The sequence below is a fragment of the Thunnus albacares genome, chromosome 3, assembly GCF_914725855.1.
Source record: "Thunnus albacares chromosome 3, fThuAlb1.1, whole genome shotgun sequence".
Classification (NCBI taxonomy): Eukaryota; Metazoa; Chordata; class Actinopteri; order Scombriformes; family Scombridae; genus Thunnus; species Thunnus albacares.
The window spans coordinates 1,005,981-1,147,105 of NC_058108.1; the positions used below are offsets into that span (position 1 = coordinate 1,005,981).

General features: G+C 39.7%; 12 protein-coding genes across 22 annotated transcripts in view; 6 read left to right on the forward strand and 6 right to left on the reverse strand.

Moving 5' to 3' along the window:
• Nucleotides 1–5,857: 5,857 nt before the first annotated feature.
• Nucleotides 5,858–10,579, reverse strand: LOC122978644 (serine hydrolase-like protein). 3 transcript variants are annotated; one of them, XR_006402729.1, is made up of 13 exons: nt 10,361–10,579; nt 10,047–10,190; nt 9,786–9,899; nt 9,550–9,591; nt 8,999–9,018; nt 8,831–8,905; nt 8,564–8,670; nt 8,301–8,380; nt 8,172–8,209; nt 7,978–8,054; nt 7,760–7,847; nt 7,414–7,541; nt 6,306–6,389 (listed from the first exon to the last, which is right to left on the reverse strand). XR_006402729.1 is itself a non-coding variant. In XM_044345636.1 (12 exons), exons 1-12 carry the CDS (start codon nt 10,383–10,385, stop codon nt 6,249–6,251), a joined length of 951 nt encoding a protein of 316 aa, XP_044201571.1. In that variant the 5' UTR covers nt 10,386–10,574; the 3' UTR covers nt 5,858–6,248. The 3 variants fall into 3 exon arrangements, 2 of the variants coding, with proteins under 2 accessions (XP_044201571.1, XP_044201572.1); XM_044345636.1 differs by lacking the exon at nt 7,414–7,541 and having other exon boundaries at nt 5,858–6,389; nt 10,361–10,574; XM_044345637.1 differs by lacking the exon at nt 7,414–7,541 and having other exon boundaries at nt 5,858–6,389; nt 8,172–8,206; nt 10,361–10,572.
• Nucleotides 10,580–12,663: 2,084 nt separating this feature from the next.
• LOC122978608 (serine hydrolase-like protein) lies at nt 12,664–26,501 on the reverse strand. 3 transcript variants are annotated; one of them, XM_044345634.1, is made up of 13 exons: nt 26,490–26,501; nt 17,431–17,481; nt 16,834–16,977; nt 15,322–15,435; nt 15,130–15,171; nt 14,981–15,000; nt 14,810–14,884; nt 14,286–14,392; nt 14,096–14,175; nt 13,967–14,004; nt 13,750–13,826; nt 13,165–13,252; nt 12,664–13,047 (listed from the first exon to the last, which is right to left on the reverse strand). In XM_044345634.1, the coding sequence occupies exons 2-13, from the start codon at nt 17,441–17,443 to the stop codon at nt 12,904–12,906; spliced, it is 942 nt and encodes a 313-aa protein (XP_044201569.1). In that variant the 5' UTR covers nt 17,444–17,481; nt 26,490–26,501; the 3' UTR covers nt 12,664–12,903. The 3 variants fall into 3 exon arrangements, with proteins under 3 accessions (XP_044201569.1, XP_044201567.1, XP_044201568.1); XM_044345632.1 differs by lacking the exon at nt 26,490–26,501 and having other exon boundaries at nt 16,834–16,989; nt 17,431–17,723; XM_044345633.1 differs by lacking the exon at nt 26,490–26,501 and having other exon boundaries at nt 17,431–17,719.
• On the reverse strand, nt 20,046–26,918 carry LOC122978581 (serine hydrolase-like protein). 2 transcript variants are annotated; one of them, XM_044345631.1, is made up of 12 exons: nt 26,695–26,918; nt 25,584–25,727; nt 24,464–24,577; nt 22,998–23,039; nt 22,883–22,902; nt 22,444–22,518; nt 22,177–22,286; nt 22,010–22,089; nt 21,843–21,877; nt 21,666–21,742; nt 21,482–21,569; nt 20,046–21,094 (listed from the first exon to the last, which is right to left on the reverse strand). In XM_044345631.1, the coding sequence occupies exons 1-12, from the start codon at nt 26,750–26,752 to the stop codon at nt 20,951–20,953; spliced, it is 987 nt and encodes a 328-aa protein (XP_044201566.1). In that variant the 5' UTR covers nt 26,753–26,918; the 3' UTR covers nt 20,046–20,950. The 2 variants fall into 2 exon arrangements, with proteins under 2 accessions (XP_044201566.1, XP_044201565.1); XM_044345630.1 differs by having other exon boundaries at nt 25,584–25,748.
• A 2,600-nt stretch (nt 26,919–29,518) lies between these two features.
• mb (myoglobin) lies at nt 29,519–31,519 on the forward strand. 2 transcript variants are annotated; one of them, XM_044345968.1, is made up of 4 exons: nt 29,519–29,622; nt 30,382–30,491; nt 30,747–30,966; nt 31,145–31,519. In XM_044345968.1, the coding sequence occupies exons 2-4, from the start codon at nt 30,409–30,411 to the stop codon at nt 31,283–31,285; spliced, it is 444 nt and encodes a 147-aa protein (XP_044201903.1). In that variant the 5' UTR covers nt 29,519–29,622; nt 30,382–30,408; the 3' UTR covers nt 31,286–31,519. The 2 variants fall into 2 exon arrangements, with proteins under 2 accessions (XP_044201903.1, XP_044201904.1); XM_044345969.1 differs by having other exon boundaries at nt 29,533–29,622; nt 30,406–30,491.
• Nucleotides 31,520–36,820: 5,301 nt separating this feature from the next.
• Nucleotides 36,821–41,085, reverse strand: pane1 (proliferation associated nuclear element). The gene is made up of 6 exons (XM_044345626.1): nt 40,902–41,085; nt 39,390–39,466; nt 39,079–39,177; nt 38,562–38,641; nt 38,278–38,369; nt 36,821–38,038 (listed from the first exon to the last, which is right to left on the reverse strand). Exons 1-6 carry the CDS (start codon nt 40,956–40,958, stop codon nt 37,889–37,891), a joined length of 555 nt encoding a protein of 184 aa, XP_044201561.1. The 5' UTR covers nt 40,959–41,085; the 3' UTR covers nt 36,821–37,888.
• A 744-nt stretch (nt 41,086–41,829) lies between these two features.
• zgc:158803 (LUC7 domain-containing protein) lies at nt 41,830–51,136 on the reverse strand. Its single transcript, XM_044345625.1, has 10 exons — nt 50,520–51,136; nt 49,970–50,064; nt 48,364–48,462; nt 46,187–46,297; nt 45,865–46,008; nt 45,306–45,482; nt 45,020–45,198; nt 44,899–44,928; nt 44,347–44,502; nt 41,830–43,058 (listed from the first exon to the last, which is right to left on the reverse strand). The coding sequence occupies exons 1-10, from the start codon at nt 50,578–50,580 to the stop codon at nt 42,815–42,817; spliced, it is 1,296 nt and encodes a 431-aa protein (XP_044201560.1). The 5' UTR covers nt 50,581–51,136; the 3' UTR covers nt 41,830–42,814.
• Nucleotides 51,137–52,246: 1,110 nt separating this feature from the next.
• On the forward strand, nt 52,247–55,841 carry LOC122978533 (essential MCU regulator, mitochondrial-like). Its single transcript, XM_044345627.1, has 3 exons — nt 52,247–52,459; nt 55,245–55,403; nt 55,579–55,841. Exons 1-2 carry the CDS (start codon nt 52,301–52,303, stop codon nt 55,380–55,382), a joined length of 297 nt encoding a protein of 98 aa, XP_044201562.1. The 5' UTR covers nt 52,247–52,300; the 3' UTR covers nt 55,383–55,403; nt 55,579–55,841.
• Nucleotides 55,830–72,263, reverse strand: LOC122978475 (TRIO and F-actin-binding protein-like). 2 transcript variants are annotated; one of them, XM_044345622.1, is made up of 18 exons: nt 72,102–72,263; nt 69,396–69,553; nt 66,561–66,718; nt 65,281–66,416; nt 64,076–64,215; nt 63,152–63,305; nt 62,996–63,073; nt 62,035–62,067; nt 61,730–61,798; nt 61,518–61,607; nt 61,216–61,310; nt 59,535–60,171; nt 59,148–59,382; nt 57,902–58,013; nt 57,587–57,746; nt 57,284–57,397; nt 56,348–56,434; nt 55,830–56,190 (listed from the first exon to the last, which is right to left on the reverse strand). In XM_044345622.1, exons 1-18 carry the CDS (start codon nt 72,228–72,230, stop codon nt 56,044–56,046), a joined length of 3,732 nt encoding a protein of 1,243 aa, XP_044201557.1. In that variant the 5' UTR covers nt 72,231–72,263; the 3' UTR covers nt 55,830–56,043. The 2 variants fall into 2 exon arrangements, with proteins under 2 accessions (XP_044201557.1, XP_044201559.1); XM_044345624.1 differs by lacking the exons at nt 66,561–66,718; nt 69,396–69,553; nt 72,102–72,263 and having other exon boundaries at nt 65,281–66,253; nt 66,357–66,395.
• Nucleotides 72,264–84,768: 12,505 nt separating this feature from the next.
• Nucleotides 84,769–94,133, forward strand: LOC122979525 (ATP-sensitive inward rectifier potassium channel 12-like). The gene is made up of 3 exons (XM_044347039.1): nt 84,769–85,062; nt 90,767–90,875; nt 91,920–94,133. Exons 2-3 carry the CDS (start codon nt 90,784–90,786, stop codon nt 93,559–93,561), a joined length of 1,734 nt encoding a protein of 577 aa, XP_044202974.1. The 5' UTR covers nt 84,769–85,062; nt 90,767–90,783; the 3' UTR covers nt 93,562–94,133.
• Nucleotides 94,134–112,442: 18,309 nt separating this feature from the next.
• Nucleotides 112,443–115,561, forward strand: LOC122979476 (transcription factor Sox-10-like). Of its 2 annotated transcripts, none has more exons than XM_044346959.1 (4): nt 112,443–112,566; nt 112,976–113,645; nt 114,048–114,319; nt 114,482–115,561. In XM_044346959.1, the coding sequence occupies exons 2-4, from the start codon at nt 113,209–113,211 to the stop codon at nt 115,267–115,269; spliced, it is 1,497 nt and encodes a 498-aa protein (XP_044202894.1). In that variant the 5' UTR covers nt 112,443–112,566; nt 112,976–113,208; the 3' UTR covers nt 115,270–115,561. The 2 variants fall into 2 exon arrangements, with proteins under 2 accessions (XP_044202894.1, XP_044202895.1); XM_044346960.1 differs by lacking the exon at nt 112,443–112,566 and adding an exon at nt 112,668–112,869.
• Nucleotides 115,562–119,103: 3,542 nt separating this feature from the next.
• On the forward strand, nt 119,104–124,245 carry rnaseh2a (ribonuclease H2, subunit A). Of its 2 annotated transcripts, none has more exons than XM_044347030.1 (9): nt 119,104–119,213; nt 119,489–119,624; nt 120,970–121,041; nt 121,340–121,466; nt 121,552–121,639; nt 121,822–121,959; nt 123,056–123,143; nt 123,341–123,464; nt 123,893–124,245. In XM_044347030.1, the coding sequence occupies exons 2-9, from the start codon at nt 119,498–119,500 to the stop codon at nt 124,056–124,058; spliced, it is 930 nt and encodes a 309-aa protein (XP_044202965.1). In that variant the 5' UTR covers nt 119,104–119,213; nt 119,489–119,497; the 3' UTR covers nt 124,059–124,245. The 2 variants fall into 2 exon arrangements, with proteins under 2 accessions (XP_044202965.1, XP_044202966.1); XM_044347031.1 differs by having other exon boundaries at nt 119,113–119,209.
• Nucleotides 124,246–139,044: 14,799 nt separating this feature from the next.
• The window catches only part of LOC122978675 (microtubule-associated serine/threonine-protein kinase 1-like), a 77,312-nt gene continuing 75,231 nt past the window's right edge, over nt 139,045–141,125 (forward strand). For both annotated transcript variants that reach the window (XM_044345638.1, XM_044345639.1), the window contains exon 1: nt 139,045–140,832. In XM_044345638.1, the coding sequence (XP_044201573.1) occupies nt 140,794–140,832 (39 nt within the window). In that variant the 5' untranslated portion in view covers nt 139,045–140,793. The remainder of the gene's footprint in view (nt 140,833–141,125) is intronic.

Consider the following 141,125-nt stretch of genomic DNA (forward strand, 5'->3'; position numbering starts at 1 on the left):
CCCCTTTGAACTGGTGCCAAAACTGTTTGTGTTGAGCGGGCAGAGCGCCACAGACCAGCTTACACCGCATTTTTCTGAGGGATATTCTAGTAGCTTTGTGGGTGCCCAGTGACAGTCAGGTGCTGATAAAATATCTGTTTGATTCAGTCCTGTGTCACTGAGATTTGCCTCTTTGTGGTTTTCATTTCGCCCGGGGGATTGTTTGCGATCTAACTGGTGTTGTAAAGCAGTTCCAGTTTGTGATATGGTGCGCTCAAGAGAAGCAGGATGGGAGGCCTCCTGTGTCTGAGGTGCCACCAGACATGTCTTAAGTCGATTTAATCTGTGTGCACACTGAGGTTCTTCGATTTCCTGATCAATGTCTCCTGACTGGCAGCTGTAATCCTTCAAAACACAGTCGGACTGACTTACTCTACTCTGTACATCCATCTGGGTAGTTTGACTCTGGGCCTTTGACCAGAATCTATCTTTCTGGGGGGATTTGATCATTTGAGATGGCACAGTTTGTTGAGAGAGTTTAGACGAATTTCCTGCAATTGCCCTTGTAGTGTCTTCTTTCTGATTCCTCCTGAGATTAGCGAACGCTGAGCCCACCCTTGTTTCACTGCTCAAGTCGAATCGCCTTCTCCTGCCCTCCACGTTGGGCGAGACAGCTGTGGAATAAGACATTTTGGGAATCATTGAAGTTGCTCTTCTCTCAGAATGCATTTGTTCATATGACGGGTGATTGGAGGCCACACTTGCAGTTTGGGTGTAATTCCCATACTGAGACTCTCTCTGAACAACATTAGCAGACTTAATTGCTTCAGACTCTGCAAGAGATGTTTGTGTTCCTGTTGTTCCCTGTTGCTGTTTGATGTTTGATCTTGGTTTAGGGATTGCACTAATGTCTATGTTCCTAGGAGGAGGCTTTGGTTTATCTTTTGCAATTGTTCCTGTTTTACTTAATCCAAGTAAGCAGGGATTCAGAGAGGTGGCTGCTGGTCTCTGGGAGTCAGCGTAAGGACGAGTGTGATGTCGGAATTCTGTGCTTGAAATCGAATACGCTCTTCTCAACTCGGGATAAGTAAAGTCCAGTAAAGCTTCTTGGTCAAGAATGTCATGCTTTGCTTCATTTGAGAAACTATGTTCAGACTCATATTTAGTATTAGAGATGGCAATCGATCTAGCACGTCTTTCTTTAGCAACAGGAGAAGGCTGCTTGGCTCCTTGGCCGTCCAAATTCTTCCCGTGGCACAGAGACGTTGGAGACGGACTCAGTCTGGGTGTTGGGACAGTCAGAATCGGAGATACTCTTGGCTTGGGTGGTAATGGATAAGGATCACTCAGCTGTGAGGCGGAGAGATGAAAGGAGTCTCTTGGCTTTGGTCTCAGAGTGGGAGAGGAATTTGGCTTTGGAGCAGGAAAAATGGAGATGCTGGGCTTTGCAGAGAGAGTTGGTGAGCTGTATGTTTTGGGTTTGGTCCTTGGGAGAGTTGAAGCTCGTTCTGCACAGTTTCTCTGTGAATACTGATAAGATTTACTCCAAGAGGGCTGACCAGATGTCTTGACTGAAGCAGATATGGATGAAGAAATTGGAACAAAGGATCTGGAGCTAAAAGACGGATGAAAAAGTGCAATATTAAGTACAATATTTACTACATAACACATCAAACTGAGCTAGAATACAAGCTGCAGCTGAATTTACCTGTCAGTGGCCGGCTGCTTTGTGCCGCATGTGACTCCCCTGTCATCAAATGATGGAATTTGAATTGCTTTCTTTTTGATGACAGGCGAGGAGAGGGAGAGAGGAGACAAACAGACTGACGGAGGATCCTTTGCTTCTCCAGAGGATGCAGATACTTGAGGGATCAAAGGTTCCAGACGGTCAGAAACACTCATTCTGTTTTGCATTAATTGGGAGGAAGGAGATGAGAAAGAATGTGTGGTGATGAATGCAATGCAGAAATTATGTAAGTTTCACAATCTGACAGTGGTGGAAGAACTTTTCAGATCCTTCACTTTTGTAAACGTGGTAACAAAAATTACAAATAAAAGATTTGCATTCAAAATACATTTAATACATTTGGCCCTTAAAGTACAGAAGTATCTGAAAAATGCACTTAAAGTATCAAAAGTAAAAGCAATCATTGTGACAATAAAACGGCCCCTGTGAGTGTTATATTATTAAATATAAAACAATTGGTTTGTTAATACATTAATGTGTAAGCATCATTTTACTGTAGTGGTCAAGATGAGCTCATTTAATCTAATTTATATACTGATGGCTAATTTAATCTGTAACAATGTATCATATTTTATAAGCTCATCATTTGTTTTCTACTAAATTGAATTCAATACAACTTTATTTATTCAATTGTACGCAGCAGCTCTCCACTCAGATAAACACACAGTTCATAGGAAAGAAAGAACAAATAATGTAATATATATATATATATATAATTTTATACATATCAATATAATATTTCAATCTGCAAAGTAGTGATGTGAGATAGATGTAGTGGAGTAAAAAGTACTTTTTCTGTAGGAGAGTATAAATATAAAGTATATAAAGTAAATTACAAGCATGTCAAGATTGTACTGAAGTACGGTAAAGTTACCTTCCACCACTGGCAATCTAAAACAATGATCTTTGTTGAAAATGACCTTTTTTTAAAGTATAAAATGATGAGAAACAGCACTGACCTGTTATCTGAGGCTCCGTCTTTGTTGTTGACACACTGAATGAGTAAATGAGACAAAGAGTGCGAGACAGAGAACAGAGAAGTAGGAAGTAACGGGGCACACAAGTGCCATTCTCTCCATTCCTCCATACTGAGGCTGCACTGTTTCGCTCCCACTCTCATTCTGTCTGCTTCGTGGGAAACTGTCTATGAAATCTGAATCTGTGCAGCCTGATCACAGCACAGACACCTTAAACTTCATCTTAAATATTGCTTTTGTCATGTATAACTTCATAATAACATGCAGAGAATTTGAGGATTAAACAATTTTATTTTTGTATGAACAAAAGGAAGCTCATGATCATCAAAAGAGGGCTGTTACACACCCACAGTTTCCCTCGTCATGCTGTCAAGTAAAAACAATGAAAACAAAGAAGAAGAAAAAAAAACACTTTGATAAATACTATTTTCTGAAATCTTGGTCCATCTACAGCAGGATAATCTTGGCACCTTGAACAAACCAGTCGTGTTTATTCATTACATGTATATGTATATATATATATATTTTATTAAAGTCACTACTACACCATTTTGGCACAGTGGCACTAACAATCCACATGCTTCTCAGCAGCTGCCAGAGAGCCAGAGAGGACTGATCCTCCCCACTGGCAACTCATTCATTGCACTTACTGTTTGTCGTTCACTTTCACTGATTAAACGCACAATACAAGTCAACTTCATGATACATGTAAAGTGATTGTCAAATACAAAACGTATGTAAAAGTCGGTATAAGATGGCGTGAAATTTACAAAGACGTTTCTAAAGGGCAACATGTCCTCGTCACACCTCACCATCTCTGTCTGTGTGTCTCCTCCTTGTGCATTTGGCTTCATTAAAAAAAAAAAGAAAAAAGAAAATGCTCTAAAGCCCCTTCTTCTTCTTCACTTCTCTCTGATCTCTACAGTATGCAAGAGATCAGAGAGAAGTTGGAATGATAGGACCGGGCTTGCATTATCAGACAATCTTCCCTTTATCTTCCTCATCCTCCTCTTCCATTCTCTCTCTCTCTCTCTCTCTCTCTCTCTCTCTCTCTCTCTCTCCATTGTTAAGGTGTTGGCTCCCCCCATCCCACCGGTGTCCTGGCGGCACCCCTGTCCAGATGGCCCGCCGCCCACTCCGCCTCGCCCTCTTGATCATATCAGGGCATTGCTATCGTCATCTCTGCAGTTCACACTGGCCACCAGCGGGTGATGCCGGATTGTTTTGTTGCTCCACTTGTGGGCATCCTGCAGCCCGGGCTCGAGGAAGTACAGACACGCTCCGAAACCCGCCAGCACCAAAACCGACACCAGCAGGTAGAGCGGGACGAACCAGTCCAAGAAGAGCCACGACATAACTGCTGTCAGAGTGAAGGGATGGGAAGAGAGGAAGGGGCGGAGGATAGAGAATGGATGGAGGAGAAAGGGAGGAAAGAGAAGGATGAGGGGAGATGGATGGATGGATGGATGGATGGCAGGAGAGAGGAGGGATTTTAGGGAAGGGTGGATGAGGAGAGTTACTCTGTGGTACTTATTTCATTTAACTTATAAACACTGCTTCTCTACTGGGTGAGATGTAACGCATTAACAACTGCAGCATCTCTGTGTCCCTTTATTTGCAGTCATTCCTTAGAAAGCCTCCCTGCTCCCTTGTTAAAAATGTAGGATATGAGGCACAGCAATAAAGACATTACACAACCTGCTCCCAGCAGGCAGAGTACACTGTCTGACAAGCACTTTTATTAGACTGCAAGATTTTTAATTTGCACACACACACACACACACACACACACACACACACACACACACACACACACACACACACACACACACACACACAGGGGTGTTGCATGCGCCTTCTAAAAATAGTGCACAGTAGTAAATAAAGGCATCGTGCTTACCTGTAGACGCTGCCGGATCAGTGGGTCTCGAGCTGTGTGACGGTATGCGACGTACAGCAGCTGTGAGTCAGATCAATCATTAGATTATTTCCAGATCCAGCGCGGCAGCTGCTGCAGCTCCTACTGTTGCATGTGAGATGGCAAAAATCACAGGTGCTCTCTGAGAGGCACAAGAGACAGAAGCTGCATGCGGCTTCATCCTCCAGCTCCCGGCTCTGACGTTCAAAGGAGGGGTGGGGGTTGCTATGACAACACCCCTGCTGATTGCTGAGAGGATGGAGGGAGTGGGAGGGAAACTTATATAACTATAATCATTTTTTTTTTTTTGGGAGGGGGGGTGGTGGTAAGAGGTAGGGAGAGTGGGATGGGGGGGGGGGGGGGGGGGGGGCAAGCCCTTCAGATGTCTCTGGATGCTTGTCGCCTTGCTGCTTGCTGCGTAAAATCAATTCCACTCCATTTAACACCGAGGCCATCACACAGTTTATGTGACATTGAGAGGGAGGGAGGGGGGTAGGGGGGGGGGGCATTTTTGGGTGAGCAGCGCCTCTCATATCTGCTCTGACTGACGGCAGCTGCAGTGTTTTATGGAGTCACTCCCCCCGAGTAAAAGCTGAAAAAATGTTTTTTTGTGTCTTGCTGAATAAAGAGATGGCCTACATAATGAAAAGTTGTCAGAGGATGTCATCTGTTTTAATGCCATTTCCAGCCCACACATTTGGATTCAATCCTTGAAAAACTGCCGAATTACAGAGATCAGCTTCAGATGAAGAGCCATGATATCTGGAGACAGAAATGACTGAATAATTACACAAAGGAGTGACAGTATTGTTCCAACAGTTCTGGTTTAATCAGAAAATACAACGTATCAGAGAGAACAATGAGGTCTTGAATGATTTCCGCTGCTGTCTCGTGTGTTTTCAGTCCAACAAACCTTTTCAAGATATGAATTAAACCTTCAGATTTGAATCATGAGAACAATCAATATTTTTTCCAGGAAGCAGACGAGGTAGAAAGTATCATTGCCACTGGCAAAGTCAATGTTGTATATATTTATACAGAAATACAGTTGCAACAAAAAATGGAAACATCTTCAGACGTCATCATTAACTGGACTGTTTGAGGTTCTTTTTTATACTATCATGTATTTTTATTAACTCTTCATTTTGTGTGTGTGTGTGTGTGTGTGTGTGTGTGTGCGTGTTTCTGTGTGTGTGTGTGTATATGTGTGTGTGTGTGTGTGTGTGTGTGTGTGTGTATGTGTGTGTGTGTGTGTGTGTGTGTGTGTGTGTTTTGCTACATTTTTGTTAATTTGCTTGTTTTTCTTGTATTTGGCTGATTATGTGATGAACTGTGGACCTTAATTGTTCTTGTTCTGTTTGTATTTTTACTTACAAAACTAATAAAAAAGAGTTTACAAAAAAAAGACTTAACTGGTTCATTTTATGAATATTGGATTCATTTGACATTTCCACATTTAGAACTGATTATTCCAGGTTTCTAAAGAAGGTTTATAATAGTGTTCAAATAGTAACCTATACTAATGGAGAATATAATATTATGGAAATGAGCTGAGATGAGAAAAGTGTAGTGAGACCTGATGTGTAATAATTCACAATGACGATGTGAGAACATGTTTGTGTGTTGGTTATAAAGTTGGTGTGTGTCCACTAGGCTGCGGCTGCTGTGAGAACACGTTGGTCTGCAGGAAGTCAGAAACAAACGGAGCGACGACTTCAGGATCATTCAGATGGACGTGATGATCACCTGCTACTGTCACCACCGTGTGCTGAAAGACAAAGAGAAATGAAATGAAAAGTTGAGTAAAAGTTTAACTTAAAGGGAAAAAAACAACATGTTTTGCCTCCAATTCCTTTATTGAATTTTACATCTTCTTCCTCCTGATCTAATCTTCTCTGTCACTTTTACTTTCTTCTTCTCCTTCAGTTCAGAGGGTCTGTCTCCCACTTTGCTGGCCCTACAGCGCTCCACCACCACCAGTATCTAGACCCTGGAGGATCCTTTCGTTTCATTTAATGAGGATGCTTCATATCAATGGAATGTAATTAGATGTAAGTCTTTCTCTGGTGCTACTGTCAATAAATATTGTCCTTATTATCTCCACCAGGCATGAGCCTAGAGGGGATCATGTGTTTGGTCGTGTGTGTTTCTGTCCGCAGCTCATCTCACATACTGGTGGATCCATCAGCCATTTTTTGTGTATACTGTTATGACTGTACGCTCAAGGACTTCTCGTGGTTGCAGTGACTCACAATTTTTGAAAAACCTACTTTATAACACCTGTGACTGCTGATGCTTCACTCCTCTTTTAGCCGCAAGTGATCAACAACTGCTTCAGTTTGGAATCTTGTTTCCACTACAGATAAACCAATCATGCCTTGTTGCCATGTTTGATCAATCGGTGCCAAATTTCGGTACCGTGAGAGCAGGTTGTGTTGTGAATTCAAATAAACATTGTTAAGATTCCTTGTGAGCATATCGTAAAGCTTAGATTTTCCTCTTTTCAGCAGCCCTCGCCATTTTATGGTATGTATTATGAGATTTCTGGCAATCAGCTAAAAACAAGGCTCACCTGGTCTGTTGCAGGCCACAGTTTGGTCTTTGTCATATGTTCTGATCCACTAAAGTTCGGCACGATACGAGATAAATAAATCCCTGTTTTTGTTTTCTTCACCACCATCTTGACTGCACACACCTGGCAGAGATCTGCACTCTACTCTTCTAGTTAAACTATAAATAGAAAAGAGGCTATAATTAGAAGTGTTTAGTTGATGCACGTCCTCTGTTCTCACCTTCAGTTGTACTTGAACAACGTCTAGCATGTTCAGTAGGTCAATGTTGAGGTTCACATCTGTAAAAATGTCCTCTGAGACACTGAGTTTATACTGTGGTGCTACTTTTGCATCAGTGCATCTGTCTGCTACAACACACAGACACAGTGTTTAAAACACTAACACTGCTTGTTATTCATCCGTGCAGGGTGAGTCAAATCTGTCACACGTCAGCACAATTAATGCATTTTGGTAAATATTGCATTTCAGATGAGTAATGTGTCTGTCTGATTAACCTCCTCCCTCCAGGCGCTCTGCAATGGTTCAGTCATCACAGTAAATGTCTTCTAACATCTGCAAGACTCACATTTCTGTCACGATAGCCTTGAAGAAGCTTGTCGGTCACTTTCTGTTTGTCTGATTCTGGAGATGTTTTACCAAAGCCTTCGTCTGCTCTAGAAAAACAGAGATTTCAAACATCTTTAGTATGATTTGCTTTGGGGCTCAACATCACATTTTAAAACAGGAATAGGTCATAACGTTATAATGCAAACATCCATTTCAGTGTAACGATCAAAGTCTTACAGAATAAGTAGAACAGAGGCTCGTATCCTCGACTGCATCTCCAGACTCTGCTCCAAAGTTACGCGCACTATGTTTTTCTGAAAGCAAAAAAATGAAACACACATGTACTGTATGAGCAGAACGCTGCAAACATATTTAACAGAGATGATGAGGTGAATGTTGGTGGAAGGTTCGGGAGGTTAAAAGTGACTTACAAAATTAACTCGCAGGTCTCTGGAGAACACAAATCCTGCTAAAGAGAAACACATTCAGCTGCCAGCAGATGAAGGAAAGCAGAGAGAGATTATTCCTCCCTGTGAGGAGGAGAGGAGATAAAAACGTACCTCCTTCCACTCGAACTAGACCTCGCTCTAAAAGGATGTTCACAGAGTCTTCAGACAGAGTCGGGTTTGCAGCCAACAACCTGAAAAAAGAAATAAAAAACTTCAGCTAAGAGCTACAAACAGGTACATGAACAGCTGCTAGAAATGTAATAGTTGTATTTTATCTTTCTCTAGGATGATTATGTTAAACAGTCATATATATATATATATATATATATATATACATATATATACATAAGTGGTAAACTGGAGTGGTGTGACACCTCTCAACCGCCTTCTCATAAGTGTAAACTCTTTTCTTCTCTTCTGTCTTTTTTTCAAACTGCAGCATCTCATCCATCCCCTGCTTCATCACTTTGGATATTTCTGTCTGCAAGAAAAGGAAATGATGAGGTGAGAGAGTCAAACCTGCTGACCCAAGTGGAACATGGAGATAATTGATGAATCATTTTCTTCTTCATCTACACAGACCATCTTTCCTTTAACAGCTTGCTATATGCAGTATAGTGATAATAAAAATGTTGAAGTACTGGATATAAAGGTATAAATCCAAAAGCGTCCAGGAGAATGACGGCATCCACCATCTCAGGAAACAGAGCACTGAACTGTGGGAAACACGATACGGGAACCATGATACTGAAACAGGATGTGTGTTGTGTGAAAACAGTGATAAGTTGCATGTGATGAATCTTAGTTACCATGGCAGCAATGTTACCACCTGTAGAGAAAAAACCATCATCAGTCATTTTGTTGTCATAAAGTTAAATTCAAATGGTTTCAAGCTTTGATTGGAAGATGATTATTTTCATTAACTGTCAATTAATCAATTAGTTCATAAAATGTCAGAAAATAGAGAAAAATGTTCTTCACACATTGTCAAAGTCAAAGGTGACGCCATCAAACTGCTTGTTTGTCTAAAACCCAAAGATGCAGAAAAGCAGTAACAAGTTGGGACCATTTTACACTTTTGCTTAATTAATGACTTAAACGATTAATCAATTACCAAGTTGGTGATACATTTTCTGTTGATTTATTGATTAAATCACAAATTGTTTCAGCATTATTTCCTTTCTTGATCATGCTACTCACAACACAGTGTAATGAAACTCTGCTGGCAAATTTAATCAGTCAAACCTGATTTTAAAAAGCATCTTTTTCCAGTAAAAGAAACATCAGACCTTAACGAGGTTTTATTGCAGCAGATGTGCATCATTTATATTTTGCTGTGTCAGCATGGTGTGTGACTCACCCATACTGTGGCCTATGATGGAGAATTTTGTCCACTGGAGACCTGCGGGAGTTATTTTAAAGGAGACACCACATCTGATTACATCTAGTTGTTCTTACTGCTACATTTATCACTTTATAGCTGGTTTAACTGCCACAGAGACGCAGAGTCCTGAGGAGATCCGACCTCCTGCTACAATCACATTTACAGAGAGACTAATGGCTAGAAAGGTGCTGAAACTTCTTGAACTCACACACCGTCAACAACTCTGCGTACGTCCGCCACGTATGCAGGAAAAGAGTAGAAGACTCCAGGAGGACGATGAGATGACAGACCGTGACCTGGCAGGTCCACCGCCACGCATCTGCACTCTGAGAGGACGGAGACAGAGACAAATGTAACGAATCACACTTCAGTCTCACTTACTGTCATATTATTTCTTTTACAAAATGTAGGCGGAGGAGAGGTGACAGCTAATATATCACAGTGTTGTTTACTGAAAGTTTAATTTGTATCACCTTTGGGTAGAAGGGGAATGAGGGTGTTGAATGTACCACAGTTATCAGCCCAGCCATGCAGGCACAGCACAGGACGGCCGTCATCAGGACCCCAGACTTTACCTCTGATCTCCCCCCAGGGGACTGGTAGAGAGAGCTCTGAAACTGGACACACATCACAGTCATCAATCTGCAGCTCAACATGAGGATCTGACATATCTACTGTTGATACAAACCAACAAATACAGAATTTCACAGCATTGAAATTCATGATGCCTGAAGTGGGAAAAGGTTAAAAATCCACTGGGCCTGTTTTGGTTATTGAGAAATACTACCTGCTTGTCTGATTGTAGATGACATTCCAGATGATCCTCAGTTTAGCTGAATAGACAGCAAAGAAAACATGCAGGCAACCTTTGACCTTTAGAACCTAAAAGCCACATACAGCTACCAATGAATATGATTGGATGTTCAGGATGATGAGCTGCAATCACAGCCAATCATCATACACTGCAGGGGCAGGTGTTACCTTCCAACAAGTCAAACAACCCTGTATGTTTGTTCCCTCAGTGAGGTCTGTCAGACGGCCTCCAACCAGGAGAACAAGTCTGAGAAAGTGACATCGAGTTCCTGCTGAGAACAGCAGCACTGACATTCACTCCTTTCTCTGCAGTTACGTAATCTCTTGAACACACTGTGCTGTTTTTGGTGGGTGAATTTTACTGCCCAGCTGTGTATCTTGGATATGTGCTGCTCAAACAAGCTCCACCAGATTGAAGACAATTAAAAGACTAGAATGAACGTCGGTACTGAAGATCACAATCTGGCTGATTACTGCAACACAAATAAAAGACACTGATCAGCTTTCAGCTCCCAGCGAGCAGTTTCTACATCCATATGTGATGGGTGCTCAGTGTCTGACTGCAAGACTGAGATTACATCTGTATCGTCGTCCATGTCTTATGTAGAACATTTTGCAAGAACCCAACACAAGCTTTTCTTTCCATGACTGTACAAAACAGATCTTCATGTCACTGAAGCTTTGTATTAACATCTCTTCAATGTTGTTTTAGATGTTGCAACTTTAAAGATCGTTTAAATTTTACAACATAAAAAGACTGTTTTGAATTACAGTTTGTGTCTAATATGGTTTTTTCTGCAAATAAGTTAAATTCTCCAAAATACATCCACTCCTTCTCCCTCAATGTAAATATAATCTATAAATATGCAAATATGCAATTTCAAAAGTTTGAAATGTCGTCTACTTCACCGTAAAGTTCATTCTCAGTGGTTGTGCACTGGAGGCCTTAAACTTCCATATCAGACTTGTGTAAGTTGAATACTGGACCGTGATTGGCTAAAAATGAGTTGTGATGTCACAAATCCTGCTCATATAGGTAAACTCAGATTTAAGATGAGCACAAAGAAACTTTCCGTCTTCAGCAGATGAAAATATCAAAGTCTGCACATACGTCATTCTGCACAGTGAAACTCAAACATCACAGGAAGGTTGAAGTTTAACTGCTTGTGATTTTCACTGTTTGCTCGTCTGCCTGCAGGTCTTCATACATTCAAGTATCAAGTTCAAGTTCAACATCACGTTATCTGTGCAAAGAAATGCTGAAGATGAGGCTCAGCACTGTGGGCAAAGGTAATTATTACTGACGATATCAATAAGATAAACGATAAAGATATAAAGTAAAGCAAAAGACAAAGAAGCCTTCTACAGATAAGGACTTGACAGAAGATAAAGGACCCGTGTATAATCAAATGAGATGAAACAGGATAAAGTTTAGTGAAATAAATGAGAAAATGGAAGTGAGCAGCTTCCTAAATGTTACACAAGTTCACTTCTTCTTTTCTGCTGGTGTATTTTATTCTGTGTGACTTTATTTATCTGGTTTTCTACCTTTTAAAGGAGATGATGCTTTTCCTGTCAGCGCTCCTGGAAAGACCTCACTGTGAAGATCAAGCCACCACAGTTTCCTCTTTAAAAACCACAAACTTTTATTCATTTGCTTTTAAGTGATTCTATTATTCTACTGGATGTGTTTCAATGAACTTCCAGGTTTACTCCCTTTGTGTTGTGATTTTTTAAACATTTTTAGTTGATTTTTTCTTCTTCTTGACTGTTAGCTTGTTCTGAAAAGTGCTATATAAATTAATAATATAAATTATTCACCCACTGTCACAGGATAAACACATAATTCACCTCATCAGTCATATGACCACATGTTTCAGCAGAACTTTGTCGCTGTGTACGATAATAATAGATTTTGTCTTGCACATTTTTTATACAGGAAACTTATTTAAATGTAAAGAGAGAAGGAGAGAGGTAGAAAATCAATCATCTCAAACTGACCAGAAGCGTACATGATTAACTAGCAGAGGATAGTAACACAACGAAGGCTGAATACTGAGGCTTGATGTTCAGCAGATATGAGAATAAAAGCAACAAACACAGACGTGATGCTCTTTGAATGGAGCGGGCCTCGTGGTGAACATCCGCTGAATCTCTGAACAGGAAAAGCAGCTTTGTCCATATAACACTTAAACTAGGCTGCTGCAGAAGGCATGAATTTATCAGAAAGCTTTAAATTATTAACCTATCTGCAACAAAAGACATGAAAGACATGGCTGAGAGTCAGGATGGCTGTTTTTACTGCATCTGCTGCCCAGAAGTTGTAAACACTACAGTCTAAATACAGCAGAACAATTCACAATGTCCATTATTAATCTAGTGTTCCTCTCACACCAACCTTCAGTACCAGTTAAAAGTTCAGTTAAACATCTTTTTTAATGGTGCTGTAAATAAAATTAACTATTGGTAATGTAAACACTTGTGTTAGTGAAACGCTTGTGTGTGTGTGTGTTTAGTTTATAAGTTAGACGTCTTCTTGTGTTTTCTGTCTTCTGGCTGTGACAACACTTTGGTCAACAGGAAGTCAGACACAAACGGAGCGACGACTTCAGGATTATTCAGATGGACGTGATGATCGCCTGCTACCGTCACCACCGTGTGCTGAAACCGAGACAGAAACAAGAGGAGAGAGATGTTCACTGAGACAGAAAATAATCCCCACAAACCACTTCAAACAGTTGTAGCTGTATTCAGGTTCTGTCCCAGTTGGAAACTCACATTTCTGTCTCGGAAACACTGGAGGAGCGTCGAGCCAAATTTCTTTTGGGCTGGTTCAGAAAATATTCTCTCAAAGCCGCTTTCTGATCTGGAAGGAAGAGATTTTGAACATATTTAGCTCAGTGTGAGAGAAGATATTCTACTGTCTACTATGTCATACTGTAGCTATGAGAAATATAAAGTACAGAGAGAACAATGTGAACACAACTAGAAACTATGAGACTTTCTGTTAGCTTGTCATGACATTAGCTTCCGTATGTCGGCTGTTATAACTAGAGCTGCAACAATTAGTGGATAAATTGATTAGTCACCAACTATTTTCATATTCGATTAACTGTTTTGACTCATTTTTTAGGGAAAAAAATGTCCAAACTCTGATTCCAGCTTCTTAAATGTGAATATTTTCTGGTTTCTTGAGTCTTTTGTGACAGTAAACTGAAGATCTTTGGGTTTATGGACTGTTGACATTTGAGGACGTCACCTTGGTTTTTGGCAAACAGTGATTGATATTTTTTAACATTTTATGGACCAAACAACTAATCAGTGACTGGAAACATAACATCATGATAGTGTAGGACGTCTTACAGAACAACTAGAATTGAAGCTCGTATCCTCGACTGCATCTCCAGACTCTGCTCCAGGCTGATGCGCACTGGGTTTTTCTGAAAGCATAAAAGGAAACACACATAGACTGTACAAGCTAAATGTTAAACCTCCTGTGGAAAAAAAATACAAAGGTAACAAAGAAGTGGTGGTGAATGGTGTGTGGGGGGGAGGGTGGGGGGGGGTTAAAATGACTTACAAAATTAACTCGCAGGTCTCTGGAGAACACAAATCCTGCTAAAGAGAAACACATTCAGCTGCCAGCAGATGAAGGAAAGCAGAGAGAGATTATTCCTCCCTGTGAGGAGGAGAGGAGATAAAAACATACCTCCTTCCTCTCGAACTAGACCTCGCTCTAAAAGGATGTTCACAGAGTCTTCAGACAGAGTCGGGTTTGCAGCCAACAACCTGAAAAAAGAAATAAAAAAAAAAACACACATCAGCCGACTGTACAGACAAAGCTACTAGAAGTCTAACAGTCCGTTTCAAATGACCCAGCAACTGAAAAACGATCTCACCTCTCGACTGCCTTCTCATAAGTGTAAACTCTTCTTTTCTCTTCTGTCTTTTTCTCAAACCGGAGCATCTCTTCGATCCCCTGCCTCATCACTTTGGATATTTCTGTCTGCAAGAAGAGAGACAGAAAAGATGAGGTGAGAGAGTCAAACATCAGCAGAGCTGATATCTCATACATCATTTAAATGATTGTGTGATATATTACAACAGGCACAGTATGTGAAATATACTGTATGTACTAATAATGACACTCAGGTCGTCTCCTCAGTAAGATTTTTATGTTCAACATGTTTGACTTTTTACAGCCAATAAAGTGAACAACACATAAAAGATTCACTCATTTCCTTCCCTGAAACAACATTCAGAGCTTCATTTTGGGAAATAAATAAACAGTTGAACGAACAAAATCTAAATAAAACATTTTACAGATTTTTCTTCTGGGTCATGACTTCAGTATTTCTAAAATCCTGACTATAGTCTTGCATTTAAAACCATTAAAGCTCTGCAGTGACTTTCTCTCGAATACCGAATCTGTCGGCAAGAATCCAAAAGCGTCGAGAAGTACGAGAGCCTCGACCATCTCAGGATACAGAGCACTGAACTGTGAGGAAAAAACAACATGAAGCACATGATGACACAAGAAAATACAGCAACATCATCTCCGTATACTGCATGAGAAGAGATTTTACACACTTACCATGGCTCCGATGTCAGCACCTGTAATTAAGAAAGAAGCAGTGTGTGATTTACACTTTCATTATTTTATAGGATAGAAAACCATATAAAAGATGTAATTAAGTTTACACAAACAGATGAAGATAAATTCTGCTCCGATGCTCCACTCACCCATACTGTGGCCTATGAGGGTGAATTTCTTCAACTGGAGAGCTGTTGGGAGTTAATTTCACACATCATCAACCAGGCAGGTTCAGTATTTCATCACAAAACACGGACATCTAACTAAAACGAGGGTAAATAGTCCTGAAGAGGCCTCGCTTAATGCTTAAACCTACACGTACTGAGTCTGAACTCACACACCGTCAGCGACTCTGCGTACGTCCGCCACGTATGCAGGAGAGGAGTAGAAAGCTCCGGGAGGACGATGTGAGGACAGACCGTGACCCACCAGGTCCACCGCTACGTATCTGCACTCTGACAGGAAGAAGAGAAACTCAAAAACAGGAAGTGGATCAACCCACACATGTTTGGTTATCACTATATTTTATGGCTCCATTCTTAATTATTTGTACTTTGGTATTAATTATAGATAAAATAGAAACAAGGTTCTGTTGAGTTGAATTTATAAAAGCTGAGTTTCATTATGAACTAATCTGCTGGTTATTTTGTTGAACTTTTATCATTTCAGGGGAATTTCACTGATTCACACCTGGAAGCTGCCCAGTACAACCACAGTCTGACCTGCTGGTCACTGAGCCGCTCCACTGGAGCAGTTGAGGTTAAAGGTCAAGGTAATGGGGGGGGGGGGGCAAGTGCTGCTTCCTCACTTTCCTCACATAGATTTATCCTGCTGGTCCCCATTAATTTCTAAATTAATCAATTAATCTTTTGTTCAATAAAACAGTATTCTGGAGCTCAGGGTGATGTCATCAAATATGTTGTTTTTGTATCAAAGAATCCATTATCTGAGCTTCACAGCGGATCAATAAGGAGGAAAACCTCCATCGTTACTCAGGACACATCAACCACACACAGATATATTCACTACTGAAGTGTCTTCTAACAGTAGTGATGTTAGCGTTCATGTTCAACTGTTTCACTCTTTCTATTTCTTTATTATTTGTGTTTTTGCTTGATAAATGATGTAAGCAGTTATTAAAACAGCTGCTGATTAATTGCTTTATTTAAACTCATATTAACATTAATTCATCATTCAGTTTTTGAATTGGACACTTGAACCTGCGTTGCTGTTGAATTGTATTCTTGTTGTCTATATGATCACATTTCTGCATGTTTAGCTGATCAGACTTCAGACTAAATGACTCTCTCAGCACTTAATTAGAATTCATTCATTCATTCATTAATTGGAAGAATACCAGCTGTGATTATCATTAAAAAAACAAAATGTTTTCCAAGAAACTTCCTACAAAGTTATTAGATAATGATTTACTGATTATAGACCTGCGATGATTAAAGACAATTAATCACCAACTATTTTGATAATTGATTTATCACTTTCATGCAGTTTTTATTTGATGCTTTTAGGTCCTAAAATGTGAGAATTTACTGTTTTCTTGATCTTAAATTGTAGAAACTGAACATGTTTGGGTTTTTAAAGACATCAACCAAATGATTAGTCCATTGATTGCAGAAATAATCAGCAGATTAATTGATAATAGAAATACTCATGAGTTACAGCTATAGAAAATGATGGACCTGTCAATAAAGTATGATGTCATTGGTTTCCTGTGATGGGATTAACTTTGGACAGAAAGAAGAATTTTGAGAGAAAAGAAGCTTGTGGCAAAGTGTGTGAATCGTTAAAGTCGTGAGATTGAGATCAGTTTTAAGTAGTCCGACGACGTGACTCACCTTTGGGTAGAAGAGGAATGAGGGTGTTGAATGAACCACAGTTATCAGCCCAGCCGTGCAGGCAGAGTACAGGACGGCCGTGATCAGGACCCCAGACTTTACCTCTGATCTCCCCCCAGGGGACCGGTAGAGAGAGCTCTGACACTGAAACACAGACTTCAGAGAATTAACAGCTGAAACTGTTGAAATTAACAATACAGATATTATCACTACTGTGCATAAATGTTTGATAAAATCTCATAATTTAACATCCAGGAATAAAAACAGTGTGTTAAAAGTTCAGCACCAGTTTGTGAAAAGGCATCATTTATAAATGCTGTCATCTTAATAAATCATTAACTAATCCTTTCTACGTCATTTATGAGCCATTTAAAAACAACTTCTAGGTTGTCAGATTGAGAAGAATCCTCCTGCAGTGTTTCAGTCTCAGATAAACATCCTGCAGTCTGCAGCTCTGACAGGCAGCTCAAATAAACAGTGTGGAAAAGATAAAAAATAGCAATTTTCTCATCACTCAGAAGCTACTGAGTGATATTTATGAGCGTGATTTTCAGTCCAAACAGACTTGTTGAAGCCTCCTCACAGCTTCACTGTTACCTGCTTGTGTCATTGGAGCGGATGTTACACAAAGTCTGACGCTTTAAAATACTTCCACAAATATTTCATAAACGCGTCACCGACTCCTGAAACTTATTAACAGGAAGTTCTGTGGTTTCCTGAAGCTGCAACCAAACATTTGATTGGGTAAGTAATAAAGGGGCGGGTCTTATCATGACACCTTGATACTTTTCCCTCGGTACGGTCTGTCAGGCGACATCTGATTGGTGATAGTTGATTGGTGTTGCTAAATGATGACACAGATTCTATAAAAATATAAGTCTTTAAAAGCCTCAATCCGTATTTTAACCTCCTGCCCTGATGTGCAGATAACTGAAAAACAACCAGATAAAATGTTCTTCATTCAGCAGCAAAACAAACTGTTACTGAAACTGTGTCCTTTCATAGATGGACAGATAGATACTCAGAACATATGAAACATACTTTCACTACAATATTAACACACAAACTGACACCTGGTCTGGTGAAGTGAATTTAAAGGAAAATAGAACAGCCTACAAATTATACAGCCACGCATTTAAAAGTTTCACAGCTGTTTTATCCTCACAGATAACATCATTTCTTTGCTTTTGCTGTGGATCCAAACTGAACAGCTGCTGGGGCCAAAGATTATAACAAGAAGTCCCATGAGGGTTTGTTGGCATCCTTTCCTATAAAGACTCACACCAGTTGTGATTCCTGCTTTATGTTTGTTACGACAGTTTACCTGGAGGTGCAGCAGTGGATACAGAATAAGGGCAGAACTCCTCAGCATCATGTTTCAGCTTCTTATAAAGACTGATGAAAGACACTCTCAGAGGACAGGAAGCATTTGGGACACAGGTGAGCTCACAAGTGGGACAAGACTTTGTTTTTGTGTATTACAGCCTTCAAAGATTCAGTTTGGTAAAAATCTTTCCTTTGGTAACTTGTTGAGTAACTAGACACAAGAGCAGAATGAATATGATGAGTAAAACCAAGAACATTGAGAACATTACAGATAGTTAACTGCATGTTAATACGTCTCCATTAGTTATAATCTTATTTTCTCTGTAACAGTAATTATTTGATAAAAACAAGTTTATTTCAATTCCACAGTTGAATTAAGAGGACAATGTGTCTTCATGTGATAAAGATGTGGCACAAAAACAGCACAGACCCAAACTACTGGTATTAATCTCTCACTGAATGACAGTCCAGCATCTGTCAGAAAAGCATAAATTATATAAAATAGAGAAAGAAGAAGAAGACAAAAAACAGCGAGCAGACACGAGAAACAAGCAACAGATCACAACGGCATCATTTATCATTCAGGCCACTTATATTAAGTAAAATATTTAAGGCTTTAATCTCCATTGATCTTTACACCTCTATTGACCAGTTATCCAAAAAATAAAATAAATACACTTATATATCATATAGGCAGCACAGTGGCGCCGTCGCCTCACAGCCTTTATGTGTCTGCATGTTGTCTCTGGATGCTTCACCTTCCTCTCACAGACCACTAAACTAACTGACCTGCAAACTGACCTACCTGCCTGTAGGTGTGACTGACTGCTGATTGGCTCCTGTGACCCTCTACAGGATCAGCAGTAGAGAAAGCGGATGGATATATCGTATAAGTTTACACGAGGTGTTGCTTCCCTTTTCCCTTCCTGCTTTATTTTACATTAATAAAGTCAACTGCAACATACACTTTTATTGGATTAAAGTCATATAAGGCAAATTACTACAGTAAATATATTTATATGATTTCAAGAAGAAAAAAATAAAGATTTTACAACAGTCATGAAAGTGTTAATATTTACACCATAAAGCTACTTAATGATGAATATTAATGATTTATTGCATCGCTCAAAGTAAAATGATCAAAATATAAATTACTGCTAAAATTCAAGATTAATTTTTTTATGGATGTTCGACAAATATTCCTCATATATATATACATACATACACACACACATATATATATATATATATATATATATAAATAAAATGGCCAGTTCAGTTCAAATGTTTCATCAGTGACAACATGCAGTAAACTAGATATTGTGTTACAGTAGTGATCCAGGTTCACACCCGTCCTCCTCCTCCTGCTGCTGCTCTTTACCTTCTGACATGATGCACTAAAGAGAAACTGTGCAACTGCTGCAACATCAACAACTAAACTGTCCTCACGATGACAAGTCCTGATTCAAAGTTAGACAGTTAACAGTGTGAAGTCCTCTAATAAAAACAAGGCCTAACTTTTCTTGGATATTTAATAATTAACACAGTTTAGAATCTTTTTGGCTAAATGTCTTTTAGGTGAAGCATTTAATCATCATCTTCAGAGTAACTGACCCCCTGAAAATCTTTTATTGGCTGACATCCAGTAGTTTAACGTCTCTCTTTGCTGCAGTGACGTACAGGTGTGATCCAGGAGCCTGTGACATCACAGCTGGGTGTGACTGCACCTTTCTGACAACACCTGCCAGAGGTGCAACAGACCAGAGAGGGCAGAGGAAGACTGATCTCCAGGAAGTGGTGATTACTTCTGTGTTTGTGGTCTCGAGCTGACGAAGATTATTAAAGATAAACCATCATCTGTCTCTTTCCTGCTTTTTCCCAGAAGATTCACATCATATTATAATGTAGAAGAGGGTGACATGATGATACATATCCTCATACAAGGGTAGATATTCTTTAATATCTTATTAGGTCATTGTGAGCGGTGTTGCATCAGTTAGCAGGACTGTTTTATGATTTTTCCATAAATGTGATGAAGTGTTTGATATTTCTGATATTTACTTTGCTGGATTCGCCAAAAACAGACATTCCTGTTTATATATTTAATCCATGAATGATTCCTAGTATGTTATTACATACTTGGAAGGACTCTACTCAACAGCAGGTTGCACGGTTCACTTCATAATATCTAGTTAAAGCTAAACGATATGCAAGTGATGGAAATCAAGCTAACGCGATGACAACGAGCCGCTCTGCTCCTTCCTCCCTCTCTCTGCTCTGTCGCTCCCCGAGTGGCGACAACCACGGCCGCTGCGGGAAAAGATGTTTTCTTGAGTTACTTTTTATTTTCAATTTTCAGTGGAACGACTCTTTTCACTGTTTAAATACAGTACAGCAGTGTCGACCTCCGTCAGTGAACTGACTGATCCTGGTTGTAAATGATACTTTTGATTCATTGGCTCAAAAAACAAAAGATACAGAATTTACTCAAAACACAATAAGGCAGCTTCTCTGTGTCTCATCATCTCACCCAACAGTTCCTCATCTGAAGTTAAAGAAGAGCAGCTCGGTGTGAAACAGTGCTCATGATGCCACTGTTGCTCAGGGCAACAACAATACAAATCAATACATTAAAACGTATATGTTAACGAAAGTATTAAAATACTTTAAATCATTCAAAAGCCCACCATAAGTCACATATGGCAACTAGTTGATGTTAAAACAGTTCAAGCACCAAGGTGAGTAACGGGCAACTGAAGTCAGCTGTGTAATATGAATGTGTGTTTTTTTCCTACAACTTGGAGGTCTGTTCGTCTGTCAGTCTGGCCGACTGTGACAACACTTGAGTCTGCAGGAAGTCAGACACAAGCGGAGCAACGACGACGGGGTTGTTCAGATGGACGTGATGGTCGCCTGGTACCGTCAACACCGTGTGCTGAAACACCAGAGAAAACAAGAGACAGACAGAAATGAGGGTCAGAGATTAAATTAAAGTGAATTATCAAGCTTCTCTTTTTGTTTTCCAGCCAATCCATTAATACCAAACTGAGAAAGAGAGAATCATTAACAATGTTCAGTTGATCCTCTGTTTCCTCTCATCAGCAGCTTCTTCTCGGCCAAACTTCGCAGTATGTAGGTCAGCGATGAGGTTCACAGCTACAACTATTTCTGCTGCCTGTAAGACGTTAAGCTCATACTACGCTGCTACTTTTGCGTCTGTGCAGCTGTCTGTCTGTCTAACAGGCACAACTACGCACAGGCTTAGTGGCTAAAAATAAACCCCAAGATGCAAGTGCACCTACTTTATACAAAACAGACTCACATTTCTGTCTCTATAGGCCTGGAGAAGAGCTGATGTAAACTTCTTTTGATCTGGTTCAGCAAATATTTTCTCAAAGCCTTCTTCTGCTCTGGAAGAAGACAAAGAACAAGATTATATGTATATTTAGTATTTTACTGAGTTCATTACGTGTAAAAAGGAAAAGGGAAGTGGAGGGAAGTCTTACAGAACAACTAGAACAGAAGCTTGTATCCTCGACTGCATCTCCAGACTCTGCTCCAAACTGATGCGCACTATGTTTTTCTGAAAGCATCAAATAAAAATATACTTTACATGCATTTTATGGGCTGAAGACACGTTTGGGGGAAATAAGGCGGCAAAGTAACGAGCAGCGGGAACCTACCAGATTAATACGAAAGTCTCGGGAGAACACAACTCCTACAAGACCACGTTAAATCCCCAGCAGAAGAAGAGAAGAAGAAGAGAAGTGAGATTATTCAGTGAGTGAACCCCCCCCCCCAAGTGCCCAAAAACAAACATGAAAGCACAGAAGAAGACGGAAAGACGTACCTCCTTCAACTTGAACTAGACCTCGCTCTAAAAGGATCTTCACAGACTCCAGAGACAGAGTCGGGTTTGCAGCAAACAGCCTGAATGAAACAAAAGGCTTTTTTTAAATTTTTTTTTTTAAAGACAACAGCAGTTAATCAGTGGTAGTAAATAGAAACGTGTGATACCTCTCAACTGCCTTCTCATAAGTGTAAACTCGCTCCTTCTTATCTTTAGACTTCTTCTCAAACTGAAGCATGTCTTCGATCCCCTGACGCATCAGTTTGGGTAATTCTTTCTGTGAGAACATGAGACATAAATGATGAGCAAAGCAATTCAAAACAGACATAGCAAGATTTTTATTATGGAGAGATATAATACTGTAATATAATGTGAATGTTTAGGCTGACCCATACTGATACATCACTGGTAAACGTTAAAACAGTTGAAAGTACCGGATCTGTGGGTAAGAATCCATATGAGTCCAGCAGTACGACAGCATCCACCATCTCTGGATACAGTGCACTGAACTGTGACACCATGAAAACACAAGAAAATATAAAATCATAGTCTCTGTATGTTATGAGAGAACAGAACATTTATATTTAGTCATTATTCAGACAAGCAAGACAAAACAATCGAGTGTTAGAGGACAGTGTCTCAGAAAGAGTCTTGGTACAAACTAGAAAGTAGATAATTAGGTAAAAGTGCAACGTGAAAAAAAAACATTAAAGTCATAAACAACTGGAAGTGCATAAGAAATACTATAAACAACAAGAAAGTAGTGCTACAATCAACAAAGTGCTAAAAAGTTAAAGGGGCTCAAGTGTTCACGGAGGAGCTGAGTTTTCAAGATAAAAGAGATGAAACACACTACAGGCGGTTAGAACTCACCATTCCAGCGACATTACCACCTGAAAAACAGGAAAAACAGATAAAATTAGATACATAAACATAACACAGCGCCAACATTTTAATTGCTGTAGCTCTGCTGTAAAGCTGCACTCACCCATACTGTGGCCGATGATGGAGAATTTGCTCCACTGGAGAGCTGTGGGAGTCAATTTCACAGATCGTCAGGCAGGTTCAGCATCTCATCACACAACACAGCTCAGATTGTTTGCAGTTGAAAGACAAGATCGCTGCTTTGATTTTACTGCCACAGTGACGCAACAGAGCAGAGCAACATGGTTGAAATCAATAACAGGCTGTTTTCACAGAAATAGATCATGTGAAATTTGTAAAATCACATAAAGTAAACAAAAATTGAGTTTTTTTTTAGTTGTAAAGAAGACGAAGAAGAAGCTCAGTCACCATCATCATCTTTGTCATCTGCTGAAAACACTATGAGATGTGGTTGAAAGCTCCAGACAGAGTTTGACTGTCACACACCATCAAATGTGTTAAACAAAACTTCAATTAAGATTTTTTTCTGCTCAGTGATTGGTTGACTGGAGACCAATCTGTGTCAGTCAATGTGAAATTAAATGATAAACATACAGGACTGTGAAGAAAGAGAGTTTATATATTTTACACTGATTTCATGCATGAAACAAAGTCAAATATTGACTTGAGGAGCAGATTTTATTTGACATGAAACACCGTCACTGATGAAGTTATTCTATATTTCACCAGCAATGACCATGAAATCAGCTTTATTTATTGCAGCTGGTGATTATTAATGTACAATTAAAGGAATATCAAACACATTTTTGACAGATGGCTGAGAAGTTGATCAACCGCAATTAAAAAAATAATGAAGCCTTGAACCAGGTATGAACGGGCCTGTAGCACAGGAGCCGCTCCCTGGACCTGAGCCTGCTCTCACTATGTACAAGTACAGATGAACTACATGACCACGTTTGAATGGGCACAAGTCAGGTACAGCCTGCACTCGTCTCACATTCATCACCATTCACTCTCACAGGTCAAATATAAACTATATCTCTGGTAACATATTAACATCAACACTAAAAATATACCTCTAAATCCCATTCTAGCATGGCCACATAGTGCGGAGGGGTTGTACAGGTGGATATACACAAATATACACTTACAGATTATGATTTTGATTGTACTTCATGTGCATAAACCCCTCTTTTTCTTGTACTTAAGTTTTTTTCTTGTACTTAAGAGTCCTGGTAGCAGAAAGTTGCCGTCTCAGCTGTTATTAGATTGTCTCAATTTATTGGTAACTGTCTAAATACGCTTTTAAAATGTAGTTATTGACGGACACAGTGAGCCTCATTACCTGCAGCGGCTGACTGACTGTGAGTCTTAATGACCTCTGGATGACCTCTAACGTCAGACTTAACAGGAGCTGCTTTCAGCACTAAAATGTTTAGTGAATGACTCTCAGGAGTTTCTCCTAACTCAGCCGGTCCTGAGCTACTTTTAGCCTTAGGATGTTTTGTGAATATTTGGCCCCGAACACTGATAACACTGCAAAACAACAACTTCTCAAACTCTACACACCATCAATGACTGTGCGTACATCCGACACATACGAAGGAAAGGAGTAGAAGACTCCGGGAGCACGATGTGAGGACAGACCGTGACCTGCCAGGTCCACCGCCACGTATCTGCACTCTGCCAGGAAGAAGAGCGAAAGAGGGATTTAGTCTCATTAGCTGTCACTTTATTTATTTAAGGAAACAATTACCTGTATTAAAATAGAAAAAGAAAAACATCTATCATGAAAAAGTGTGTTTGCTTCAGCTGAGAGACATTGTTTGAATGCACATCACAGTCTAAAACTCTCTCATCAGCAGCTCAAACTGTAACGTCGGTGTTTTGGTGAAGGGCAGCAGCAGTGGTGGTATCTTCATCATCAAACATGAATGTGTCCCGTCTTTTTGGATGAGATGCAGCTGTTCTAACAGCTGAGCTGCTGCAGCATCTGCGCTGCACAGACACACACTTTCCTGAGGAGAAGTCTAATTAGACAAACACCTGTGTGAGCTGAAGAGTCTCATGAAAGCAGAAAGTTGTTGAGGGAAACGTGACAAACGACAGCTCTTGTTCATACAATATTTGATCAAAAGGTACGTATATTTTTATACACTGTGAGTGGCAGAAAGAGGAGCTGAACATGAGGAAAGACTCAGGTTTTAGTTTTGATGTCAGCTCGGATCATGTACACATTTTGAAGAGTTTAGAGCTGCAACAATTAGTCGATTAACAGCCAAATATTTTGATAATCAATTCATTGTTTTGAGTCACTTTTCCAAGAAAGAAAATGCTAAAATTCTCTGGTTACAGCTTCATAAATGTGGATATTTTCTGGTTTCTTTAGTCTTCAGTGATAGTAAACTTGATATCTTTGTATTGTGGACAAAACAAGACATCTTAGGTGGCATCTTGGACTTATAATCTACATTCTTCATCATTTTCTGATATTTTTAGACCAAGCAGCTAATCCATTAATCAATAACATAATCAAAAGATTAATCAATAATGAAAATAATTGTTAGCTGCAGCTATAATTAGATTTTTACATTTTTAGAGAAAGGAAGCTTGTGGCAAAGTTTGAGTGTGAGATGTAAGTGTGAATAGTTAAAGTCAGTTTTAAATGAACCTCGACAACATGACTCACCTTTGGGTAGAAGAGGAATGAGGGTGTTGAATGAACCACAGTTATCAGCCCAGCCGTGCAGGCACAGTACAGGACGGCCGTGATCAGGACCCCAGACTTTACCTCTGATCTCCCCCCAGGGGACCGGTAGAGAGAGCTCTGACACTGGAACACACACACCCTCTGCTTTGGTATAAAGTGGTGGCAGAAGTATTCAGATCCTTTACTCAAGTAAAAGTACTAATACAGCTTTTACAAGTAAAAGTCCTGCATGAAAAATCCTACTGCAGTAAAAGTACATAAGTATTAGTAGCATCATTAGATTATTAATAGTGAAGCATCAGTGTTAGAGCAGCATGTTACTGTTGTAGCTGCTGGAGGTGGAGCTAGTTTACACTACTTTATATACAGTTAGCTAGTTTAGTCCAGTGGTTCCCAACCTAGGGTTCGGGCCCCTCCAAAGGGTCAGCAGATCAATCTGAGGGGTCATGAGATGATTAATGGGATTAATGATGATTAATCACTAATCTTTGATTTTTGCTGAAATATTGGATCATTTGAACATTTATTGAAATGAAAGCATGTGAGAAGTTTAGAGGGAAAAATCACTATTTGGTGGAGCTGTTAACAACTCATAGACATGTGAAATGTGACCCCGACTACACACTGCTTTTTGTAAGATGTCAAAAGCCAAAAAGGTTGGAAACCACTGGTTTCATCTGTAACAATGTGTTGTATTTTAAAAGCTTGTTATATTATCCATTGTGTCAAATCTTCATCTGAAAAGTAACTAAAGCTGTCAAATAAATGTAGTGGAGTAGAAAGTACAATATTTCCCTCTGAAATGTAGTGGAGGGGAAGTATAAAGTAGCATCAAATGGAAATACTCAAGTAAAGTACAAGTACCTCAAAATTGCACTTAAGTACTGTAAATTACTTGAGTAAATGTACTTATTTACTCTCCACCACTGATTCTCAAGCACTAATAATACAACGATCAATTCAGTTAACACATAAACACGATTCCTTTCATTTCTCTCTCTGTGAAACGACTGTCATGGTTTTAAATGAAATAAGTAGTTATGTTTCTCACAAAAACACTCAAACAGAGGGTGTAGTTTAGTTTAATTACCTGCTTGTTTCATTGTACTGGACGTCAGGTGTCTGACGCTTTTCAAGGCCTGCATCATTAGAGGACACGTCTGCTGAAGTGTAATTAAAGTCTATAAAAGTAAGAAACTATTTTGACGGCAAAAAAAGAAGAAACTTGAGTCAAACTATGAATAAAAGTTAGTTTTCCAGCTGCAAAGACATTCGCTGCTGTTTTCCGGTTGTTGTAAAACCACGTGGCGCGAACTGACGATGCTATTGGATAAACAGAGATGTGAAGTTAGAGTCTGGGCCAATCACCGTTCAGAGGAGGCGGGGCTTACCTTTCACCCAGTGTAATGACAACAGCTGACCAGCAGAGGGCCTGATGGCCGTTTGACCACGAGAGAGGTCACAGTTTAACTGACTTTCCTTTGTTAATGCAACCATAAACACAAACATTATAACATATTAGAATATATAACAACAAGAACAAGAGAAGGAAATACGTTAATAGCTTAAATCATAACATAAAAGACAAGTTAGCTGTTTAGATTTAGCAGAAATACAATAATGAGTAGAAAAAGATGATAAGAGAGGAGATGAAGATGAAGATTTCATTTCAGATCTTGCAAATCTTGAACATAATTCAGATGTTCACAGCCTTTTTTTCATTATGTAGCCGAATCTCATTCAGAAAGTGAGTAAAGTTGGGTTTTTTTTTTCTGACCATTTAATTTTTTTGTACATGAAATTCACAAAAAAATATTGAAATTGTTGAGCTTGACTTGACTAAAATATCACTACCATTAAGTGTAACCATTTTACCAGTTTTCCTAGACAGTTTTGTAACCTTCAAAAATATTTTAAAAGTCCAGTAACATAGTCACTTACAAAGCAGATATATCAGCAGGTCATATTAATATGATTGGTCAGTTGATTTGTATTTACAGCATATTGTGTTCAAATTTATCCATTTAAAAGTTCATCCTGTCTCCTGTTACAGTAGCTCTGTTGCACCTGTTTGAGTGTGCAGACTCTTACAGATTACAGAATACAGAAGGAATCACACATCCTGTGTGATTCTGTATGATGAGGGTCGTTTTACATATGGAGGCTGATTTATTTTTCATGCATAGTTGATTATCTGAGAAAATTTGGATTTTTATACAAAACAAAATAGAAAAAAAGGTTTATACAAAACAAAGTTGATGTTGTTTTGCACAACCCTGACTTCCTGTGTGTGTGTGTTTTATATATGTGTGTACATGCATTACTCTGGGATTTTCACAAAAGACATTTTCCTCCTTGTTACGGGTATAAAAACCACAGTTATCGTGTACATTGTCGTCCCCTTATTGAAAACATCTTTTAAAATATCTAAACATTTTATATGCATCTTGTTATTTGTACTGTACACTGTATGTTTTATGACGATGTATCTCTGCCCTTTGTCATGTTAACCTCATCAGGCAAATTGTGCAATTTATCATTGTTTGATATGTTTTAATTGTCTTATTGTTTACATTATATGTACTCCAGATTCTCTGTGAAGCAGTATTGGTACTGAGTGGATCCTGGTGAAAAAAAGTAAATTAAACTTAATCGGGTTGAAATGTTGCCTGTTTAGTTCAAATAAGTTTGTCCATCCATCCATCTACTGCTTTTGTCTCTGTACAAATTGTGTTATCGTGAACGGGGCCTAAACATAGGACTGGATAAACACACAACCAGGGCACAAAATTAGCACCAGCCACCAGCCAAATGCTGGTAAAATATGGAAGCGGTTGGCTGATGTGCTTCATTCACCAGCCAGAAAAAACCAAACAATGGTAATCTAATGATTGGCTGGTTAAATGTGAACATTCACCAGCTATTTGGCTGGTGGACAAAAAAGTTAATTTTGCACCCTGCACACATCTACTGGTGGCATTAATAATAACCTGAAGGCAATAAACACATTTCATCCTACTGGCAGCTTTTCTTCTTTAAGAAAACAGTACGTGTTAATCAAAATGTATTTAATTAATGCTTCACTTCACCCAGATACCTCCCTGTATTTATTTTACAAAATACTATTCAACAGTACCACAAACTACAGCCTCCAAAATGTCCAGAAAGTTGACACATTGCTCTTTAAAACAGTTTCAACAAAAACTGAACCCTATAACCTCAATGAAAGCAGGATTTGCTGCCGGGCTGTTGTGTGAGACTGTTAGTTTTAGCTACTGTAGGTGCACCTGATGATCTCAATGTAGATTACTGTTGCTCTGAAATACCCGCGAGTCAAGTATCATACTTCTTCAAATCATTTCTTCTCTCAGGTAAAAATGAAACAATGCACCTTATAAAAGTAATGCAACCCTGCACACTGCAGGAATGACTGCGACATCACACACACATGTACCCACACACACGCACCTGTACACACACACACACACACACACACACGTACACGCACACATGCCCACACACACACACCTGCACACACACACACACACGTATACGCACACATGCCCACACACACACACCTGCACACACACACACACACACACACACACACACACACACACACACACGCATACGCACATGCACAGGCACACACACACTCCCAGGACCATTGCAGTTTGTGTGTTTTCATATCTTTCTGGCAAATATGATCTTTATTCAAATGAGATTATGTGAGGCATATGAAGGCTCAGCGAGATGGAACAGAGAGTAAAAAGATGCCCTGAGTGACACTTTATCACATCAGCGATGATGTTTGTGTGGAATCAGAAAGTTGCAACATTAAGCTTCGAGGTGTTGCAAGCATTTTAAGAGACGTGCAGCAAGAGAGGTTGACGGATGGGAGGGCCAGAATAATTTGGTGACTGGACAGAGGGAGGGAGTATAAAAGGTCAGCTTTGGGGGGGAGTCAGGCCAAGAAGAATTTTGCTGTAATCAGACGGGATATATTACTACTTTGCAGGTAGGTATTGCATTTTTAATCCTTTCATACTGTAATTTTGGAATGATTCTCTTTTACTTGTATTAATTTGGAGTATATTGCCTGAAAACTAAAAAAAGGGACTGAAATATGAAATAGAACACAAAAATGTATTGATTAAAGCAACTTTTGGTAATATTTTTGTATTTAGAAATTCAGAATAACACTTCACATGTTTCATATGTTTTTCTACATCAATTTAAAGAAAGCACTTTTAAAGGAATTAAGACTTGCTGCTAGAAAAATAGTATTAGGAGAACAAAAAGCAAATAACTTTCATGGAGGAGAAAAAAATATCTATTTATACAGAAAATGATCTGTTGTTTACATGCTCTTTATTAGCATGTGACAGCTTTAAAATCATCAAAACCAAGAGTGCGTCTGATTTCACTTCACATATATTATTCAGAGTCCCATCGAGGTTACATTACAGACTTGGCGAGGGCAGCTGAGGTCATGTAGACGCTTCTTTCTTGTAACGAGTTGCTCTTGAAGGATCTGTTGGCTGCAGGCCATCAAATCAAACATGAGACATGCAATGCTGGAGTAAAAGGATAACACTGTTCAAATAATCAGGGAGGTTTGTTTTTCTCTGATTACTTCTCTTCCTTTCCCTCTGATTGTCTTTAAAGTGACAGAATCTGTTTTTTACTCCTCAAATCAGTGTTCTCTCAAGTTTTAAAAAAAAAATTTAATTAAATTTTTTTTTTTTTTTTAATTTAATTAAATTTTTTTTATCAGATCTAGATTTCTCCATCTCCTCAGGTCATGGCTGACTTTGATGCAGTTCTGAAGTGTTGGGGTCCAGTGGAGGCGGACTACACCACCATGGGAGGCCTGGTTCTGACCCGGTCAGTGGCTCTAGCAAGATAAGATCGCTCTTTCCTGTAGGTCAGGTGGTATGCAGAGCTATAGCCAGGATTTTAGAAATACTGAGGTCCCATAAATGCGTTTCCTCTAAGATCATGTTTCAAAGTCTTCTTCACATTGCCATAAATAAAATTTTGGTGGGAAAACACTGTTTCCTTTGTTAAAAACATCTCCTCAACGTAGGTATGATCCTGGTGGTGTCTTATCTCTGGTGAATTCTCTCCTTTTCTCCACAGTTTATTCAAAGAGCACCCTGAGACCCAGAAGCTGTTCCCCAAATTCGCTGGCATCGCCCAGGCTGACATAGCCGGTAACGCAGCTATTTCTGCTCATGGTGCCACTGTGCTGAAGAAACTTGGAGAGCTGCTGAAGGCCAAAGGCAGTCACGCTGCCATCCTAAAACCACTGGCAAACAGCCATGCCACTAAGCACAAGATTCCCATTAATAACTTCAAGGTGAGATTGGTGTATATCAGAGAATATTTTAGTATATCTCTAATCCTTCATCCCTCCTTTAAAGTTTCTCTTTTACCTTGAAGTTGCTTCTTCTTCATGTGTTATTGATATTGCGGCATCCTAGATATTTTCTTATTTTTAACCTGTTTGTATAATTTGCTCTGCATTTTCTTTCCAGCTGATTTCTGAGGTCCTTGTGAAGGTCATGCATGAGAAGGCAGGACTCGATGCCGGTGGGCAGACAGCCCTGAGGAACGTGATGGGTATCATCATCGCCGACCTTGAGGCCAACTACAAAGAGCTGGGCTTCTCTGGCTGAGGTCACACATGTCATACCGCCGGGTCGGACAGCAGACAGGAATGTTTTCCACCAGCAAGTGCACATTTTAAAAGTTAGTTTGTATAGGGTTTTTTTTTTCTGTTATTGTGTCCACTCCTGTAACTGCTCAGTAATAAACGTAATTCATGTTTCATTGTAATGGCTAACAGGATGTAAACTTCAACAAACTGTACCCTGTTGTCACCTATTACCAATAAAACTCTTGTTGCTTTACTCTGTTCATTTTATATATACATATATATATATGTATATATATATATATATATTTACCTGAATTATCAAAAACCACAGAAAAACACTTGATGACTCTTTTTTTATTACTTACCTTCTGTGTCCTCTGTGCTGAGGGACACGTGGTTATAAATGTGTTAAATTAATTGCTAGTCATGCTCTATAAATAAATAATAAAGCATGAGAGAACGAATGTCTTTGGTGAGATATGTAGTCTGAGAGCCAAAGCAGCACATTGTTAAAGTCAGACAGACAGTCCAGAAGGATAAGGTCAAGACCAAAACTCTCCACTTCGAGTGTGTTCACATATGCATGCACAGATAAACACGTAAACATATCAAATAACCCCTCTTGAACACTTCGTCACTTCAGTCATATCATCATAGACACTCAAGCGCAGTATTATCTTTTGGACTCTCTTTCAACTCTCAGTCACCTGATCCATGTGGACGTGACCGTGCCGAGTCTCTGCCAGAGTGGACAGTCCCTTTCATAGCAGCCATATTAGGGACTTTATCACAACTTCCTGTGAACTATCAACCTTTATCAACTTTTTAAGAATTAATCCTCCCCCTCGTCCCTACATTGTTCCAGTGTCAACTCTGTGTTAAATCTCATCTCTCCTTCTCACCCCTGCTGCTGCTGCTGCTGATGGGACAGGCAGGTATTGCCTCATCTCTGCTTCTACCCATGACGACAAAACAACCTCTCATCACAGGTTGCATGAATTGAGACCAGGACAAAACATTTTTGTTTTTTTTCTCCTTTCATTTGAATGATTTTTTAGACCCAGAGAGGTGAAAAGTATCCAGAATTTCACAAGAACAAAAAATTAAGTACATATTAGGACAAGTGATATGTAATTAAGGCTGCTGATTATTGTCATTATTGAGTCATCTGATGATTGTTTTCTTATTTAATCGATTGACTGTTTGGTCTAAAACTTTTCCTAAAGGTCACGGTGACATCTTAAAACACCCAAAGAAATTCAATGTATGGTGATACTAAAAGGACAAAAAAAACAGAGAATGTTGGTCATTTTTGTTTGAAAAAATGAATAATACAATCTGATAATAATAGAATAATACAATCTGTGACTAATGGCTATTTATTTATTTTTGTTGATTGACTACTTGATTCATTGACAAATTGTTTCCCCTCTAGACACGGCAGGTGTGATACTTGACTCATTGATGATAAAATGAGAGTTGATACTTGACTACAGAAGCAATTAAGAGAGGTGAGGATGAAGCTAATATTGCTGCCGTACTATGACATCTGACACTGATCGCTTCCTAGAGGCTGGCCCCTTAAACTGTCACAAAGGCTGCAAAAATCACAACACAAAATGTGTCAGCAGCACAATAATGTTGGTTTTTGGTCCTTGGACCTGAATCTGATCAACTTTACCATGATCTGCTGCAGCTACTGATTACTGCACCTGCTTCAGTCAGTGAGTCAGAACCAATATCTAGGTTGGAATTATCTATTGGCCTTATTACTGAAATTCCACAGTTCCACCGAGTCATTGATGTCCCTCCAGTTTCTGACTTGATGCCATAACAATGTTACTGTTACATAACTTGTATGATGGATAATTGCCATGATAACCCAACTATTAATAGTGTGTGTCTGTGTGTGTGTGTGTGTGTGTGTGTGTGTGTGTGTATGTCTGTGTGTGTGCGCATATGTGTGTGTGTGTGTGTGTGTGCGCGCATGTGTGCGGACGTGACACAAGGCACAGAAAGCACAGTGCCTCTGGTCACTCTCTTTGGGAAACACCTCGGCTTGTCTGACCAACTGTTGACTGAACTGAGGTCAAACTCTTGCTGGTATCCAACAGGACGACAGCTTTTATTTATCCTTTTATTCGATGGGGATGAAGTTAGCAAGAATGCTTATTTACATCTGCAGTCCCCTGGTAGTTAACAAAAACAGAGGAAGTATGAGTAACAATATGCAAATACAAATATACAAATACACAAGTAGAAAAAGACAAAACACATTGTATTATTTGAGTCTTAAAGGAGGGATATGTGAGGTACTCCCTTATTGCAAGTGGTCGGCCATTTCAATATATACTCCCCTTTACTGACAGTACGGTTTGTCCAAATGAGGTATGTCTATATGGCACCACACAGTCCCCTCTAGTGGTGGCCCTGGTGCTATTGCCACTGTCAGCCCACTGTTAAATGATTTAAAGGAGGTGGGGCAAGCACATGTAAAACCTTATACAGACGGGTGACAAGGGAAAAACCAGCGCAGGCCTGAATGCTTGACCCCCTACAGTAAGGTGATCTGGTGGCTCTGTCATGCTGTGGGGGGCATTTTGCTGGCATGGTTTGGGTCCACTTGTCCTCTTCGAGGGAAGGGTCACTGTAAATCAATACAAAGTAGTTGTGAGTGATCACCTTTATCCTATGATGAAACATCTCTATCCGGATGGGGGTGGCCTCTTCCAGGATGACAATGCCCCAATTTCACAGGGCATGCCAGGTCACTGAATGGTTTGATGACTATGAAAATGATGTGAATCACATGCTACGGCCTTCACAGACCATTGCATATGATTTGCCGACGTGTTAGACAGCACTTTCCATCACCATCATCAAAACACCAAATGAGGGAGTATCTTTTGGAAGAATGTTGTTCATCCCTCCAGTAGAGTTCAGAGACTGTAGACTCAATGCCAAGGTGCACTGAAGCTGTTCAGGCAGCACCTGGTGACCCAACACTTTACTAAGACACTTTATGTTGGTTTTTCCTTCAATTTGTCACCCATCTGTACATAAAACAAGCATATTTAAATTTTTCAGTTCTCAAAGCTCAATAAATGATATTTTTCCAGGATATTACAATGATGGAATGAGAGTGTTTTTTAATCCAAAACTTTTATGGCTTTCTTCAAAAGTAACTCTATTGGTTTAAGTGCTGCTACACCTGTAAGTGACCAGTTAGTAAACCAGTACTCTGTGTGCATTGAGTGTAAAAACATCCTGGCAGCATTCACTGTCAGAAATGGCCTGATTTACTTGAAATCTTAAATTAAATTTTACTGTGTTTGACACCTTTTTCATATGACTTTTAAAGGTTAATGTGCAGTCCGATGTGACCCCGAGATACTTGAACTCACTTACAATTTTAAGCTCCTGCCCTCTCAGGAATACATTGGAATGTGTCACTTTTTTTTTTTTGGTATTCAAATGGAGACATGTTTTAGTAAGCCAGTCTTGAACATGAGTCACTGCAGATGTAAGAATTAAGGAGGCTTCTTGGATGCATTCTTTTGCATGTGTAAAAATGACTGCATCATCGGCATACATTTGAATATTGATGTTCTGACATGCATCGGGTAGGTCATTAATATATTGGCCCAAGAATAGAGCCTTGTGGGACCCCTACAGGACAACCAAGGTAAGGTGATGATTTGGTGCTGTCAACACAAACACGTTACTTTCTATTGGATAAATATGATTTCATCCACAGGATAGCTTCTTCAGAAAAATTAAAATGTGTTAATTTGGATAAAAGAACCTGATGGTTAACGGTATCAAATGCCCTCTTTAAATCAAGAAAGACAGCACTGAACTCTAATCCAATAAGCGTTTAACTTTTTCTAAAAGGACACAATTTGCTGATTCTGTGCATGGGGTGCAGAGGGGTGTAGCCTTTATTTAGATGTTCAGTCAATAGCTTTGCTATCCACTTCTCATAGACCTTAGATATAACAGGGAGGATGCTGATTGGCCGATAGTTAGCCAAGATTGCAGTAACCATGGCCACCTTCCAAACTGAACAACTGTTTGCCTGAATGACAGATTAATTAGATGTGTAATCGGGCGTACCAGAGATTCTTTGTGTAACTTGAGGACGTTGGTGTCAAGCCTGTAGGCATCCTTAGTTTTAGAGCTTTTCAGTGCACCGATAACGTCGGCCACTTCTGGTTCTGTTGTTTCCTCCATTTTAAAAATGCTGGGTTATCTCATGGACAGAGTTTCAGACAAGAGTACTGAGATTAGTAGCTAGGATGATCCTGTTTTTAACTAATACAGTATTAATTTTGAGTTCTGATTCTTTATTGTTCTATTTGTTTTGTTTCCCAATTCATTTGTTAATATTTTGCCAATTTTTTTCCATTCATTCCTTTTTGCACCTTCAATAGTGTCAATAAAAGATTTGGTTTGGCCTTTTGTATAGTATTATATATATATATATATATATATATATATGTGTGTGTGTGTGTGTGTGTATATATATATATATATGTATATATATATATGTGTATATATATATACACACACACACATGTATATATATATACATATATATATACATGTATATATATATATACATATATATATACATGTATGTGTATATATATATATATATACACACACACATGTATATATATATATATACACATATATATATGTATATATATATATATATATATAATATATTACTTTGTTTCTCATTGAGGTAAATTTTTGTCGGTTTGTGTTCAGAACAGACTTCCAAGATTTTTTAAGCAGAACATCAGTTTCCTACATTCAATATTCAGCCAGGGCAGGGCAGCCAAGGCTCCCCTTTCTAGTGAAGGACACCATCACTTCATCAATTGTTGCGAGAAATTAATCACAGCCACTCTCTATGTCCCCCAATCAAGCTCTTTCAGAGCTGCCTCAAGGTTTTGCTGTTGACTCTTTGGGACTGTGTCATAACAGGATGTAGTTTTAAATGAATTTGATTATTTGTTCAATCTGTGTAAAACAGGCTATTATTTTTTATTTCATTTTTTTAAGGGACTGCTGGTTTTGTATTTGAAATTCTGTGTAGTTTGGTTCTCTGTCAGTACTCAAGTTCACAGCAGGGATTTAATATCTAAACACATGACAAAATAGCAAATAAATGCAAAATCGATCATGAAATAATCAAACTTATCAAAGATCATGAAGTGTGGCACTGTTCGGCATTACATGAGACTGAACTCTTTATATTTTGTAACAAACAAAAACTCTTAATTCTCTTCTTGATTCCAGCGTGTTTAGAAGCAGCTTGTGGAGCAAAGATGTATCACAACTTTGCAGAAATCTCATTGATAAGTTTGAATTATGGCCCTGGCTTAGAATGTACAAAAATGCAAAAATATACAAAGCACCTATTAACTATTGTTATATCATACTGATAGTATATCAGTGATATACTGAAAAATACCTGGCAGGGTCCACTGGTAACATTTTCCTTCATTATTTTGATGTCAGACATCCAAACAGTACATAAAAATAATTACATAATATGAATTTTATTTTTTAATACAAAAAACGTAGTCAATCAATATAATTTTCTTCAATTGCGAGATTCAGTATAACCCCAAAGAGGTCAGTTGTGTTTTTATTGATCATAGCTGATCTATTTTCTTGTATTGATATTAAAAACCTAAAAAAAAAAAAAATCTACAGTTCAAATATCTATGAACCATAAAAACAAACAAACTCCACACGGTATATACAGAGAAAGCCGTCTGTGCTGCATTATAATTATATACACAATGCAAAACAAATTATGTTGTGTAGTAGTTTATATTGGTACATCATTGTCCCTGACAGGTGTTTTCAGTTATTGTGGCAGAGCACAGAGGCCACAGCGGACAGGATAAAGCGAGCATTTCTGGTGTCATTGAGCCAGGGAATGTTGAATGTTGAGTTTACAAGCAGCAACCGACAAATCCTACACAATATGTTTTTCAAATTGCATTTTTGTGTGCTGTGTTGACTCAAAAGTTTCAATTTTAAGGTCACTGATCAGGTTAAAAATATTCTACTTCATGTCAAACATCATTTATAACTCCCAGTAACTGATAGCAGATAGGTCTTTTAAACTGTCATACTGTAGCTGAAGATCATTGGTGTTATTAATAACATTAACCTCTCTGCTGTTTCTAAGTGTCCCAGTTACACATAACAGTGTGACAGTCTGGCAGCACGCACAATACCAGAAAAGCTCATTTAATCTTATTATCTACACCTGTTTTCCTGCTGTGACATGCCAAAATGTCTTCTGAAAAACATGCCTGTTGGGTTCTTTATATATTCTGACACACACACACACATTGAACAACTGCTGAGTAACCAGTTCTGCTGACAGGCACTTTATAGCAATACTACAACCCTAAAATAATACTTAGAAAAGGAGAAAACTGCAGCAAAAAGCCAAAAGCACAAACATGTAAAATAAACAGATGAAATCCTAACAAAGTATTAACAGTACACCTGTTGTGTTGATCAATTACAAATAAATATAATAATAGAAAAGTCAGAGAAGAAATCCATTCAGAGAAATGGGTCACAGGAACTAATCAAAGCTCGGCTGGTCGATGTCTGGGGGCACGGTGCATCGAGTCAGGTTGGACAGGTAGAGAGCTGTAGCCATGGGAACAAGGCCAGCTGCCACCCTGAGGATGGTCAGCAGCCTCTCTGTAGCGTTGGTCACACCATCTGGTGTCTAGAGGGGAGAGACATTACACAAGGCTGATTTTAAAGAAACAGAAAAACACACTAAAAAAGACATTTGGTGTTATATTCTTAACAATAGCACAGTGACTGTGAACTCCAGGATCATCAAGTTACAAGTAGTTTCCCAATGTTGCCAGCTAGGTGACAGTGCTACACATAAATTTGTCACTGAATCACCATATTGGCTTCAAACCATCCTCAATGTTTGTGACTAAAGTTGACACAAACCTGATCCTCTGCAAAGAGCAGGGGGCATTGGAGCGATGCAGCCAGCTTCCTAACAGCGTCCAGGCGCTCTATAGGGACCGAAGCGCTACGAGCTACGAGACACAGAAGCATTGAAAAGGCAGCGAGTCAGACGGAGACACAGCAAAGGCTGAGCTAAGGTTTGGTCACATTGAGAAAAATGGTTCATCTCAGACAATTTCTGCTCGATTTCATCATTTTTGCTCCTTTCTTGTCCTCCTTCATGTGACAGAACTTACTTAAAAAGATTTAACTCATTGCCTCACCATTAATAACCATGAAGCAGACTTTTCCAAGGAAATATCCAGGGTCCAAATGTTTCAGGGAAGCTTCTGCTGACTGAAAACTATGACAAAATAAAACAGTAAATGTCACTATCACTTCAGAATTAACTCTATTATATCAAACTGAGTATGTTTTAATGATTCCTCCAACCATATTTTCACTTTATGAGACCAGGTTACCTCAGAGAAATCAGTAGCTCTTTTCTACATGATGATTGATGTTAACACTAATGTAACAACCAAACAATTACTCATTATAACCTTTATTATATCAATTATATTGGTCTTTGTGGCAGCAAGATACAAATACAAGAAAACTTTTTTTTTTTTTAAGTAGAGCTGCAACAATAAATCAATCAACAGAAAATTAACCACCAAATATTTTGATAATTGGTTAATTGTTTTGAGTAAATTTAAGAACATACATATATACATGCTATGTTCTGGTGGTTAGAAAAGCACACAGGTGAGGAGATTAAAATATGAACAGGTAAGTTACCTGAGTTCTGATGTCAGGTTGATGATGAACACCACCAGGTCTATCCTCGGACGACCCTCGTCATTCTCCTTTGGCAGAGGCAGACTCTTGGCTAATCTCCTGTTCATTGATACAAAGAAATCATGAGGTATGAGACAGAGTGGACACCGATGGCAAGATAAACACTCTCTTTTTGCATCCTCTTAGTAAATTAATTGATTAAACACATATCCTGGCTTTCTGATAATCTTGTTCCAACAGGAAGCAGATGTTGTTTCACGCCCTGCACCATTTCCGGACTTTGGCAGTTTGCAGGATGAAGCGCTACTCACACATTCAAAGTGACAGAGGTCTCCTTCACCAGAGCGTCTGCTAAACTCTGCTGAAACTGCTCCTCACTCTCCACCAGCTGGAGGAAAAACACACCATGTCAGCACAAAACCTGGTGATAAGACTTTTCACTGTAACACACTGCCACTAAACATTTAACAAGTTAAAATAAAACTCCAAAGTATCCAAAAACATGGCCCAATATGTATTTGAACAGTAGTTGGAAAGTAACCACGTGGCTTATATTTATCTAACTACTGTGCTTATGTACAATGCTGCTTTACATTAGTATTTCCATTGTGTTCAACTTACTGCTACTGGATCTGACTGCACCACAGCTGTAGTTACTTTGCAAATTTAAAATGTACGTACAGTTATGTATGATACCCTCATAAAATATAACATATTCCTATAAACAGAAAAGTTTTCAGACAACACAAAAATGAAGTTTAGCTATATTTTAATGCATCATTAATATGACACTGAAGGAGGGCACGGTCTTTTAAGAACACTTACTGCGATACTTCCACACCATTACTCAATTAAAACTCTGAATGCAGAACTTTTGAGTAGATCTCCAACAAGTATTGGACAATATATCAGTTAGTTGATTAAAAGAAAATTAATCTGCAACTATTTTGTTAATTGATTAACGTTTCAATCATTTTTCAAACAAAAAATGCCAAATGTTCTTTGATTCAAGCTCCTCAAATGTGACGATTTGCTGTTTTTCTTTGTCATATATGACAGAAAATTGAATATCTTAAAGTTTTGGACTGTTAGTCAGAAACAAGCATAACAAGCAAACTGAAGAATCACAGTGGGCTTTTAGAAACTGTGAATGCCTTTTTTTTTTTTTTTTAAATTATTTTTAGTTTTAATAGACTAATTGATAAATTGAGAAAATATTCAGCAGATTAATCAATGATGAAGATAATCGTTAACTGCAGCCAAACTTTTGAGTATTTTTTACATTGGGGTATTGCAATCCACCACAGATGAATAAATAACATTTATTCAGAGTATACTTTGGAGTGTAGAAATATACTTCTTGCTGTTCTCGGTGGTAAATTTAACTACAGGTCACACACATGTACATGATCTAAATACATATCTGGTTGCTTTTATATATTTTGAAGAATCTCTCAAATACAAAGGTAAGGTATACCATATATCAGGATGGACTTCATGTAATATAAATGCTCTTTAGACAAAAGTAATTAGGTATTTGTGTCTGGTAAAAACTTCACTTTTATACATGTTTTTATAGCTCCTTCCCCCAACCTGATAGTATAAACCCTCTATTTTTACGCGTATTTATGATAATAACGTTAGTTGTTCAAACTGATGACTGAGCACACTTAGCTCACTTTGAAACAGTTAGATATCACAAAACTTTCTCAAACTGTCACGACACCGTTTGAGCTGCTGTTGTTTTTAGCACTCGACCATCGTCAACACACTGGTTTGTCTGTTAGCTGCCGATAGTTAAAGGCTGTAAAACACAAACTCACCAAGATTGTGGCTGTGTTCAAAGCAGGTAGTTTACTAAACGGCTTCAGCAACGACATGCTGGCATAAACATGGAGATAAACACACTCCACACAGTTTCTGTTTCGTATATTTTAGCAGTTAGCTAAATCCAGAGACGTCTCTGCTCACTTCCTGAATCCTGCGCGCTGCATTTTTAAACTAGCGTCTGACGTCATGACGTTTTCCCTACATTAGCAGGCACGTTCTGCCACCCACAGGCTGACAGATGCTGTGCAACTCACTCATGGTCCATTTCTAATACAGATTGGACATTTTGAGCAAAATACTACGGTTAGTAATTCAGCTTTCTGTATGTTTTCAGCAATTATTTAAAAATATGGTTCAGTACTTTTAGTTTAGTTGATACATGCCATCAAACTGTTAAAAAGCCACTTGAAATTGTAAAAATGTTACTTTTTCCTTTTTGTATAACACCCAACCCCGACAAGTTAAACATTTGCTTTTTTTGCATCAGTTTTTACTAAATATTTTAATGTAATGTTAAAAAGATATTACCTGTTTTACATGTATATCCATTGGAAATTGTGTTGGACATCTGTAAAGATGGAAGGAAGAGGCAGAAAAAAGCACCGGCTCTGTAACTCTAGATGCCAAAGGATCTTGCTATAATGTCACAATAATTTTTTTTAAAAATCCTAAATTTTAAAGGGATACTCCAGCAATTTAGTCTTGTACTATGGTAAAGTTGGGGGACAAGAGAAAGATTTTTAAAAAGAATGGTCAAAAATCAACAGAGGCTGACTTTTTGTCCATAGTACATCAAGCGCCTAAAATGCTGGATCATACATTTCCCATAATGCAACTCAATAGCATTTTTCATTAGAGCTCATTTTTTTGTTAAACTTGGGAAAGCTCAACAAGATATACGAGTAAATTGACCTTCATGTGTAAAATTAGTGGATTGCTCCTTTAATGCATAAATAAAAGCTACAGATAGAGAGAAGTCTGTAGAACACATTGTATTTCAATGGAAGCAGAAAAATTTTATTCAGTTTATGGTGGCACAGCAAAGTAGATTCCCCCAGTACATCCAGGTCGTATCACAGCACACAGGACACAACTCCCTTGGCCTTGAGTGTCAGTATGTAAATATGCACATCGTCTAGATGCATTCACATGTAAAGAACTGAGTGGGGACATTTGGATGACTTCTTTCAGGTGACAAGCGAGTTTCTTGAATCTTAAATTAAAGGCAGGCTCAAGGGTGTGTGTCAGATTTCCCAAATGAGATTGTTATGGCTTGAAGGCAGTAAATAAAAACACAACCATCAGAAGTGCCTTCAGTCATTCACAGCTCATTTCAAACATCACCGGCGAGGGTTATGCCACATTAGTGAGCCCAACCCGTGTAAATAAATCCACAGCTACTGAAACTTGTAGATTCCTAATGGAACATGGGAAAAAACAGTAATAACATTGAACTAATGATAAAAAAATAACAGCACTTCATGTGACTAAAATAAAAACAGATTTAAAGTGGGGCTTCTGTCTCCTCACTGCCTCGTCACTGTCAAAATAACTGTACATAAGATCGACAAGATGGCATAAAAAAACAAGACTGTACTTCTTTCACGCCACTCAAGCCTCACAATTCAAAGTCACTGTCTTATAAAAGTTGGTTTGCATGTTAGCTTGACCGCCACCACTGAAGTTGTTCCCTTATCCCCACGTTAAGTTTCCACTGTCCACCCACCTACCCTGCTAATGTACATGTCCCATTTTAAACATGAACACACATACAAAGCTGACACATACACATTCGCAGCGACACTCATCTCTCCATGCTCCTTTGACTAAACAATATATCCAAATCAAAAGACTTTGAAGGCGTCCCCCTCCTGTTCGTATCTCCCTGGACTCTCGGCCCTTCTGTTCATATCTCCCCTGACTCTCGCTCCTCTGAGCTGGAGCGTCGGTCCCGCTCCAACGACAGGGATCTCTCTCGTTCCCGGCCCCTGGCCGTATCCGGGGAGGTGGACCTCTCCCTGTCCTCCCAGTCTCCGTAATCCGCCTTGTCGTCACGCCAGCCCTCTCCTGATCCTCCTCCCTCTTTACATGGCTCCTGGGACAGCGAGCGCTCTCTGTCGCGGGTGTGAGATGATCTGTCTCTGGAGGACCTGAAAGAGAATCAGCCACAGATTTGATGAAAAAATTTAAAGAAAGTTTCACCAAGTTTCCAAGAAGCAAGCTGCAATTAGGAATTTGAGATAATTCTTCCCTGCTAATTTTAAAACAATAAAAAATTTGGGACCCGAGGATGATTATACAGGAACCCTGTAGGACTCAAATAAATCTGCAATTTATGATGTGTGATGCTGCCACCATCAGCAACCTGCGTGTAAGCAGCACAGTGGAAATGTTGCTTTTGTGAAACAGGCTCCTAGATTTCAATTTGCCATTTTGTTTTTTCTACAGTGAAGGAAAGCTGATAGTTATTATCCACATCCAGGACCAGTGAGTCAAACCAGCAACCATTCATGAAATTTACAATTTAATCCCAAAGAGTTCAAACTGGACAAATTTCAAGTACGACAAACGTGAGGTAACAACTTGGTGCACGTCAACACTGAAAAAACACTCATTTGTTCTTCTGTATAATGACTGTTATATATGAAGAGAATGACAATAACTTCTACTTTGAACTTGATTTTGTGGAGTTGAGTGACTGAGTTCAGTTAGTTAAGGACATTGTTGGACCAGTTCATATAATCTTTAATGAACTAGTGATTGCTTTGCCTCTTATATCACTGCTTCAATGCATTGAAGAATTAATACAGTTGATATGAAGTGTGAATGATTATATCCACCAACAACAAAGAAACTATTATACACAGATGTTAAAATAGTACTCTAATAGTCAATAAATGCTTTTTTCCTCATTTCAAGTATAATAAAAGCTGCATTTTAAAATAAAATATATAACAGAGAGCTAAAGTGCATCGATCGTACTGGGCTCTTCGATGGTTTAGTGTCTGTGCCTTCAGTTCAGATTTGAGTGGGTATGTTTGCTCAAAATATTTGTGCTCTGTCTGTATTTGTGCTTTTATTGATGAACTTATGAGACATACTGGTTTTGAATTGCTCTGTGGGAAGTAAGGCCATCATATGCACTGCCTCCCTTCCCTGCAGGGTTATGCGGGGGTACGGGTGTGTTTATTTGTAACTGCCGTGAAACAAATCAGAAAATAACATTTCATTTCTCTGATTCACCGGCTTTTCTTGTGATCTTTCTCGCTACCGCCGCTCGCTCTCTTCATTCACTCTCTCGGGTCTCCAGCAATACATCCGCCGAGTGTGAAGTCGATCGGATGAGCGGTTGTGGAGGTACACAAAGTACAGACAGAGACAGACAGACACAGAGAGAGATAGAGTCCTTCCTTTATAGTTAGATAACTAAAGCCCCACCTCTTCCTTTTGTGCCTGTGAGAGTGGGAGCGCGAGCGGTGCCTGTCCTTGTGTCGATGTTTCCTCTCTCTATCTCGATCCCGATCTCCGCCTTCTTCTCTGGAACGAGAGGAGCGGTGACGTCTTGAGCGATGGGAGGATGAGCTGCCTCCATCCCTACAAAAATCATTTTATGGAGAAAACAGATTGTAAGGTTTCAGATTATTTTATCACCCCAGTGAGTGTTAGTACTTCTCAATATTTCAACACTGCTGAATCACAGCTGGCTTGTACAGCATCACACTCTTGTGTGTGTGTGTGTGTGTGTGTCATACAGCTGAAACTACTTTATATGATTCACTGTTCTGAGAAACCACAAACTAGCTTCACAACGGGCACTCGCTCCAAATCCCTGTACACTGCAAAAACACTATATACCAACCTTGTGTGGAATTTACACAAATATTTATCGTCTGATAAGTTTTTAAGTACACTAGTATCATATCACTACTATATACAGCAGTATGTTAATTTCTGTTTCTGTTCAAGAGCTTCAGGTCAAAGCGATCATACCTGTATCGGTCTCCACTTCTAGATCTTGACCTAAGATGGAAACAGATCAGTTTTAGTTTCCGGGCGACACACAAACCTTTCCGTCATAACGTTGGAAGTCAGGCTGTCTCTTGTCTCTTACCTCCTACGCTCCCTCTCCCTTTCTCGCTCCCTCTCCCATTCTCGCTCCCTTTCGCGCTCTCGCTCCCGCTCTCTCTCCCGTTCCCGCTCCATCTCCCACTGCCGCTCTCTTTCATCTTCTCTTTCGCGTTCCTCTCGTCTTCTCATTCGCATTCTTTCTTGTTTCTCGATAACTGCTTTCTGCATTGGGAAAAAGGGAAGGGTGCAAATTAGCTGCACTTTCTACTAAACAGATCAATAATCCTGCAAATGAGAGGATTATGTGGTAGCTCCGGTGCAACCCTTACCCTTAGCTTTTCAAGCTTCTCACGGATTTCAATGAAGCCGAGGTGCAGTTTGCCCCCAAAGTGGTCAGCCAGACGACGATCATTGTCATGGAGACCCAAGTAGGCCGAGCACACCTCACACACCCGTAGTTTTTGTTGTTGAAAGCTGGAGGCTGGCATCGAGTTCCTGTACACATCCTGCAAGAACAAACGTTTTGAGACCAAAGACCTAGAGCTAATGAAGATTTGAACATTTATTACACGTTTCATGCAAGATGATGCCTCTACTTGAGTTTAGGCAGTGAGTAGAGGACAGAGCTTGTTCCTGTGTTACAGGAGAACCAATTTACTGTCATCTCTATCAGATTTCTTTCCATTTTGAGAAAAGATTGGTTGTTTAACTCCGTAATGCCTTTGACACAATGTAACCATGAGTCATTGTTAAATTCATTGTCATTAGTCACGTGCATACTAAACCCTCACTGACATAAACTTAATATCTCTGGTCAGGCTGGTGACATACAGGTCAGAATATTTGATCCACTTGAACACAATACATTTCAGTCAATAAGTCTCTGACCTCTGCTTCTTTCTTCAAGGCCCGAGTCTTCTCCACCTTTTCCAGTAACTGCTGGGCCTCGTCTACGTTCCCCTCACCTCCCAGCTGCTCCGCCCGGGCCAGCAGCTTCCCGATCTCTTCGTTCAGCTCGTGGACACGTTCAGCCTTAAAACGACAAGTGAAAGAGACGAAATAATGAGCTCTAAGCTGTAAAAAAAAAAAGGCAGCTTTGCACAGATTCTTGATAACCTGTTGGTGTGAATTTGTTAATTTTCTCAGGGAATAATGATGCATGAAGACCTGTTAACAATCTCACTAATGATTTCAAAAATAAGTTTGTCACCTTCGCTGTCACTTCTGCGCTGATCTCATCCTGCGTCTCGGCTAGTCTCTTCTTGGCCAGCTCGGTCCTGCGGTCGCAGTCGGCGATAAAAGACTGAAGGTGCTCGGCAGCCTGCACAACAACAACAAGTGAGATAAATAAAATATCCACAATAGTGCACGGTGGAAAAAGAATATTTAACATGTGAAATTCTACTTTCATGGACATGGAAGTTTATTTTATGAAAAATGATGAAAAGATCAGACAGGTTGCATCTTTTTCTTTGCTTTTAACAAAACTTTCTCAAACAACAAACTCTTTATAAAGTTCATTAATACTTTATAGAACTCTTAACAATGTGTAACGTATTGCTAGTACGACATACTGTATATACACTTAGTCTCTGCCTGCTGTTATGTGTGCCAACAAAGTTTATCTGATAAGCTCATAACAATCATTTACAGACACATCTGCTCATTATCACTACGCCCTGCTCTCGTTCACACTTACAGTTAGTTCTTCAACAAATATATGTCGTCAGTCACAACTGAGCATAACTCTGATATTCTTGGAGATGAGAGTAGCACAACTAGAAAACCAGCGTGACTTGCTTTTAAATTAGGCTGCCCAGCACCATAAGATTTACAATCTGTGCGGCATATGACACCATTGATCCGTAAGACTCTTGATTCGAACGAGGAGAGTCTCCGGAAGAGAAACTAGTCAGCTTCATAACATTAAATCTTCCGCAGACAGCTACTGAATCATCGGGATCATCAAGGCAGGCGTTACCAGAAATGTGATGGATGTCCACCCATGTCAGGTGTTTTCATCAATGATGCTCTAGAGACAGATCAGCTTTCAGTATGATCACCAGTCTGGAAACAGTCCAAGGAATGACTACTGAGTGGAAACTGTAAACTGGGCCATCAGTTTCAATTTTCATAGGTTTTAATTGCCTCAACCCGTCTTCTGCTACCTGTCTTTCTTCTGGACGGTTGTCAACTCTTGACACCTTCACACAATGTGGATTAATATACCAGCATCCAGGCTATCCACAGTTTGACATGAAAGCAGCACAGTCAGTCTGGATTATTGTAAACTGTGCTATAGGTGCTGCAGATACAAAACAACCATTTGTAAGATTTAAGGTAGACATGATTTATATTTGCCATTTCTTATTAGTTTGATAAAATATTAGAAGACAATCTAAAAGATGTGTGAGTCAGAATATGTACTACTGGAATTATAACTGAAAAACAAACCATGGTGTTGCTACAAGCAGAAGATAAAACATGATGCAAGAAGTCCAGCTGGAGTGACACATCTATGAGTTTTAAAACAACACACAGTGGTTTCTAATAGCAGTGAGGCAGGATTTTACAACTTTGGAAAGTTATCACAGTGACAATAGTTTGATCCTGTATTGTGATGATTATGAGGTAAACAGCAGAATTACATTCTTCATGTTACACAGTGATCTGTGCTTTCACACAGATTACTACCCAACAAAATGCCTCCAGACTACATACGAGGTTTCTGACCGCGGCCTCAAAGATGATGCTTGGAATGTCACAATTATTTAATCAGATCATAGATAACGAGGGTCATATTACTGCTAAAATAATAGGACCCATTTATTTTAGCTTGACATTTATAATGACTCCAAAAATGTGTTATTTGTCAAAGCCTATTTTTAATCTTTATTTGGCACTCGGTGGGTTTGGACTCAGTTTATGAAATTCCTACAGATTTGTATAATCCAGTGAATGAATGAGTACAGTGTCCATTATACAGCAGGTAGTTCCAACCAAGTGATTGGTCAACTAGATGTTTAGAACGTGATCAAATCAGCGTGACAGCACACCTGGTGGTGTTAAAATGAAAAAAACCTCATCACTATAAATATTACTCCACCATTGATTAGAACTATAGACCATGACGTCGTTGTGGAGACGTATGAAATCGACAAACTTGTTTATTTCTGTTGTCATTTTCAGCCATAACTGTAACCTTTGAAGATATATAGTTAAACACGGTGGTTTGAGCAAGAGCCTCATTTCTGACCGCATCGCTGTCGTGCCAATAATGACGGTAAAGCACACCCTCTCGTGTAATATTGCTTAAGTATGATCTGGAGAGCATAATGGTGTGTGTGTGTGTGTGTGTGTGTGTGTGTGTGTGTGTGTGTGACTCACATCAAGTTCAAAGAAGTACTCCTGCTCCTTAGAGGCGATCTCGTAGTCTGCTCTCAGGGCCAGGTCGTGGACTTTCATACACTCTCCCAGGTCCATCCTCTACAGGAGTCAGAATGACATCAATGGATTAAGATGGCATGCTTCCTCATTTCATTCATATTGAAATTCATTCTAAAATTTGACATTTGTCACGCCAACAGTTCCCTTTTATTCAAATGTCATCCTGGTCTAAAGCAATTTCATTGACAACACATTAAGGCCTGTAAATGTGACATCCTTTGAACCGCCGCTGTGCTTCAAGGCCACATCTTGATTACATACAGTGCAGGAGTGTATCATTGTTGTTGCTGGCTGTGTTTACAAAGAAATAATGACCATGAGGTTAAAGCACAGACTCAAACAATGTTGAAATTGAAGCCTGTTTTATACACAGGCCCCTGATTTTAGAGGATGGAAAGTAATTGGGCAAGTTAACATCAAACGTCCTTAGTCATCTTATTTAATCCTTTACAGTCAATGACTGTCTGAAGTCTACAGTCCAAAGACATCAGCATGTCAATCTTGCATGTTTTGCATATCTTAGGCTGATGAAATACATGCTCAGTTTTAGATTTACATTCATTCATCTTGGCCATTCATTCCCTGTATGGCCACAAAAACACTCCTTCACTACTCTTGTCTGGATATTTTCTTCTGAATTAATTAGCTACACAAAACAGGATTTAAAAATAGAGCCAGTTTCACTTCCATTGCCAACATGCTTTAAATATCTCAGTACAGTTCTTGACTTCCAGATGAGCTTCTCTGAAAATACATCGTATATTTTCGAGAAATGCTCACAGTGACTGTATCCTCTCAAAGGACTCAGCAGACTCTGTGTTAGTCAGCAAATTTTTGAAATAGTGAACAAAACTCTTGTTGAGAGTGTTAATTTTCATCTTCCCGCCTGGTACGGTCACTTAAATTGTAGCTGTAAGAATAAACTTTCCAGGATTGTCCCAGTGGCCTGCAAAATAGTTGGCAAACCCCAAAAGTCCTTGATTGAACTCTTTAAGGAAAGAGCGAGGAAGAAAGTGAGGAGTATCCTAGCAAATAATCTCCCATCCTCTTCATCCCAAGTGCCACAAGTATTCTTAACTCTGTAAAGTGACTGATGAGCTTTCAGCCACAGACATGAACTGTTTATGTGTAATGTGACCTTGTCTCTATCTTTGTTGGCACTGACTGCTTCGCTATCTCATTCTTGTAAGAATCATTTAAAGTGCATCTTCATGTTTTGGTGAGCCAAAGACAATTTTCCACCTTGTTGGACAATAAAGATTTGTTCTATTCTGTATTCACTGCCCTGCTATATGGTCCTAAAATGAGAAAACTGTAAATAAAAAGGGTAAAGATGAGTCCTCCGCTGCTCACAAAATATGGATGTGTACGCATCCTCAAAGCTCCAAGTCAGCACTTTAACCTCGGTCTTTCATTTCAAATCCAATGAGCTGGAGTAGACCCAAAACCAATAACAGCAGCCGTAATACTTTCAGACTGCAGTGTGATACATGATGACGCTCTCTGTGTATAGGTGTGTGTGTGTGTGTGTATGCATGATACTCACGGTGCCTGACAGAATATCATGAGGACATGAATCCAAAAGGTGACTTTTGCAGACCCGCTCATCTGTGAATTTTATTCTCTGCCTCATGGTGTCTCCTTTAAAAAGAAAAAATGCAAAACAGCAGACAGACGAACATAAGTAAAGACGTATACATACCTAATACTGTCATGTAATTTAACACTGAAACTTAGTACTATGCTAGCAATGAATGAGTCATACATCTGTAATACTCTGTAAGAGTCCGATCAAATGGCAACAGCTGTTGGCAATAAACTGAACAAAAGAGTAAGTGGACAATGATGCTAAAATGCTATTAAGATAAGGTCTTTGTAGAGGATCAGCTTAACTTCCCGTGTAAACTCCAACTCAAAGACAACAGGTAGCTATAGCCGGCTGTGCTAGCCCTCATGTTGGCTAGCATGGTGTGCAAAGCATGCCTGTCACTGCCAGGCAGATGGGTTAGCTTTGCCGGCTAACACTAGCAACAACACAAACTCCTGTCCTCATTTTTCATCGGACACCGATCACAACCACATCCGGCCCTGCTCACCGTCTCTCCCAGTCCCCATGAGCTGGTCCAGCATGGCTCGCATCTGTGCCTGGGCCGACATGTTTGGTTATCGTGGTGTGTGAGTCACTCCTAGCCCGCAGCGGTCCTCACTCACACATGCAGCCGCCTCAACTGCAGGCCTCGTCGGCGGCTCCTCCTCCACCGCCGCCGCCGCGGATAACTTTTTTTCCCCCACAAGGAGAGAAAAAGTCCCACAGGGGCAACGAGCTGGTAGTGTGTCGCGTTAATACACTTGAGTGGTTATCACAGCGTTTTAGCAACAGCTGAGTAAATGAGAGTTTGTAACGGCTTCAGGTCGGTTGAGCAGCGTCTGTTTGAAAACTGGAGTCTGCTGTCGTGTCGGGTAGCGACCTGAGAGACGGGCCGTTTGGTTAGCTAACTACACTTATATCAAAGCTGCCAACCAGTTCCTTTGTAACATAGTATCTAACAGTATTTCTAGCCAGTCAGCCAGAAGTTGGCAAGTTTATTTCTGCGTCCTTTCTTCCGTCTTTCCACTTCCCCTCCGTGCGCGTGACCGAGGAGCCGGAGCGCGCTCATAGTCCTTCCGCCTCGAGGAAGTGCTGCAGTCAGTCCTCGCGCGCTGGTTTGGTGACGTCGGGTGACGTTGCACTAAATGTTTGGACAATACACATTTTTGAAAAATAGTTTTGGATTTAAGATTAACTGGACAGTTTACAATCAAAATGTTGGGACCTTTTTTTTCTTTCTTTTTTTTTTTTTTTTTTTTTTTTAAAAAAGAATAGTTTGGGATTTTAACATCTTTAATAATAAATTTAAAGATCCCCCAGACTTGTATTAAGACATAAAAAATACCCTGCTCGGAACAATAATGAGTGTCTGATTAAAAAAAAAACACGATACGTACACTTACTTACGTTAAAATCCTTAAAATGACATGTACCCCTAGGAAAATGTCACATACACAAGATAAACTGGCTCCAAACGCTGCTTTCACCGTGTTATCTTCCAACTCAAACAGTTACATCTGTAATTAAACAGTTATTTAAAGATGTGAAGAAAACTTTCAATATTTTAAATTAATTTTTTATTGAACTTCAAAATTGACTTAAATGAATGGACTCCCCTGGCCTATGTTTTCACCACATAATATGTTTTTGTATGACTGTTGTTGTAGGTCTACATCTTTGTTGTAAATAAAGCAAATAAAAGACATTTTCGAAAAATTAAATAAATTACATGGCAGCTTGTGACGTCAACTTTGTATTTGAACCGAGTCCGTCAGAGCTGCCACACCAAGCAGTGTTTAACTTAATGTTTATAACTAATAAATGCTATTGATGTATCAAAATGTTTTTTTGTTTGTTTCACCTTTTTCATTCTTTTTAAAACAGCTTAATTGAAACAAGTATACAAGTTTTCAGCACCTTGTGTATACAAAGTGAGTCTACAATTACAAACATGCCAGGGGGACTAAAGGTTGTAAAAATAAAATAGTTAAATAAATATCTTGTAAAGCTTACAGTACGTTTTGTTGTTTGTACGTTTAGATATTGAAGAAATATATTGTTTATAGAGAAGTTTGGCGTTTGCCTAAGGATTTGGATTTGTGAATATAAAATTTGATTAAAATGGAAAGCAAATTAATCAAACAAAACTGCGAACAGAGATTGCTTTCATATTCAGGGAATCCAAACAAATAATTGTTTTCCATAGTAGCATCTTATCAGTTTTCTGTCAAACACACCCATCATAGTCCCGCAGGTCCCGCCCTCTCTATCACTACACCACAGGGAAAAATGGCGACGGGTCTACTGCGGCTGCCACTGCGGCTCTCCAAAAATACGACGATACTGAGCCGCAACACCGGCTTGAAAACATCAAACATATCGAGGACGACTCAAACCCGAAACGCAGTATCAACGCCGTCGGGGGCAATCCTACCGAAACCGGATAAAGTAAGTTTTCTGCCGTCGTTTCCGAGCTGAAAAAAGGTGAAAACACCTAAGAAAATATGATTGACACCGAGGGCGGGACTGACAGCAGCGATGGCCAATAGAAAGGCAGGACACGCGTAGGGTTAGTCAAGTCAGCCAATGAGCGCGCGTTTACGCAAGCGTAGAAGCACTTTCAGGAAATAATTATAATTATCCCCATATTTTGTCAGCTCAAGTGACATTTTTGATTCAAGTGGATATTTTATGCAGGCAGTTGAAATAATTGTATGATTAGAAGATGAAGAATTGTTTTATTTGGTGAGTAATTTGACCTAAACACAACACATTTAGGTGTGCATTGATGTTAAGGCAAAAAACGTCGAATTGAAGAATATACTTGTGCCACCTAACATCTGAATGTTTTAGTCCTTGTGAAATTTTTTATGTGTAGGTCAAGTTACTATATTGTACCCAGATAAATGGAGAATCCATTTTATCCTTTAATTTACCCGATATCATAGTATAGCTGTATCCAAACAGGAAAATGGCCTTCAAATGGAAAGAAATATGTTGTCCAGAACCATTTAGAGATGACTGGATTAAGCTGCTGCGGGTAACACAATGTATGCTGAGATGAGGAAGGTCTTTAAAGGATGTTTTTCCTGTCTGTAACCATTACTCCTCTTCATACTGACCATTAGAAGATCCCTTCATAATGTACTTAGAGTGTGAGTGATGGGGGCCAAAATGTATTTAATAGTTTATCTGAAGCTAATATGAAGTTTCAGCCATCTAAATGAGTCAAATTAAGTAGATATCTTTCAAAGTTGTGGTCTTTTAGTGCCAAAGTCCCTCTTTGTTACTATACTTCCACTGCAGCTCAACAGGGAAACACAAAGAGGGAATTTGATGCTTAAAAGACTAAATGTGTCAGATATCCACTTGATATGACTAACTCAGACTGCTGAAGCTGAACATAAGCTTCAGATCAACTTTAAGTGTATTTCTGCGCAAAATTACTTTGATTTTAGCCTTCATCACTTCCATTGAAAGCACATTTGAAGGGGATCTTTTAATAGCCAGTATGAACAGGAGGAATTATTACAGCAAAGAAAACCTCTTTCAGTGTCCATTTGAGCACCTGACTGTTGTTTTAAGACAGACTTGAAAAACTGTGAACCTATCCTTTAACCTTCAGTGGGTTAAGGAATATTAATTGAGATAATGAAGGTTTTTAAACTAGATTTTAATTTAAAAAAACCAACCAGACAAAAACAGCTCGTCACTCCACTTTTTTTTATCACTCTCCACTGGCTCCTTGTTGCCACTCATAAAAAGTCATTAATGCTTCATACATACATACATCCAGGCCTACTGTCACTGTAAGGCAGGAAATCTCAATCCAAACTCTTCTCCTGTGAGTTTCCTAGGTGGTGAAACAAGTTTCGTAACTTTCGTAAATGCTTAAAGACCTACCTCTGCCGAGAGTATTTACTAATCATTAGTCATACTCTTTTCTCTCTCCACCTCTCCACTCCTATTTATCTCTCTCTAAAGAAAAGTAATTTGCTGTGCATTTATGTGTAACTTCATGCACCTGGGTTACTTGTGTCAGGTGGAACTTGGAGTTAAATGTTGCAGCACTTATTTTTGAAAGCTTCCCTTTCATCTACTGCAGCTTGGATTGCACCTCATTTTGTACGTTACTTTGTAGCATCTCGCAAACGTCATGTATATGTAACTTTCAGGGTCCTTGGAGTTCTGGGGCTCCTGGGGGATTAACTGGCTTTGCCTGGTTGATAGTCCAGCTGGTTGGACTCTCAGCATTTGAAATGCTTTGATTTCATAGTAGATAATCACAGCTTTGAACCTGAAAATGTATTATGTAATTGCAGTACAGAGCCTTTATGAATTGTAATGTGTGTGTGACACTTTTTTTAGCTTTAGCAGTAACTGTTGTCCATAACCTAACTATCAAACTATCTTGGAGCAAGCTGCAGTGTGAGATTTATTCATCACGCATCAAATAGCTCCAGTTTGAAGGACTTTTTATTTTCTGTTGTGACATTTCAAGCACAAGGCTCTGCCTCAAACTTCTGATAAATACAGAGTCGCCATCTTAAATACTCATAGCCCATACTATTGTTGCAAATTGCCATCAATCAAATTGTAGCAAACCTTTCTTTTCATATTTTACATATACACTGACTTATATGTATATATATACACTGATTACAGTGTGTGTATATATATATATATATATATATACAACGATTACAGTATATACAACTCATGTATCCCCAATAGTTTGTAGCTCCTCCAACTAAGGAAAATATCTGTAATTTTGACCAAGGAAAAATGTAACACCATAAAAACACTCTGAAAAGGCAACAGAACATACAGAAAGGCAACATTACTGTTAGAGACATGATATACCTAATAGTCTAATGTCGAAGTCCTCATTAAGGCCTTCTGGGGCCAAAGTGCCCAGTGTATGTATCCAAACTAGTTCACGTTTTAGGAGCATAGAGTCAGCGTCTCGCCCTCTGCATGGATGTTTTAAAACCTCAATCCCCACGTATCCGAGAGTGAAAGTGTTATTTGTTGTACAGCCACAGGACTAGTTGTTACATTATTTCTGATAGTGCTGAGGTGTTTTAGGGTTCTGGTGGTCTTACCGATGGATGCCAGTCCATACGGGCATTTAAGCATTGTAATGTGTAGCAGTAATAGTAATCAATTCATGTGCTCCTCCTTGGATGAACCTTTTAATTTTAAAGTCACGTTTCCTCCTTTTGTTCTCCAGACGGCGTTCGGTCTCATCCGTATGACAGCAGTGGTGGTGCCTTTCCTGTATGTGGGAACTCTGATCAGCAAGAACTTTGCCGCTCTCCTGGAGGAGCATGACATCTTCGTCCCTGAAGATGACGACGACGATGACTAAGCTGACTGGAGAATATAAATGGTAAAGTCAAAGTGCACGTTAGCCTCACCTCACTTTAAACACTGTTGCTTGGACGTTTTTACTCTCAATCTCACCCTTTAAAGGTTGTCTCAGCTGAACGTAAAGTGGTGCAGTGATGATAACTGTTGACAGTTGAAAGCTGATGAATTAATATTTCTTTTATTTATATCCACAGGGTGCTTTGCAATACTAACCTGAAGCAAACCAGCCGGCACAAGAAAGATGGAGAAGATGGGCCACTTTGACTTCCAAATGCATCCCTCTACCTCCACCCATCTGTTTCCTCTCTCTTCTGCTACTTATCTTGTTTTCAAAAACCATTTTTAAGAAATCTCATATCATGTGAGGCTATCAAAACTACTAGTTATGCCTTCACTCTTGTTTGCATGTTTGTGTCTTGTCAACTCAATAAAGTGAGTCAATACACATGGAAAAAAACACTTGTTGTTATTTCATTTGAACAGAAAACAGTCTTTCAATGGTGATTTCCATTTAATACATAATCATAAAAGTTACAACAAGCTCTCTAAATAATTTATCAGCCAGAACCATAACAACACTTATAATATAATTGTTTATGTTTTCTACTGGCTGACTTTCTTTGTCTTTAAAGGTCATTTCTAACAGTTGTCTTCATCGGTCAGGTGTCTCTCGCCCCCTCCTGTAGCGCAGCATTCGCCAGTCTCAAGTGTTCATTGAGGGAGATTTTCTCCAACTGGCTACGACCCTTCATGTCACTCAGCTCTACGTAGGCCTCTTTATAACGCTCATAAACTGCCTCCTTATCCTAAAGCAAGGGTCAGGAGAAACATGGTAGACATGTCAGAGTAAAGCAGGAAAGGACTGAAAAGATAGTTTAAATCAAAGTTGTAAATGTAGATAATGTGGCAGTGTATATTTGGATTTATTGACATACAGAGCAGTTCAAAATGTGTGAAACACACCTTAGTAAGAGACTGGACTTCACTCTGTAGACAGCTGATTTCTTTCTTAAGATACTGCACCTCATTTTCTTTGGCTCTTAATAGCGTCTGAAAGACAAAATGTGAAATCTTATTATTAGCAGTTAAATAAGATTCTGAATTTTCACGTAGAATAGGAAAGTCACAATGTCTCTGGGAAACTATCCTTAAGTACTGAACTGTGTGATCAATTTATGAAATATGACACATAGTCACAGATGAATCTACCCATCAGGATGTAATGTCGTTAAAATGAGCTCTAACTTGATCAAATACAACAGTAAAATGATAAATATACATTAATACATCAATAACAAAAAACCCAATAATAGAATATTTTACAACATTTGTTTGCATAACAAATACTTTTACTGACACTTAAACTCCATTTCGCTGATAATACTTATTTAATAATACTTTTACTTGTAATAGAGCTTTTTTACATTTATGTATAGCAACTTTTACTTAAGTAAACAGTCTTCCACTGCTGGTGTGGTATTTGAGGAAATGTATCCATAAAAGCTTTCTGTGCACTAGTGATGTTGGTATTCTGCAACATGCTCTGTAGTTCAGACACTAGATGGCAGTGTGTGCTGTGCTAGAATGGGACCAACCACAGATGCACAACACAAATGAGGCCACTAGAAAAAAAAAGAAAAGGGTGATAATGTTGCGACAGGGAGCCATTACTGAGGATACGAGGCTCATTCAGTGAAAATGGCCTGATCAATTTGTTTTATTAAATTAGGTTCAAAATCCCGCTGCACATACGTCACATATGGCTCTCTGTCTCCCCAAACATTCATTCTTCAAGTTACTATTTCAGGTGCATGAAATGAAATTGCAGCTAGAGGTTTAGTGTTGTACATCATTACATAGGCTCTAATCTACAGACAATGAACTAATTACCATCAGTACCTCTACTTCCGAAGCAGTGCGCTCGGTGCTGCCAGTAGACACCACATCTGACCTCTGTCCTGTGATGAAATAACGCATGCGGCTAATCTCTTCCGCCAGCTTGGCCTTAAGCTCCTGAAAAAAAAAGAGAATGTTTGTCTTTCCTTGTATGAAGAACTTGTATGCTTAATTATGTTCAAGCTTGTCACATTTCCTTCTTGATTTAACCATATAAAATCAAAAAGACATGAATTTGATGGGAATTATCTTACATTCTGCATGTTATTATATTTAAACAGAATCAAATCAGATATCTTTATAAACCTGGTTCTCTCTCTTGAGCTGCCGCAGCTCCCTCTCTTTGCATCCCAGCTCAGTCTCTCTGCTCTTGCTGCTCTGCTCGGTGCAGCTCAGCTCCAGGCACTTCTGAGAGTAGCGTTCTGACAGAACATCTAACTCACTGTGCAAGACGTCCGCCTGGGGCCTGACACGCACAAACACACGAGTTATGGAGTAAATTATAACGCACTATCATGCAAGGGGTCACGGTTGAGTGTAGAACATCTTAAGCCTGCAGCGAGAGCCTGTGAGATGGAGAACACTGCCATCATGATAACAGGACGCCAGTAATAAACTTACATGTGCCCTCTGTATGAAGCGTCCACGTGTGCTGCTCCCCCAGACAACCTCCTGGCCTTTTCCACCTCTCTCTCCAGCTCCTCTCTGTGAGCTGCTCTCAGCGCCTCCATAGCTGTAATGATCCGTTACTTATTAATTAGGAACTTAACTGTCATTGTTAAAAACAACATATGATGATAGTATAGCATCAATAAACAACATGACTTTAAAAGACATAAATAAACAGAGATGGGCTTAAAGAAAGAAGCATGATGAGAGTATACAGTTCATATTCTATTATATATATATTACATTTGGAAAGTGCAGCTTGCTGTACATATTTCTGGCGGCTCTTGCTTGTCTATAACTCATCCTTGAGGGTAAAACCTCAAATTGGATTTTCAATGGTTGGCAAGGATCACTTACAATATAGAAAGCTTTGTTTTTGCTATTTAAGTCGTAGTTCTCTTTTGTTTTTCTGTAAATTCCTTTTAATTTTATGACTAATATTCTCTGCAGTTTAGCTTTCTGACTTTAAAGTTTCCATACCACACGACCATGTTAACATATAAAACTTTCCACCAGATTATATATCATTATATTAAATACCATTTCCTATATTTACTTATTGACTCCAAAACCAACTAACTTCCTAAGTAGATGGAACCTTTATACAACATATTGCTGCCACTGTGACAAAAACATATTTGTCTGTTTCTTGTTATTTCACAACACAAATATATCTCATTAAAACAAACTTTTCTTGTTAGAACATGATAAGTTATTATTATAAGAATCTTCCACATGTCATTAAAACTGCTGTAATCTTTGCATGTTTTTTTTAAATATATATATTAATAGCATTTCTCTGAAGTTAAAGTCACAAATCCCAGATATTTAAAACCTCCACAGAGGCTCCTCTGATTGTTAAAGATTGCAGTTAATCAATCAGTGTCTTGCATATGAATAAAACAGTAGCATTTGGACTGCTAGAGAGTGGATTGTGAGGTAAAGGTATAAGCAGTCATCTTGGCAAGAGTCACATCTTCTGATATGACAGTGTAAAGTATAGAAACAGTAGAGAATAGTTTGTTTATAAGGAGATTGAGGTTCAAAATCTAAAATATACAGGAGAGAATGGTTAAAGTATTGAAAGCACCTAAGCAGAAAGTATCTTCTAAAATGAAACAAGCCCTTAACTTAGCAGGATTTGTATCACATTGTACCTCGTGACCGACCCGTTGCTTGATACCACATTGCGTCTTACCTTTAGCAGCTGCTTGGCTCTCCTCCTGCAGCATCTTGTCTCTCTCTCCCTCCAGCTCCCTGATCTCCTGAGTGTGCTTCTCCTGCAGCTCCTGCAGTGCTTTCCGATGGGCTGCTTCCATGGCTTCCAGCTTGGCCCTACAGGGGGCCCCGGGGCTGCACGGGCTGTCCACCTCTATCCCCATGGCTGTGCGCTCCCTCTTAATGCTCTCCACTTGCTTTCGAAGAGAGAGGGCCTGGGAGATGGATTTGCAGATGGTGAAAGAAGAGATGGAGAGAAGTGGGGATCATGCTTATGGCTTTCACTTCTGGAAATCAACGTGATGTTCTTGCACTGAAGACAGTGGCGTCACATGTTTTAATGCAGTGAATGTAATTTCTTTCTTACCTCCTTCTGAAGGGCTTCAGCTTTATTTGTTTGAATGGTTTGGGCACTGTTTAAAGATGGAAGAGCCCCCTTTGAGCTTGATGTATCAGTTTGCGACCCGGTGACAGACTGTTCGGCCTCTCCGGGGCTCGATTGGTAAGTCTGAGGGCTAACAAGAGACTGGGATGGCTGTGGGGTGCTTGACTCATAAGCCTGGGTTCCAATGAGAGACTGCGCGCTCATGTCCCTAAACGACAGCCTCTCAAATTCTGTCCACTTCCTGTTGACCTCTGAGTCCATGGTTTCAATTACAGGCACAGGTATACTCCCCTTTTTCAGCTCCATTAAGTCCCACCTGCTTCCCATCTCACCGAAGTGGATCCCCTCCTCAAACCACTTGTTCCTCTCCTCCAATCGCTTGGCTTGCTCGCGGTCCCAGCCCTCCCCTTCTTCCCTCTGAGTGGCCGGAGACACGTCCGCGTCCAGATCCCCGTCTGCAGCCCGGTGCTGGTGGTCGGCCTGATGGGAGTTCGCAGCTGCGGTGGAGGAACTCGGAGGTTCAAAGCCGGAGTCCTTACAGGTGAACCGAGCAGGGGGTTGGCATGACGACGGTCTCCGGGAGAGGGGGTTCTTTTTCTCGCTGCCGGTGCCTGATTTGCTGAGAGCAGAATGAGGGAAAGACAGGAGGGTAGTGTTACACATCAGAAGAAAGATGATAGAGGGGCTTCACTGCAGACAGACCACCCAATCACTCACATCTGCATTTCTTCATGGTCTTCAGGAATTTTAAGGTCTTTGGAACATCTGTTGTTTTTTTTTTAATTAGATTCAAGATTTTAATATATTTTGCTTAATCATAACTTAATAACAAGATAAACATCAGATGTTCATCATGTAGGATGTCCTGTTTGTAATTTGTACAAACTAATTATCATTAATTAATAATATCTTATGACAGATCAAATGATTGCAGGTTCTGTAAGAATCACCCCAAGTCACAGTTTTATTTATTATTTTACAGTAATTATGAACAAAAGCTCCAGAATAGCTACTAAAAGGATCTTAAAGTAAAATTATTTTGTCAACAAGTGCAGTTGAACTTAAAAGTACCTACACATATATATGTATGTATATATATGAGATGTACATGTATGTATATAAATGTATATATATACATATATTGTACACACACTGTATATTAATTTATTGTATTGTTGAATACCTGGGCATATATTGGAGTAGAAAATAATAAAAAGTAATTTCTTCTTTCATATAAATGTGTGTATATACGAAAGAAGAAATATATTTTTTATTTTATTTTATTCCTGAAGCTATACGACTCAACGTAACCAATCAGTTGAATCTGTGTACAGACTAATAAATGTGCACACACACTTTTTTATATATATAATTTTTCTTTTTAGTGTTGGACATCCACTACCTTTAACTCTTCTATTATTTATCTTTTATTTATCTATTTTTTTTTATCTTTACATGGATATATTTTTAATGTTTATAATATTGCTTCTATGTGTGTGATTAAATAGTTTGTCATGATTTTATGTTTCTATGTTAGCAAATTGAAATGAGATTGAACAGACGGTATTGACTGTATACAGTATTGAAATGTAGGCCATGTCAGACAAGTTAAGTCCGTTTGTTTTGCAGCTGGTTATAGTTTATAACAGACTCTAAGACTCACTGTGTGTTGTTATGGATCGCCTGCTTTAGTAACTTCACCCAGTTCCGCCGTATTCTGGAGGTCATAGCAGAAAGAGTGAACACTGCCCTCTTTGTCTGGAGGAGATCAAAAGACAGAGCAAAGACACACACACACACACACACACACACACACACACACACACACTGTTAAACAGGAAGCAGCCAAACATGTAATTGATGTGGAAATGAGGGAAGGAGGAGGTGAGGGGGGGGGAACTTCTTACTGTCCATCTGTCTGGTTGTACTGTACAACACAATGAGAAAACACAAGTAAATACACACTTGTATCTGCAGTCCATAGTTCTTCTCCACATCACAGTCTGACACGTTCACACAGGATGTCAGGTCGATCTCTCCGTCCAGATCTTCTGACTGCAACACAACAAGAAGAGCTTAAAGTTAGACAGGTTGTAACCAAAACACTACATCAAGGAAGAATGAAATAAAACTGATCAGAAATGTCTCCTTTTGTCATATATGGAGTCATATTTTACCTCCTCAGCCTCTGAGTCTCTGTAGTACCTCAGCGAAGCATCAATCAGAACAAACCAGTGTTTCCTCCACTGAGAAAAAAGACACAGTGAGGATATTCAACATCAAATTAATTAGTGGTGCATGAATAAAACACATCTAATAGTATTATCACTACTAGTAAATGTGGACTCCTTCATGGATAGTTTATGGGTCGAGTCTCCTTCTTGGTGTTTTGTACTGAGATTGTGGTTGCAACAAGAATTAGAGCAGGAAATTCAAGTAATTGAATTAATTAGAATAAATATTACAAAATCTTCTTTTTTACCTTGCCATGTTCATCCAGTCTGGACATCCACCCCTTCAAGTCACAACATCTGCAATTAAAGTATTACGAGTAAGCATGAGAAGGCATTCTGTGGCGCTTTGCCTCGCACTTGTCTGTGAAACAAGCGGAAATGGGAACTGTCACTAGCACGCGAACAGCTTCTGTCTCTGCGAGATAACCACGTCATTGAGAGTAGAACAGAGAGGCAGACAAAGCATTAAAGCTTGTTAAAATAGGAAATATAATACAGAATGGGAACATAAAAAAGGAAGAGGTGTAGTTTTTATGACTGTGATCATTTTAAGGTGCTGAGAAACAGGAAGAGAAAGAAGAATTGAGCTCAGAAGGACTTGATAGTAAACAGGTGCTGTTGGAGCATTTTAGCACAAAATACAGACAATACTCACGATGCATGATGGATGGTGTCCGGTGTTTATATTATGAGGGAGAAGGAAACAGAGAGAGATTGAGAAAGAAAGAAAAAAAAAGCATAATGTGAGGTGAAATGAGGAAGTCACAAATCATCATCAGGTCACATGATGCTCTTGTTACACTATGTGAGCGTTTCTGAACTACTACAAATGTTTGTGCAGTTGCATGTGATTCAATAAACGGAAATAACACATTTTGAATGTGATCTGTGATCATCCATCCCTCTCTGTTTGCTGGCTCAGCAGTTTTAAAGCATGAAACAGCAGCGCTGAGACTGCAGGATACATCGACTTGAACCATCCTAGAATCTATTAATAAAGATGATAAATCAAATGAACATGCTGCCCTTAAACATGGAGTGCTAACTAATGGCTTTTTTGTGCAAGGTGCTTCTGTTAGAGGGGTGCCTGGGGTAAAAGAACTGAAATAAATATCAAGGAGCTGCTTTAGAATGAATGTATGAATGACCCATTTTCCTCCAAACACTCATGTGATTCACACAGATGCAGGAAGTCATGGGACTACTCACCTGTGTCTGCGGACGTTCAAGAGGAGCTCGCTCCTTCGCTTCTGAAGATCTTTGCTTCCTGCTTTGATTGTCTGAACTCTTGGATAGAATGAACAGTCAGGATTACAAATTTAGTTGTACTTTATGGTAAAGGTGTCCCCCATAACTTAATTGTACCTGTGTGTGAAGAGATGCTGTTGACTGTCTTCGAGATGATCGTCCACTCTCAGAGTCCCGACATTTCTCTCGTCTGTCTCGGCCTCTCTCTCTGCCTCTTCCTCTCTCGTCTGACTCCAGCCTTGAACTGTAGATGTCTATTTCCTCTTGATACCTTCAGAACCAAAAGTGAATAAAGCAAATAAAATCTTCGACACACAACATGAACTTGACACGCAAGGAATTTCTGAAAGGATAATAAACGAAACTAACCAAATAACTAATTAACTAACACACTATGAGACTGATTTTCATCCTTTTTCATCTTATTGAACTTTGACATACCTCTGCAAGACAGCACGCTTCTTTCGTTTGGCCGTAACTGAAGCAATTACTTATGGTAAGAAAAAAAAAAAAATCTTCAAAGTCTTTTGAGTCTTCTTTTTGTACTTGCTACGCCACTTATCTCCCAGCCACCAAAGGAAGTGTTTAAAGAGACACGTACAGTAGGAATGCAGAATAAATGCAAACTTGTGGGACTTCTGTCATGACTATCCATGAATCCACTATATCATACAGTCCCATATATACGCTTCTACCAACCTGTGTGTCCAGGTAAAAATTAAGTATACTAACATATGCTTGAAATATACTGATGACATATCAATGAGTACATTATTAGATTTGGTGCCAATTCTAAGTGCCTGAAAAATATATATAAAATATATATTATTCCTCAAGATGTACATCAGTGTACTTGAAATACTAATAAGCAATACTTCAAGTGTTTCAGTGTATTTTTAATTGCATTAATTGTATATCACCAGTATATTAAGTACATTATTAGTACGTCAAAAATAGCACACTGTAAGTACATTAATCATGAGTGCAGTATACAGTACTGAGTACACTTAAATTAAAGGTGCTTCAGTTTACTTTTTTTACCTGGGTGTCCTGAGCCTCTGGTCCCTGCACGGGCTGGGACTCTGGTTCCGCCTCCTCAGTGTTGGAAACTCTTCTTCTGACTCCAGCTGGATTTTTGGAATATCAGCCAGCATTATGTAGTCCTCCATCGTCATCACCACCTCAGAAACAGAAAGTTTTACCAGCATTAACACATAAACCTCAGTGTATTTGTTAATATACTCAGGTTGGCTCTGCCCTTCTATTCCCTTAGTTTCTATAAAAACAGGTACAAAAAAAAGCTTTCTGTTATAAGGTTTTGTTTGATTGGATCAATTTATCGCCACACATTAAAGGACAGGTACACAGTTTTTCAAGTCTGTCTTAAAACAACAGTCAGGTGTCCATATGAACATTGAAAGAGGTTTTCCTCGCTGTAATCATTCCTCCTGTTCATACTGGCTGATAAAATGTGTGACCATACAGTCACTTTGTGTAAAAATGCATTTAAAAGTTTACATGAAGCTTATATGAGACTTTAGCAGTCTGAGTTAGTTATATAAGGTGGATATCTGCCACATTTACAGGCTTTTTAGCATCAAATGTCGTCTTTGAGTTTCCTCAGACAGTGTTTTTCTGCTGCGGTGGAAGTATAGCAACAAAAAAGGGACTTTTTTGACTCAAAATTCATTAACTTTGAAAGATATTGACTTGATTTGACTAATTTGAATGGCTGCATATTAGTTTCAAATAAACTTTTAAATACATTTTTTGCACAGGAGGAGGACTGTGGACTGTGGATTTTGGCCCCATCACTTTGCATTGAAAGTGCATTATGAAGGGATCTTCTAATGGCCAGTATGAACAGGAGGAAACGTGTCAGTGTTCATTTGGGCATCTGACTATTATTTTAGGTCAGACTTCAAAAAATGTGAACCTGTCCTTTAAAGGGAAACAGAAGGGAGAACTGTATGTAAAGCGGTTAAGTTGGGGTGATATATGGATTGGGTAATATGCTAAAAATAATCATAATCATTATTTTGTTATCAGCTGAAAATTATTGATTTTATTGTTGCTTTTATTTATGATTTATCATGTTTTTTTCTTGTGTTTTTTCCTGTAGTTTGTAAAATGTAAAAACTTTATAGGACCCTCTTGAAAACAAGATGATGCACCTCAAAGGGCCTATCCTGCAAACAATTCATTTGTTAAAATGATTATATAATATTCTTAGTTGTCTCATTTACCTCCTCCACTTCCACTGTATCCTTCCTGGGTTCAGAGATCAGCAGGGCCTCCATCCCTCGCCTTATGTTGCTCCTGCTTCTGTCACCGATGACTCGAACATTTCCCTCATTGCCCTTATCAGTTTCTGTGATTGCAACATGGGACAGCGAACCACCAAGCACCTGAGAGTCTGCACCCTGTCTCGATGTGGAGGAACCACATGAAGGTGGGAGGCTGAGTATGGAGTGTGAGGACCCCTTCCAGGAGGCTTGAGAAGGGCTGAGTCTGCTGTCTCTGGAGCAGAGCTCCCTCTGTGGGGTGTGGCTGTGTGTACCGTAGCCATCCCTAGATGGTGATACCTCACGGCTGTTGTGTGAACGAGTGTTGACTGAGCTGTTGACAGCTGTTCTAGTTCGAGGAGATGCTTGAGATCCCTTGTATGAGTTGTGCTGAATGGCTGAGGAGACACGGCGGGAGATAGACTCCAGGTTCCTATACAGCTTCTCAGAGTCCAAACTGTGTTTGTTTGAAGCTTGTGATGGACTCCCTGACTCTCGGCTGCATCCCTTTTGTGCTTCATATTCACCATTCTGTAAATGGAGGGAATCTGTGCGCTTGTGAGAAGGAGTGACTCTAGAGGGTGAGGCAGCCTGAGAGCCAATAGACCCTCTCCTCCGAGACGGACTGGATCTGCCTGATGTACGCCGAGAAGGACCGTGTGATGGAAAGTGAGAGGAGCCATGAGATGAGACGTGAGATCGAGTCTGACTCCTGGAGAGGGAGCTCCTTCTCTGGTGTCTCAAAGGAGATTCAGTTAACTTGTATCGGTCAGGGCTCACAGAGCTGTGACGTGTTGGAGAATTCATCTGAGAGTCAGTTCCTCGTCTGAAGTTGGAGTGGTACGTGTACCTCTGAGGGGATTCACTTCTCCAACTTTCCAGCATATATGTCTCTAGGTTTCTCCGCTGTGAGGGCACACCAAGGTTGACGTTCCTGTAGGGGACAGTGGCTTTGGGCTCCGGAACATAATTGCTGGGGAGGGGATGCCCCCTTTCATAGTAACGATATTGCCGTTTATTGATTTCCTGATGCTCACCATCAGCCCTTCTGTCAGGAGAGAGGTAGCTGCTCTCCTGCTCTCTGTCTCTTCTGGACTCTGAAAATCAAACAAGCCTGTGATCATTTCAAAACCTGTCAAAGAGTATGAGCACAAACATCATGGATGACTTTCTCTGCTTTGCTTTTATGTGACAGATTAGAAGTTTAAAGTTTTAGGGTGCAGTGTTTATCAGTGACTGACCTGATGCCCGGCGGGACTGGTTTCTGCCCCTCCTCTCATCCATCCAGGAGCTTTCAGTGCCACGGTGAGGAGAAGGGTCCAACCGGGTCATATCTCTTTGGTGCCTCTCTGCGCTGAGGGATCTACTCCTCTCTGGACAGTCCCACTGATTTGGAGAGCTGAAGGAGGAAGTACACAGCCGGTTGTCAGACATATAGGTGAGGGGGCTGATCAATTGTGAAATACTGTACATTTACTGAACAGCCAGAAGGCCCGAGATGGTTATAGAGTATTTAAAAATTGATTTGATGTGATGATAAAGATCCATCCATCTATTTTCCGCCACTTATCCGGGACCGGGTCAGGCTGGCATCAGACTGAGTAAAGAAACCAAGACATCCTTCACCCCAGCAACACCCTCCAGCTCCTCCTGGGGGATCCCAAGGCATTCCCAGGCCAGAAGAGATATGTAGTCCCTCCAGCATATTCTGGGTCTGCCCCAGGGTCTCCTACCAGTTGGACGTTCCTGGTACACCTCTAGAGGGAATCGTACAGGAGGCATCCTAACCAGGTGCCCAAACCACCTCAGCTGGCTCCTTTCGCTGCGAAGGAGCAGCGGCTCTACTCCAAGCTCCCCCCAAATGTCCAAGCTCCTCACCCTATCTCTAACGCTGAGCCCAGACACTCTCCGAAGGAAACTCATTCCCAAAGCTTGTGTCTTTGTCTCATTCTTTCAGTCATTAACCAAAGCTTGTGACCTAGGCTGAAGGTTGGGACATAGACTGAAAGGTAAGTTGAGAGCTTTGCCTTCACAATGGTCAAGTACAACACCCACATTACTGTTGATGCTTCACTGATCCACCTGTCAACCTCATGTCCTCAACCTCATACCTTCACTTGTGAACAAGACACCAAGATATTTGAATTCCTCCACTTGGGACAGCAACTCACTCCCAACCCAGAGGGAGCAGTCCACCTTTTTCCGGCAGAGCGCCATGTCCTTAGATTTGGACATGCTGACTCTCATCTCAGCTGCTTCACATTTGGCTGCAAACCATCCCAGTGCCTGCTGGAGGTCACGGTGTGTTGAGGCCAACAGAACCGCATCATCTGCAAAAAGCAGAGAAGCAATCTGACTACCTCAGAGATCACTGCCAGGGATATGAATGAGGCTTCCCCCAAGTCATCCAACTCTGCTTCCTCCATAGAGGTCATGTCGGCGGGTTTAGAAGATCCTCAAAGTGTTCCTTCCACCATCTGACAATGTCCCCAGTCAAGGTCAGCAGCCCTCCACCGCTGCTGAAAACAGCCTGGGCTAAACCCTGCTTCCCCTTCCTGAGTCACCTGACGGTTTGCCAGAGCTTCTCTGAGGCCAACTGGAGGTCCTTCTCCATGGCCTCCCTGAACTCCTCCCACACCTGGGTTTTTGCTTCAGCAACCACCTGAGCTGCTTCCCTTTTGGCCCTTCAGTACCCATCTGCTGCTTCAGGAGACCCCTGGGCCAGCCATATCTGAAAGGCCTCCCTCTTCAGTTTGACAGCCTCCTTCTTTGCTGGTGTCCACCAGCAAAGAAGGAGGCTGTTGGGTTACCACCCCAATGAACAGAATTTTTTAATTTTAAAGCTGTACAAGGCTCTGATGATCGTCTATGTGACTGAAAGCACAGACAAAAAATTGGGAGTTTGCAATGGAGATAAGAGTGCAGATGTTTTGATCTTTTTTCAAACCATTTTCTGTACAAATGCACCCAGTCTGATCTTAATAAAAAGCAGGGCTGCAACAGGAAACAGCACAATGGTAATCCATTAGATTTGCCCTATTTTTCCAAATAAAATTTACAGGTGAAATGCAAACTACCACCTAAACACCAGTGAGTGAGTTCTGCATCAATGCAAAGCTGGCGTTGCCACATTTAGATCCTTTGTCCCTCTTGTGCTTTTGTCATCCTTTGATATGAAGCATCATGAACCAAACCAGCTTTATTGTTAGACATGAGTCTAATGTGTGCAGATTGCAGTCAGCTCAGGATTTCTGGGTATGGAAATGAGAAAAATCTAAAAATGTACCTCTTGTATTTGTGGCTGTCATAGAACATGTCTCCCAGTGCAGTGGTGTGACTCACTGACATATTTTTAATAGTTTTTGGTCAACAAAGGGGGTCTACGGCACAGAGGAATATGATATATCAGGCTTTGGATACATACACAATACTTTTCAGTAGGATCAGTTGATGTTAGTTTGGATCTGCACATGAGATTTGTTGACAATAAGAAAAATATAGAAAAAGAGCCAGCCTTATCCTGTATCCTTATCCTTATCCCAGTCCTTGTCCACTGATGAATCTAAGTCACTCTCCTTTTAGCTCTGTTTCTGGTCTCTGCGCTTCGCTCGCTGCTAAATGCTTCATCATGTTCACCAGCTAGTTGCTAACTTTGATGCTGGGAAGGTTATAAAGCATAAAATCCAGAGCTTTTTTGCTGAAATCAGCCACCTGGTATGAGTTGAAATAAGTTGATAGAAGCACTGAGACTGAACATAAAGTTTTGAGCTTTAAACAATGAACTAAAAGACGCTAAAATGCTCCATAGCTTTCACAAACACACACACTTTTCACAAAGTAAGACATTAATGCCTTTTTAGAACATTTTCTACTGCAAATTACTTGTGATGTAGAATCAAACTAAGTTATGTGCTTCAAAGCTAACGTTAAGCTGCTCAGTCAGTGATTCTCAGACAAACAGGCGTCTCTTTCTGTGTGAACGTGTGATGTTTCATGGTAAATAGCATATGTGCTCACTGCTCAGAGAGCCTGTTCTTGGTAAGTGTTTCTGAAATCAAGCTACAGGATACAGTCACCTGGATTGTATGTCAGTGTCACAGATATCAAGTTCCCACTCAGGACTCAGACTGTGGACCAGACTCCACTCGTAGGTCCAACCACCGCTGACGTCATCACTGCTGCTGCTGGCACTTGTGGTCACCTCGGACAGGGAGCAATCATCATCATCAGCTTCCTGGTTTGTGGAGCACAGGAACACAGTTTTAAGCATTTTGATCATCTCTGAGTATTTTAAACAATTTCATGAAATTAGATAAAATCTAAAGAGTCACAGTTGTCAATTTGATAACAGAGACAGTTGCAGCAGAGTTTGATTTGATTGTTTCTGTAAATTATATATGTACATTTAGATTTTTTTTATCCTTTTATCAAACAGCATATTTTGATATAATCACATTTAAGTTTTATATGATACAGCCACAGAATCACACGCCAACAAAAGCATAACACTGCAACTACTTGACATCTGCTGTATTTCATTTTATGTATTTTAAAGGAAATACAAGACAAAACAACTCAATTATACCCGTAGACACTAATATATATCCGACCAAACAATGAGATGTATTTCACTTACTGTGACGACTCGCTCTCCTTCTGCTGTCAAGGCTTTCAGTTGCTCTCCTGCTTCTCTCCATTCGTTCAGCTAAGCCAATATATTTAGACTGCACAGGACGTAACTCAAGCTAGTCTCTGGTCATGCTCATCATTATTTCATTGCTCTAGTGCTTTTGCATTACCAGAACCGCCTACTCAACTTCGTTCTCATCTTTATCTTGATCCCTTCTTCAGTTCGACTTCTCATTACCAGACGGACGACAGAAGTTTTTACTTGATTTAAATGTTGATCTCTTGACTGTGTGCAGATTTAAAGACATTAAAGTCTCATCTTTTGTTTTCAGATAATAAATTCAACATTTCAGTACTAGCTGCAACAAAAAACAAACGTTTCTCAATGATAAAGTATTTATTTAAGTCAAGTGGGCCAGTGTTGTCTGAGGGTACGTGTTTGCACATGTCATATGAGTGTATCAGATTACAGGCCATTCCCCGAGGACTGTAATGAGCTTTCATTAATTAATGATACAGAATCAAATGCCACCTTGTTGTATTATTCTTCTACCACCTCCACAGTAGTTTCACTTGGTGATTGTATTGTAGGTTGACATCATCAATTCAGTGTGGTTTAGTTTTATTAGACGTGTTGTATTCAGTGGTCGCAAAGTCATCATGAAACCACTTGACCTTTTATTTTATAATGTTAGCAGTTTTTGACCTCAACATGTGATGTGTAATTCTGACGTAAAACTACGTACACTGGGAACATAACTAGACTCTGCTGATCATGAGCATCAGGAAAACAAATATTGAAGTTAATGGGATCTGGGAATGTATTTATCAAACTGTTTAAATTATTGCAAACTTAAAGGAATAGGTCAACATTTTGGGAAATGTACTTATTTGCAATCTTGCAAGAAAAGAAGAAAGAAAAGATAGATGCCTGATCATATCTGTACGCTAAATATGAAGCCACAGCCAGCAGCCAGATATCTTTAGCTCAACATGATGTCATCCGGTGACAAATCAAATACGTGCAAACACACATTCCTGGTAGATTACTTTGTGACATGAACAATGTATTTCTACATTTCTGCAACATTTTAGTTTGCTAATTTCCAGAGGATTAACTTTCCAGAGTTGTAAACTTCTGTGTTTTGGTCTCTGATAACAAATTTTTACTTGTTTTTTGTTCCTGGGTAGTAAGTGTTCTTTACTAATTGCTTATGCCTAAAATGTATGGAAAATAGCCATTAATCCCTTCAAACAACAAATGAATAACCGGATAGGATGACGGCAGACTATATTTGGGGGTTGACAGTACAATCGTAAATCTGGAAAAACTACTCACTTCTAAATATTTTGTCATCACTTTTGTATAATTTTAGCATAAACACTTGTTAATTTTGATTCATATGTTGTTTTTTCTGACTTAATGTGAATGAAAATGTGCAAATTCACCCATTTCCCCATTAGAAATAGGTAAGTTTCAAAATATGACTATCCTGGTCACAAAGACAAAGGAAATAAGAACCATTTTCTGCACTTTTTAGGCATAAACAATTAGTAAATAACACTTACTACCCAGGAACAAAAAATGTGTTAAATAGTGTCAGCATTCAAACTCATTGATCTATTACTCAAACCGGGTATCCTGTATCATATTTCATATATCACAGCTACCCAAAGCAGCTCACCACCACCCTTGCATTGGTTTAACGTTGATTAGCTTAGCTTAGCACAAAGACTGGAGACAGGTGGACAAAGCTGGCCTCGCGCTACCGCTGAACACGTGATATCTGGAGTCTCTGCTGGTCACCTGACAGCCTCACGGTGACGACAAAACTTCAGGAAGTCACTGCTCCTGGCCAATAAGTAGTGTGACACAACTATGTGCCGTTTTCACAAATTAATTGGATATTTCCAAAAATGTTGAACGATTCTTTAAAACAATATATTATTATTGGTGAATAAAATTAATCGACTTGTTGCTGAGTGTGAACATCAGAAAAGCCAGAAATTTATATGGAATATGTTTTAAAAAATATATTTTTATGCTGCCTTATTGCTAAAAAACAAGTTTCATCTTGTGGGACGATAAGATAAAGATCTGAAGAATACTGAATTGTTCAGATTATTTCACCGAGCAATTGAACATTACATACTTGTGAACCGTCCTGTTGTGAGCTGCTGAGGTGCATGTGAGCCGGACGCAGGCAGGAGCTGCAGCGGGAAGAGTCGAAGGTGTTGGGCTGAAACCGGCGGCAGTAATAATCCTCAACAGGAGGAGCCATGACGATCCTGCTGAATCTCCCCCGTCATCTGTAGTGTTCAGCACTACAGCATTAAAATAGCCTTTGATTGATTGATTTTCAATAGAAGTGGTGGGGTCTTATTTCCCAGGAGGCTCTTGGTGGGCTCTAGAAACAGTTCATTAACATAATATGAATAACAACTATCAACTAATAAGAGTCCAAAACTATCCTAAATGTATTAGTTTGGATTATGCAGGCTCTATGGGATTAAAGGTTAACTCTCTGGATTTCTATATTTGAATTGCATATAAACAGAACACAATATGTGTTTAAAACATTTTTTTTTTGCTGTTACCATAAATAGAACTCAGTGAGTCATGTCTACATGTAATGTAAAGTTTGTGAGCACAGTCAATGATATCCTGTTGACTGAAACAGACACCACTATTGATGGGATACATTTACACCTCTGAGCAGAAAATTGTGACAGTTTATGGTGTCACCATTACATAGAGAGAAGCCTCCAGAGTAACATATCTATGTCATGTTTCACGTAGAAATATCTAAAACAAAGTCACAAGACAATCTACCTCATTAACGTGTCCCACAGTCTTCAAACAGTTAAATCCTTCATTGAAAGCTCAGTTTCTTCTCGTCAGGATGGAGGTGGTCTGGTGGATCATACAAGTTATTCTGGCTGGGGGTCTTTTATCAGAAAACAAACATTCATTGGTTCTCACATGGGTCCAATATGGTGACTGCATCCTCTCAAATATCATCATCTTTAGAAAGTGAAACGTAGCACTGACTCCTCTTGACAGATGTCTTATGGACGGTGGTGAGCTTGCTACACAGATGGTTGCCCTGACGATGAATCCCTGTAGAGGAAGACATGAAAGAAGTGTTAACTTAAACTATGTTGATATTTACATTTCTGTGAGACTCGTATAAATGAGTATAGTACTCAGAGGCTGTATGCTGGTAGCACTTTACATCACAGCTCTGTAACGACAAAGTAATAAACAAGCAGTACTGAGATCTTTTACTTAAGTTAAAGTACAACAATGAAAAAATACATACATAAGTCCTGTAAGCAAAATTTTACTTAAGTAAAAGTACATAATTGGCAGAAAAATATACCCAAAGTAAAAGCACTTAATATGCAAAGTGGCCCCATTTATAGTGTTATATTTATCATATATACATAAACATTTGTCTGTCGTCAAGGTAGAGCTAATTTTAACAACTTATAAGGTTGGGTAGTCTAATCTATAGCAATGCATATTTTGTAAACTGTTCATATGTTTAACAAAAGTTGCTTCATTAAATTTTTGGGAGCCTGAAAAACTTTCCACTACATGCACCTTCACCTTACTGGTTTCGTATGTGCCCACTATCCGTTTCTTTGAGTTTAATACTGGAGTAATACCATGGTAGGTAACAGAAGGGTCAATACTTTATTGTCATTTCAACATAATTGATAGGAATTTGGTTTGATAAGCTCACACAAAATGACAAAAACCTCATATCACAATAAATACATAAATAATTATAATAGTACCACAAATCAGTTAAGATGTAGATCCTTGTATACAAGACTTAAAATATATAATATATAAGACGTTAAAGTGTCTTATAGCACATTATGATAAGTGAATTAAGGCCATAAACGGCCTCTCGGTAAGTGCTGCTGCAGAACCTGGATGTCCTGGTTCTGATACTGTTCAGTCTCTTAAAAGAAGAGGAAGTTAACGCTCCATAATATCTGGATGATAACGATGAGGATGTTGGTAATACTGGAGTTTCATTTCAACTAAAGAATAATAGTGTGTAAAAGCATCAAAATGAGTAATAACAGGCTAATCTGCTCACATAATAAGTTATGTTGAGGTAATATTCTCTCAGTAATAATATCAGTGTACAATGTTTAACATTAGATGGTAGTATTGGGGTTAACGATCTGTTGGTGATCCAAATATTACAATCTTAGGCAGTTCAGCCAAACGCTGATCAAACACACTGAACTTAATTTTGAGTTCTAGTAGAGATACCGAAGTTTCCAAAGATACCAAACTATATATATACTGCTATGCGTATAATAGTAATGTATAAAATTATGCACAAGACATCCAGAATTTAAATTATTTTAATCTGATGGTCATTGAGTCAGTTTGTATAAACATCATGTCACTTCAGTGAAGAGCTGGAACAAACCGATATATATGACACAGTCTGGAATTATATGGTTTTAATAATCTTGAAGTTGGGGTAATGGGGAAATAGAGTTGTAATAATAGGATGATATGCTAACAATAATTAGATTATATTAGTTGTATGTTGTTATCACAGAGCTGTAATGTTCAATGTCATGTTCAGCTCTATACTTTGTTTTTCTGTTTCAAACTCCTGTGAACGAGTCGACTGTGTCTCTGAAAGCTGTTGGCACAGCCACAAGAGGGGGCCTTTTGTCTCAACAGAGCGAGAGTGTGTGTGCAAACTTACATACTTACACACACACACACACACACACACACACACACTGAGGACAAACATGCACATTTGAATGCTCACATTCAGTCTTTGTCCTTCTGCACACACACAAACATCGACTTGCACAAAAACAACCGTGCACCATCTGCGTGACGATCCCACTCTGCTCATCAAGCCTCCACAGAGATGCTGTGTATTTATAAGTGTTCTTTACTCTGCAGCTTGTTTCTAAATGATTGGTGAGAACTGAGAGCTCAGGTCCAGTTTACTGAGTGATCCTGCTGCTGTGGAAATGTAGAACATGTCAGAGGTTTGTGATGATTAATTGTGGTTTTAAAGCCTACATTTTTTTTCACACAACACAATCAAGTAAGCCTCCAAGACGCAGGAGTATAATGAAACATTTTTGGCAAGTAAAATGACAATTAAACAGAGATATTTTTGTCTTGTGCTGTGTGTCACATGCAGACTGTAGCTATATTCAGCTGCGCTGGCAACGGTAACAAGAGAGTGGAGCCGGTATCCATGGAAATGCAGTCGGAAAAGTTCATCTCACACAACTTAAACCTAACAGAAAACAATTTCATCAGTGTTTCAAAGTTACTTTATGTTCATAACTGTGATATAAGAACATTGTTCGTTGTGGATTTTTTTCATTGCAAAATAGACTTCAACTCTCTCATAGATATCCTTTATTTTTCAAAATCTAATTTTTCCACTTTAAAGTTGCTCTAATAAATATTTTTCTATCAACAATGGAATAAATGACCATGTGTGATGTAGTGAAGAACCCAGAGATTTATCACCAGACTCTGCTGTTCCACTCGGCTCTACAGAGAGTTTCAGTGTCTTTCAGCTCATTGTTTGATTTCTCATCAATCTAATTTCCAGCTGCAGACGGCAGCTGTTTTCAATGACAATTAAAACTCTAACAGGACTTTTCCACAGAAGACATTTTGACACAACAAGTAGGAAAAGCACAGGTGTAAATAATAACATTAATGATGACCCAGTTCCATTTAGCTGTTATTAGTAATGCCTGTGGATGTTTTCCTACAATGATGAGTCACGTATCTGCTGTGAAAAAGGCCTATAAACCCACTGTCTACGAACTGTCCAGCACCAAACTACAAAGCGACAAGCTGGTGAACAAAGTGGAGCACTTAGCAGATAAAGAGACAGATTTTTCTCAGGCGCTGGTGGAGACCAAAAACAGAGTTAAAAAGACAGTGAATATTGGACTTACATTCATCAGGTGGACATAGACACGACTCCAAATGAACGCTAACGTTACTCTGAATGTGTCTACTGGATGTGTAAATAGGCGAATGTTTGCTAACATGTTTGTCATATCAACTTTAAAGGTGATAATATGTCATTGCTATGTTTACAGCTTGCTCCAGCTGCCCCCAAGTGGCCAAAAAGAAAAAAACAGTTATTTTCAGGGTTAAGTAAGATAGGTGGTAATCCTTAGGGGTTGACTCCATAACAGAAACAAATTGTTAAATCTGCAGTTTCAAACATACTGCACCTATATATATATCTATATATATATATAGGTGCTATAGGTGCTGATATATATATATATATATATCACCTCTTTCTTGCAAGAAATGTATTGTGCTTTGGTAATACTGTATCTGATTACCATCATGCCAATAGAGCTGTTTGAATTTGGATTTTTAAATTGAAATTAAGACCCCCTGTCAACCAGATTTACATCAAACCTTGGAAGAATCAAACAAGTCTTGAACTGCATGGTAAGTGGGATGTTGGACTTCCTCACGAAGGAAAGCTTCCACTTCTCCAAGGACTCATACAGGTGGAGTTGCTCTGGTTTATGGGGAGTTCTGAGTTTATCCTGGTCTTCCTGAAAACACTATTAGATTTGTTGTCCAATATATTTTGGAGTAACCTCATCTTAGAAAAGAAGAAATTCATTCCTAGTCTTTAAAGTGAGCTAATATTCCTCATGTCCATTTAGAGCAATCATCAGACCAAAAGCTTGCAGGAGATGGTTGCTCAAACCACTATAGACTCACCATCACAGATGTTTTCATTCAGGTGTTATTAGTGTACAAAAATGTTCAGGGGAAAAGATAAAAAAAAAAACAACTCACTATGTTGCTTTTCATGTTTTCCAGAGAGGTGAGCATTTCCATCAGCTTAGATATGTAATTTGGGAGTATATGTAAATTAAATCCTGTACAGCCAACATTAAGACAGGACGTCCCTAATGACATAATGACAAGCTATAATTCAAGATAACCCACATCGTGTAATGGATCTATTATCAGGGGGGCAGGGGCGCTCAGTCATTTGGAAGGGTTTGTGGAAAGATTGTACTTGGGATAAAAGCTGCAGTTTGCACTGAAGAAAAGTATATATGTTTGTTTTACACAATATGGAAATTAACTGTAACTTTCCTAAAATAATAATTATATGTTTGTTTTTTTTCAGATGACATAAATTACATAAATAATAATGTTTTGCTATGATGGTTGTTTCTTACAGTAGTTTAGTCTCGGGGTCCTCAGGGGCCCCAGTCGGATAATTCTTGTTTGTTAAATATGTTGGTAGGATGAAAGTTAAGGGACCAGTAAAATTAAGCTTTTTTCATTTATTATTGGAAACTTTGCTTTCTATTTTTTTTGATTTGCATGCTTTCTAGACAAATTTAATTAAATATATACTATTTTATAGTATCATATACTGTCTAGAACTTTCTACTTGGCGTACAACTTTCCTCACTTGTGCAGGTTTGTTTTCAAGTTTTACCTTTAATTGAGTTACTTTACCTTTTCTTCATATTTCTGTTATTTTTTCCACCTTCTGGATATTGGCAGACATGTGAGGGGTCATGTGACACGTGCTCAGCTTTTAGCATTGTGAGTTTTACATCAGAGATTACGATCATGTGCAATCAATTCTTCCTCTCTGCATCGCGTTGTCTGCAGCAGTACAAATAACCTTAAAATACAGCTTCATAACCGAGTGTCTCATTATAAGACTGATCATAGATGAGTAATTAATTCCCCATTAACAATCACCTCAGCATGGAGGGCAAAAATTGATCCAGCACTCCTGACCCTGATCCTAGCCCTCACCCAAGGCAAGTATTGATCGTGACCACTGCTCCTGCTCAGAACAACCTTCTCAACTCGGCAACTTTAACCCTCTTTTTTTGCTGTCAAACAAACAAGCCCATGCATTTTACAAATTCATATTTCATGTTTTATTTAATGTGCTGTAGCTGTTTGTTATGTCAAATCCTACCAATGTGAGAAGCAGCTGATATCATCTGATATACTCAAGTTTTAAAAGGTATCATTATTATTATTATCAGGTATTATCAGTATCCTGAATTAATTTTGTTTAAATATTGTTTATCGACTTATCTTAACTGGCATCATATCAGTTTACCTGATATCAGATCATTACCAACAATAAAACAGTCACTAGTGGACACATGAGACTGCTGCAAGGTTTTTATACCCAAAAATCTCTTGTGGTAACTTTATTCAACCCTCCACCCCTCCTTTTTTAGCATTTATGAGCAGAACATAAACAATTAATAAATTGTTAATGTAGTTGTAAGCAGATATCAGAAAGTATAAATGTTTAATGTATTGGTTAAAGATCCCCCCCAGACATGTTTTAAGACATATGAAAATACTCTGTTTTGTATATAAAAATATAAAATTCCTTCTCATACATTGAAAAATTCAGAATTTATGAATCTGCAAATGTTTTTTTAAAGTTTATATGCTGGACACACGATGCGTCCTGCTTCACTGTGAAGTCTGTTCTCTGTGAAGTTTCCACATACTGGACCATGATTGGCCCCGAGTCCTGACTAGTTATGATGTCACAAATCCTGCTTGTTTGTACGCCTTACAAACGAGCACACGAGCTGTGAAAACAGCCTTCAAGTGTCAAACTCTGCACATCCGTTATTCTGCACAGTGAAGCTCAAACATCCAACTGAAGGAACAAGAAGAAAAACACATTTCTGAGTGGAGGGAAACGTTTTCTGATGAGGCATCCATAGCCAGTGTATAAACAGTTAATGAATGAGTGATAACACCATGTAACACATCTGTAACCATATTAAATACACATAATTAAATGCAACTGACAGCATGTTAAGAAACATTTATCAACTGTGTAGAAACATGTATAAACCAATCATGTGCAGGTTTGCAGCGGTTAATTAATGTGTTAAATACCAATAAAGAAAACATTTCTTCTAGATTTGTTACATTCATTACAACTATTGTTAATCATTTATTATCTGTTATGGATGCTTCACACAATGAGTTATATTTGTTGACAAGTACATTCATGAACACTTTAAAATGTCCTTGTGTCTGCTTACAACTACATTATAGTGTGTTATAGTGTTTTATAAACCAGTAATTAATAGCCTATATATTTCTTATAAATGCTAAATTGATGGGTTTAAAAATAAGTGTTACAGCTTAAATGAATTGCAGCACAAATGTATGAGAGTAACTTTTTAAATCCTTGTAAACATGGTTCCCAGAGGTGTAAAATGTCAGCACAGATACTGTATGTATCTGTTTCAAGGTAAAAACTTCAGTCTGGCACTTCTGTTATGATTAATAGTTTTGTCATATGAGCCTGGTTTGAGCAAAATTAAATTAAGGTAAAAAAAACATAAATAAATAATAAAGGACTTGCCAAAAATGAAAATTGCTGGTTTTTGCAGTTGTTTTTGTGTTACAGCCTGTTTTAAATTCAGTAAATGTCAAAGAAGTCACAGACTGAGAATCAGATTAAATACATAAAACAATAAAGTGGACGTGACATGTTGGTGTTTCCAGTGTGAAGAGCAACTCTGTACACAGCTCTAATTTAGAGTAAATTTATTCATCCGCTGGGAGTGATCGCCTCCCCTCCACCCCTCGGCCTCCTCCTCCAGCCCCCCTCGGCCTGCTTTTCTAAAAACATGTTGACCTGGATCAGCTCTCAAAGTGAGAAATGAGGCGACCGGACCTCCTGCTTCCAAATAAATTGGCTCTCATGGCATCCAAGGGGGAGTCATCAAGCGGGTCGGCACTACAGACAACAGCTCCCATCATCTGCTTATCAAAATTCAAAGGACTGAAGGGTAGAGTTGTTATAATGGTGTTGAGGACCTTTGGTGGTGATTTCTGTCGTTGGCTTCCTCCACGAGGTTTTGCTCTGGGGGAAAAAAAATCATGTGTGTTTGTGTGTCTGCGTGTGTGCTTTTCAGCGCTTTTCTGTGTGTGATGAGGAGAAGTGATGGATTGTCCCTATGGAGACAGAAATACAGAAGTGCCTCCAGGAAAATATGCCACCAAAAATGCATTAATATCTCTCTGCCACCTAGATCAGAGCTATTTCTACACACAGATGGCCGTGTTGGCAGTAAGGACGGTCTTTCCTTCACCTCACTCAGCTTCACGTCCCGCTGCATGACTTAACACTCTCTAATTAGAGGCTTTTCTATTTGACACAGTCTTTGACATTTATAGTGTGGCTGCATTCTTATGCTTCCATCATAGTCATTTATCATTTCTTTCTTATCATATTACCTTTATGTGCAACCCACATTCATCCCTCCAGTGTAAGTGCCACCTCGTGTTTGATTGTAAAACTTTGCGTACATGAATCATCCAACTGCTACACAACAGTAACAACTTTTGTTTCATTCAGACTTGTTACATTGGAGGACATTGTGTTCCTTCGACTGTGAGTTATTACTCAGCCCACTCATTCCCTGCACGTGCCCACTTAGTTAATCCTCTCACCTCCGACCTGTGCCCACACTGCTCAGCCCATATATTAATGTACCTCCAACGTCCCCCCTACGCAATGCAACACCCACCTGTTGTCTCATCAAACTAAAAAGAAAGGAGTTTTAAAAATAAACCGTGCAGAGAGAGAGAGAGCGTGTGTATTTATGTATGAGAGAAAGAACAGAAAGAAGGAAAAAATAAGGTTTCCATGGAAACTAAAGAGTTGTGTCTAATTGGCAATAACACCTCAAAGAGGTCTGAAATAAGAAACGATAAAGCTGGCCTCACACAGCCGCACGTATTCAGCTGACACTGCGCTACCATGCTCCATAACCATTGCCTTTCTATTTATTTATGCTTTTTTATTTATTTACAGAGACTGATGGTGTTCAATCTGTCCAGTGCAGAAAAGTACAAATGGTTTTGGCCGCAGCCGCAGCCATTTCTCTGTTTTGTCTATTTCTAGGATGAATGGTTATCAGAAACTAAAGCAGGAGAGATTATTTTAGCACACAGGTAGCACTCCAGATTGATTCAGCATCCCACACACACATAAACACACATGCTGCCAAAGGAAAATCCCTATTTACATGAGAGCCATTAAGACTGGCTGGACAACAGAGCTGCAGATATTTAAATTTCATCCCAGAATATGTATCACTCTTCTGTGAATTACAGGTCCAAAAACATGTTCAACTCCTCATTTTCTGAAGAATTAAGGTCTCGGTGCGAGCACAAATCACTGTTATATAACCTGTGTTTAACCAGACCTAACACACAGTGTCATTTAATTAACTCAGACTTAATCAGGTCTCCTGGCACGGGATTGCATGAAAATGATGCTTAAGAAGGACAGAGTCCGCAGCAAGGCAACCAAAGTTCACTTCGGTTTATGGGACTCCTCAGTACAAAAAAAATTAACTTTATATATCAGTTTATATGCAATTATCTGTGTAATGAAAAAGTAAAATTACAAGATAAGATTTAGATTTAAGATTTAAATTAAGAAACTGGTTTAAACATCTGATGTGATATAGTTTTATAATAAAGTCCAGCATGACTTGCTGCTTTGTGTTTGTTGTTTGGGTGCTGTTGCTTCAGGCCTGCAGCGGTCGTAGTGGCAGCACAGACAAGAGGAAGAAGAAGCAGTGAACCGTTGGAAGTTGCAGAGATTGCAGCAATTACTCTCTTCCGCCTCTCTGAATATCTTCAACAGACTGGCTGTTCACTCATCGTGGTTGACAGTGCAAGTCATTTGTGTCTTCACAAAAATACAAAAATGTGATATCCATTTGACTCTGTAGAAAAGATAATCATCAGTTTTGGATGGCTATCATGCAATTTCATAACAAACATAACAAAAGTAAAATTTTGTGTGAATATTGTCATTATAAATATGTACAGAACTGGCCTTTTGCTTTTTAAAATTCATGACTCTCAGTCATCCAGGTCATAGTTATCTAAGGAGGGTTGAATTGAGGGCAACTGGACTAAATACTTGAAGATATTTCATCTCTCATTTAAGGGGCTTCTTCAGTTCTAACTGACTGGTGGGGAGTCCCAGGTATTTAACCTCTGTGGGGTTGTTATCAAGGTCATTGGTGGTAGATCCCACCAGTGGATACAAGAAAAAAGGCCACAGAATGTTTACAACAGACACAGAAGGAGAAAACCATGAGTCGTGAACAATATTATCTCTTGTATCCTGGAGAAGCCATCCCATGCATGTATGGGCTCCCCAAGATCTGCAATGAAAGAGCCCCCATAAGGCCCATTATCAGCAGCATCAACTCACTTCCTTACAACATTACCAGACATATCTACTGTCTTAGCCCCCTTGATTGGTAACACTCCTCACCATATTCAAAACTCAAATGAAACCATGGTGTCCTATGATGTCACCTCATTGTTTACATGCATGCCAACTATGCAGGCAGTGGAAACTGTAATGACATAACTGCTACAGGACAACAACCTTAACAATAGAACTTACCTCAGCCCAGACCAGATTTGCGAAATGCTGGACCTCTGTCTGAATACCAGTACCTATTTCCAGTACAATGGGGGGGGGGGGGGGGGGTAACAAAAGCATGGTTGTGTCATGGACCAGTATCTCCCATTGGTCAAAATTAAAACCCAGGAAGTGCAAGCCTTCACAGAACACATGAACTCAGTGGACAGTGACATCAAGTTCACACAAGAGGATGTCAGGAACAACAGTTTGGCCTTTTTTGACAATGCTGTACACATTGAGGAGGACAGGAGCCTCCACATTGTAGTATACTGTCACACACAGACCAATACTTACTCTTTAACTCTCACCACCCACTGGAGCATTATCTAGGAGTTATCAGAACCCTGCACCACCGAGCTGATAATGTACCAACAAGTGTCCAGGACCAAGACAAGGAGCACAAACACCTGAAGGATGCACTTAAAGCTTGCAGATACCCTAAGTGGACCTTTGTGAAAACAGATGTAACATCTAGGACACTGACACTGCGGGTGGTGAAGAAAAGAAGAATAAATGCAACAAAATCATCAACCTGTGTTCAAACCCAGCAACACACTAAGACGGAAACTGGTCCATCCGAAAGGCCGAAACCCCAAACACAACAAAAGCAATCTAGTGTATGTAGTCCAATGCAGTGAGGTATGCATAGACTTGCATATTGGGGAAACTAAGCAACCAAGCCAACTCCTCAGGTCAAGACTCAGCAGTTTACCTACATCTGAAAGATAAGGGACACTCTTTCGAGGACAACAACGTACATATTTTGGATATGGAGGACAGATGGTTTGAAAGATGAGTGAAGGAGTCTATCTACATCAAAGTAGAGAGACCATCCCTCAACAGACGAGGAGGTCTACAACACCATTTATCCCCCACCTACAATGGTGTCCTTTCATCCCTTTCCAGGAGACTTAACAACCATTCACATTTGGTCTCCTGTGATAACTCCCACGACTGTCATTTACAGTTGGCCTCAGTTGACTCCATCGACTCCATCGACTGTCGACTGTCGTTAGAACAGCGAGAAGAACTGATGAACCAATGACCTTGATAATGGATGCACTGTTTTCTTATCACAGATGTTTCTTTTGTTTTGGGAAGGATATCAAGTCAAAAAGCTAAAATCCAAGTGAGGTCATAAGTCATTAGGGTTAAAGGACCAATCCACAGATTTTATGATTCCAGAAACTTTCTGAAGTCTGGAAAAATATCAGGTTGGTCTTAAAGATTCAAAATTCATAACAGAAAGGCTGCATTGCAAACATAGGCAAGGGGTTCTAAAGATGTGGGCATTGACCACGCAGGAGAAGTCTTATAAAAGGTGCTGTTGGGATGCATTATGGGAAACGTAGGATCCAGCAGTTTTAGAGCTTGACCCATACTAGAGACTAAAATTCAAGATATCTCAGTTGCTGCTGCTTTGATTTTGACCACTATGTTTTTTAAATGTGCCTCTTACAAGTCTACCAACTTTGTGAATGCAAAATCACTGGAGTATCCCTTTAGTCATGTGACTTGAGTTCACATGTATACCAATACAGGTCTCTCTGAGAGTATATCTTACATAAAATAAAAGCAAATTCCCCCTTAAGAAAGGGTTATAAACTCCCGAAAGAGCACCTAAGGCGCACTTCCTCTCTGCCTATGTTTTCGTATCTTAGGTCTAAAACAATCAAAATTTATGGTAAAACTGGTCAGACTTTGTATCAATCAGGTAAAACTGAAATATTGCCTTTTATGGAAAAAAAAACTGAAGCACTGAATCAACAGCTGAGGAAAAGCTTACGTATGCTACTTAAGATTCTCATGATTCTGCAGCTTTTGCAGTATGATATATACATGTTTTAATTTATTTATTTTTTATTTCTCAGTTGTTTTTTGTGTGTGTATCGATATTCCTGTTTTGTTATGTTTCTCGTGTCCTTTATTGTAGGAAAAAGTGATATTTATACCGGTGAAAATATCACTGGGATAAACAAAAACATTTTGCACCATTAAGTCAACATAAACACATTGTAAAATGCCACAGAGAATATCTTAAGTCTCTACAGGAATTTTGTGGGATTACAAGAGTTTCCACTGGTGTTTGTGTTTTTTGGATGTCAGCGCAAGTATCTGTCTGAGTGGGCTAAAGTCTAAATTATACAATCCACATCTCCACACTCTGGGGAAAACAATAGCATATATAAATAGGAACGTAATCAGAGCGCTCTCTCTCTCTCTCTCTCTCTCTCTCTCCCTCTCTCTCTCCCTCTCTCCCTCTCCCCCCCCTACACACACACACACACACACACACACACACACACTCTGGCAGAGATCGGGGCAGATGCACAGCCGAGGCAGGAGCGACTCTGTTAAGCGCTATGGAGCAACAAGACAAAGCTCAGACTGGAGACATTTACAAGTTTGTGCAAGAGAAATCTGGGGGCAGATCTATAAAAAAGGTGTTTGTCTGTTAGAAGGAAAAAAGGAAGAAAAGAGGAGAGGACGTTGCCAACAACAGTAAACCTACTTAAGTATCTTTTTATGAGGATGAAACCAATGTTAGTCTTCATGTGATTCAGTCTGCAGAAACACCAAGGTGAGTGTTACATTTTTATTTTGTCTGTTTTTTTTTTCTATCAGCTGTTTATCAAAACCACTAATGATCTGATAGTCTCAAAAGGCATTTCAAATATCTCTTCACTTGACTCCAGCTTGTTTATGTTTGTGAGTCAGCTCACAATCTCCACATTTTAGTAAGAAACTCTGATCTCAGTTATCTCTGCCATAGTTGCCTGCGGCTCTTCTGTCAAACTAAATACTCAGAAAACATAATCAATACTTAGACAAACCGTTCATGTGGCTGAGTAAGTCGATTGTAAAACGTGTGGGGAGTGTAAACAGATATAGGTAAAGATTTTAAAGGCCAAAATCATTTTCAAGGTTAGGGTAGTATTTGGCTCTCTCCCCCCTCCCTGCTGTTGATTATTCCTGCAGGCTTTGGATTGATTTTCAGCACTGGACAGCTCCTGTGGCCTCATTGAAACAAACACGTCACAGCTGCTTAGTTTGCAAACTACACTGTCATAACTTCTGGTTACACTGTTTGATCAGTTGATCGGAATTTAGCAGCAGTGACGCATGGCCAAAGATGGAAACTTTACCTTTACTTTTATCTATTGTTTTCAAATTTGACACGTTTGAAGGTACAAATTGTAGAATTTAGTGGCATCTAACGGAACGGACTTGCCAGAAATGGAATATAATATTCATAAGAATGTTTTGTTTAGTGTATGATCACCTGAAAATAAGAATCATTGTGTTTTTGTTATCTTAGAATGAGCCCTTTATATCTACAGAGGGAGCGGGTCCTCTTCCACGGAGTCTGCCATGTTGCACCGCCATGTTTCTACAGTAGCCCAGAGTGGACAAACCAAACACTGGCTCTAGAGAGGGCCTTTCGCGTTTTCGCGTTTTTTGCGAGTTTTGCAGCCACCGTAGGTTCTCCTACCTGCTTGGAAAGGGAGGGTGGGGGGCGAGGAGTATTCAGTTGGTTGCAATCTGCAACCTCACCGCTAGATGCCACCAAATCCTGCACACTCAACCTTTAACAGCACATTTTAAGGCGTATGACCCAAATTTATAGCAGGGGTTAGAATGTCGTCTTTCAAACTGATGCAAGATGTAAAATTAGAGGTAATTCTTATCTAAAGATTTAATTAGTTTTAAGCAGTGATTGGTTAAGATCTGTTATCACACTATAAAAATCGTATAAGTAGCATAATGTACTTTAGTAAACATACTCATTATGTATAATGCACCATTCAGAGTGTCATATGATACATATATTCACTGGAATATTACAACTAATGTAAGCAGCATTTTCATGTTTTTGAGAATCTTACAACTTTATATGCCGTTAGGTAGTTTACAAAGCATCAGATTTTATAAACTGATCGTATATTTTGTACGTAAGATCTTAATCTTCAAAATAACTACAGCTGTGAAACACAAAACTACAATACATCCCTCTGAAATGTAGTGCAGTAGAGATATAAAGTAGAAGAAATTGGAAATTGAGTAAGTGCACTTACAACTACATATAAGTTTAGTTTACTGTCCATTGTTCATCTTTTACTGTTGATTTAGTGTTATTTCTAGCATTTTGTGTGCGTGTGTGTGGTGTGAATGTGTGTGTTCAGGATGACTAAAGTTCTTCAAAGTCAGAATGAGTACAAGCCTGTAGGTTTGGGACACTGTGTCCAAGTGTAGGCCCTCCTTCAGAGAGCATGTTGGTGAGAGAGGAACGAGAAGAGAAAGGTGAAAGAATCTCCTCTGAAATCACAGTCTGACCAAATGCTTTCATACATTTTCACTCATTTTAGAGGCTTTTAGAAAAGGCTTTTACACTGGGACGAGATAAAACAGTGACTTTGTTTTTTCACACTTTAGTTCTGTGTGTAAATCTTTCATTATTCTATAAATGGAATCACATGTAGAAATATTATCTGTCGTCATAATCTCTTCATCTTAATCTGTATTTTGTCGCACTCTGTCCAATGTGAAAGACCTCATACCTGTAAAGCCTCTGCTTTCCTCATCAAGTCTTTCTTTCTTTCTCTTTCTTTCTTATATTCTTTCTTTCTTTCTTTCTTTCTTACACTCTTTATTTCTTACTTTCTTTCTTTCTTTCTTTCTTCATCTCTCCCTCCTTCCTTTCTCATATCATCAGATCGCAGATTACACAAAAGGGCTTAAGGCAGGTCACACGGCGACTGCCGTCCACCTTTCATATTGTTGTTTGGATTGGGAGATTAAGGGAGATACTAATCTGGTATTTGACAAGGGCTTCCTGCATCCTTTGCCTTGCATGAGATTATGTAATATATGTCAGTTTGGCTCCTCTGACGTATGGGAATAAGAGCAACATCAGACTTCTCAGAGCCTTTGACACACAGCGTGATAATAATCGTTATTTGTAGAGCCCTGTAGTGTACGGCAGTTTATCCCTGTCGTGTCGGGCAGGTTTTGGTGCTTCGTTATGAGTTATATAGGTTCCCTCAAGGGACAGTCCATGACCTGTTTTCTCCTCTCCTCTCCTCTCCTCTCCTCTCCTCGCCTCTCCTTCCCATCTTCTCTGTCAGTTTATCTCTACTCCACCTCCTCACAAGTTGTCTCACATGATAAACCATCACCACACACACACACACACACACACACACACACACACACACACGCACACTCAGAGCGAGTCAGCCCCATAGAGAGAAGAGAGATGTTCCTATGGAGACGGCTAATACAGTAACTATGATCAACCATTAATTACTGAAACTCTCCCCCGGGGCTCCTGTCTGCTGAGAGAAAAAGACATCATGTAGGTTTACACTGACAACAGTTGGCTGCATTGGCAGAAATATCTTGTTAATAAGTGAAGATATTTAAGGTCCTCTATTATCTGTTAAATTTTTGGCCAGAATCACATCTTTAGAATATTTGCAATTATCAGCATTTATAGAACAAATCTACTGCTGCAAAATCCACAAAACTTCCTCTTTAGTTCTTTTGCCTTAAATACCATAAATTATAATGTAAACAATGTGTGAACCTGTTCAAAAGACATTTAACTAACTAGACATCAGTCAAATCTAATGCAGACTGATATACATGTAATAGTCAAGCAACAAATGCGTTGTAAGGTTTATAATGTTAATTTTTGTTGAGATTAAGTAAAAGAGGAGTTTGAGTTAAAATGATTCCAACTCAAAGTCCTCATAGCTTTTTTCCAGAGCTTTCGACTGTATCACACAGTGCTCATCAATGGATGGAGTTTGCTCAGTTGTCATGGAGACAGATCTGTTGATATGATTTCATTCATTCAATTCACTTTAAGATGTTTTTGTTGTTTTGTAAATCTCATCACACCAACACATCACTATTATACAGCTTTATATTGTCAGATATTTCCCCGTTTTGACCAACAGATTGACAAGTTACTGTTGAATCTACACCTCTGTATCATCTCACAGCTGAACAGCTGTATATAACACATACATCAGCCTTACAAAGGCAGTTACAGGACTATTAGATTAGATTGCATCATACTTTACAGGTGTTCATATTACTGCATCCACTGTATGTAAAAATGCGGATTTTGGAAACTAATAATAGGAAACATAACCTGACGCGCCAGATGGTTTATTACACAGAACCATCTGGGAAGTCTGTTTAGAAAAGGGCAGGCACTTTCAAAAAATACTTGGCAGGTGACTGGATGAGCCATCTGTCTATCATCGTCTATCACCGTCTTACCTTGCGAGGCAGCTGGATTTGCAACACTGATTGGTCTGAACCGCCGGCGGTTTGGACACAAACATCATGTGATCTAATGATGTCATGATCTTGGGAATCCAGCTGTCTTGCAAGGTAACAGCAAACACAAAATAACTTTTTTCAGAAGTAACAGCACTGCAGTTTTAGCCAACGATATGTTCTCAGTAAAATGTAAAAATATAACACAAAATAACTTAACTGTCCACTGTAATTGAAATTTGCTTTTGACTACATCTTTGCAGAATGCAAGTGGAGTTGTTCAATGTGATATTTCAATGATTCCTTTTAACCAGGAAGCAAACAATATCTAGTTTAATAAGATAAAAAACAGAAATTGATTTTGTAAATATGGATAATGCACAAAGACTGAGTTGGCTGTTTACATACAAAACATTTACATTAGCCAGTTACTCAGAGAAAGTCTGGGAGAGGAGAATAAAACCCCCTTTATCAGGATAAACTTCAGGCTGTAACATTTATTTTCTTTCTTCTGCTATTAAGTGCACAACTTATTCAAACATCTTAAAATCAATATATTTGTATGTAGTATGTAGAAGTACATCTAATGTTGTAACCAATGTTTCTTTTCTTTTCTTTTTATTTATTTATTTATTGGTTCTGTATATTACTGGAGGATGCATTTTATATTTTTACGTTTGATATATAGCGTCTTGTATTCCCATGTGGGATGAGTCAGATGTTTGGCAGCAACAACAACATTAGAAACAATACCAACACGTAAAAACACAAACAACTGATACTGATACTGCTACACTGACACTTACTACCAAGTACTACCAATAGTATCAATTAATGATAAAATGAAATATAATACAAATAAAACCACAATTCATCAGAACTACACCGGAACAATACAGCCTCAATTGTAAATCCTGTTCCAACAGACTGACATGAACTGCGTTGTGCTTCGCTGATCCCACTCGTGACGTTGTTGGCACTGACATGAGACTGACCCGTGTGACCCATGTGCATATTGGCCGATGACTTTAAGAACCCTGTAAGAAAAGGTTGTGATTTCTCGTAGAGGACACTTTCCTCCAGCTGTGGGAGTTATCAAGTTGACGTAATCATCTGCCCTTTTGGGATTATCCAGCTGAAAATCACCCTTCATCCGGCCAATCAGCAGCCAGTTCGTAACATCTGTCCCTGGTGTAAGAGGGAGAGAAGTCTGGGAGCATCACACACATTACATGACACCAAATCCCATCAAGATTTGTATATGTGAGTGTTTCTGTGTGTGTGTATCAGAGCGTGTGTTTGCTATTGGCGTGACAGCAGTATTGAATGAAGGCTTTTAAACTGCAGTTGTCAGAACTATTCCCAAGACAATCCATTACTACCTTGGTTAATACACACCTGTGCTGTCAACTAATTCATGTCAGCCAAAGCGATTCAAAAACATCAAACCACCAATGCCCCTTTGTATTGCGTGCGATTGTCCCTCTATTGGTTATGCAACCCAGTGGTTTTTGGTGCTCCTGGTTCTCGGCATGCTGACATAATAAGCCGAGTAAAATCACCCTCCAACCTTGTCATCAGGCCAAACAGCAGATCAATTGTTCCTCTAATAGTAGATTACCACTGATTCATCTCTTTTTTAGACCTTTGTCCCTCCCAATGCATGTCTGGTTTTCCAGCTCTGGTTGGCCTGAAGGTCCCTAAGGCTAAACACTAGCAAGGACCTAATCAATAAGCTTTCATTACACAAAACTGTCTGGTCTACTCTGTGCATTAGGGCAAGGCCAATAGTTGTGGAGAGGGATTTATGATTGGTGTATTTTTTTATTTTGGTGGGTGCAGAAATTATAATCTTTATCAACCTCTGTATTGTATTGTTTTATTCCATGATTATGTTTGAAAAACATCCTATACTTTCATATCTCAAATGACGTAAATTTAAAAAAAAAAAAAGATGACTGAAGAAATCTCCTTTTTGTTTGTTTTGTTCACAGAAAAGAAAAGTACTTTAATGGTTGGAACTGCCCGCCCCAACCTACATTACTGCCCTTGCAGATACAGCCTGATGATCACCAGTGCCATGGGAGCGGTGCGAGTCAACAGGTAAGAGGGAAAAAGTATTTGTAAACTATTTAAACTTTATATTAAGGATGACGTATGAGAAAGTGGTACCGAAACAACCAATGGACTATTTGCTAAACCCCTCCTTTGAATATTGATTGTCCATTCATAGCTTAGTAACCATATCTGGATACAGCAGGCCTGACCAGTTTTTGATTTCTCCACATGTTGAAAGAGTATGTGCATTAAGAGTGATACTCTGCATTTTAAGAGTTTTGCGGGTGTGTAGTGTTGAGGATTTTTTTAGCCTGTCCAAAAACAAAGTTGTAAGGAATGGATTTTGTTTGGTCTGCCGTAAACATTAGCATGTGCCGCTAACTAGCTTACTACCTACAGCAGTGTCCTTAGCATTACTTCCAAATTCAAGGAGTCATCATCATTAACTTCATTAGTTTGTGGGGTTATGAATTTTTTAAAAAGCCTTGTTCACAACAAGAACATCCACTTTGTAGTATGTGGAAACCAGTGTTGAATACTATCAAAGTTTAGTTTGGAAAACCAGTTTTCATCAAGATATAAATCATAATTTTAAGTTGGAAGTCATTTATATGGTAGGCTATATTTAGGCCAAATTGGTACTAAGTCTGACAGTCCAAACATAGCTGAATCTTCATCTATTTTTAGGCTAAATAACGGCCACAACTGTCTGACCTGATTTAGTCCAAAAAACAAGTTCCATTGACGTCGGGTGCTTGGTAGGAAGGCTAACGTTAGCATCTCTGTCCTGCTCTTTATTGGATTTGGAGAAGTTTACACCCCAGCAACCCAAGCCAACATTACCCAAGGTTGCATTGCCAAACACATTGGTTAGTTCTCATCCTAAAAACCTTTTACCTTGTAGTGTTTAATCTGTGTGTATGTAAGTTAATCAGCTAAACACTGTTATGTAGAAAAGAAATGTCTTATTTTACAACTTTTCCTCATTATAACCTACTTATAGAACTTACAGGCAATAATAACTCTGGGGGCAGGGCTTAGCAAACATTCAATTCTCCCAAACTCACATTCTCCCTTCTTGTTTTGCAGATACAGCATCGTTTCCACAGATGAAGATGCCGTGAAGATCTCCACCCTGGGCCTCCACAATGGCCACAGTCCTCTGACTCAGCAGGCACTAATAGGGGCCTGCATGCGAGGTGAAGACGGAGGAGGAGGAGAGTGTCCAGGAAGCGATGAAGGAAGAGGGGCGTTGTCTCTGAGAGTGACAAATGAGCCAATCGTCCACAACAGCTGCCGTGCTTCACCTTCATGTCGTCTGGGCCTGGATCTGGGCACCGGCCGCCTGCGCAGCCGCTTTGTGAAGAAGAATGGCCAGTGCAACGTGGTGTTCAATAACATGGAGGATAAGCCACGGAGATACCTGGCTGACATTTTCACTACCTGTGTGGACATACGCTGGCGCTACCTGCTGCTTGTCTTCACCACCACCTTCCTTCTGTCTTGGCTGCTGTTTGGCCTGATCTTTTGGGGAGTGGCACTGGCCCATGGAGACTTTGAAATTCGCATTCCCGTGAAGGAAGGGGATCCTCGGAGCACCGCAGAGGGAGAACCAGACGAATGGCGGCCATGTATTCTCCATATTCAGGGCTTTATTGGGGCATTCCTCTTCTCCATTGAGACCCAGACCACCATTGGATATGGTTTCCGGTGTGTCACTGAAGAGTGCCCAGTCGCTGTGGTGACTGTGGTGGTCCAGTCCATCGTGGGCTGCATTATTGACTCCTTCATGATTGGCACCATCATGGCAAAGATGGTGCGGCCCAAGAAGCGGGCACAGACCTTGCTGTTCTCGCATCATGCCGTCATCGCACTGCGTGATGGTAAGCTGTGCCTCATGTGGCGCCTGGGGAACATGCGCAAGAGCCACATAGTTGAGGCACATGTGCGTGCACAGCTCATCAAGCCACATGTGACGGCGGAGGGAGAGTACCTCCCTTTGGAGCAAACAGACATTGATGTTGGCTATGATGATGGGCTGGATCGGCTGTTTCTCGTGTCACCACTGGTGGTGGTCCATGAGATCAACAAGAACAGTCCGCTGTATAATCTGAGCCACACCGACCTGCAGAAAGAGGACTTTGAAATTGTGGTCATCCTGGAGGGGATGGTGGAGGCCACAGCTATGACCACTCAGGCCCGTAGCTCCTACTTGGCAAAGGAGATCCTGTGGGGTCACCGCTTTGAGCCCGTGGTGTTTGAGAAGGGTGACCGCTACCATGTGGACTACTCCCGCTTCCATAAGACCTACGAAGTGCCATCTACGCCTCACTGCAGTGCCAGGGAACTGAGCCAGATGACGGGTCGTGGCAGGCAGTCCTCATCCTCCACCGCCAGTTACTCCCGGTCTCCGTCACCGTTTGCCCCAAGGGCAGCTCGCCACCTATTGGGCCCTCACTCCCCCAGCGCTTTCTGCTACGAGAACGAGGTAGCCTTGTGCTGTGGGGATGATGAGGAAGAGGAGGATGACAAAGATGAGGCAGTGAGTCTAGGCGTTAGAGGTGACAGAGAGGCAAAGTTGAGAGATGACATTCACTTGGGATTCAAGGAGACATTTGTGGAGGAGCAGACGGTGGAGATGCTGTGTGTGCTGGACACAGAGAATCAGATCAGCCTCGACAGACTACAGCCCACCCTACCTTTATACATCAGCAGAGAGTCAGGAGTTTAAAGCCAATCAATGGGTAATGGCTGCCCTTCCATTTGTTTCCTCTCTTTGTCTGCGTGCAACCAAAGTATTGAACTAGTGTTACAATGAAAGATGAAGGACATAATTTAAACTGTACATCTCGTGAAAGAGAGGGATTTTTTTTTTTTGCAGCTGTCACAAACTTCATGCAGCTTTAGCTCATAACTTGCTCTGGTTTCAGGTATTGTACATTTTCAGTTGTAACATCAGCATCTAAGCAACACACAGCTCATCTACTTTTAAATGTGGTGACCAGGTATTTCTCTCAAATCATGAGGTATCTTGAAAACTTTCTTGCTTTCTTGTTTTATTCAATATGACCTGTGTATGAATTAAGTCAAGCCTTCTGTTCTTGATTTCCAATCAGTTTTTGTAAATACGGTGTGTTTTTTGTTTCAATTTAAAAATGATCACTTTAGCTCTGATTTATACATCATATACAGATAAATGTTATGAGAGAAAAACTATCTTATTTTAAAGGAAGCATGACAAAAATGCTCAAACCTCTACACATTTATTTTCTCTGTATAAAAATAAATGATTTCTGCATTTTGGATTTTTGTCTTCCTTTCTGAGTTCTGTTACTTTTCATATTTAAATAATGAGCCATTCCATTTTTTTATTCATGACATTATATACCATAATAGAAAACAAGTTCTAACAATCAAATAAAATCCTGTACAATGAAACAGAATTCAAACCCTTGTAAATATGTACTGTACAGATGAAGAACAAGCACTTTATTCTTACTTTTATCAATAGATGCAAAGACTTTGCAACAGTGTGTTGTTTTGTATGACAAAGCACCTAATAAAACAAAACAGTATATACTGTTATGCTTGAATTGTCTCTGTTGAGTCTCAATTGCATATTTTCTCACTGGTTTAAGGTTTTCAGTCCACCCACGCCAATTACCACCAAATTAGATGAGATCATCCTCTTCTTGGCTTGACTTTGGATCAAAACACGGGTGGTGAAAGAAGTTCTCTCTAACAAGCAAGGTTGGATTAAAATGCAGGAAAAGCAGGCAACTGCTCTGGACGCCCACACCTCCAGGGTACCTAAAACACCAAGTTCAACGAGTTGTGTCAACTACTTGTTAGCCATGCTAGCAGCGCTAAGGATGCTAATGTCAGTCAGTCAGTCTGTTCGGTTGGTTGGTTGGTTGGTCGACCACTTAGACTGAAATATCTTAACAACTATCAGACAGGAAATTTTGTACAGACATTCATGGTTCCCAGACGATGTATCATAATAACTTTGGTGATCTGACTTTTCATCTGATGGAAATGTCTCAACAATGGTTGCTTTGATTGCCACGAATTTTGGTACGTACATTGTCCCCTAAGGGTGAATTGTGACAACTTTCGTCATCCCTTAAGTTTTTATTTAGCAACATCATCAGGTCAACATTTTAACTTGGTTCATGATCAAATGCCTGCAAAATTAATAACAATACCATCAGCCTCAGCAGTACATTGTGTTTAGTGCTAATTAGCAAATGTTAGCATGGTAACATGCTGAACTAAGATGGTGAATATGGTAAAAATGACCTGTTAAACATAAGCATGTTGTTGCTGTGAGCATGTTAGCATGCTGATGTTAGCATTTAGCTTAAAGCAATGCTGTGCCAAGCAGCCTCACAGAGTCATTGGTGTGGCTTTAGATTATTAACCTGCACCAGTACAATGTAAGTATAATATAAACTGGGTTCTACATTATTATGTAATCTTGTGGTCCTGTCTACGGCCCTGTGTCAAATTCTAGTTTTAAAAGCCCTTAAAACTTTGTCAGTCAGCTTCTTGTGAGTGATCGGGTCCTGGACATAAATACAAGTTTGGACAGATCTGGTTATTTAACATAAAAGATTCCTGTTTTTCTTTTTTGTCAGCACTTTTCTCGTGGTTTGAAATGGATGGGGCTCAGTTGTGAAATCAGGATTTAGCAACATTTGAATCAGAATCTGATGAGTTGGTGGGTTGTTTTGTCACCGACAATCAAACCTAATCAAACTGCACCCACACAGTCCTGATGATTAATAAATCATACCCAAAGATGCTTTTTAAACTTTGTTGTTGTTTATTTGGTCATGAATATTGAATGTTGTAGAGAAATACAATCACCAAGCATTTTATTAGTAACACGTGCGATCTAATGCAATCCAATACAACAGCTCTGCCATAAATTCTACTTTGACAAAGCTTGTACATTTTCAGTTTTTGATGACATTGTCAAAAGTGTTCCTAATATTTTGTCCACTCCATTAACATACATGATGGTGGACAAAATACCTAGGACACTTTTCAATTTAATGCACTCCAGTACACCACCAACAGCCACTACAAGCTCAATAATAAACATAAAGTAGAATTATCACCTTTTTGACAATGTCAACAAAAACTGAAAATGTATAAGCTTCACAAAAGTAGAATTTATGGCAGAGCTGTTATATTGGATTGCATTAAACTGCACAGGTGTTCCAAGTAAAGTGCTTGTTGAGTGTATGTCAAGTAGTTTTGATGAAGACAGAACTGAGGAAGCCTTTTATATGAGAGGTGAAATGTCTTGAAGTTCAGTTCCCATTGACTTGATATTTTATTCTGACCTCCTGTTGTTGCTGTTGGAAGTGAGTCACCCCATAAACTCTGTTGCTAAGCAACCAGGACAACACATTCTGCAATAAATATAACGAAGCTGACCTTGATATTTGATAGGCACAACAGGGGCCTGACAGCAAATTTCTTCCCTGGGGGCCTCCAAACAGGTTAATCCGGCCATGTAACAAGGACAAACCCTCTATCTCCCATCTAACTCACTTACAACTCCTCTTTTGGAAGACCCACATTAGGATAGACCTGAGGAGTGTCACGATGAAACTCCTCCATGACCCAAATGCAGTCATTTCTGTCTGCTTATGTCTCCATTCAAAAGTCCCAGAGAGTGAAGGACAGATAGAAATAGATGAAATGCGTATTAGTCGCGGACAGATCACGCAGGAACAAACTGGGCTGAAGCAAGGACACGCACGAATGAGAGGTGACAAGCTTTGGGAGGAATAGAGAGACAAAAAGAGAAGTGTGCACATAGGCAGAAGCACTGACCAAAAATTAAAAAAATAAAACATTAAGAGGCACTGAAGTCCATCCGACTGTGATGTAGAGTTTTGTTTCTGGCTGTTGTACAAGCTCCCCCATGTGGTTGGACAGTGACAGTGCTAACATGCTCTATGATCCTGTGCTGTTGATCACTGAGTTGCTTTTTTTAATGTGGGTTTGTTATGTTGTGTTTATTCTATCCTGTTGATAGAAGGAGTTGATATCAGGAAGTTTGGATTATGAGATCAAAACTTGTTTCAAGACATTTTCTCTGAGCGAAGACCAACAGTTTCTCGGAGCCCCTCTGAGTGATCACAAGATCAGTTTGAGAGGTCATGAGATGATTGATGTGATGGGAGAAAGACAAAGATCCAATCTGTGTGAAATAACATCAAACAGTCTCACCTTAAGGTCCATTTAGTAGCTGTCCTGGAGCTTTCAGTCATAACAGTTATTCAGTTAACAACGAGTCTTAGAGATTCATAGAGTAAAGTCACTCTTTGGTGGAAGTGCTCACATCTTACAGATATATGCAACCTGTGACAAAGGTTTGCAAGTCGCTGTTTGCTGTAAAAGTTGGGAACCGCTGCTCTTAAGAATATGATTGAATGCAATAGTCCTTAAAGGACAGTCTTGCATGTTTTAAAGTATCTTGTCTTAACTCTTACATACTATTTAGGTCAAATTTGATTGTTGCGTTTGAGAGCAGTAAAAACAAAGTTAATTTTAGCCTGAAATTTTATGACTTTTCAAAAAGTGAATATACAAAAATAGAACAACTTTTGTATTTTTGTGCATCTGATAAACATTTTTATACATACAAGACAATATTCCAGGTTAAATTTGATCTGTATTTATTAAAAAATTGAAAAATCACCATTTGTAAATGTTGTTGCATTTTTCTCCATAAACACAGTGTAAAACTTAAAGAATACTCTTTTCTCTCTCTAAAAAGTTCATTAAGGATTAATCACCCATTTATTAATGACTGATGAGGTGTTTATGAATCAAAAATAGATTTGTGGTTCAAAAGTTTGGTATAGAGACCCTTTAATCTGTTCATATTATGAACAGATTAAAGGGTTAAGACAACCCTCACATGCCCACATGTACATTAAAAGCACTGTAGGTCACTTTAATGGTTCCTCCTGTTCATACTGGTTGCGGAAAGTTCACTTCTTAAAGTCATTTCAGTGATGAGGGACAAAATCTGCAGTCCTCACTCTGAGCAAAAAGTATTTCTGTGTTTAGTTCAAGCTAACATGAAGCAGTCTGAGTTATTCAAATCAAAAAGGTATTTTTAGTACAAACCCCCTTTTTTTGTTACAACCGAAGCTCAGAAAGGAAACAGGAAATATGGAATATACTGACATACAAACAGTGTAGTGATTTATATGTCCTATATTTAAATAGGTTATTTTACTAGAATTAAATTAATAACAAATTATCTTCTTTTGTACAATCTGTAAGTGGGCCTGTTGTTTAAAAAGACAGAATGTACAAAAAACTGTCCATGTACATTTGAGCGTTATTTTAAGACTTTGAAAAAATGTGAACACATCCTTATTAAATAATAATTCTGATTTAACAAGAGCGATGGCCGGCAGCACACTGATATGGTGTACTTTATTAAAGGATAGGTTCACACTTTTTCAGGTCTGTCTTGAAATAATACTCACATGCTCAGATGTGCAGTGAAACAGTTTTTAGTTGCTGCGATCATTTCTTACGTTCATACAAGTAGAGAAGATTCCTTTCTAAAATGATGCAAACTTGAAAAATTCTTAACCTATGAAATTAGTCCAGCCTACCTATTTAGGCGCCCAGCATCCAGAAACCAAGTCCAGATCAGATGCCAGGACCGTCTTTAAGATCTTAATTTGCATACCTGTTGATGTCGGAGGAAACTAAAGTAATACCACACAGAGTCTCAGAGTTGAGAATCAAACCCAGGTGACAGCACTAACCACTGAGCTGCTGCTCCTCATTAACCTGATGGATAATTAGAGCAATGTCATGCTCTAATTTCCCCCGTGCTGTTCAGTTCAGCCCTTTTATGTATTTGCGATTTTTCACAAGACCAAACAAGGTGAAAGCTCTTTTGGCTCAGATTATTTTACATGATAGGTAAACAGCCTGAGGGAAACTCCCTCCATCATCTTCCTCTCCTGTAATCTAATTGATGAATCTTTAATGTGGTTAAATGTCGTCTCCTGTCCACTCTAACAAGCCATTTCCCCTTCGCGCTATCTGCCCCTCTCTCCCTGCTGTCATCTCATCCTTCTCTCTCCGGCTGTTTTCTGATGCTGGTTAATTAACCGGACCGTCACACCCCCTGTCATCAGCGTCTGTGAGGCAGAGCAGCTGGGTGACCTTTGTGACCTTTGTTAAGGCTGCTAATGGCTGACCAGGATCGTGCCTAATAAGGTGGTGTGTGTTCATCTTCATGTGTGCACTTAGGTTAAGTGTGTGCGTGTGCTTTCATGTGTGTGACACCCTGTATATCTTGGTGCCCTCTCTGGCCTCACTGGCTGTTTGTGGCCTCGGGCTGTGCGACCGGAGCTGGTGACAGTGTGTGTGCTCAGCAGGGGACAGTATTTAGGCACTGGGGAGCTGTGGCCGGGGGATCTTTGATTCCATAATGAGCTGTTGTGTGTTGTAGAGCTGTGAAGCAGCTCGCAAGAGGGACAGAGGAGCATTGTGTGCTGCTCAGCACAGCTCAGCTCAGCAGAGGAGGCCTGGCTGAACTGTGCTGGGAAGCACCACAGGGCAAACATCTTCTGGATGTTTCTGTCTGTCTGTCTGTCTGTCTGTCTGTCTGCCTGCTTGTCTGTCTGTCTGTCTGTCTGTCTGTCTGTCTGTCTGTCTGTCTGCCTGCTTGTCTGTCTGTCTGCTTGTCTGTCTGTCTGTCTGTCTGTCTGTCTGTCTGTCTGCCTGCCTGCTTGTCTGTCTGTCTGTCTGTCTGTCTGTCTGCCTGCCTGCTTGTCTGTCTGTCTGTCTGTCTGTCTGTCTGTCTGTCTGTCTGTCTGCCTGTCTGTCAGTCTGCCTGTCTGCTTGTCTGCTTGTCAGTCTGTCTGTCTGCCTGCTTGTCTGTCTGTCTGTCTGTCTGTCTGTCTGTCTGTCTGTCTGTCTGTCTGTCTGTCTGTCTGCCTGTCTGTCAGTCTGCCTGTCTGCTTGTCTGCTTGTCAGTCTGTCTGTCTGCCTGCTTGTCTGTCTGTCTGTCTGTCTGTCTGTCTGTCTGCTTGTCTGTCTGTCTGTCTGTCTGTCTGCCTGCCTGCTTGTCTGTCTGTCTGTCTGTCTGTCTGTCTGCCTGCCTGCTTGTCTGTCTGTCTGTCTGTCTGTCTGTCTGCCTGCCTGCTTGTCTGTCTGTCTGTCTGTCTGTCTGTCTGTCTGCTTGTCTGTCTGTCTGTCTGTCTGTCTGCCTGCCTGCTTGTCTGTCTGTCTGTCTGTCTGTCTGTCTGCCTGCCTGCTTGTCTGTCTGTCTGTCTGTCTGTCTGTCAGTCTGCTTGTCTGTCTGTCTGTCTGTCTGTCTGTCTGTCTGTCTGCCTGCCTGCTTGTCTGTCTGTCTGTCTGTCTGTCTGTCTGCCTGCCTGCTTGTCTGTCTGTCTGTCTGTCTGTCTGTCTGTCTGTCTGTCTGTCTGTCTGCCTGTCTGTCAGTCTGCCTGTCTGCTTGTCTGCTTGTCAGTCTGTCTGTCTGCCTGCTTGTCTGTCTGTCTGTCTGTCTGTCTGTCTGTCTGTCTGTCTGTCTGTCTGTCTGTCTGTCTGCCTGTCTGTCAGTCTGCCTGTCTGCTTGTCTGCTTGTCAGTCTGTCTGTCTGCCTGCTTGTCTGTCTGTCTGTCTGTCTGTCTGTCTGTCTGCTTGTCTGTCTGTCTGTCTGTCTGTCTGCCTGCCTGCTTGTCTGTCTGTCTGTCTGTCTGTCTGTCTGCCTGCCTGCTTGTCTGTCTGTCTGTCTGTCTGTCTGTCTGTCTGTCTGTCTGTCTGTCTGTCAGTCTGCCTGTCTGCTTGTCTGTCTGTCAGTCTGCCTGTCTGTCTGTCTGTCTGTCTGCTTGTCAGTCTGTCAGTCTGCCTGTCTGTCTGTCTGTCTGTCTGTCTGTCTGTCTGTCTGTCTGTCTGTCTGTCTGCCTGCCTGTCTGTCAGTCTGCCTGTCTGCTTGTCTGCTTGTCTGTCTGTCTGTCTGTCTGTCTGTCTGTCTGTCTGTCTGTCTGCCTGCCTGTCTGTCTGTCTGCCTGCCTGCCTGTCTGTCAGTCTGCCTGTCTGCTTGTCTGTCTGTCAGTCTGCCTGCTTGTCTGCCTGTCTGTCTGCTTATCAGTCTGTCAGTCTTCCTGTCTGTCTGTCTGTCAGTCTGTCTGCCTGTCTGCCTGCTTGTCTGTCAGTCTGTCTGTCTGTCTGTCTGCTTGTCTGTCTGTCTGTCAGTCTGTCTGTCTGTCTGCCTGCTTGTCTGCTTATCAGTCTGTCAGTCTGTCAGTCTGTCTGCTTGTCTGCCTGCTTGTCTGTCAGTCAGTCTGTCTGTCTGCCTGTCTGTCTGTCTGTCTGCTTGTCTGTCTGCTTATCAGTCTGTCTGTCTGTCTGAGGTTGTCTCAGGTTGTGTCATGACAGTAATATTTTGTCTCCTTCTCTTGGGAGTATTTTTAGTTTTGAAGCTCTTTGAAATCTGAAATGACAGAGTTGAACTTGTTATAATAAATGTTCTTTATTTCATTGAATGTTTTCGTAGTTTAATGTTTGTAGGAGGAAGTTCAACTCTGTCTCAACCTCACCTGTCGAACACCGACCACATATTCTGTTTTTTTTTGGTTGCCATGGTTTTTTTGTGTCGTCCTTGTTTGTTTTCACTGCGTCTGTACTTCTGTCTCCGCTTTCTATCTCTGACAGTAGAAAGATATTCTCCTAATTCATAATCTCTTCCTTTTTAGACACAGATAATATTCTGATCTACTTTGACTTTACTTGGCTGAGCTTGAAATCGCAACATCAGTGATTTCAGTCGACTTGTGGACTTTTTTTCTTTTTTCTCTGCCTCCCTTCATTTCCTGTAATCTCTGATTGTCTGCTATCAAAGAAAGACTAAGATTCCAAACATGCACATTACATATTTAGGCCATGACACCATTATCAACATTTTAATAACAAATTAATTAATTTACATTATAAAGACCTTAAAGGAATAGTTTGACCTTTTTACGCTTCCATTTTTGAAATGATTAAACAAACAAGATTAATTGTGATGCAGTTTTTCTCATTTGCTTTCTCACATTTATGGAAACTTTTTTTACAGTTCAGCACTGAAGATGTGAGTTATATGAGTTAACCCGCAAAAGGCCGTAACTCACCCAAAACCTTGAATTCATGTTTCTAAATTAAGTTATTGTGTCAGTGAATAAATCATTGCCGCCAAAATGACACGTTCCTTTGACATTGTGTAAAACATGTTCAGATGTTTGGTCAGGATGACAGTGGAAGTGTGTTTCTTATCTCTTTAGACACTGATTCAAGGGTACAAGGTTTTACATTTCACTTTGTAAACAAAAGAGCACTTAACACTTGCATGTAACGTGAAGAAAAACAGCTTTATTATCCTGCAACGGTCACACAACACGGTACAATACAGTAAACAGGAGAGAAACATAGGCGTCTATGCAGGAGTATATATAACCTCATTCCTGTCTGTTTGCTCTCTCTTTTGCAATGCAATAGGGGAAGAATCATCTTGTAGGCTGCAAACATCCTCTGCACACTTCTGCTGCTACATCGTCACAATCAGCATCTATTGCAATTAGCAAAGACGTTTGATTTTGTGGTCAGTGATCGTATATTTTACGCCTCCTTTCACCCTCGTCCAGTGTTCATCTGATCAGACTCCTCCATGTTCACAACTGTGTTTTACACTCCTGCCTCACAGCTGTAAGCTAACTGGACAGCACGTGCCGTCGGTTGATCTAAGATGTGAGAAACTCAGTATTCATAAATGAAATTTGAGTTTCACCTGACAGCAAATGTATCAGTTTAGCAGACTTTACGACTGCTGCATATCAGTGCAATTCATGAAACACAGGCTCAGCAGATTCTGACAATTAGATGAACTCTTCTGCATGTGATGACTGACAAAATGAAAGAATTCATTTTTGAGAGTCAAACTATTCAACTGAGAAGAAACATAATCTATTTTGATCACAAAGACATTTAAAACCAATAATGTTCAAATTTTAGACAGTTGTACTTTATCATTTGCCTAAATGTGCTAAAACATTTGCAAATGATAACAAAGAAAGAAAGAAATGCTCGTTCTGTTGTGCACAAGTAACAAAATGTTGTGAAGAATTTCATATATTGTTCTGACAACTTCATTCAAGAATTGAGCCAAAGGAACCAAGAAAAACTGGCATCAGTGAGCTTTAGAGGCAGATTTAGTTTCCTTTGGACGGAGCCAAGCTAACTGTTTCCCCTTGTTTCCAGTCTTCATGAGAAGCTGAGATAACAAACTGTAGCTTCATGTTTAACACAAAGATATCAGAGTGTTTAATTCTTCACATCTAATGCACAACAAGAAGGTGAAAAACAGCATATTACCCAAAAATGTCAAACTGTTCTTTTAAGGTGAGTCCTGCTTTATTACCTGATGTCAAAGCCATGTGTGAAAATCTGGTTTAAAGATGTTTAATATGTCTGTTAAGTTCCTGAACTGATGAATTTAATTGAATTACACACAGCAAACCTGAGGCCAGGTGTGATTCTAGCATAAAAACTTTATGGACCCCAGAAAGAGTCGATGTTGTCAAGGTAACAACTGGAAACATCAATTAATTTAACCTTTATGTAACCAGGAGAGCCCCATTGAGATTAAGAGTCTTTTTTTTTGAAGGGAGACAAATAAAAACACAAAGTTAAAGTTATAAACAAATATAAAAAAAAAGAAAATAAAAACAAGAATAAGGAAAGATGTCAAAAGAGAAATCTCTAGGAATCATTTAAAGGTAAATTAAAAACATCCTCGGGAATCTGCCTCTAATTCTTTCATTTTGGATTTAAATGTGTTTAATAAGATTATCAATAAGATTATAAGATTATCAATCAATAAGAGACAATAAACACAGAGAGTGGGAGGACTGGGGGCTTATAATGGGCCCATTTTTGCTCTACATGAGTTAAATTAAATGCTGTCGTTTGTGTCCAAATTTTGAATTTGAATAATTTTTTCTGGATTTAAATGTGAATTATTACGACATTGAATGTTATGATTTATGTCTGAGTTCTGTCATTTGTAATTTGTATGAGCCGGTTTAGATCTGGGTCTGTTTTTCTTCACAGTCGATGAGATACAGTTGAAGTGTATCTAACATTTTGGGCTTCCTGGTTGGCATAGTGGAAACGTCCCAGTTTGATACTGGCCAGAGCATTTGTTACCCTGTTATTTCAAAGCTACAATTTAAACTGCAATCAAAAGCTGTGATTAAAATAATTGTCAAAAAGAATCCAGATTGGTGAATTATTATTTAGATAATTAAAGACTTTCGTTTTACTGGCTCTGTTTTCTTCTTCTGTGATTATTTTTAAGTTTACCTGCAGGAACAATCTGAAAACCTGATGACAGCTTAACTGGAAATTGTGTCTCTGAAAATTAATGTCAAGTATGAAATTCAGATCCAAATTAGTTCATTTTTCAGTAATATTCATACAAATTCAGGATGTTTAATTCAGATTCAGCTGGCTAGTTGCACAACTTTCACACCACATTTAATGGAGCTTTATAAACTCTGTATTTGTTATATGATCATCTCACCAGCTCAGAGTCATTACACTGACTTTGATTGTGATAATTGTCTCCCACTTGTCTGTCTGTGTTAATATCTGCACACCTGTCTGTCTGTCACACTGACAGCTTCTCTGTCCGAACAGACGTTCCCTCTGTAAATCTGACAAATGCAAATCTTTCTGCCCTTTACAGACATGTGTGACATACATTCATCTGCTGCTGCGCACAACTATCGTAACACATCGGGGGAGGGGAGGGGGGGACGATGAAGTATGGGTTTTAAAAAAAAGAAATAAAAAATGACAGACATGAGGGACGTCATAAATCACCACATTTCTCACTCTCTGCTCCCAAATATCCCATCCATCTTTCTGTCTTGTTGCCTTTTATCTCTCCCTCTGCTCGGACAACAACAGAGCCTTTCATGTAGCCATCTCTTCCTCAGACCCCTCAGGCCGTCTTTCTCCTTCGTTCACACAGACTAATTAAATGTTCTGAGAAGGAAGAACTCATGATTGGAAAGTCTCCTCTCTCTCCTCTCTCTCTCTCTCTCCTTCTTTATTTGTCTCTTCCTCTTTTTCTTATAAAAGAAATTCTCAACAAAATCCATATTTGAGTTATTGTCCCTGATGGCACTTCCAGGTTGTTTTTAAAATCAAGACACAGATGTTTGTGTTTTCTTACAGTAAAACATATCACTTTATTATCAGTTATTATCAGTTATATTAACACATATCAGATCTTCCGCCTGTCTTAAACATTGACGAGAGCGTGAAGTAGCTGACAAGTGACATTTAAATTCTTTAATAAGGGAGGTGTGTTTCATTATTAGTTCTTTTCTGAAGAAAGAAAACAGGGAACAAGGAAGATAAAATGAAGAAATATGTCAAGACAAGGAGAATTAAATATACAACTAAAGTCAAGAAAACAAGTTTAAGATGCTTTTTGTGCTCTGATTTTGGCTTCATTAGACTAAAGCAGCAAAATAAACCACATTATACACAAGCAGCAGTAGAAAGTTCATGTTTCTGTCAACCTGAAGGCAGAACAATGAGCAGCAGAACAGCTAAATAAACAGAAGAACATTTTAAAAGTCATTTTAAAAGATTTTAGATTCCAGCTCCTCATATCTCCATTTCTGTTTCCACCTGCAAGTCACAAACAATCTCAAACATGTGTGTGTGTGTGTGTGTGTGTGTGTGTGTGTGTCTGTGTTAGTGTGTGTGTGTGTGTGTGTGTGTGTGTGTGTGTGTGTGTGTGTGTGTGTGTGTGTGTGTGTGCTTAAATGAAGCTGTCCACAGCCTCTCATATAGGCTCTTGTTTAATTGCATGCTGATTGAAGAAAACCTCTGAAATTAAAAGATGCCTGAAGCTTGAAGTCCAAACTTCATTTCATTGTCCAACAACAATCACAGACGTTACAGAGCATCCATACAAGAAGACAGAAATATAAAAAACCTCTCTCAGAACTATTAAGATGATCAGAAGATGTACAACGACCTACAACCACGGCTCCACAATTTCATATTTAGTTAAATCTGTACAAATAACACATTTGTAAACTGGATCTGACATATGACACATGATTGATGAGATCATATTATTATAATTAAACATTTCCAGCTGCTTATTTTAACTTTGACCAGAACTGGAAAGAATCTGAAGTCAAGCTAACAGCCGACGTATATGTATGACTAAACAGCGTGCTGGTACGTATGACTGTGGGGCAAAACCGTCATAGACTCGTTACATGAATGCCACCATTGTCCGTGTCACCATCATCCCCATCTTCATCATCACCATCACACTCTGAGTCTCAACCTCATCCTGCATCCGAGTCACAGACACAAATATGAAGCGTGTTCCTGACTTTCACTCTCTTGCTTTATTTTTCTCTCAGGTTTTTTTCTCGTCCCTTCGTCTCTTTTTGTGCAACAAATCATTTCTAGATTTCTTTTCTTTATCGCTGCTGTTGTTCATTTTGCTTCTCCTCCGTTTCTCCCAGTCAGGCTGAAGTTGTAGGAAAATAGATGCGGACACAGCAAACCACCGAACAATAGGCCATTCATGATGCTCTGCAATGCAATGATGATCCTGCTCTGCCCTCCACCCCCACCCCATCACCCCACCTCCCACCTCCCCCCCCCCAACCCCCCCTCCCAGCCTGCACCAGCCTCCACAGCTGCACAGGAATGTGGTCCAACAAGTTACCCCCTCCTCTCCCCTGCCGCCACCACCATCGCTACCACCGCCACCACCTCACCAGTGCTGCTGCCACCATCGCAACCGAAGCCCCTCTTTCCCCAAATAAAAAAAAAAAAAAAAAGACGAAGAAGGCAAGAAACTAAGAAAGGGTGGGGGGGGAGGGGGGGTTGGTGGTGGTGGTGGTGGTGGGGAGGGACTCTGCAGAAGGAGCACAAAGAGAGGATTCATGGCCGGTTGCATACACTTGCAGAGAAAAAAGACGGGGACCCATTTAAGTGTGGTGCAGCTGCACTAATTCACTGGGTGAAAATGGGAGAAAAAGGAGTGACAGAGGTCAGATAGCAGAATCATTTTTTATTCATCCTCATGGATGGCGTGTCACCGCATCATCACCACATGCACGAGTCCGCACGGTGGATAAGTTCGAGTGATGAATGCAGAAAACACCTGCATCCCTCGGTTTGTGATGAATCTCCCAGTTTCATCCCAGTACAAATTCAAACTAACTGCACTGCCCGACAACATCTAAACTCAGCTCGTGACCTGTTAGTGTGACCTTTCGTACATTTTTTAATCCAGGTGTAAATGCTTCACATTTACTGTCTCATCCTTCTGACAAACAGAAACTTCTGATGTGGCAGAGATGTCGTCTCCTTTTCCAAAGAAAACGCTTGTGAAATCATTGCACAGCGTCTGACATATCAGACTGGGAGAAGTTCTTAATGAGATGCACAGTACAGTGTGAAACTCTGAGTCAAAATATTTGAGTCACATGAGCCTCTTGAGTTTTATTGATAGTCTAGCTTCAGAGTTGGAATTCCCCAAGCAAAAGGACTGACTTCAACTGTTTTTTCGCACAAACCCTGAGAGGCACTGGCATTTATGAATTATATACAGTGTTTTTCACCAACCAAGAAAATGTTAAGCATAAGAGGAGCGCTTGTATCTACAGAGAAAACTCGTTTTAAACAACCACTCTCGACCCAGAGAGTCATTTGGTGATGAAATCTGAAGCAAAGAAAGAAGAAAACATGCTTCTGCGCCAATCTCGGCCATTTCTGACACACAATTTCAGATCCTTTTGTCGAGTTCGTCATCATTTGGAACAAATGACGCCATTCATTTCAGCCCAATGTGCCTATTGACATGGGAAGGAATGCTTTCCACCAATTATACATGAGTTTAATGCAGAATGTGACCCAGCATGTGAATATTTGACCGCTGTGCATGCTTCCCTTATCTGCATCCCTCTCACACTCTGTTTCTCTCACACTATCTGCATCTCCCTGTTTTTCTCTCTTTTTCCTTTTTCCCTCCATCCATCGTCAGATTTCAGGAATTTCCCCTGGGAGTTGTTCGAGTATTAAGGCCAAAGCTAAAGGGCGTTCTCTCTTTCCTCTCCTCTCCTGTTCTCTCCGTCCTTTCACCACCTGACCAACAAACAAACTTTCTATCTGAAAACATTTATAACTAAATATTCTTCAGAAGTATCTCGACCCCCCAGAGACGGCTCAGTTTCACCCCCAATCACGCATGAAAACAGAAGAGCTGCCCGGGACTACGTGTGCACCTGAAGAGTGACTCTTTGACCTCCCTGCTGATCATGATCTTTGACCTCCTGGCTGATCATGGGACCTTGTCCTCCCATCCTCTCCCCCAGAAGCCGCAGGAAACAGGTTCTTGTGACACAGTGGTCTATGCAGCCATGGAGAGGCCCATTACTGCAGTCACATGGCAGGTTAGCACAGGGACTGATGCGACCATGTGAGCTCTATTTTCTAACAAGTTACAGCTGCCCTGAGGCCCATGAGAGTTTCACACAGGACATGGAAAATGTCTGAAAATGCATGGCCGTTACAGATCTCTCTTTGCTCTTTTCTCGTTTTTTTTTATTTCACACATATGTGAAATGAATCATCTTAAAGACGGGGACAGGTGATATCTGGGTGACAGGTGGAGTATTCATGAGCTGCTGAGATTCCTTTAAAACATGTTGGTGGCATCTTACAAAAAATAAGAAACTATAAGTTTGACTTTAGATGTTTATACACATAGAAAGCTCTGAGATATTTAGCTACATATCATTTTAAAGTTTTACTTTGAAAGTATTCAATGACGAGGTTTTTTAAAACCAGAAAAGATCATGAATATGTGCTTTATACCAGTTTAATTGTAAATAAAATCAAACTGAAGCTTATCATTTTGAGGAAGAAATGATCAACAATAAATATCAACCACTTTCTCATATCTGAAGCCTCTCAGACCAGTTTTAAGTTTGAAATAGTTTCTCAGTATTTTTTTTTACTAAACTAGTCGCATCTTTAATATAAATATACCAACTATAAACAGCACGAGCAGGTGAAATGTTTGATTAGAAATGCAAACAATATAAAAATATAAACATGTTTGAAATGAAAGAGCAACATATGTGAAAATGAGAGACGCAGATAAATGAGGCCTAATTTACTGAAACTTGAAGAAAAAGTCCTGCAGGCAAACATGCAGGAAGCAACAAAATCATCCAGAAACCACAAACAGTTTTTATCAAAATGAACATCTGCAGACGTGAATCCAGCAGACTTTCTCTTCTGTCTGAACGCAACTAAAACATTATGAAGAGGTTTGAGAAGCTGTGTTGAGGCCTGCTGAGACCTGCAGAGTCACGTTTAATAATAATAAAAAAACTGTTTTCCTCTGAGTTTAATTAGTTAAAAGAAAAAAACGTTAATGTGTAAAATTATGACGTATTTTCGGAGCAACAATCAGAATTTCACTGAACATGAAACGAGTCTTTTATTAATTAGTATGTTAAAGGCCACAGTCTCCTTCTTTTCATTCCTCTGTTTTTATTATTATTACAAATGTTATTAATTGTACTTTAATACGTTAATTAATATTATAAACAGCGCTCTATAATATAATGAAAAGCTAATTTACTGTAGTTACACTTTTACAGATTTTGGCGTTTGATGGGAAAAAAATCTTTTAGAAAGTTTGATCATTTTGTCTCAGAAACATTTGATCAGTTCGCTTTTTTGATGAAAACAGAAAAAACATTTTGGATTTAATAAAAATCATATTGTCCCATAAATTATAAACAGAAGCTGCTTTTTATTAGAGTTTTTTTTTATTACAGGTTTTTTTTCTGTAGAAAAGAGACGTTCAAATAAAGCTCAACTTCAAACTATCGGTTTTTTTCCATGAGTTTACACTAATTTACATTATCACCAATAAAACCAACTAAATATGAAACGGAGCCGCAGAAACTTTAAAACAACTTTGGACGACAGAAAAGATTTTTCTTTCTTTTTTTTTTTTTTTTTTTTTTTACAGTAACCAGCGCGGGAAATAAAACGCGTTTCGTCGTCATTCATAATTGAGAAATTCAATAATGAGACGATAGAAAAATATACATCAGAGTTGTTAATGTCATTACGAAGTCACTGCATTGTCACATATTAACTCATTAACTCATAAAGATAACTAACATGTTGAAGTCATTAAAAAGTCACGGCTGAGTCCCGGAATAGCTCCATTAAGAAGGTTTTACTGATAGAAAGTATTTTTATAAAGTCAGGAGCCCCTATTATGAAATATATTTTTTATTTATTTCTAAATTGAATTAGAGTAAAAACCCCTGGAGGTCTCGAGGGGCTCCTCGAGCACAAAACAGTCAACTTTTTTTTAATTTTATGGGGAAAAATAATTAAATAATGTAATGACATGACAGCGTTTTCTCAGTCAGGACAAAATCTGCAGATTTAAAAAAGCACCTTGCTCTGACAGACAAACTCCCCGGGGGGGCCATGCACATCCAGCTGCACTAACTAAACACCCTGAAAACCGCAGTTTCCTCCCCTCTGCTCTGCAAAAACCGACACGCACATTTTAAACACTTTGCTTTGGAAAAACAGCAGCAGCAGCAACAACAACAACAACAACAACAACAACAACAACAACAACCCCCCTCTGGTATCGTTAGACACAAAAACACTCACTTCACTCGGAGGCCTCAAAGCTGGATCCCAGTGTTGCTTGGTTGGTTCGGTGGGGTGCAGCCTGAAGGTGCCCCCCCCCACCCCCCACCTCCCCCCACCCACCCTCCTTCCATCCATCCACCCCCCCCTCACCTCTCTCCTCCACCAACCCATCACCCCCTCATCCCCCCAAAACACACCGGCTCTACCATCAGCACCTTCCGAGGCCCAAATCCAGGTGCTGCAAAGAGTGTTTAGAGATGGAAACGTGTCTGAGCGGGAGAAACAAGAGAGATCCCTGCGTCCCGTCTGCCGCTTTTCTATGTGTGCAGACTGGTGTCTATGCTCGGACATAAGGGGAGAAAGACGCACACATCGCTCTCTGTTATCAATTTTTTCCATGTTTGCAGCACAAAACTGCTTTTTGTTCCCCGTTTTTTTCATTTACGAGGGTTAATGGATAGAGGCTTGGGCGTTTGATCACATGGCTACAATTCACCTGAGATGGAGACAAAGAGAGCAAAGAGAGAGGAGAGAGAGAGAGAGAGAAAACTGAGAGCCAGGCTCAACATGAGAGGCAACGGAGACACAGGGGTTATTGTTGCTTCATTTTGTGTGTGTGTGTGTGTGTGTGTGTGTGTGTGTGTCCGCGTTAGATGCTGCAAAAGTCGATTCTCTTCCTTCCCATCAGGCCAAGCTTCACCATGGCCTCCAAGCGTGTACAAATCAGCCAACACGCAGAGAAAACTGCAGCTACAGCAGTAAAAAAAAATCAATTCAAAAGATGTTAATCGATTCTTATTAATGCTCATTTATATCTGTGTTTCCGGTGAGGATTACTAGACATTTAGCTGTTATCTTATTTTAAATCTTCGACACGTTTCCAGACATTTACTCTGTTCTACAGAAAACACTTTAATTAGACAGATTTCATTATTGATCATTTAATGCTGGTATTGTTTGGTAATAAGGAACCTTTAGTTATCAATAAGGTCTTCAGAGTTGTGGTTTCTTCACCGGCATCCTTTCTAATCAAACGTTTTTAATTAGAAAGTTGATTAATCGATCGTTTAACTCATCCTGACTGCAGAGCAGAATTTACTGAGTAATGATAATATACTTTATATTAACAGAACTTCATGGTGTTTTTCGTGTATTTTTAAATGTATAATCATGTTTTTAATAATGATTTTGCGGTTCTATAGATAGAAAAAGATGATTCCTCTACTGACATGAATTTTATGACATTATTGATCAGTAAGTCAAATATAGAGCCAAGCACACATTCCTGATTAATACTGAATTCTTTATTTATCTTCTCTTCTTTTAAAATGAACATCCAACCTTCATTTACTGAACCTGAACCTGTCTGATCATCTTTTACCAGATTTTTTTGGAATTATAAGAGTTGCTGTATTTCCTGTCTCCAAACTGAAACCGTCTAAATCAGAGCTGAACTTCACAATTCCGGTTTTTTTTTCTATCTTTTTTTTGAGGAACGTGACCACACGAGGCAATAACTCTCTTCATGATTGTTTATTTGTTTGATATAGCATGTCAACACGTTCAACAAAGCTGGCCTTCTCCTGCCTCTAAATGGGCGCACTGTAGAGTCATTTAAGCCACTCCGATGTAAAATCTCACCTCGTCTGTGTTGGAAATGTTGCAGTGATGGACAGACCGGCATTAACAGTATATTGCTCCCGTCCTATCAGAGAGCAGCGGGATAATTAGAGGGCCAATCAGAGCGCGGCGTGCTGCCGGAGGGGGGCGGGGCTGACTGTGTGCTGGAATGCTGCCTCTTTGGGAATGTTTTCCACTTTCAATCACTTTTTTTTCTCTCGCAGTCCTTCTCACAAGGCGCTCTTTAAGCTCCGGTGTTGCCACACAGAGCAGCCATTCATCGGCTCTACAGTCAGCCACACACACTCCCATGTTGGACCACTGGACATCTAAATTGGTAAGTTATGTAATTTTTTAATACAAAATTTCGAAGATAACAGCGAATATTTCATATCAGTAGTCATGTGCCAGCTGTGTTCTTCTTACTTATGATCGAAGGAGCCTTTAACGTTAATTTGGCTTTGATGAAAATGTTTATGGGCGGAATATGATTTTTTCTGGATGCGGTCCTTTCGTCCAAATATAATTATTATTATTATTATTATTATTATTGGCTGGAGATGTCGTGTTGGCAGTTATATGGTTTCATTTAGTCCGCTAAATCTCTTAACCTGGTTAAATATGCCTCAAGTAAACCGGGGTATGTTTGATTCACAGGAAAACTGAAATTATAGGCTATAATTTACGCCACTTGAGGAGGTTATGATTATTTAATTGTTTTCTTTAAACTTCTTCTGGTTTTTTAGGTGTAGCTGATTTTGGTGAAACGGATTTCCAGCCGACGAAAGGATTTGGACACTTTTACGCACCAGTATGGCTTTGCCTGAGAAGAGTCACCAATAACTGGGATCGTCGCAGACTCAAGACAGCTTATCGAATTAAAACGATTTAATTACACTGAATAGTTTGTGCTCTCTTTGAAACAATTTTTGCATTCAAGGGTTGTTTGTCATTAGTTGAAAGGAAGAGAAAAAAAAAAATGTCCGGCGAGGAGCACAGCCTGTCCGAGGCGGAGCTGAGTCCCGGAGGGTCAGACGATGGTCACTCACTGTCTCCGACTCAACCCGGAGCGCCACCCGGCCAGGACTCACCTCTGACCGGGGCGCCGCCGCAGCTGACCGCGCTGTGCGTCGCGGATGGCAGAGGGGATGACAGATCCAGAGGCAAATCGGAGGAAGAGGACGATCGCTTTCCCATCGGCATCAGGGAGGCGGTCAGTCAGGTGCTGGATGGATATGACTGGACTCTTGTGCCTATGCCGGTGCGCGTAAACAACGGAAACAAAGCTAAGCCCCACGTCAAACGGCCCATGAACGCCTTCATGGTGTGGGCGCAAGCGGCGAGGAGGAAACTGGCCGACCAATACCCCCACCTGCACAACGCGGAGCTCAGCAAGACCCTGGGCAAACTGTGGAGGTCTGTATGGAGAGGCTGTCCCACAAAAGAACACTGTGGCCATACAGTGGCACATTTCCTGTGTAGTTTGTGCGTAAGAAGAAGTGGGGATGTAGAGCCTGAACCTAAATGTGAAAGTGGGGAAATTATGAGCTCAGATTGGTGGTTGATTGTAAACAAGGGACACACCTAGAGACAAAAATTAACTTGCTGTTTTTCTGGTTTGTTCCTTTAAAATGTCAGAATCTGTATGTTCAAAATTCATTGAAATCCGCCTTTATGTCCAATATCCTTATATTTATCCATTACGCACTGCACTGACTGAACAATATTTGTTATTTTCAGACATATTCCAACACAAAACTTTCACATTAACTCAGAGGGCTTATAAGGCTAAATCACTCCTTGTTTTTCTCCCCCCAGGCTGCTGAACGAGAACGACAAGAGGCCATTCATCGAGGAGGCGGAGAGGCTGAGGAAACAGCACAAGAAGGACTACCCGGAGTACAAGTACCAGCCCCGGAGACGCAAAAACGGCAAACTAACGACTACTAGTGAGTCTGATAGCCAGGGGGAAGGGGAGGCCAGCCACTCCCAGTCACACTACAAGACCCTGCATCTGGAGCACAACGGTGGGGCTGGGTCTCCCCTGGGTGACCTGCACCACCACCACCATCACCACCACCATCCTGCTGGTAGGTTGAGTCTGAACATCATTATTTGTGTTTTACCATTTCAGACATAAGGGAACATTAAAAAAAATCAATTTGATTCATAAATCAAAGTTACAATAAAAGGAGACAAACTTGTTGTGACAGTTCACCTAACCATGTTGCCCCTTCTCCTTTTTCTTCTAGGTCAGGGTCACAGCCCGCCCACGCCCCCCACCACCCCAAAGACAGAGCTCCAGTCTGGGAAGCTGTCAGATGGAAAGAGGGAGGGGGCAGCAGGAGCGGCCGGAGGATCAGGGGGGTCCAGGGGGGCACTCGGGGTGGGAGCTGAAGGTGCATCCGGTGGTCCCTCATCATCGAGTGCTAAACCCCACATCGACTTTGGCACAATGGACATCGGCGAGATCAGCCACGAAGTGATGTCCAACATCGAGCCGTTTGATGTGAACGAGTTCGACCAGTACCTTCCTCCCAACGGCCATCCGCAGAGCGCAGCCGGGGCCCCTGCAGCCGGATCCTCGGCCTCGTCTTACGCCTACGCCCTGGCGGCTGCGAGCGGGCACTCCGCCTGGCTTTCCAAACAGCAGCAGCAGCCTCAGGCCTCTCCGTCTTCCTCCGACCCCTCCAAAGCCCAGATCAAGAGCGAGTCTGCGTCTGGGAGCCACTATGCCGAGGCCTCGTCCTCTCCCTCCTCAGGCACCCATGTCACCTACACCCCGCTCAGCCTCCCTCACTACGGCTCCGCTTTCCCCTCGCTGGCCTCCAGGGCTCAGTTTGAGTACGGAGAGCACCAGGCCCCCGGGGCGTACTATGCCCACTCCAGCCAGGCCCCGGGGCTGTACTCAGCCTTCTCCTACATGGGCCCTACACAGAGGCCTCTGTACACTACCATAGGAGACCCCTCCAGCGTGGCCCCCTCTCACAGCCCCACACACTGGGAGCAGCCTGTTTACACCACACTCACAAGACCTTGAGGGAGACCAGCTGAGCAGAAGGAAATATGGGAAGCGTGTGAGTGGATCTGTGTGTGTGTGTGTGTGTGTGTGTGTTTGTGTATGTGTGTGCAAATGTGAGTGTGTGATTGTGCATATGTGTGTGTGCGTGTGTGTGCCCGTGCCATATTGATGTAATATTAGAGGTTTTTACTTTTTTAGCCAATATAATGCAAGAAGCATCCATGGGGCCTTACACAGTTATTCTTTAAAAAAAAAAAAAAAAAGCAGCCACAAACTCACACAGTATAAAGTGTGAATCACGGGCCAACAGCCAATCAGAAAATGAATAAACATTAACAAACGTGTGCCATCATGAATTTATGTGTTGGGATGTACAGCGAGTGTGTATAACGGAGGTAAATGAGTGAACAGATGTTGCATTGACGAGTGATACGACCCAGAAACGAAGGGTCTCGACTGACATAATCAGATTTTTATTAACCAAACTAAAGGAGATGTTTTTTTTTTTTTTTTTTTGATGTCATTGTGTTATTTTATATGAGTAGTAAGTTTATTGTTGTTGTTGATATCCTAGGATGTAACTTTATTGTGACTGATTTGATATTACACTTATACATCTGCACCACTGCTTTGGGAGAAGCATGTTTTGTTGAAATATGACGCTCCCTGAGGTTGTTTATGTGGCCAGATAAGGATAGTTGCAAACCTTCTTTTCTCTGTAGATAACGCAGTCTGTGTTTCTGTCCTTCCTTACTTTGTTGAAACTGAACAATTAAGCATTTAAGGGGAAAAATAGGAAAAAGAGAGGGAAAGAGAGCTCTTGAAGATGTATTTCAGCTTATCGCTCAGTCTTGGACACTTACCTCAACTTTAGTCATTTTGTGCCAATAGCAAAGGAGAAACACGACCCTGGATATCTGATCAATTTCAGAACATTAAAAAAGAAAAAACTCCAATTAAGTCACCAAACTTCTTCTTCTTTTTTTTTTTTTTTTGCTTTTTAAGTGCCTAACATTTTGCTGATTCACATCTGATTTTTCAAATAACTGAGTTAAAATCTATAAGTGCAAAGTCTCAACCAAATCTCTTGAGATAAATGGCCAGCTTTGGGTCCTACTTAAGGATTAGAATCACATGTACAACCGTTCTGCACTGCATGTAGGCCATAAGCATGTTTTCTTCTTTGCAGTTTTTTCCTACGTAGAGCCCAAACAGGCCTCTTCCTCTTCAGCAATGTGAATAATGGTCATTACCACAGGCTTCACCTTTATTACGTGATGCATACTTTATCATTTTATACTGACCCTCTTACCATGTAGTTATTATTTTTATGTAAGTAATAATGCATTGCGTGTCACACCTTTGCTTCTTCCATTTTGTATAATTCTGGATAGTTTTGTAAAGTGTTTGCTATACATTCACTCGAGTATTTTGCTTCCTTACAAGAAAAGCAATGTTGAAATATTATTGTTGTCATCTATTAAATCAATTTATTTATAAAAAAAAAAAAAAAAAAAAGCTTGTGTAAGATTGTTATTTTATTTGGCAGCGGCAGCTCAAGAATAGCAACAAACGGTGCACTTAGTAAGTGAAGGGTGAAGAAAAAATAAATTAAAAACATGCTGCTGACGTGTGAACTGTAATAACAACACAATCAGCGCCCCACCAACCTAAGCTGTTTAGTGTGTTTGTGTGTGTGTGGTAGGCTAAAATTGACTACTAATTCCCCACATTTAATCGGCTGGGGACTGCGTGTTACTGAGAAAAGACAAAGAGAGCCATTCAGAGAGGGAGAGAGGGACAGAAGGAGAGAGAAGGGGTGGGTGTAAAGAGCCAGAGGCAAGGCCAATTTCAGCTCAGTAACTAACGTAGGCTACACTTGGACTTTTGTACATGGCTTTCCTTTCGCTCTGCCCTTTCCTCTCCACCTGAGGCTCCCTCCTCCCCGCCTCCTCATTCAGCTGCAGTTTAAACTCATTAAGCAGGTATCCAAAAATCATTTCATGCTTACTGTGTTGGCATTGCATTTCAGGGAAATGTAAAATACATGATGATGATGGTAAAGGTGATAATATCCAAAATGAGGAGTGAGAGCTGAAGTTAATTTTGGGAGAAAAGGGGAACCAGAGGAAAAGTGCTGTAGTTAATTTTTGAAAGAGAAACCTTTAATAATTAAGGCTACACTTGGTTTATGAATTTTAAAATGGTGGCACTCAGAGACCTCAGGTCAGGTGATACACAAACACTGATACAATCATGTTGTGAGCAAAAAAAAGATGTCATGAGAAGGAAAAACTAGTTATATAAAAATATTACAGTAATCAAGCTGATGAACTGTGGTCGAAGCTTTTAGACTATTTTCTTTTTCAATTACAAAAAACACAAATAAACTTTAAATTTCTTAAAAGAGTCAAAAAGTAGAAGAGATTGCATTGAAAATAAACTACCGAATATGCACATTTGGAAATTTATGAGAGGAATTGTGGTAATTTGATGAATTGAAAATTTGTTTGGGAATATCACCACCGAATGAAAAGGGCCTTCAGGGGAGTCCTGCATGCTTACCTGTCTTATGCATCTCCTGAAATAAATTTGTGTTTGACCAAATTACCACAGACAGGGTGTCAGTAGGTGCCTATAGCTCATTTTTGGCCCCGGGGCCTCACAGCACGTTCATCTGGCCATGTCTGCTCTATGTCACTTTACACTTTTCATTTTTGCAGATTAGGCCGCGTTCCTAGCAAAGGATGGCAGATGTAAATTCAATATTGGCAAAATCTTGGTTAATTTTGATTAATGTGCATTAGTCATCTCTGATAAATCAGTTCAATAAAATAATTAGATAAATGAGATGGGTATCTCAAAATTAAGACTGTAAATCTTAAATCCAGCGGTTGGGATTATCATTTGTGGAAAGTAATAAGTACATTTTACTTCTACTCCTCCACCTTACAAAGGGAAACATTGTGCTTTTTACTTACCAGTTACTTTACAGATTGAGATTTTACATGTAAAAATACAGAATCATCTTTTAAAATACGGCACACTGTAATAGATGAGTCTACCTAACAGAATATGAAATTGTTATAATTGTTATAATTTGCTCCCATTTGACCAGCTGCAATATCAACATGCTGTTTAAATAATAATTTAAATAATAACTCTATAATATAATATACAATATTATAACACTCTGAAAGGAGCAATTCTGCATAATAGTCTTTGACTTTTAATACTACTGAAGTATATTATCTGATAACACTTACACACTTTATCTTAAGTGTAGTTTTAAATGTAAGACTTTTACTTGAGAGTATTATGGTATTATGACAGGATCTGAGTAGGCTGTAGTTCTTCCAACACTGCGAGTAACATGTTAGAGGCTATGCATCAGACTAAAAATGGAAGGGAAATACAAACATCAGTATTAATAATTCACTAATATTTGCATGTTGAACTAGTGTCACACAGTTGCTGTTTTTTATGTGACATTATGTGAAAATATTTGACCTTTTATCTCGAGTGCATCCTGAAAAATTTGTTTATTTATAGGATTCAATTATCTATGTTTAGTACTTAATTTGTAATATTTCTTCATGTCAGACACCAAACTCCTCCAGGGGTTGAAGATGGAAATAAGTCCAGGACTTTAGCAGACTTTGTCAGGGATGTTCCTGTGTTGTATATTACAATATATCAGAGTGTTGTCAATAAACCTGAAGCTAAAAATGTATAATAATTTATGTTACACAATTATGAAGCGCAATACAAGAGAAAAAAAAATGCAAAAAGACTGCAGTTTAGACTCCAGACCAGCTGGTGGCGGTAATGCGCCTAAAAATGTAGAAGAAGAAGAAAAAAAACGAAGAAGAGGCACGTGACGTCACTCAGGGGGCGCCAAATCTGCAGTAGAAAGAAAAACATCAAACAGTCGAGAAGAGTCCTGTCATCATCCCAAGTAGGTAAGAATGAGCTTAATTCAGATTTATCACGATATTTTGCTACTTTAAAGTCACGTCAGAGCGGCCTGAACTCATAACTGACTCAAGAAACGTCAACGTTAACATTAAGTAACGTTAGTTAACGTTTGAGAGCGTTACAGCTTTGGAAGTTACCGTTAGCTAACATGACAGTTAGGAGTTGATGCTAACGTATTAACCTCCGAAACAGAATGAAGTCACCTCTGTGGGGTCTGCAGAGACTTGAGTATGATAGGATTTACTTTGTCTCCTCTCAGCCAGCAGTCATGGACCTCAGCCCGTTTGAAGCAGACAACTCTGTGAGCTGCCGGCTGGCCTCTCTGATCCCTGATGCCTGCAAGACTGAGGACTGCTGTCTGGGCATCGACGAGGCGGGCAGGGGGCCTGTGCTGGGTATGCTGCTAGTTTGTTTTTTAAAAAAGGAGAAATGATATCTTCTTAAGCTACAGACTTGTATCGCTGAGGTGAATAATTATATACAGCCACAATGTGAACGCGTTGTTCATTTGTGGTATTATGATAGAATGAATCAAATACTGAAACACTGACACATGTTTTTCTTGTTGTAATCATTCCTCCTGTTCATACTGGACATTAGAAGATCCCTTCGTAATGCACTTACAATGGAAGTGATGGGGGACAAAATCCACAGTCCTCCTTCTGTGCAAAAATGTCTTTAAAAGTTTATCTGAAGCCAAATGAGTCAAATCAAGTAGATATCTTTTAACGTTACAGTCTATTTAGTGCCAAATTCCCTCTTTTTGTTACTATACTTCCACCGCAGCTCAACAGGGAAACACAAAGAGGGAATTTGATGCTATGAAATCTGTAAATGTGTCAGATATCCACTTGATATGTCTAACTCAGACTGAAGTCTCATATAAGCTTCATATAAACTTTTAATTGCATTTATTCACAGAATAACTGTGTGGACACACTGTGGATTTTGCCCTTCATCACTTACATTGAAAGCACATTTGAAGGGGATCTTTAAATAGCCAGTATGAACATGAGGAATGATTACAGTGAGGAAAACCTCTTTCAGTGTTCATATGAGCGCCTGACTGTTGTTTTGTGAACCTATCCTTAAACTCTATAAAGGCCATCACGCAAAAAATCCTGCCTTAATGAAAGTTATTATGTCCACTCTTGATTAAACTGTTTTAGAGATCTTTTGATTTGATGTTGTTTTAATTTTGGAGGCTGTAGTTTGTGGCCTTCACCTCTCCCACTCCAGCCTCTGTATTGGAGCAAATATTGAAATGACGTACCCAAATTAATATGGCTGTAGCTCCTGAGCCATGGTGACTAAAAGCATAAATAAGGTTTTGCCAGAATGGAAACCTCCCAAAGTGTCTTGTGAAAGTATCAGAAACACTTGAGGTGATGCAGAAACAGAGCACAAAGGTCTTTGAAGTCAGTAAAAATAGAAACATTTTGTCTGCTAAAATATATATATTTTTCATTCTAAAAAAAATGCATGTGGCTTTGTCTGTAAGGGTCAGGGACAGAATGGAGCTGCAAACAAAATACCAGTGAATACCTGCTTCAGAGTTGAAGAAGATAGGACGCAGTATGACACTTCTACAGTGTTTGTTTTTCCTGAAAAGGTCCAGACAGATTTCCAAAAAGGACATTAGCAGATGCCATATTTTTGTAAACACAAGGTCTTCAGATTACAACAAAAACTGTCAACTGAATGTACATATTAACAGAGTTTGTGTTGTTTGTGATCCAGGGCCGATGGTGTACGGAATATGTTTCTGTCCACTTTCCAAAAAGGAGGAGTTAAAAGGCTTGAAAGTGGCAGGTAATCTTATTGACCTTTATTTATTTCTGCAGGTGGTGATTTGAGAGGGAGATTGAACGGCTTTTCTTAGCAAGATTTTTTAAACTAATTCAACTTATTTGATCCTGCTGGTCACAATAGTGAGTGACTAATAAAAGCTGTTGTATAAAAATGTATCTTCGAAAAGAAAACATGGATTTAGCCTGTTCATCGTACCCAAATGCCACCTGCAAATGATTCATGGATCATTATTAACTTCCATAACAGTAAATAAAATCCCTCCACAGCAACTTTGGATTGATGTTTTGTCTCTTATCAGATTCAAAGACTCTAACGGAAGCACAAAGAGAGAATCTTTTCCAGAAACTGGAAGAAGCCAAAAGTTATGTTGGATGGGCTGTGCATATTCTCTCACCCAACACCATCTCTACCTGCATGTTACAGAGGTATGTTGTCAAATACAGCATAATGCATATACTTCATAAACTTTGTTTTACTTTAATACACTAACAAAATGTCTGCGTTTGTTAGGACAAAATACAACCTGAACGCCCTTTCACACGATACAGCGATTGGTTTAGTTCAGTATGCATTGGACAGTGGAGTACAGCTCAAAGAGGTATGTAAATATGACTACTGGTATAAATGAAAACCTGATGTTTTGTTGAATTGGCTGCGTCTTGTTTTCTGCTGTGTCTATTTGTCCTTTTAATGTAGTAGTCATTGATTCTTTTCATGAAGCTCTCTGCCCTTTCCTGTCTTGCTTTGTCTCCTTTCCTTCATCTCTCTGGTGCCCTGCAGGTGTTTGTGGACACAGTTGGCCCAGCAGACAAGTATGAGGCGAAGCTGTCCAAGCTGTTCCCGGGCATTGAGGTGACAGTCAGGCCAAAGGCCGACTCCCTGTTTCCCATCGTCAGTGCAGCCAGTATCTGTGCGAAGGTCAGTGACCCTCAGCAAGCTGTTATCTCAGCGTCTTTCCTCCATCACTCACTTCCCTTTACAGGCTGTGAAGTTACGTCAAAGCTCCTTAATTTCTCTGTCTTGACTGAAAAAGATGAACTAATGAGTGCGACGTGTAATACGAAATTAATACCTTCAGTTAAAGAGGTTGCAGAGTTGTTCAAGATACTTTTTCATACATTTATTTCTTAACAGGAGTGCTGAAACAGCAGTCTTCTGTCTCTTATTCTAGTCCCTCATATATCCAACATTTTAAAGGAACTGTGTCGGTTTTATTAGTTGACATTATAGTTGCAACGATTAGTCAATCAACAGAAAAGCAATCTGCAACTATTGTGATAATTGATCAAACGTTGAAGCCATTTTTAAAGCAAAAATGCAAAACATTTCCCAGTTCCAGTCTGTTATTTATGGACATTTTGCTGCTGTTCTTTGACTGATGTGATAGTAAATTCAATGCATTTGAATGTTGGTCCAACAAAACAGGCAATTTAATGACATCACCACGGACTGTAGGAAAGTGTTACAGACATTTTCACTGTTCTCAGGAATTTTGTAGCCCGGACGATTAATTAAAAGAAATAAACAGAAAAACTGATGATGAAAATAGTCATAAGTTGCAGCCCTAGTTGGCATCTTGGGTAGCAATAACTAAGCTGATATATCTAAATCATTTCGATATTGAATGATACCGTTGCCCCAGTGTTAAATCAAAGTTAATTACTGTGTGTGTCTTAAAGTCACCTTCAGAACCATGTTTGAGTTTTTTTCCCATGTTTTGGGGATCGTATACCTTTATTGGACAGCAACAGTTCGATGTGAACCATGGACGGTGCGGTTATGTGGCATGTGTCTCAACCATGTTCGAGTTTGTTAATCAATAAACTATAATATAATAATAATAAGTAACAGTAAATATTGTTTATGGTTGGCATGAGTGCTTGTGTGTATTTCTTTTCTACCTACATGGCCTTAATTTAGGATTACAAACTTAAATATTGTTTCTAACGTCTGCATTTGAAGCTATGTTCATATTCAGTCAAACACTTTCCTGATGTCATGTGTCAATTTTCAGGTGGCCAGAGATCGTGTTGTAAAAGGTTGGAACTTTGCTGAAGACCTGGGAGAGGTGGATGCAGACTACGGCTCAGGATACCCGAATGGTAACAATCAACAGCTGTTCATCATTAATCTTTTTATAATAACAACAATGTTTCAGAAAACCTTGTTAAAATGTATTAAAAAATATTAGCATTTGAGTGAACTTACTGTTATCAGACATTCCTTTAAAAAAAAAAAAAGAATCAACAAATGATGCATGTAGATGAACTGACACTGAGACTTTTTCCTGCTTTTCCAGACCCCAAGACCAAAGCATGGCTGCTGAAGTACCTGGACCCTGTTTTTGGTTACCCTCAGTTTGTCCGCTTCAGCTGGAGCACTGCCCAAACCCTGATGGACAGCAAGGCTGTGACTGTGCACTGGTAAACAACCCACAAACCTGATTCTGACCAAAAGTCCTTAGATGTATAAAAGCGAGAGGCTGCCTTAGGGAGTTGAAGAAGGATACCATTGAAATCCAGCATAAAAACATGTTTACGGTGTTTGTGCTCTGGGTGATTTTGCTCTGAGAAAAATTAGCAGAGAACAGGAATTTTCTAAAAGCACTCAAATGGTTTCCAGCATTTTTCCAAGTCTAATAAAAGATAAAAACTTGACAAAAATGCTTTTAGAAATTGCTTTGTTGTGTGAATGTGTGTAGATAAGAGCACTTGCATGTGCTAGTGTGTGAAAACCACAACCTCTTTGATTTCCAGGTCACGCTTAATGTCTGTGCAAATCACTTGACCTCAGGAGATGAGTACTAACCACAGCATAGAAATCAGTCTTGTTTTGTTAAATCTGTCCTCAGGGATGACGACGATGAAGAGGATGGAGAGAAAGCAGCGCAGCGGAAAAACAACAGGTCCATGTTGTCCTACTTCAGTGCACCAGCTGGAGGTAACGACCAAACCCAGACCCACCAGACACATCGCTTCTTCACTGAGCGCAGGCTGAAGAGCCTCAGCACACTCTGAGGAGAACACATTGGAGGACGTGCACACACATACAGTAAATCAGAACCACGTTGTGAGATATTCATGTATAGAGTCAAACATTTGAGTCTTGGGCTCAGATGTGGATGGACTTTGATGGAATGAAGATCTCTTTATTTGTCATGTTTGTATCAGTTTTTTTTATACATAAAAATGATTTTCAAAATAAGTTTTGTGTTCTTAAGAGACTTTGTTTAAAATTCTACAACATACAAGAAGCAGAGAGGTGTTGTTGGAAAAGGTTTCAATCTTTTATTCCTATACTGCCCTCTGGTGGCAACATGACAATAGACAGCAGGGGTTTGAAAAGCATTCACATGAATCATTGCTGCTCCCAAAACAACCACGCTCTGATTGGCTGACTCCATCAAATGCAAAAATATTCACCACAATATAACTGCAGAATGGAAAGTTAAAACTGCACCAGTTCTTCTCGGTACTCGGCAGGAAGGTTGTTCCAAGCGTCGCTTAGAATGGATTTATGCGTCTCAGTTGCTTCTGTCTCTTTATGTAATCTCAGACTGACTCAGTGTTGTTGACATCAAGGCTCCGTGGGGGTCATACCATCTGTTGTAGGACTTCCTTGTTCTTCTTTGTTGCTGGAGATGGTTCTTTATGATTCTGGCTGTATGTTTCAGGTCGTTGTCATGCTACAGAATAAAATTGGGACCAATCAGACGTCTCCCTGATGGTATTGCGTTATGGATACGAATCTGAACATCGAAAGTGGCAAAAAACTTTTTCACAGTACTGTATATCACAACTGTACATGGACCATGACTTGTAATTTATGTGTTTTCCTTCTTGTAGGAGACAGCTGAGTTTCAGTATGTGACCAAAACCATGTTTCTCTCAATACCTTAAACGGATATAAACAAGCAGCCATACAAGAACATTTCCTCAGTAAAATACAGTCTTGAAATGTGCATTAAATCAGAAACTGTTCAATCAAGGAATAGTTAAAGAATGGTGAATAAGCATTTACTTGACAGTTTTTGACACTTCGTGTTACATTTCATTCAGCACTAAAGAAGTATTGTGGATTGAAACTCAGCCATTGTAAGTCAACTGAGAAGACTTGATTCTAATTTTAGCTTCATCATGTTTTGTTTTTACAAAATAGATTTATAACTTACAAAAGAAAATCACATTTGAATCACTGTTCCTAAACCACCAGCAGGAGACATCTTAAACTAAAACATCTTGAGGGTTTTTTATTTTTTGTTTTACATCTTACATAACAAACAAGTATGAGGGGAAAACGGAGGATGAGCGTCATTGGTATTACTGCATAGCGTTCCCCTCCTTAAATACTGCAAGGTCATCGGTATTTACCCAACAGAGCACTGTTGGCGTTGCATTGAATGGTCTTGAGATGGTTACCAAACGCCGTCTTCTCAGAAAATCCTCCTGTTGTCTCAAGAGAAGTTGATCCACCTCTAAGCTCTTTGTCCAGAACTCACAGATAACTTCATGTATGACGAAACACACACTTTTATCTACAGGAACACAGGGCTGTTCATCACTTCTTCATAAAAATAAATTCTTTGTTGACTTGCCCGGCTTCACAAAGGTTAACTAAAAAATAAAGGCATATCTGTCCGCCGTTGCTAATTCTCATTGGGTTTGTTTCTAGACTCCTGGATCCTTTTCCCACAGTTCATAGCTAAAGTTGAGACCGCAAACGAGGACAAGATGACAATGGAGCTCCCCACAAAATGAGACGAGGCTCCTCTGGGGGTTGCTCTCAAGGCTTTCCTGGAGAAAGTCTCTCTGTCAAAGGCAGCAGTGGCGCTCACCGTCTGGGCCACAGGCTCCATGGTTGTGGACGGTGCTTGAATCTCAAGAAGCTGAAGGCAAAATGTACGAGCTGGCCGCGGGGGGGGTTAGGCGTCGGGTCCTCAGCAGGACTGCTGCAGCCTTAGCAGGAGGTGCAGGAGGTCTCTGTGCAGACCGACACGTAGCAGGGCTTGATCAGTTGTGTCCTATCTGATTCCTGTACTGATCACTTCCTTTACGTCCATTTATAAACTCCCCATGCGCTCATCTAATCCCGCTAAGTAGCCCGGTGTCCTCCTGCGTCAATGGGATTGAAATATTTAGCCCATGCCCACAGAGGAATAAGGTGGCGATCTATTTCAGCTTAAGACTGTCTAATTTAATTCTATTAGATCACCTTTCTATCGGGGTGAATGAATGAAGCTGTTTATGGGATTGAGGCTTGCAGACAGTAAACAACTGTAAACATACAATTAGCAAAACATATAAACAGTGATTCCACTGTACAGCAGGCTGCAGTCAGTCATGAGGGTCATTTTCACTATAAACTCATGATGGTTTCAGTGTTAAACAAATGCTGGAAATAAGACTTATACAGTCTGCACTTTTGTTTAAATAAATAAAACAAGATAAAATATCACATAAAGCAAGGTAACTGTTTCCAATATACCAAAGTGGTTTTGTTAACTAAACAAAATGTCTCAGCGTATAATAAGGACTGAGGTGCACATGAGGTGAAGCAGCTCAGAGCCTGTTAAAGGACCAGTCTGTAGGATTTAGTTGCATTTTATACACTTTAATTAAAACATACTTATAAATATTATATTCCATTTCTGTCATGTCCATTCTGCTTGATGCCACTAAATTCTTCACACTGCACCTTTAAGTGACATTTAAAGATCAGGGTGTTTTGTGAGGAAGAGGAGTACATCTGATTAAGAAACAGTGAAGGACGATAATACAATAAAAGTCATAAAAAGATCAACATCAGAGCTCAAATGAACATTCTGGAAATCTACAAAGTTGTTATTTGCAGCCTTGGGAATTCATATCAGTTTATTCTATAGTTTATTAACAAGAACAATGAACAATACATTTATTGTACCAGATATAACTAAAAACTATCTTTTATCTGTATTACCTCAGCAGAGGCCACCAGTGATGTGCAGGTTATATTGATGTCATTCATTTGGTATATTACAATGTTCAGTCCTCTTATAACCAACAGCATTTTTAACTGAAATATCTTTAAAGCCCAAATTGTCATAAATTCCAACAGATTCGTTTAAGGAGGTTAAAGGAGGATAACGCTGGACATATTCTTCACATCACCACAGACTAGATCTGACGTGACGATTTGATCCACAGGAAAATTAATTTGCAGCAGTTTTGATAAGTGATTAATCGTTTAAGCCAAACGTCTGGTTCCATCCTGTAAACGGTGAGGATTGATCGATGCTTCTCTTTGTTTTATATTATTGTAAATTGAATTCAGTATTTTTGGACTGGAAGAAGATGAAGATGTCACCTTAAGATCTGGGAATTTGTGACGGGCAATTTTCACTATTTGCTGACATGTTGTACACTAAACAATTCATATTTAAATAAAATAAAATGTTTAAATAAAATTAATTAAAAATAAAAACAAAAAAAGCATATTTCACTATTATACAAAACAGGTTTGAGCAGAAATGGTCCTGAACCATAATCACATGATGCATCACAATATAATGATCGCAGGGATATAAAGTACTTTAATTTGCTGTGTGAAATTAGCACATTATGGCACAAAACGCATTTTCCTTTAATAAAGTGCCAACTTATGGTTAGACTTTTTTTTTCTGGACCCAGTTTGCACTGTCTACGACCTTCCTATGAAATGTCACCATTACACAGTTTACGGTTGGACGCACAACTGCTTTTTTTCATCAGAATAATAATAATAATTATTATTATTATTATTATTTAATAAACAAGATTAAAACAAATAAAAATCTGAACAAAAACAACAGGCTTCCAACCACGTTGGTGCTTGAACCCCTAATAACCATTAGCTGCAGCCTTTGCACAGATCATCAAACGCGTTAACTTTATATAACCAGCAGCTCTACTCTTTATCTGCATCTGTAACAGCTGATGTGATATTTGAGTTGTCATTCTTTGAAGCCATCAGATAATTTATCTTTGTTAGTTTGTTCAACCTCACGATCTCAATTAACATGCTGGTTTCTGGTTTGGTAATAAAACTGGCAAACGTTGGAAAATTTGTGGCATTTCATTGTGTTATCTGTGACTTGGACACAGTTTTCAGCACCAAGGACAGCTCCTCCTCCTCCTCACCACCACAGGTCACATGGGTCAGCAGGTCTCTAATCCCCCAGTCGTCGTTACATGTAGTCCCAGTTTCCTTTCTTGGCGTCTTTTCAGTTGGACTAATTGGATTGTACTGGTTCTTTTCCACAACTGACACAGGAAGCTTTTATGAATGAATGTGTGGCGGTGACCAGTGACTCAGTCGAGGTAAGACGAGGTGATTCAGATGTTGCGAGAAAGATTTGAAGTGTCCTGACTGAACTTTTTCCCCCTTTTTTGAGTCATGTCTGTACTACCTAACAGGCACACAAATAAACACTGGCCTTGCTCTCTTATTTACTCGTCAGGCAAAAAGAAGAACACATACATTAACTTTCAGTCTGAACAAAGAGTTCAAGCAATAATTGCTTCATTAAGGTTGCTTCATTAAGGTCCACTGAGGACTTGTTGAATATGTTAAATTAAAAACTATGGGCTAACAGCAGTAACATTCTTGTAAAGAGATGTTAAACCATGGATTCAGCAAAAAAAAAGTCAGTGTGGATTTTATTATTTACAGCAATCAAATAAAGTTGCCATTAAAAATTAATTCCTGCTTGTATAGGACCATCTACTACTGTCCAAAAAGCTATACAATAATTAATAAATAAATATTTTGTGATATTTATTGTTTATTGTGCAGTACAAATACTGAATTTGATGATGAACTTGGTTAAAAAGTCGAGCTAATGTTGCTGATTATGTTCTGCTCAGTAGAAAAGCAAAGACAATCGGTACCATCTTATTAAAAGTATCAGATGGCAAAATGTATCCTGTAAATGCCATCATCTGTAAATGACCTTTTGAGCATTTCTTCATTAAACTGCAGGCTGTCAATGTCAGTGATTCTTTAACATCAGAACTCCCTGGATAAAGATGAGAAGATCATTCAGGAATTTCCTCATAAGTCGTCACTTCTATAAAGATTATTCACACGGCCGTCACTGCCGTGTGTAACATACTGTATGAGTATTCCTTCAGGTCTGATCTAAAGCTGGTTCTTATCTGTGGATCAGCAGTGTGAACTCCAGCCACACTATCCTGCGTTACTCCAGACTCTGTTGTACCTGACCATCAGATTGAATGATCTTTTCTCTCTTGGCCTGTTCAATATATGTTGAACTTTTGTCTGGAATAGCAGATCTTTTCCACATGGTGTCCCTATCGCACCAAAATGAAAACTGGTCCTTTTTTTTTAAACCAAGTTGAAATTTAGCCCAGTTATGATTCTGACATATTTCACACTGCTGTTTCTATCTATCTGTTTCTATTAGTATTCTCGTTGTAGAAGCAGTGTTTGATGTTTAAGAGTAAGAGTCTTTTGCTTTGGTTCTTTCTTCCTGGGCAATATTTCAAAAAAGGACAATCAATATAAGCTTTCATGTACACCAGAAAGCCAAGTGTTAGATTTGGGAATTCTGCAGACTTTCTGCACTGTGGACAAGTCAGATATATAAATCATATAATGCTCACACGGCACAGTAGGGTTTCACAGCGATGTGTAGAAGATAGAGCAGGTTCTGGTGTGCTCTGCAGACTGGATCTGTTCCTCAGCTGTGAAGGTGCCGCTCATTGATAACATAATTTCACAGCGTTACAGCCTGTTGGTGCTTGTTCTTCTGACTTTCTTCTTTTCAGTAAACAGCAGTGCTTCCTGCATGTTGTATTGGAGTAAACATAGCTCATTATCTAGGCTATATATCAGGGGTGCTCAACCTTTTAATGTCGTACATTGAGACTGCTGGCAGTAACTAAACCTGGGCACAAAAGCCAGACAGGTACTGATCCAAGTGTTGAGTCACACTAGCTTATCTCACAAGAAAATATGTTCCTGTTTAATGCAATAAAGACAAATAATCTGGATTTGGACCTCACTACCTACTTTTGATTTAAGTTAATTTATGTTATATTAAAATAGGATGTGGATAAAGAAAGCAAATGAGAAAGAGTTTTAAACTTTGAGAGAACTCTCAGAAATTGGATTCTTGCACCCGCGTGTGAGAAAACATCCCAAATATTTTGTTTATTCAGTCTTCTGCCCTCACTATGTGTGTGGATTCATAGCTGTGCAACGAGCTCAACACACTTCCAGTAGAGGTTCAGGACACAAGTTTGTTTGTGCTGTTTGAATCTGGTCTTTGTAGTTGGAACATGAGGTAACACTTAATTGGCTTTTTCACCTGTGTGGTAGCAGCGCAAACATAGTGTTGAGTTAAATCAGGCACTGCAGGATACGACCGACCTAACGAGCTGATCTGTGCTCGTTAGTATCTTGCCAGGAGACAATCAGAACTAATTTTGGTAGTGACTTATATGTGATACCAAACATTACAATATTGTGAGATAAAAAGCACACAGTGTTACGTGCAGTTAGCTGGAGAGTCACCAACACATCTGCCCAGTTCTCCACTGGTTCTCCACTGGTTCTCCACTGGTTCTCACACCATAACTGAATTTCTTGTCGATGGCAGTTATTTTTCTTAATCCTTTTCTGATCCTTTGGACACCTAGCAGGATCAACATGATGCATTTATAGTCTGTCATATTCATATGAATATATATTTTCAACCTCAGTAGTGTCAAAGTGCTGAAATCCATATTTCTTACTGTTAAACTGCACCTAGCTCGACCACTTTCTCTTATATGACGTCACATCAAATATCTCGTTTTGAGGCGGATATGAAAACAGCCTTATAAAACCGAGTCCAGATGTCACTGTAGTGTATGATGCTCAGCGACCACTTTATTAGGAACACCTGTGCAATCTAATGAAATCCAACATAACAGCTCTGCCATGAATTCTACTTTTACGAAGCTTCTACACTTTCAGTTTTTGTTGACATTGTCAGAAAGGTGATAATTCCACTTTATGTTTATTATTAGGGTCGTAGTGGGTGGTGGTGTACTGGAGTGCATTATATTGTGTTCCTAATATTTCAACCCCATCATGTATGTTAATAGTGTGGAAAAAATATTAGGAACACCATTCAATATAAAGCACCCTAGAACATAAACAGGTGAACCTAAAGTAAATCTGCACAAGTCAAAATAAATGTTGAGAAATTTGACCACGTCTTGACCTGGTGGTGGCGCTGGATGAAAAGTTAGTGGATCACCAAACTCATTACGATCCATCAGTCGTTGTTGAGATACTTCAGTCTGGATGAAAAGTGGACCAACTGACAGACGGATGTTGTGCTGCTGCTGTAAAGGCTCAAATTAATTAGTACAGTAAGAAGGAAACTGGCTTCACAAAGGTTTAGACTAAAAAATATTATCCACCAGGCCAGAGAGAAAGTAAGTATCACTAGTGAAAGTCAACATTAAGTTAAGTTCATCATTAATCTAGTAAACGTACACAGAGCCTGGCTTCAGGCAAGTTAATTGATCTTTCACTGGTCACAGTACAGAAGCTAAAGACACGTCTGTTTCTCTATCTCAGTTCAATTCCATTAGCTTTATTGGCATGAATGTCAGATGAACAGTATCGCCAAAACGCCAAGGATAATAAAATTCATTAAATAAAATAAAATGAATAAAAATAACGTGTTTTCTGTGTGTATGTGTTTGTTCCCAATGTGTGTGTTTTGTGTTTTTTTGCGTGTATGCGTGTCTATGTGGGTGTGTGTTCCAGTTAATCCTTACACCACTCTGCACTGAGCGATCCCATTCTGAGTTGGACATATTGTGGGGAAGTACATTTCTCTTCCACTTGTCCTGGACAAGAGGACAAGCCTTAATGTCAAGCAGAATCCACAAAAGCAAAATAAAGTAAAATATATAACATCAACAGTTAGCCCGACAGCAAATCAACAGTTACTACTAAATAGCTAACATGGTAGCTTGGTTAGCAGTTAACTAAATTCAACTAACAAGTCAACAATCATCAAAACAACCATAATAAAAATAGTAAATAGAGGTGGTGCTCCAAAGGCACAGATTTAACTAACAATAGGCACTTTTGGACTGGAGGGACTTTTTCATAGTTCTGAGAACTGTTGGAGAAACTACACCTTTTTATTGTGTCCGCACTGCAGGAAATGGGAACAATTGTAGCTCTTAGAACTGTTTTAAGGAACTTTTTTTAGCTCCTACTTCAGTGTAGGTACTCTCCCAGCACAAGAGGAACCTTGTGTGATGTCAGTGGACATTGATCGTTCGGACACACGAGCCAATCTTTAAAAACCTGCATAGTCTAAACTCACACGTCTCCTGTCCAACTCTGTTATTATCATGAAACCCACGACACACAACAAACACAGAGCTCCGATCACGGCATCCTACATCTTGTTGTTGTTGTTGTTGTTGTATCTCATGCAGAGGTTACGTTGCTATACCAACCGCCGGCTAGCTTCACTTCTCTTCAGCGTTCCTATCGGCGGTGCGAATGCAATCAGATAAAAAGCCCTTCAAGGTATGAAGTTCTCAGAGGAGCTGCCCAGTGGGGAGTTCCTCTCAGGGGAGTTTGGTCAGAACTGTTTGGTCCGAAAGCGCCGTCAGTTAAAGTGTAACTGGTGTGGATCTCTGCCAGTAGAGGTTACTATAGCAACATAATGTCCAACTTAAACCAACTGGCAGAATACACACAGTACTTTAAGCTTTTAAATTTCATATAGATCAGAAGCACAAGTCAGCTGGTCAGATCATATGGAAAAATAAGTGACTGAGTGCCTCCTTTGAAACATTTGTTTGAGATTAAAAGCTTTGATATGTAACGGCGGAAACTGCTTTCTGCCTGCGAAGAGACAACAAGACCAGAGACCCACTTAACCGATCAAGTTGCATATACATTATCTCTCCCTCTTGAACTCCTTCCCCTCTTCTCTCCGTCCTTCTTAGCTTTATGTATGTATGATGAGGCACCGCTGAGACCGCTGATTGTATGGTGTTTTATTTAGACGCTGTCTTCTTCCCAGACTAGCGAGGCTTTTAGCGCAGCTGTAGTCTGTGACCCACTTCCAAGACAGACAGGCCTAGAAATGAGGAGAAGGTGGGAGCTGAAGGGAGGAGAGAGGAGGTGCAGGGGTTTCACTGAAGAGGGAGCAAAAGGAAGTAGATTTGCAGGACAAGGAGTGTTAGTGGAAGAGAATAGATGGATGAATGAGGAAGAAAACAGGAGGAGATGAGGAGGATAAAAGGGAGACGTAAGTGGAGAGTTTGGGGATAAAAAGGGACATTTGACAAAAAGTTGCACATAAAATAGGTAATAGAGACCAAGTAAATTGTTGTTGCCTCATACATGATTCTCTAAATACTGTACTTAAGGGGGACATATCATACTTTTTGTGATTTGCTGTCATATATAAACTGTTATAATGTTGGATATCTATGTTAAATGTAGGTAAATGTATGTAAAAATGCCACCATAAGGTCATAAGCCCAGGCCTCAGCCTGCTCTGAACGCTCCATAAAGTTTCCTCTATTTCCTGATCAAACTGACGTCAGATTGTTTGGACATGACCACAAACAGCTGTGTGTAGCCTTTGTTGCTAAGGTTGTTTCATGGGCTGTTTGTGTTGTGTGTCCACTTGCATATTTCAGATCGGATTCAGGCTTGAATATTTACAGATGTATTTGAGAAGTTTATATTTTGAGTAAAGAAAAGGAAAAAGAAGTGAAATCTGACTATTACTGTTTGTTTACGTAGCCTCCCGAGCTGGAAGTCTGCCGAGGGGCAGCTTCCAGGAGCTAACCAATCAGAACGGAGTGGGCTCATTGGGGTGGGGGCGCTTAATGAGACAGGAGCTAAAACGTCCTGTCTGAACTAAGGAGCTGCATTTTAACTGTAAATCATGCAGCGATAATCCAGTATAGACCTGGAAAGAGGTCATGTCCACTTTAAGAAGGCAAAAAAAACCAATACAGACCTTTTTCACAGCAAACATTTTTACATGTCATAGCAAGAAAAGCTCCGGTGTGATCAACTGCATTAATAACGCTAAATTAGATTTACTTTTACCAGTTCCAGGAGCATCGAACTTTGCTCTAAGTGCTTCAACGTCATCATGTCTGCTATGAAAAGGGTTCACAGAGTGTCAACTGTGGCTGTTGAGTTTGTGTACTCTGAGTGTAATTGTATTAGATCACTGAGAGAAGTACACAACAATCTACACAACATCAAGTTGGTAATTAAAACTTGCAGATGATAAACAGAGTAAACATGCTACTCTAATATAATCATAATTACAAACACGGCTACAGTGTCAGGTCACATTAGGATGAATGCAGATTAGCAGCAGTTATTAAAAAAAAAAAGGTGTGGCCATCAGCAATTTGACTCGTGTTTTTAAAGTGACAGCGACGACTTCAGCCTGCACACAAAGCCGGCTTATTTACTGTGTGAAAACAATATGTTCACACTAGTGTTTCTAGTGACTTGTCCTTAAGATAAGGAGTCTCAGCTTGTTTTAATTATCCTAAAATAATATTTTTCCATTCAGTCAAGGGAAAGAGGAAAACATACTGTAGTAATAAACAGGAAAAACAGGAAGACGTGCATTTTTAAATTTAGCCAGCTTAATGTGAACATGCTAATAATAAATAAAGCTCACATTGGAGGCGCTTTGTTCAAACGATGACCAAACTAGCTTTCATGTCAAGAGGAGCTGCTGTTGCTGTTTTTTAAATATTGTTTTCCAAGCATTTATCATCCGTGTTGCTGGATTAGATTAACATTCAGTACATTTTTTGAGGGCAATTTTGAAATGTACTTTGGGGGCACAGTGCTGATAGATGAGGTACGTCTGAATTAGAAGACCAAGTAGTCGACCTCAAGGGCATTTGGAATGAATTATATCATGAAGTTTCCACTGCGTGCTATTTCATTATTGAACTGGGAAGACTATAAATAACATCAACTTCTCCTAATGTAATACAATCCCATACGAAATGAAACACAGTTGAATCAACAACTAGCTTTATAAGCTTCATCCAGTTAGTATTTATTACAGGCTAAATACCTAAAGGAGAAAGAAGCCCTGCACCTGCACACAGTGGCTGATTTGATGAATCACCAGGGGAAGACTTTGGTTCACAATAATGCCTGCATGTTACAGTTTTTGACTGTGAGAGGAATGCTGACTCCTTTTATTAACATGCTCTGGACACACACACACACACACACACACACACACACACACACACACACAGCAGATCTGAATGCAGGGGGAGGCACTTGCAGTCTATGAAGAGATGTGAGCTGACGTGGCGCTTGTGAGACAGGCTTACCAGGACGGGAAATGGGATCGCACAAGCGGCAGGCATATTCCAAATCCCAGCCCTGCCAAGCTTTTGGCTGCAGTGAGCCTGACCCCATGTGACCTCCCTCGGGGGCATCCTTTGAAAAAAAGGGTGACATCATTTTTGAGAGCTTTTTACACAGGGCAGCAGGAGAAAGTCTTTGCCTGTTAAAACTGTGCCTCGTACAGGCTCGACTCTGCCGCCGCCCCCGCCTCCTCTACCCGAATCTCACAGCACCTAATGAACAAAAAAGATGTAAAATTCATGTGCCTTCATTAATTATTTAATATTAATATGAAAAAAAGCAGCATAGGCTAAATGTGCTAGAGAAGTCAGACACACTGGTAACTGGGTCACTCCCCAAAACATAATTTTTCACCTGCTGACACCGTCGCACATTTATGCTCGAACACTTTTTCATTGATGACCTTTGCTGTAAGATATTGTTTTAATATCCTGCAGTAGGTCTGTTCTGCTTTATTCTAATGCTTCCTGTAGATCGGTGTGTGGCTTTTAGAGTCATGTTTAATATATAGAAATGTTACCTTGTTCCACAGCATATTATTGGCTGCAAGATTTGGACCATTTAAAGTTTCCTAATTATAATAATAACTCTTTGTGTTGGACTGGTGCGATCAAAGCTGGATTACCAACTGGGCAAAGCAGGAAACTGCCCCGAGCGTCATGTCCACAGAGGGGCTCAAAGCCTCACATTCACTACGTGTCATTGGTTTTTAGAACGGCAAATTTAATGGAGGATTATATGCACCACTAAAGTAAAATATAAAAAATCAGCTCAACCTGCATTAGTGTCTGATAGTGGTCTTCTACATCTGACATGGTGCATATTCTTAAATAAAGATCAGTTCAGTAAATCAAATTACACCTGCAGGCTGATCATTTTTAGATTTAAATGTATCCAAAAATAGAAGAAATTATAATTTTACCAAAAAAATACATGTCAAAATACTTGGGAACTGTGTTTAATGACTCACAGCATCGCTACAGTCGACTTACAGTAATCCTCACATCCAACAATCAGCTGCAAAGTGTTGTTGACCTCAGTTCTAAAAGGATCCTTTGCACAGCTTATGACTAAACAGCTAATTAGAAAAAACATCCACAATTATCAGCGACCCCACACACGTCTTTGTGACCCAGCGCCATCTAGGATTAGTTTTAGATTGTTTGTATGTAAAACAGATTGTTTGGTTTTATTCCAGACTTGTGAATTAATTATAGAGACTTTTTTTTTTAATATAAAATAACTTTTAATAAGTAAAAGCCTCTTATTGGTACCAGAATATGACTCTGTTGCTTTGTTTAACCATCTAGAGTCAATTAGTGGACAGAAAATTAACAGCCCATCATTGGAATTCTTCCACATTGTCGCGATGCGTCATTTTCTATTTGATACATTTATTTCTCAGGAAAACAAATGAATTGATAATGAAAAAAATGATTAGTTGCAGCCCATCAAGCCCCCACCACCCGCCCTTCCTTCTGCCCCTTTTTTGTTTTTGTTCCCAGCAAACTTGCGTGACACCATTAGACGGGGGAGTTCTCGTCCTTATGTGTGGTTGAGTGAAAGACTTTAAGTGGTGGATGTGGTGGTGTGCTGAAGTTGAACCCAGCTGCCAGCTCCGTCTGCTCACAGAGAGGTGGGGGGGGGGAACATTAAGGCCACGATGCTAAAAGCCACTAAGTCTCCCTGTTGTCTCCCTCCATCCTGGAGCTGGAGCCGGACCAGCTGCCCAGACCCTCCACTGGTTTTTCTCTTTGTATGTTGATCCGCCACCTTTGACCAACATTCCTCCGTCTTGTGAGAATGTTTAACAGTGAAACATCATCCTGACAAAACCAACCACATTGTGTGAACACGGTGATGGACTTTGCCCTGAAATGTTCTGTCAGTATGAGTCAGTGATTATGAATGCACTCTGGTGTTTTTCCTTCAGTATTGATTAGGGTGTTCATTCCCTTTATTGACATCCACATCTGTTGGCACATTCATCAGGGACAGGAAGGTCTCAGTTGATATGAATATTGTCAAACCACCAAGAGACACAGTTTTGCTTAATTTGTCAACAGCACAGAGGATCTTTCTCTTTAAAAATCACCATGATGGGAATTTGTTTCTGTGCCAGTGTTCATTCATTAACATTTGGATCAGGGATGCAACTAACTAAAAGGTGAGGAGCTGTGAAATGTTATGTGGCAGTGAATCCCGCGTGTGACAGGTGTGAATGTTGAATAATGCATCACGCTTCATGCCATCTTTCACTGGAATAGCAGCGGAAGCATGACGGCAGGCTGTGTTGACTGTTAATTCAGTCGCCGTTTACACGAGGCAAAGGACTCTTAATTTAAAGTAACTAAATAACTTTCTGCACTTGTGTTTCCTAAAGATAAATCTGAGGAATCACTCGAAAATTAAGATAAGATAAAAAAAATATCTGTCATCTTCTTTATCTTCACTGTCCCTAAAGGGAAATCTAGTTTGTAGCTAAATTACCAAGTAATGAATTCATGTTTATTTTTAAAACACTTATGTGAAATACTGGGAACTTTCACCTCTTGTGGCCTCTAAAAAATCCTTCATATGACACAATCCAAGAGGGAATAATCAGTCTTTTCTATAACTGATCACCACTCATACAGGCCGTAACCTGTGACGAGGGGTCACAGTAGACGTTGCTCGGTTTTGAAGTGTTGAGCTGGGAACTATTGCTTTGTGCGTTCTGGTGATGTCATGTTAGCAGGAAGTGTCAAGACTATGAAGGAAAGTCAATGATGTAGTTTGTTTTAAATGGTAGTAAAATCCTCTATCTCGCTATATGAAAGAATGAATCATGTTTTTTTTTTTTAATTGAAATGGTCCATCCCATAATAATATGACATAAATATAAGAACTTCTGGGGACTGACATTCATTGCTGCAAACCACATACTGCATGTAGCATTGGGGGAAAAACATAGTTCACACAGAAGAGACAAAGAATAGAAAAGCTATTTATACAAAACATTTAGTAGAAGACCAGGAAGTGTGCACATACTCACAAGTGTTTTCACAATTTCAACATCTTCCATAAGAAAGTCATTGTTTTTAGTTTTACTGAAGAATCTTTCTGTAGTTAGCATGCAAAGGACAAAACAATACAACATGCATTTCATTTCCTGCTTAATTTAACTCCTAACTGTCAACAACATAAATGTAACGGTGAGATACATCATCCCAGCTGAGCACAGAGATCTTTGTCAACAGTACTAAACTCAGTTTGATTAAAACACATATAAGTAAGTAAGTAAAATGTATTTGTCAATAACAATAAAGTCACAAAATGCTTTACATAAAACATACAAGATACAACATTCAAGAGAGAAAAGATAGATGCAGTGACCACCAGAGCCAAAACTAAAAAACACAATAAATACATAAAACACAGTCCTGGTGGATGCAGGTTAATGTCTTTAGCTGCCTTTTAAAGGAGCAGGCAGAGCTTACGTTCTACGTTTTGATGTAAAATGTCTTAAAAATAGAAACAGTTAATAGATTAAATAATGAGATTGGAATTATACTTTATACTATCCATTATTAAAGGATAGCTGCCTCAGTATAAACACTGCATGTGTAGCATCGAATGGTTGACGAATGTGAATCATCTCAGGGTTTATATTGTCATATTTATTCAAGGATTTTTGAAGCCTGGAACTTTTTAAGGATCGTGTTGGCTTGAAAACTCACACGATAGTTCTGATGGCAGACCACTTTTAAAGCTGACACATGCTATTAATAAGACACACATTTGTAGTGTTATGTTTGTAGCTGCTTTATATTTTAAGATATTTTCCCCACCAAATGTTTAGATGACTTTGTTTACCTCATCAAGTGTTTTGTGCCCGCAAAACAGGCTGCAGGAATGAAGGATTTAAGGGTTCCTGGCAGTGTTTGTAATGATTGTTAAATGCATTTAAAGTCGTATCAGTGAAAGTATAGACTGTATATTGATGAAAGGATATTCTCAGCCATTAAGTCATTGGTTACCAGCTCTTCCGTCCTTGTTTTACCAAATAAGGGATGAAATACAAAGCCCTTATCTCAACTCTCACAACCACGATCATCATCAGCTGCAGAGCCGTCTGGTCGCTGAGGGGTTAAACGTCACTCGGTAGTAGGAAGTGGGAGGTTGGAGCTGAGGATGGAGCGAAGCCCATACGGCAACCACAGATCAATTCTCGCAAGAAAAGCAACGTTATAGCGGAGAGGAAGAGACTGAACCAACAACATACCTGCGAGAGGAAGCAAAACGGACAAATGTGTTAGCCGGGAGACGAAAACAGGAGCCGATCAGCCCTGTTTCACTGCCGATGTGTGCGTGTATGTGTGCATCTCTCAGCACAGGGACGGATCCTACACATCTCCATTGATCTCGCCTTTTTTTTTTTTTCTCCATGCACAGATGCTCTGACAGCGCGTGGATGTGTCTTATTATCGGGATTTGTAGTTTGACGTGCAGTATGCATGCAGGGAACTCCGTGTTCATGCATGCACTGGTGCTCTCCCAGCACACACACGGTGTTGTGCGTGTGTCCGCCGCGGACTCCTCTAACATGTAGCGGGGTTTTTCTGCTGCTGTGAAACGGTCTGCAGATCGACGGAGGGTCACTGTGATCGAGGCTTTTTTTAATTATTATTATTATTTATTGAAAGGATGACAACAGTTTGATTGCTCACTGCTACTCGTGCAATAAACTACTTCCAGTTTGAAGATGTTTTTGGTGCTGTGCTGCGCGTCTCCAGGTGAAGATGTCTGCAAACTTGTGTAGTGTATCTAATCTGTTCGGGGGGTTTCTTGTCTGGGTCTCAGCTGGACTACAGTTCACGCAGAGCACGCTGATCCCACAGTGCAGCCTCTCGCTTATTCAGCACTTCCCACCACAGCGGTAGCAGCCTGCTCTGTAATCTCTGTCAGCCGGCCAGCATGGGGTCCAGCACAGGAGTGGCACCTCTTCTGCTTTGGCTGCATTAGACATTAGAGTTTATGAGAGAAGATAAAGCTTATATCTCAAAGAAAGGAGCACCAGTAGTGTCCTTGTATGCTGTTATTTGTCACAGTGGTCACGATAGCGCAACTTAATCCTCAGAAAACCAGCGGATATTTCCTGCTTTTCGCTGTCAAACCATGTTAAAATCGGCCGGCGGACACTACGGACACTACGGTTTGGTGGTAATTTAACGAGCCGTGCGGGGCTCGCTGAAAACCACGCGAGAGTGGGTGTTCTTCTCGCTCCCGTCACCGGCAAACCACAGGAGCCACGAGACCCTCAGGTGTGAACAGGTGTGAACCATGGATGACTCTGGGATCATCCGAAGACGGAGGCTGCAGGTGAGAACTTTTTTTTTTTCAACCGTTGTTTCCAAATTAAAATCAAAAGCAAAACATAGTGAAAATAACTGGATGCTGTGTAACTAACAGCCTACACAAGGCTGCCTTTCTCAATACAGCAGAATATGTGCAAAGGTTTTATTTATTGCTTTTTCTTTTTTTTTTTTGCTTTCTTATAAATACTCTTTCACTGGAGATTTAGCTTTATATATGTTAGTTCTTTGTCTACATACACACAGACGGGAAATAAAAGGAAAAAAATGAATAAATGAGTTGAGAAACATAACAAATGC

Coding starts and splice junctions, on each gene's coding strand:
- LOC122978644 (XM_044345636.1), bottom strand. CDS start 10,385: ATGTCATCTACAATCAGACAAGCAG. Junction 8,381..8,563: donor TATGAGAAGGCGGTTGAGAG/GTGTCACACCAC, acceptor TTCTTTTTTCAG/GTTGTTGGCTGCAAACCCGA. Junction 6,390..7,759: donor AAGGCTATCGTGACAGAAAT/GTGAGTCTTGCA, acceptor TTTGTCTTTCAG/CACACGGTGGTGACAGTAGC.
- LOC122978608 (XM_044345632.1), bottom strand. Junction 15,001..15,129: donor CCTCATAGGCCACAGTATGG/GTGAGTGGAGCA, acceptor TCTTAATTACAG/GTGCTGACATCGGAGCCATG. Junction 13,827..13,966: donor GAGACCTGCGAGTTAATTTT/GTAAGTCATTTT, acceptor TTATGCTTTCAG/AAAAACCCAGTGCGCATCAG.
- LOC122978581 (XM_044345630.1), bottom strand. CDS start 26,752: ATGATGCAGGCCTTGAAAAGCGTCAGACACCTGACGTCCAGTACAATG. Junction 25,749..26,694: donor CAGTACAATGAAACAAGCAG/GTAATTAAACTA, acceptor TTTATACCAAAG/CAGAGGGTGTGTGTGTTCCA. Junction 22,090..22,176: donor TATGAGAAGGCAGTTGAGAG/GTATCACACGTT, acceptor TGTTTCATTCAG/GCTGTTTGCTGCAAACCCGA.
- mb (XM_044345968.1), top strand. CDS start 30,409: ATGGCTGACTTTGATGCAGTTCTGAAGTGTTGGGGTCCAGTGGAGGCG. Junction 30,492..30,746: donor GGAGGCCTGGTTCTGACCCG/GTCAGTGGCTCT, acceptor TTTTCTCCACAG/TTTATTCAAAGAGCACCCTG. Junction 30,967..31,144: donor TTCCCATTAATAACTTCAAG/GTGAGATTGGTG, acceptor TTTTCTTTCCAG/CTGATTTCTGAGGTCCTTGT.
- pane1 (XM_044345626.1), bottom strand. CDS start 40,958: ATGTCGTTGCTGAAGCCGTTTAGTAAACTACCTGCTTTGAACACAGCC. Junction 38,642..39,078: donor AACCTGACATCAGAACTCAG/GTAACTTACCTG, acceptor ATTTTGTCATAG/TTTTCAGTCAGCAGAAGCTT. Junction 38,370..38,561: donor CTGCTTCATGGTTATTAATG/GTGAGGCAATGA, acceptor TGTGTCTCGTAG/CTCGTAGCGCTTCGGTCCCT.
- zgc:158803 (XM_044345625.1), bottom strand. CDS start 50,580: ATGTCGGCCCAGGCACAGATGCGAGCCATGCTGGACCAGCTCATGGGG. Junction 45,483..45,864: donor CCTTGAAGAAAGAAGCAGAG/GTCAGAGACTTA, acceptor TTGTTCTTGCAG/GATGTGTACAGGAACTCGAT. Junction 45,199..45,305: donor AGAAGCTTGAAAAGCTAAGG/GTAAGGGTTGCA, acceptor TTCCCAATGCAG/AAAGCAGTTATCGAGAAACA.
- LOC122978533 (XM_044345627.1), top strand. CDS start 52,301: ATGGCGACGGGTCTACTGCGGCTGCCACTGCGGCTCTCCAAAAATACG. Junction 52,460..55,244: donor TCCTACCGAAACCGGATAAA/GTAAGTTTTCTG, acceptor TTTGTTCTCCAG/ACGGCGTTCGGTCTCATCCG.
- LOC122978475 (XM_044345622.1), bottom strand. CDS start 72,230: ATGGCTCCTCCTGTTGAGGATTATTACTGCCGCCGGTTTCAGCCCAAC. Junction 63,074..63,151: donor CAGCATCTCTTCACACACAG/GTACAATTAAGT, acceptor ATTCTATCCAAG/AGTTCAGACAATCAAAGCAG. Junction 60,172..61,215: donor GCGATCCATAACAACACACA/GTGAGTCTTAGA, acceptor TTCTGCTCTCAG/CAAATCAGGCACCGGCAGCG.
- LOC122979525 (XM_044347039.1), top strand. CDS start 90,784: ATGGTTGGAACTGCCCGCCCCAACCTACATTACTGCCCTTGCAGATAC. Junction 90,876..91,919: donor GGAGCGGTGCGAGTCAACAG/GTAAGAGGGAAA, acceptor CTTGTTTTGCAG/ATACAGCATCGTTTCCACAG.
- LOC122979476 (XM_044346959.1), top strand. CDS start 113,209: ATGTCCGGCGAGGAGCACAGCCTGTCCGAGGCGGAGCTGAGTCCCGGA. Junction 113,646..114,047: donor ACCCTGGGCAAACTGTGGAG/GTCTGTATGGAG, acceptor TTCTCCCCCCAG/GCTGCTGAACGAGAACGACA. Junction 114,320..114,481: donor TCACCACCACCATCCTGCTG/GTAGGTTGAGTC, acceptor TTTTTCTTCTAG/GTCAGGGTCACAGCCCGCCC.
- rnaseh2a (XM_044347030.1), top strand. CDS start 119,498: ATGGACCTCAGCCCGTTTGAAGCAGACAACTCTGTGAGCTGCCGGCTG. Junction 121,042..121,339: donor AAAAGGCTTGAAAGTGGCAG/GTAATCTTATTG, acceptor GTCTCTTATCAG/ATTCAAAGACTCTAACGGAA. Junction 121,960..123,055: donor CAGCCAGTATCTGTGCGAAG/GTCAGTGACCCT, acceptor GTCAATTTTCAG/GTGGCCAGAGATCGTGTTGT.